Consider the following 144,179-nt stretch of genomic DNA (forward strand, 5'->3'; position numbering starts at 1 on the left):
AATGACCTGGCAAATTACATTTGTCTATTAGAATGTGTTTCATATAAATTAACGCCATACTGAGTCAAAGTTACTGCCTCCTTTCTTTATTGATAACAATAACTATTTATTACATTTGGAGGAATTGTTTTTTTCAACAGACAAACGGCATTTCTATAGGAACTAACTGCGCTCCTCTTCATGACTTATTATTACGTTATTCGTAATCGGTATTAGGCAAGATGCATACATGAGAAAGCAGAATGAAAAGGGGTTTGCATTAGCGTTTAACTTGATGTTCAGTTATATAGATGAGATACTCTCACTGAATAATTCAGTGTTTCATGATTATGTTGATATCATCTGTATCATAGACCTTAACAGTTGAATTGCTTCATATTTTTATTTACATTTAGAAATTGACAATGACGATCGGTTGAGAACTAAACTTTGCGACAAAAGAGATGATTTTACTTTTCACATTTTACACTTTCAATTTCTATGTACAACATTTCGACAGCCTACATGCATATAGAGAATAGATTTCCTAGTTATTATGGTATTCTAGGGCGGGCGCTTCTTATAATGATAAAAGCTGCTTAAAAGGAAACTTTGAAATTGGGGTTCTAAATGGTAAAATTGAAGGCATCCCTCCGAAAGTTTTACAGAGACCATCATGATTGAGTTGACCGTTATGAATCATCTGTGTAACAAATTTTAACGGATATGTTCTACAAGTCCTCTTTTCCTCGATTGTGACATCAATGAATGCATTTAATCACTGATTTTTATAATTGCAATGAACAACACTAAGAGTGCCATTAATGGATCTGGAACTATATACCCTTCGGAAGCATCTAGATTTCACTCCCGGTTTATGGTTTGGCTCATATCACTCAATGTTTAGTTATTCTGTGTAGTGCTTGGTGCACTTTTTTGCATTTTCGTCGTTTTTCTTTCTGGTATTGGTCGAAGAACGGCAAAAAACATTATGCTTCTGAAAGATAATCGGTTTCTGATCCACATGTAGTTCCTGTCGTGTTGCACATTTCAAGTGAAAATCTGGGGATTATTGGAATTCAGTGATATTATCAATAAGGAATTGAGGACAGGATTATTTTGGCCACAAATCAAATATATTCGTAGTCGTTTTTGTCTCAAATATTCCATAATGGTCATCCAAAATCATAATTGTGTCGATTTTTTTCTTCGAAGAGATGGCTTAAACTTTCCATTTAGAACTCTTTGTTAAATAGCTGACTGGTAGACAGCAACCCGCTATCAACAAATTCATGAATCGTCAATTTGAAGATGTAGATAAAAATGAAGCAGAAATAATTGCATCTGTGGTATCCAATTTTCAAGTTAAATGAGATAGATAACGTAGACCCCAAACTTTGCATTTATTTGTGGAAGGACGTCATTATTAAGATTGAACGTGAAGCTAAAGAATTATGCTAGCTTTTCTTAATTTCTTTTTAGTATGTGTGTGTGGGGGAGGGGGGTATTTTTTGTGGTGTTTTGTGGACCTTTTCTTGTTCGTTTGCTTTTTCTATTCATGATAATGTCTGTCTTTCATCAACATCTGTATTGACATGAAATATCATTGATATGGTCATATTTATAAATTAACAGTTTACAAAACTTTAAATTGTTCGAAGTACTTAGGATTTTCTAAACCCGGAATAGATTACCTTAGCTGCATTTTCTTTTTCTCCATGCAAAACCTTTCGCATCTGGCATACAAATTTTAAAGCCTTGTATCCTTAGTGATCTTTTTAAAAAGCTTTTCATTATAACTTTGGTTTCTTCTCCCAATTTAAAAAAATGGTTTCTGCACATTTTACCAATGTTTGCTGTTATACTTCGGTATAGAAATACGTTATCCCTGGACTTTTCTAATCCGACAGTAAAACCCATGCTTAAAAGGGGCGTTTGTTGTGCTGTACGGGATGCATAAATAAACAGCCAAAAAAGGGGGATACATGGGGCCGTTGTATTTTACGCCTCGTGAAGGGAGATTACGACACTCTCTAAACGTTAAAGAAACTAGACAATTCTTTGATTGGTACGTAGGTGATCTGTTGCAATTCAAAACGTCTGCTCGTTACCAAACTACTCCCATTTTCTAGCGGTAGTCAAAATATCCTTTAATCCCGGCCTACCCATTTTGCAAAACTTATCAATTGTTTTTATTTCTAATTTGTTCTCGTTTTGAATATGCATACACTGTTTGACAATGGACGTTGAGCAAACAATAATTAATCAACCTATCCGTTTTGAAACAATATATTTATATATATTGTTTTATATCTACAGAAAAGTAGGTGGTGTACAAGTAGAGGTCAGGTATACTTCATCACATGCTTTGCAATTTTGCAACGAAGCTCTTGATTTGTACGTATCGAAATTTAAAAAATAAATGCACCTACTTCAATTTGGCTATACATGAGGGTCTTTGGTTGAATAGTAGCAGTCGTGAATAAATATGATAGGATTGTGTGAGTTTATTAATTAAAGAAGTGAGAAAGTTGGTGGTCCTTGTTTACTTCTTTGTCGTTTTAATTTATTTATCTTATCATCTATAGCTTTCTATAAATTTAAGAGATTTCTATCTGAAATAAAGATTAACTTCAAACGGTTGACTAACTGACGATGTGTCACAATGTATTTATAATCGATGAAATCGCGAGGAAATCAATGTAATGTGGCGTGGCTATTGTTACGTGTTTGATTTATTTCAAAGCCTTTTCATTTTGTTTTAGAGGGAGACAATGTTTAAAAGAAGATATCTGTTAATTTTCATGATTTGGTTGAAGAATTTGGGGTTTATTTTACTCTAATCAAGGTTAAAATGTGACCTTTACTTCGTATTTGATCCCGTATTTGAGGACAATTTCATTAAATGATCGTTTGAACTGGTATTAATTTCATGTTTCTGTATTAACCAGGACCAATTAACGACCGATTCATAAAATAAGACTGAATCATATTGATAAGGAGGTTCATAGATTGTACAAATTGTTTTATATATCTTTAAAACTCGAGAAAAAAAAATCGGCCGTTATTTTCCGTTTATCTACGATCGCTCCTGTAGAAATGATAGTGCATGTGTAATGAAACGTCCTTGATTTTATTATTTCCAAATGGAAGAAATATTTTAGAATACCTTTTCCACTTGTAGAAATATTACAGTATTCGTTTCTGACGGATTAAGGCTATAAAATATGTGTTACAACAAGAACATATATTATAGCAATTTTATAACAAAATTTTCAGGCAATCTTCTGTTGATAGGAACAAATATACATCTACAAAATGAGGACGCTGAGTTATTTGAGTTATCTTATATAATGATAAAATAGTATTAAGAATGTGTACGAGAGTAATTGAAACCCTTGTCTTAAAAGAGAAGGTCCTTAAATCATAAAAACATAAAATATGTTCTTATATTGGACCAAAGTCTGCAGTATCTGTTTTATCTTACACGCAAATAAATGGTAAATAATATTTTCAACATTCTTCGGTATTTCAAAATCAAGGAAAATACAGATTTATCAAATAGAGGTACCAGTAGTTTCGGACGCACAAAATTTATTAAACGTTGTTTTCATTTAATAGTATTGGGACGACACCATCGCTGGTTGACTTATTATCCCCGAGAATGTGATCAGCTCAGGAGTCAGTGGTTCGGTACTTATATGATGACATATGATGTGTAAAATATTCATCTAACATTCCCTGTTGATGAATGAAGAAATTACTAAGAAACGCAGGTTCCATGTCCCTCATGCAAAATTGACATTAGTTGACTTTGCCTTATCTTTTAGTTCTTTTTAGTCATACGACTCGTGACGTTTCTACGTATTGATACATCTCTGGCTTTCAAATGTTTGGGTTGCAGCGTTCCTGATAAAGGTATATTGTGAAATAAACTTGCGATGCACGAAATCTATAAAGTGTTATTTCATTTAAGGAAGGACTGTAATATTTTTTCTGTCTATGAAATAATAACATAAAAAATGTGATGCACACTGGGGAAACCCGCGTAGCGTGTTAGTTAAAAGTGTGCACCACATTTTTTTAAGGTTATTTCGAATAGACAGAAGAAAATATTACAGTCATTCCTCATAATAATAATTCTATGAGCTGATAGACAAAACACTTTCTGCCAATCAGAAGACGTGTTACATCCAAAATTTAATTATTTACCGATGTTCAAAACTAGTAAATGAACCGATAGAAAAGAAAAAAAACAGATCCAAATGATGCATTATCATTTTAAAAGCTTAGTAGATTTATGACAGGACTTTATTCGGTCCTAACGGACAGGTTTCTTGTCAACTGAATTTACATGCCGAACACAAAGTACGCACCATTTATATATCTGCAAATAAAGTACTTTTGGATTGCTTATATAAATAATTGCGAGCATTCTTACAACTGAATTATGTGGTATTATTTTACTTATATCTGTAAATAAGCATGCTTCAAAACCCTCCGAGTTTTAGAACTAAAAATTGATTTTGTTGTCTTTATTTTTTTAGTTTCCCTTTTAAGGTGGTACACAACAGGGAGATAACTCTGTAAAAATCAGTTGAACGTTTTAATCAAGTTCAAATGTTAAGGAAATATTAAGCTTCTCAATGATCAAAATTAGTGTTTGTCAACTGAACTGCTATATATCTAATGAAATTTTTCTTAATTTACTGATAATTACAATAGCGTTCATTAGATGGGGTAATTGTTTATGTAAAAACCTATTTGCCTCTGACAAATGGTTGTAATTAAAATATTGTAATAATATGATGACACTCTGCAAAAATTTTGAACATGTCCAATGCAATATATTTTCTTTGCTCTTAAAAAAATATACCCTTGGACATATAAATTTTGTCAATTCATGTAAAATTTTAACATTTTTGCGCAAAAAGTCATCTATACTATCTATTCAATAAATATTTTTGCTTTCACAAAAGTATTTTTCCCTTTTTAAATCTGATCATTTCATTCGTCAGGTGTATTAAGGTTAATAATCGAAAACTAATTGAAGGCCTTCAAACAACAAAGGCAGTTGGAATTAAAAAGTAAAATGAAAATTAGTATGATCATTTCATGAAAGGAATGAATGACTAAAATTTATAATACGTAGCAAGCTGATGATTTTCAATCATTAATAAACAAATAAAAGTAACCATTAACACGCCATGAACATTATCTACTGATAAAGTAGGCATCAGAATTGTATTTATGAAATGTATTTAAAGGTGCATCCAAGGATTGGTGCCGTAACTCTTTCTTATAAAAAATTCATTACTGCAGAATCTTCAATTATTTCTATTTTTTGTGGTATCTTTTAATTATTTTTTTCATGTCCTAGTTGTTTAATATCTGTAACAATCTATTTTTGAGTACTTTATCTAATATGAATGTACATTCAGTTTTATAGAACTACTTCAGTGCAACTATTTAAGAACATTTTGCAATAGCAATATTACATATTCGAGGGAAAAGTATAACTAACCATGCATACTGATGTTCGACGAAGCTAAAATGTACAAAAAGCAAATGTTTAAACAATAGAAACATTTTATCTCTTAAGGTTTAGACGATCAAAACATCCATGACCATAACATTATCAACGTTCTCTTTTAATTTATCAATGTAATTGAACTGTTGTCTATTTTTTAAGGAAGTGTTTAAGTTAATTGCATAACTCTTAAAACAATGATTTATGAATTGATCAGACACCAAATTTGTTTTTAAAACTTACCACAAATAATTTCTTTTGCACATTAGGACTGAAACTCTTATTGAAGTTTTAAACAAACCAGACGAATCAGAAGTATGTCCAAATACAATTCATACAAGATAATAATAAAGAAAGTCAAAAACAAAAAGAATTGATTAGTAACATCATGCATTACATAATTTGAAAATGAATATTTACCTTCATAGTAACATTCTGCACACCAACCTTGTAAGCCATATAACAGCTTGCAGCCTGCAGGTGTTTTTTTCTTTTCTTAAACTACCTAATGTTTACAGCTTTTCATTTGACGATATAATTTGTCCCACATAACCCTAGACCTATAAAACCTGCATTTTTTTCAAATAAAGTAAATTAAGGCGACAGTAGTTTACCAATGTTCAGATCTCATGAATCGATTAGGAAGAGACAAATCAAGGTAACAAACAAAAACTGAGGGAACTCAACGACATTTTGTTTCTTTAGCAAATAAGGCTATCTTGACAATGTGGTTCCCATTGCTGTTTGTCTATTTTCGGAGCAGTCGGGTTGTTATTTGGTCTGTTGTACTGACCCACATTTAAGGTAATTCCTTACTTCCCATTTTTATGTATTATTATATCAAGAAATTGACGACTGAGACCAACTTTACGACAATGTTATTTTTTCAATGAGATCATTCTGTCTTCCTTACTTTGATTTAAGGATTTTGATGTCTCCCTGGTAACAACGTTCTATTTGTAGCCGTTTGTGAAAGCCAGTCAAAAGTTCTTATACATATAAAAAAGGTATATCTCTTGGAGATGTGGGATGATTGTCATTTAGACAACCATCCACCAGAATTCAAAGAACGAGAATGTTAACAATTAAAGGTCAAAAGACTGCAACGTACCTTGATGCCGCTGTTTTCAAACTCCTCTTCAAATCTCTTACAAACTGTCTCACTATATTTAGAAAAACCGTAAAAATATTGTAATGACGTGTCAGTCAGATACCAATTCGTATAATTTCTGTATTCTTAAATTTTTAGGCCATTTTGCTCTATTCTTTATATTTTTGCCCATTATTCTCTATTCTTTATATTTTTTGCCCATTATTCTCTATTCTTTATATTTTAGCACCCCATTATTCTCTATTCTTTATGTTTTTGTCCATTTTTCTCTATTCTTTATGTTTTTTTTTATTTTTCTCTTTTCTTTATATGTTTAGCCCTTTATTCTCTATTCTGTAAGCCCCCATCCAGACCCTCCTTTATCTCCTAATACAACAGAAAGGCCCATTTAGAATGAACTCTGATACTTGACTCATTAGTAGTTGTGTAGGTCAGAAAAATTGTGCTTTGCAATCGAAGAACCCTACATTTGCTATGCAAATACAACGAAGCAAAAAATAACACTGTTCTAAAACAAATTAGATTTTTTCAAAAAAGTGTGATATTTCTACAGACAGTGGGTACTAATATGTTCGGCCTCCTTACCCAAACCCGCTTACTGTGGCTTGACTGTAAGTGTTGCTCTCCACCTATTACAATTTATTTAAAATTGTGACCAAATTTCAATTTATTTTATCAAACCAAAATATTCAATTGGTCAGAAATTTTAAAAACTGCTGTAGAAAAACAGTCAAGGGGTGAAAGTGCAAGGTGGTAAATCAAAGTATACTTACAATCCTATAAGACCTTAATTCCATTTCATTGATATTATGAAAAAATCAGTCTAACAATTTCTATACAAATTTTATTGTAATTGTCATGCTAAAGGTGATAGGTAGTAATTTGTGAATTGCTTTAAAAAAGTTCAAACTAGGCTTCCATACAATTTTTTTTTTCGAAAGGTCTTCTTTATTCATACGAATCAGACATAATTTGAATTAAAACATCTTATATTCAGTAAAATATATGTGAAATTACAATACGTTGCTAATAAGTTTCTATGGGAGATAATCTAAAAGCATTGGTCTTTTGAAATACTGATCAAATTTCCCTTTAAAACGTCAAGAGAATATATTTAAGCTTCAAGTATATTTCACCAAGTATTTTAGAGATTAATTCAAAGAAAGCTTTGTAGCATGCATAGAAAAACACCATTTTATTAAAACAATTCAAAAACTAAAATTTTGACATTTTTTTAGCAATTCAAAAATTACTACCTTTCACCTTTTGCACGACAATTACAATAAAATTTGTATAGAAATTGTTAGACTGATTTATATTATAGTATGCTTTATTTAGTCATCTTACAGCAGTTTTCTGACCAGTTGAACAGTTTGGTTTGATAAAATAATTTGCAATTTGGTCAGATTTTTTCATAAACTGCAATAGGTGGAGAGCAACATTTACAGTCAAGTTACAGTAATGACAAAACAAATTTAAGCAAAACCATTTGTCTTCACTATCCGGTGTATTGGTAATGTATTTATATTAATAATCATTTTTTAACAAGTACTTGCTTATCACGTCGTTGAGATTAAAGATACCAGACTTAAGAAGGACAGCATTTTATCATCACCTTTAGACAATGAGTAATACTAAAAAATACTAACTTTTTGAACGCATCGACGATTTCTGTTTTCCTTTTTTTTTTAACTTCGCCCTCTTGAGTAGTGACATACCATCTACACAATAGTTATGACCTCTGCCTCCATCAGTTAATACAATATGCAAGAGCAAAGTCTCGTTGTGGGCATTTCATTAACATCAACATTGCAAGTTCCAAGGTCGTTATTAAGAAATTTGTTGATTGTTAAAGTGTTTCAATTTACTAGAAACTTTAATTTGTGCTTTCTTTGGTCCAAGATGTTTTTATCCGTGTGACATTATTACTGGACAAACTGGTTGTACAATTCCATGTCTTTTGACACTTGCAACTGTAAATTGAATCATTTGACGGGAGATGCATGATGAATACGAGAAGATCCTCACTAATTGAACATAACTAGTTTTGCTTCTTTTCGAGTCATGTGATTCTGATTGTGTTCATTCCGTATTTTGACTGATAGACTTATGATGTTGATTTGACAGCAGTCGACTACCTTCATATTCAACGTCACACCAGTTTAAATAACACATTTTTCTTGGACATTTTTCACCAACAAACTAAGATAATTAGGGAACAAAGTTTAGTTTTGAATTGGCTGCATACAAAAACATCGAGCAATACTGAATTTAAAAAGAAATACCGGAAACCTGGCTGGCAAACTCAACTTCAAATAGTTTTAAATTCCCAATCAGTTATTCATATCAAAATCAGTAATACATTTAAGTATGAAATGGATAATCTCTGTAGTATCCTTTTTCAGTTTACGTGACACTAATATGCAAAATAAATAAGTGAATTGGGCTTCTCTAAGTATGTCAACATCATGACGGAGAGGAATGGTTATGGATTTTGAAAGTACTTCTCAATAGATAAATTTCCCCGTTTCCCCCTTATCTTTGAAGAGTTTAAATAGCAATTTCTGAAATTTACTTGCATAAATATATCTCACAATGGATATATAGAGGTTCAACTTATGACTTTCGATGTGTACTTTTTGTATGATTATACTATTGTCTGATTTAATAATTATTGAACCCAGTTTCGAGTGATCCACTAAATTTCAAACAAATTCTGCATATCCTTGAAACCACTCAAGTATCTTATGTTGCCACAAGTCAGTAAAAAGTATGTGGCACATAACAAGTTTTAAAGATAATTTATTCTGTAATAAAATGACATTTTAATAATAAACATAAAGATCACAAAACAAAAAATATTATGCACTTTCAATAGTCTTGAATCATATATAAACACCTCAGTTTTGTTATAGATATGTACATTTACTTATGAGGTATTGTTATTACAAAATGGGACTATCACTTAAAATACAGACAACAATTAAAAATACAAAGTACTCATCATCAGCTACTTTATAGTAGCTTGAATATAATATAATTGCTTTTGAATGAAAAACAGTTTACTGCATCTACTGAGGTAACATAAGACTATGGGTTAATCCAGAAGTCATTTATGCTTAACCTATGCTATGTTTTGTGGTAAGAGTGGCTATGTATTGACTCTACCTGTTGTGGTAACCAAAGAAAAACGACATGCAATTATATGCCATTATTTCCAGAAATTACTGTGAAAATGTAACATGATAAGCAAAGTATTGATATAAAAATATTTGCTTTTAGTAATATTACTCAATTATAAAATGAACTGGTTTACAAATATAGATCATTTCATTTTAAATTCCTTGGTTTATAATATAGGTTTATCGGTTGTGAATTCCTAGATTTAGAATACATATGTCTATAAAGTGTACAGTATTCTTTACTCTGAAGATTTACATGTTCTTGTCAGCAAAGTAAAAAGTAATCTGACAGTGTCATTGCTACTCTAAAAGAAATACTTTTCCACCAATTAAAATTAAAAAAAAACCTACAAGACTATCCTGGGCAAGACTCTTGCACAGCTGTTTATGAAACAGAATATCAAATTAACAAAACTCAACATCTGATAAATGCAATAACATTGATCAAATCATTCTTTGAGAAATAAAAGGAAAAGGTATAAAGAATTAAATAGCACTATTGGTATCTTCCTTTTTTCTTCCAGTTGAAATTATATCATTGCACTTTAAAACAAGTTAAAAGAAAGTGTAATTTAAAACAGTGTAAACAAAGACATGGTTCAAAGAAAAATTATATTATAATTATTATTATAATAATTAGGACTTTTAAAACATTGAAAGAGAAAAACAAAATATACATTGGTGTTAGAACTATTTATGTATTTATCTATTAGTTAACTATCTAAATTTAGGTGAACAAAATTCCTTTTTATTACACTTTTATGTGCATTCTATACATTTATAAATCAATTCCATAAATTTTTAATTGATTATATCATTGGAAGCAGAAATGTAACATATATATCATTTTTGCAATATTAAGATGCAGTTCAATAATTTAAAATTTTTAATCCAAGGTACCACCAAATAAAGATAATCGACTTAATTTATTTAACTCTTACCAAAAGAGTATATATAATAACTGCAGTTTTGAAATAAATGTAGGGGAAAAATACCATGTTGACACAAAATATAAATACTGTATCAATGTTTTTTTGCTCTTTATAATATATAAGTTATACAGAATTATAAAAATTGGAGCTTTTAGTTTTCACTTCCCTCTTGATGTTCATGGACTTTGAAATATGAAGTGAAATAGTATACACATGAATAAATTTCATTTATTCTGATGATGTTTATTCACAATCATGTGTTGTTCACAAGGAAATCATATCATATTTTTTATGGTATACGGAAATCTTTTACTTTATCAATATTTGTGTTGAAATATGCATATAATGAGTATTGTACGATACAACAGAAATAAATATTGCAACATTTGAGCACAAGATTACTAATATTCTGAACACATAAATCTCTAAATCTAATACTTATAAACCCTCCCACATAAGCTATATGGCAACTAAATCCCAAACCCTGTAAACCTTGCCCCTATATGAACATTAAAAAACATATTAATTTTGTGTATAAGCAAAAACAAATTGTCATTTTCATTGACATGAAATGATAATACTTATTTCTTTGCATTTTACACATCAATTTGTTTGAAAAAAGCCAAAGCTATCTTGAGTCATCTCCAGTGTCACATGACACAATTCACACACATATCTCGTACAACACACACCCTCCTAACACTACAACTTGGTCCTCATATTTTACATCAGACATTTTATTTCATTCATCACTTTCATATCTTTCAGAAATGTTAAATTATTGCATGAATTTTACACAGACAGTATATCAAGTCAACAACTCCGACATATAAATATTTAAAAAAAAATTTTATGTGAAACAAACATGTGAGTGAATTAAGATAACAGAGCAAAATTTGTAAAATAAAAAATGGCACTATTTCTACAGCTTTTCCTTTTTCCTCACATACAGGTATTCATATTTTAAAAAACATTCAAATTTCAAAAACTATCAAACAGTCAATTTCTGCTTCTTATCTTGATTCAAGATATAACTGGCAGTGGTTTGATTTATCAGACCTCTGTCTTTACAATTCTGAGTCATGGTCAGCTCCATTCAAGTTTTTCTTGGGTCATATTGGTTGGCCCCATAAATCATAATAAGTCAGATCATGTGACCTGCATGTCAACCAATCATCATCAGTGAATAATATTGTCATGGCAAGTCTATATTTGATTTTGATTGGTCAGGACAAATGTCAATCAGATCTAATTGAAAAATCTTGTCATGGCAAGGTAAATGATTGGTCATTTTAAAATAAAATGGTTGTTCATGTTGCTAAGTTACAGCCGCCGAGGATTATGGGCAAATAAAACTCCTTGATACATGATGCCATTTATTTCCATGCTGACTACCAATGAATTATCTATGTCTGATCTACCATCATCTGAAAAATAAACAGAATATGTTGTAAAATTTGAATAAATAAAAATATATCAAAGTTATTGTAGTTAATTACATCATAGTGACTCCAACATTCTCATTAAATTAAGTATGATAGCTAATTTACATATTCATTAGTTGGTTTAACTTTTTATCAATCTAAATTTCAAATTGTTGGTAAACAAATCAAAGACTTGAATGCCAAATTGGTCATGAACATCTGTTTAAGAAAGTACATCAGGTAAAAGATATAGCACAGGAAAACCCTTGACAATAACTAGAATATCAAAGGACAACGCTTTAATTGCTATTCTTCATCCTGAAAGTTGCAGGAATGTCTGGAAAGCATAAGTTTTGACACAGGAGGAGGACACTTACTATGTACTGACAAAGTACAACTGAGTGGCAAGGATGAGGAGCAGGAATAGGTCACTTTTTCAAGCTTCATAATATATGACTAGGGTGAGAAATTAACATGAAATATGTGAAAAGGTTGCTGATTGTATCATAAGCATCTGAAATCACTGAATCAGATGTTAATATTTTTTATTTAAAAATGTGGTTAATAGATATAAGAAGATGTGGTATTAGTGCCAATGAGACAACTCTCCATCCAAGTCAAAATTTATAAGTAAACCATTATAGGTCAAAAGTATGGTCTTCAACACGGTGTCTTGGCTCACACCGAACAGCAAGCTATAAAGGGCCCCAAAAATTACTAGTGTAAAACCATACAAACGGGAAAACCAACGTTCTAATCTATATCAAAAACGAGAAACGAGAAACACTTATGAACCACATCAACAAACAACAACTACTGAACATCAGATTCCTGACTTAGGACAGGTGCAAACCATCGCAGCGGGTATTAAACGTTTTAATGGTAAAACCACATTAGATAATGCATGAGATATTAGTCAAATATATTCTAACTATCCAGAAATAGTGTAATATAGCTATAGTAAAGGTCTTTTTTCTTCACCTTCATTTCCTTTAGAGGACCCAACCCTTTATAGGGCTATACTGAACCTAATGTAACCTTTAGCCTAACTCAAACCTTTACCTGACCCTGACACTAGCCCTAACCTTGACCTAATGCAAACCTAAACTTAAATGTTACCCTAAAGTACTGTGTTCCCTACAGTTCATGAATGTTTGGAAAGCAGAAGATATTACATGCATGTGAGACAACACGAATGCCATGGAGGAATTGTTATCAATATTTGACTTTGTTTTTTAACTGGTAAAATAACTTTCATCTAGAATCTTTACTGACATCTTTGTTGAGCTTAATGATATAAAGCAGTTATTGATTTAAGCTGAATTCTATGAACCTTACTGATATTTTTACTTGAATCAACAAATAATAAGACAGATGTTTAATAATTTGAACCCCTTTAATTATCCTACTTTTAACGTGGTTATACATGAACATGTGATTGAACTAAAACCCATTTTAGAGACAGATTTCTTTATATTAAAACATTCAACATATCAATGCATATTGTGATGCAAGAGATATTTTATCAAAACAATATTTAAAAGCTATTCTAAAGGTAAAGCAGTTCAGTTTCAGATTAAATCTGTAATTTTGATATAAAATGTTTGATATTAATGTATGCGTTACCAATTAAATATTCAATTATGTCTTCAAATGTTTCGGTGTTTCTTGTACATTTGTACTAGATGTCACAAACTTACACAACTTCCGAAAAATTTTATGGTACATTTGAGAAATCCATTTGTATCACATATATAATTGGTAATTTCTGAAGATGTTTTAATATTGTAACAAATTGATTTTTTTATAATGCATTATCAGTTCAAAAGTCTATAAGGTAAATTTCATCAATAAAATTTTTCAATTTTCCATCATCAAACGAGTCTATTACTATGTCATTTTTAAAAATATTTTTGATCAATCTTTCAATGAATAATATTCTTCAATTTACAAAAGTTATCTCTGAATTTTACTCTTAAAGAATCATCTCATTTAGGTCCCATTTACAAATATATTAATAAATTACACTAGCTGACAAATTGATATATTACAATATTCTATGATAGTAAAAATTTTGATAAAAGAGAAAAGTGTGCCTTGTAATAAGGCAATTTCTGTCTCCACATTATAATGATATTAAATCAGTAAGTTGGCAGCAAAATTTTGTAAATATGCACTTTTTGTCATCTTATGTTTTCCTTTCATCCTTAATGCTATTATGAAAATGGCTTTTTTCAAAACTCGTCCATGTGATCAAATTGAAATTATTTTAATCAATTTTTTTAATTTCAATATTCTTCAGAAAAAAAAGTATGTTATCAAAATTTAAATAATATATTTTAATGCTTCCAGTGAAAGACAGAAATATGCAGAGTAATTGGTTTTATGATTAAAATTATGTAACCCTTAGTTTTTGCTAACATTTTTTTGAAAATCTTGAACAGAATACTAAAGTATTAAATAATTTTAATGGTGATATCTGATATTGTCAACGTTTTTTCAATGGTCAGGGGTATTGAAACTTGAAAGGGAGTGTGAAAAAAGTTCTCATATAAATATTAATAAAATCAATTTGAACTACAAGATTTGCAGTACTTTGCATCTCAGTAAAAGTTCAGGTCACATTAAAAAATACCCGTTAGTATTAGTCATTTTCTACCCTTAATAATAAAAGCAGATCAAACCAGACCGATGTGAAATCGGAAAATTATTTTACCTACAAAGATATATAATCCTAATATGGTTTAATGTACTATATATAAATTAGAAATAAATGGACTTGCACTAAAATCATTTAGGGAATATTGGATCTCTTTCTATGGAGTAACCATATTACTTTGTCATTACTAGACACAGAGAGTAAATGTTTTCTTATAAATTTTATTGTGGAAAATATAACATTCAGTTAATAAGCCTTGTCAGATTAAAAATCAATTTAACATGAAATATTTCTCCAATTTGACAGAATCATGTTTAAGAGTAATAAAGTCTTAAACATTAAATGGTTCTAAATAGACTCTACTCTTTGAAGACTTTGTTTGAGGGGAGCATCAAAAAATTTATACACTGTTCCTTGTAATATTACAGAATTTAGTATTCAGTAGAGTCAAGAACCATGGTAATTTGATTACATCCAGTATTTTTATGCTCTTTTAAGAAATATTTCAATAATTTTATAAATACATTAATTTATTCAAAAATAATAAATTGAAATCTTTTAATATTTTCAATCTCCAGTCAGAAGCTATAAAATTAAGAAATATGAAATAAGCAGTTAAAGAGGCATGAAAATTGTCTCCGATTTTAATGATCAAAGACCAGTACCCTAAAAGCTGGCCCCAGTTTAATTCACCGTTATATTAAATGTATCAATTAGATCTGAATAGCAAACGAGACATCAAAAAGGTAATTCACTTGTCAAAAATCATCTTGGATCCATTCAGGATAGTTAAAGTGACTTTTTTATCATAACATTTTTACCGCAGTGACACACCCCCTTTACAGTGACACAGGACATTAATGCATTACGTTTGATCTCATTTTTATACATCCAATAGAGAAGTCAGAGACAGACTCCTGTTTTGCATGATGTTCTAATATTTTCATTAAAGTATAATGAGATTTTGTTTTTATTGTCTTTTTAGTGTTCGATGAATACCAACATTTAGACAAACATCAAAAAGATCAAATTCTAATATTATGAAATACTTTGGAAAATTGTAATTTTCTCACATGATATAACAAAATTGTTCACTTTTATACTAATCTCATTTTAAAACTTCAAACACAAATGTCCTCACATGTACAAGATCCAACCTTTTTTTATTATCAAACATTTAATTGTGTGCTTTTCAGTTGTGATATTTAATCCATACTGCAATACGATATATTTCCTTCTTTTTTATAAATTACAGTACGAAATGAGTTCAACTATTGGTAATTTGAACAAATAAGTGCTAATAAGGCCATCCTAGGCTAATTTCCATGAAAATTCAAATATACATGTACATTATCATAAATATACAACATCAATCAATATGTGCAGGATTGTATCAAATAACAAATGTGTGCAGTACAATGTACTGCATTATAATAACCAACTGATATGTGCAGGACTGTGTTATAATAACATTTTCAAGTATTAGTTGAACCCAAATAGCATCTCCATTATTGTTTTGTTTTCATTAACATACAGCAGGAAAATTTGATCTATGTACCAGTTTTCTTACAAGTATAGCACTCTATTCAGATTCTAACAGAACATTTATAAAAACTGATTGCCACGAAATAGCACAATAGCGCTGAAAGTGGCGTTAAACACCAATCAATCAATATAACAATAGCAGCTGTTGTGTGTGGGGTAGGAGATGATGTTATCCTGAATTTCCTAAAAAGATAAAGAATTAATTTTTCCAAGGTCTGCCGAAAAAATATCACATTCATTCCAGGATCCTGAAAATTAAATCATTAATTCCCCCTTCCCATTAATTGTAAATCCCAAATTCCCGCAAATATCAAGGCCCAATTCCGACGTCCCAAAAGAGGTCCTTACACCCCTCTGATGTATTAAAAAATGCTCATGTGTGACAGGTTGAATTATCATTACAATCATTTTTTGTACAGCTCCTGTAAAAATCTACATAGAATTAACAGGTTGCATGAAAATTTTCTAAAAAATTTAATAACTCCTGCTGTTTAAAACCCCCAACAAACTAAGATTGGTCCAAAGTTAGGAACTTACTCCTACTTGTTATTTTTATATGTGTACTGGGCATGCCCACATGTGAGATGAGACGTTCTTCTTCTGTAGTCAATAATCTTTTACGAGGTGGTTCTTCGGCTACCATTGCTGCTGCCCGTGATGCCTCTTCCATTTTCCTTGTCGCATGTTCCATTACCCGTGAGGCTGCTTCCATGGCAATAGCATCACGCTCTGTAAAATGTTCTGCTAGAGCTCTATGATGTGGATGTGCTGGTGGAATACTATCTTCTTCCTCGCCAGCTGCTAAAAATAAACATTATGAAATAAATGAAATTCTCAGAAGGTTAATGTAGATTTTTCAATGTTTGGTGAGGCTTTTAAACAACTGGAAACAATATATGAACATTTTAAGAAATAGTAAGGAAAATATATATATAAAAAAAAATGTTCCCTTATCATTTATTAAATCAAAGACAATGTCTTATTTTTTTAAATTGTAAATTTTGATAACCATATGAATATACAGTGAAAGTTAGGTTGACTACGTACAACAGAAGCAAAGTAACGGAAATTAAAAATTTGATGAAAAATGGGAATTTTTGTTTGGAGAGAAATGTACTAGGTGATTTTATTCAATATTTCATCTAATTTCTTATTAAAAGAATAAAAACTACATCAAACCATCTTCAATAGTTTGTACCAAGCACCAAGAATCAATTCTTTGTTATATCAAATAAAAGTGAATTAAGTGAAGCAGTTTAATAATGAGATTTTGCTGGTACCAAGCTGTTCACTTTGCTGTATTTAGTTCAGGATACAATAAAAATTAAATCTAAATAAAGTTTATATTTAGTTCAGGATACATTTAAGAAAGACAATTTCATACAGGAAAAAAAAAAATCCTAAGATTTTTGTACATATCATCAATCAATTCGTTGTACTAGTTTCATGTTTTTTACAGTTTTCAACTTCCGTTAATTGTGAAAATCTGTTTTCTTTGTTTTGGATTCTATGAAATAGGACATTAAGAAAAGAGACAATAAAAACATGTCAAATTTGTAGCTAAATGATAAGGAAATTTTGAGGAAAAATTAGCTAAATGATCTTTATTATATGTGTTTGATAGGAAGGATGAGTTTCATGAATCCAGATTACAATCAATAGAATTCAACAATAAAAAAAACATAAGACACACCATAAAATTTAATTTGTGGTTTTTTTCAAACTTTAAATTTTTCACAGATTTAATCAAAGTCGAGGATCAGAAAATAATTCTGTAAATGAAATCTTTTCTTCATGTAACTATTTGTGTATATTTTGTAACAATTTTAAATCTGAAAACAATAAGTACGGTTTTTACCAACGCTCCTAATATAAATCATCTATATAAAATGAAGTACAGAAATTAACTTCTGCTATTGATAAATTACATCAGTCTTATCAGTGATCGATTTAATGTTCTTTTGTTCACAAAGGATGTTTCGGGAGCTCTATTTTATTGTATCATTTTCCGAACAAATGTTTGCCTCTTCAAGCGCTATGTGATAAATGGTTTTCAAAGCCCTTAACACGATATCAAGTTATTATCAAACAATAGATATGAAATGAACCGACTAAGGGTCAAACATGGCCTATTTTTTAAAGTTGACTCCCAGCTAGACATCGTGTCCCTATGGTTTTGATAGGAGGTGCAATTATCAATGGTTGTTTGTACTATGTGAGGGATTTATTTAACATTTCTCCAATTGACTGTGTTCATGATTAAAGTATTAAACTCATAAATATTATGAGCGTGAACGTATTAAACACACCAGCCAGCAATGTAACTCGATCAATGTTATTAACCTTTTGTTTGACTTGGACTACCGGTAATTGAGAGTGTTAAGAAGGAGAAGAGCAGATAAAATTACAGTATTTAAATAATTTCTTGAATTATAAACTCTCATCCTGAACTCTTCAATTCATCATTTGGGTTTATAAATATATCATTATCATTTGACGATATTTAATCATGGTCATAATTTGTCTTGCTTTTTAATTTCAATTCACAGTCATTGATATATATAATTCTGTACAATTAACAGAAATAAGATTTGGCAAAAGATAAGTACGGGAAAAGGTTTGAATGATGTTCTATGATCATGCTATGAGCAAATTAACTAGCTGCGATCAACTTTTGTACCTAGTGACTTTTCGATCAAATCATGTAATTAATCGCATATTTTATTTGGCAGACACCAAAATCATAGAGGTGGACTTTCATCACGAAACATGTCACTTTCTATTTCATTTTAAACTTTGCATGCATCCCCACAATGTGGTTAAAGGCCAGTGTACCAAAGTTTAAAAAGAAAACATACTTTGACCAATCTATGGTGATTAAGTTTCAAGTTTAGTTTAATTAATTTATATATATATATTTTTTTAAATTTAGTAAACTCTTGACACATCTTTTAATATAGCAAAAGAGATGTGGCACACAATTCTTTAAAAGCCAGTTTTATAAACTTGTCTGTAAACAAAAATTCTTCATCTCTTTTTTTCAAGCAGTACTGTTTAATTAAATCATATATTGATCAATTTAGTTTACAAATGACACATCTTTTAATATAGCCGTAGAAATTAGATAAAATATTCTCAAATAGCAAGTTATTAAAACTTGTCTGTATACAAAAGCTTTTCCATCCCGTTTTTGGAAGCATGTTTTCATGTTTTATAATAAAAAAAAAACTGCTAAAATTAATTAATTTCATACACAACAATTGCTAATTGTAATATTAGATGCTAACCTAGTTGCTGAGCTTGAATTTGCCAAAGTCTTTGTAAACTGGTTAAAGGTGACTGACGATCTACAAAGGAATAAGAAATATAGTGTTAAAAGCAAAGCTAAGTACCACAGACAAAATATAATAAGCACATTTAAAAGTCAAGCTTTTTTCAAAATCACAAGTTAAAAATAAGACTGCAGATATCTGAATTTAACTAAAACAATTTTGTGGATAGACTTTGAAATCTGTAGTCCGATTTTTAATTTATGATTTTTAACAAGGAAATCAGTAATAAAAAGCAAATATTCTATGAATATATATATATATATATGTAGCCTGTAAAGTTTACACAATAAACAGTTGAAACTTTATGACAAGTAGCATTAAACTATAAGCTTACTGTAGATTCATTTATTTTTGTGGGTTCCAATTTTCCTGGATTTAGGAAAAAATGTATTTTCGTGGATATTTTATTTGGTGGTTTTGAACATTTAAATTCATGGTTTATCTTCATCCACGAAATCCATGAAAATAGGTATCCACGAATTATAATGAATCCACATTATTTGCATCTAAAAACCCGTATTTTAACAATTTTTCACAGACTTTACTTGGCTATTTGTCATTTAGGATCTTGTTTCTGTGTTAACTTTTTTTTATAAGACACTGCATGCTTACCTATCTGTTGAGCTTGCCAAATTCTTTGTAAACTAGTGAGTGGTGTGCGATGATCTGAATGGAACAATATAAAGCTTGCATTACAGCATTGCTTATGGAACTTGACATTTATCTTAATTTTTAAAATACAAAACTGTTTACAATATTTAATGAATATTTTTGATGAATTACTGATTTCCTTTAGTATTGGTCAGTTATAAGAAACTTAAAATAAATTCTATCATGAGCAAATATCAAATGATATATTTCTCATTCAATCTACAAATACATATGACTTTAGTAAGTGTGATATTTTCAAACCAACCAAACTTTTCGAAAAAAAAAATGAATGAATATATCTGATATAACTATAGACAACATTTTGTGTGAAAATGATATAACTAATATTTGAAGTCTATAGTGTCAATTCTTTAAAGGACATTCTTAAATTAAACAATATTTCATTTAAACAAATTTGTGAAATACTGCAGTGACTATTTCAGAATATATAAATGAAGGAGAGATCTATATCCGTTTATTTCATAGAAAAAATAACACCATTGTACATTTCCATAACATAAAATTCATTCACTTATACATTTTAAGAAATGTGTAGATTAACCACCATTATTAAATAACTGCTTAATGCATTAAACCAAGCATGTCCAAAAATGTATCAAAGTTTGAATAAAACCACATCCCACACTTGTGCATGTAAAGACTGCTTGTGTTAATTTCTCATAGTCATTTTCTGACCTAACATCAACAATTTTATCATATATTTATCAAAATTTCTTCAGCAAATATTTGTGCAAAAAAACCCAACAAATATTGAAAAGTGGGAAATTTTCGCTAATTCAGTGAATAAAATATAATCCTTCACATAAATTTGGTGAAGTAGGAGGATCACTGACAAGAACAAGAAAAATGCAAAGACAAAACATTAAAAATAGGGTTGGCTCTAAAAATAGTGAAATTTAGACTATACGAAAATTAACCGCTTTACAGTATTTTAAAATATGATACAGGAAACACAAATACTGTGAATTCATTTTTATTCGTGGAATACAATTTTCATGGATTTCGTTGATACAGGTGAACCAAGAATTTAAGTGTTTAACAAATTACAAATTTTCTATAGGCTTGTGTGCAGACTTGACAAAACCACGAAATCGAATATCCATGAAAAAATGCAAGTTTTCCTCAATCTATGAAAATTGGTACCCATGAAAATAAATGAATCCACAGTAGAAGAGACCTAGTAGTTCCTGGACTCTTAAGACCAGTGTACGTGACTATGAATTACTCACCAGATGACCCTGGTCCAAACTTTCCATTCATTAGACCACCATTAAGTGCTGGGTGATGTGCTGTAGGTATAAGTGTAGGACCGGGAGAGAGATCATAACCATAACTAGAACGCCTACCCTCTCTTCTGTTACCGTCAATGGCTGCCTGAAGTTCTTGTGGGGAACTCAACTTTAATTTCTCACATTCATATGGATATAAGTATTTCATGTACCTAAACATAGAAAAATCATTTTTAAACATATCAAATTTCTTCTAATTGTTAGAGGAATTTTGCATAAATTTGCTAGATAATTAATTATTTCTTTAAATTTTTTATAAAATATCCTTATCCAAATATAAATGTATTAATTGTCAGGTGGAATAGGTGGATGAACATGGAGAAACATTTCAAAGTTAAATTTTAACATAGATATAACTAATTTATCACAGGAATAACATTTTTATTGCTGTTCTTCATCTAGCCAATTACTTGTGGGTGGGGGGTCTTCAACATTGGGCTAAAAAAGTTAAGTTTTACAGCAAGATGGCCTTAGTATCAATATACAGAAGTTGTTAAAACAATATTTATTCCCCCATATATCCCTTTCTCTCTTTTATAGTGCTTGATTTAATATCAACTTATAAAACAAGGATCAGATTCCATTTGCAATTCTAAAACTATCGTACTAGTGATCTTTATTTCATTCCATCTTTACATGAAGACAGGGGAGCTAACTCTTGGTAAAGAAACTTACTGGGTTCTTAGAGTAAATGCAGCACTGGTAATAGATGATGGTAGGTTAAGTCCCTTAGTTATCTCTCTCCAGAGTTTTTTGTTGATAACCTCTACCAATCCACCTTTTGAAACAACCAATCGGAATAATTCATACAAATCAAGCGTCTGCTTTGCCATGATTGGGATTCTGTTGACTGGTGTTCCTGGAATAAATAAAACATCTAGCATAAGATGAAGTGTTAAAACATCGTGAGTCAAATGGATAACTTGTGCAATAAATCTCTAGAAAGCCAATTCCAAAAGCCTGAATTTGAATCTTAATTATTGGTTTGCTGCAATGATAAGCAATGGTGACAAGAAGATATTGCAAAAAATATTGTGAAAAATTTTCCTTTGATATTTGGTTTGCATAAATTTGTTAACTACTTAAGGTCACTTTAGTTCCAACATACTTCTAACCAATCTGTACATTAATGTTAAAGATGTTTGTATACTGCTATGAATGGAGGTAGGGGTATATACTTCAATGAGACAGCAACCCAGTGACACAAATAAAAAAAAAGACAACTAGAAAGCCACATACAGTCTTCAACAATAGACAGGTCTTTATATATATACTTAGTAATAAATAATTATATATTGATATCTTGCCACTTCTTTTCATTTCAGTAGTTCATTGATACTTGACAGGAAGGGGAATAACTCATACCAAATCTTCACATTTAGTTTTGGGAAAAGTACTTTAGCTCAAGTCAATGTTAGATCTAAGGGGAATAACCCAAATAAATGGAAGGCAATTAAAGCCAATTAATAAACTGAACTGTATCTACAATAATGGGTAGCAAAAATCAAGCAAAAAAATCCACAAAAAATTCAAAAAAAGTATCTTATTGTATGACAAATAGTCACTAGTCATATGGAACAGTGGAAAACCTGTCTTGTTTGTCTTTAAGGATTCCTTACTTCATAGCAATTTCACTTTCTTTTTTTCCTATACCAGTTTAAGGCCTTGTTCAAATCCAAACATAAAATTAGACATTTGTTTCCAAAAATAAAGTTATGATATAATTTTTAGCCTTTCTAGAATATCTACAAACTTGTATGCTTCTATAAACTATCGAAGCCATTAGCAATACAAATTAGGAAAACAATTATAGAATTCTTCAGGCTTTTGATGTGGGAAATCATTGTATTAAAATAATAAAACATAATCATAAATTTATAGGGATCAGTTTTTATATGTTACATCTGAACACACACAGAAATTAATGCTATCATCTGGCTTATCATGGGAATGCTTTTATATAAAAAAGAAATATATAAAAGTAACATTTGATTATGTTTCTTAATTAACCTGAATAATTATCATTTGTGTTTATTAAGCGGAGATGACTTTCGTCTATCCAAATCATTAAAAGAAATAAAATACAATTAATTCTATTGATTATATCCTTTGTGTAATCTCAAACCAAGAAAGAAAACTTCCACCAAATTATTAAATATTTACCTCAATGATAATTATATTGCCGGGGATAATTTCCATAAACAAATTAATGTGAAAATCATTAAAAGGGAAGAAAAAATTCTATATTTTCTTATAAGAAGAAATAAAGCAATAACATCGGTTACATTGCTTAATTATTTATGATTATGTAATAAACTAACTTCAAGGTTTTATGATTAAGAAATTACAGTAAGGCACTAAAATATAATCAAGATAATTAATGAATTATTTAGATTTTATTGGACATTTGGTATGCAGGGATATATTTGTAATTCAGACAAATTGTAGCGGAGATTACTGCAATTGTAGTTAAGCCAATGTACAAAATTCTTCATTACCATATAAACATATATCCCGTGATATGACAGTTAGACCAATGGGCATGATTTGCATGTCATACTTTATTTTTATCTACTTGTTCACTCGATTAAATCAACTAATTTCCAAAATTTAGGTCTCATTCCGAAGTGGACCTTCATGATATCTTTCTGAATCATATACTTTCAAATTATATTAAATATAAGGAATAAATATTGTACAATTATTCATAAACAACTTTTCGAAACCTGGCATAAATATGAAATAAGATATCTTGTAGAAATATGACATGCCAACGATGATTTAACAATTTCTGAAATTTCCTCGTTTTTTTATAATCGACAATTATCTTCTCAAATCAACATGGAAATAGAATATGTGTTCCAGATTGAAACTAAGAATTATATTTTTATGGCATATATATACTAATTGAATTCTGATAAAATTTTAATACATTCATATCCTTTTCAACGTTTAAAGTGCATCAATGCAGAAATATTAAATCATATTTGTTTATATGCAGCAGAAGCAATAAATAAAACAATGTTATACAAGAAAGCCTCATGGGAATGATACAGATTATATCTGAAAATGTAATTAGTGACATTGCATGTAAAACATTCAAATGAAAGATTTTGTGGACATGAACACATGCGCTATATTATAAGTTTTTATAAACAATTTGAATGTTTAATGAATCATTTTAATTAAGGGGAACTTTTTTTTTTTTTTATCTCAAACACATTTAATAAAATCAGTTCCTTGCTTAATGGTTTACAGAATTTCTATCAAAGTAAGACAAAAAAGTTACTAATTTAAATCAAATTTTTCAAGAATTGAAAAATATTTAACTTGAATTTCGGGTAACTTGAAGTATCGTTTTTTGATTGATCAATAACAGTCATTTCCTTTTATGGAAATCAAATTCAGTAGACATCTGACAAAAAGAAAAAAATCTATAAAGCATAAATGGTCGTAAACATATTGCACAGTAAAACCAGAGGGAATAATAAATTAATTGTAACTGTTGTTTCTGTAATCATTTGTATGGACACAGTTAACACGATCTTCTGGCTAATCACAGACATCAAACTGAACATAATATCAACATGTAATTTATATAAACTATCAACTATCAAGGGACTTTCCTATCATCTGTCATTTCTATAGCATAAACACTATCACTTATTTTCGCCAAATGTTTCATAAGTTAAATGATTTTATAGTTCTTTCCCTTAGCATGCAAAGATTACACATGGTTCTGTATAAAAACTTTTAAGTAAATAACTGCTGCTGGATTGAAATAATTAATCAGAGTCAATTTAATCATGTCTGAAACTTAACTATTTTCAATTCTTTGTTAAACTTTTTGCTGAAAAAAATTAATGTTTTAACTTTTAACTAAAATTGATACCTGTATACATATTTTCAATTTCATTTAAATTTGAAGCCAGTCCTATTTTTTTTCTATAATTGTAAGTTTACTGAACTCATAAATAAATAAACGATTTCAAATTTGTATTTTACATATGTCTCTGTCAGTATGTGGCACATTTCATTCATGTTTCTATAAACTGAAATAACCAAATATTCGTGATATCAGTACTTAATATCTCCTGTTATTGAAAGTTTTGCCGTTATCACAAGTTAATATCTAGAAAGTGTCAATCTTATCATAGACAATCTGGTGAAAGCTCTGGTTAAACCACATACAAACAATAAGACCATTAGCTCCCCATCAGCTTTCTAAATTTGGTGTCAACACGTTTGACCTTATAGTTTAATTTTTTGGTAATTATGGAATAGATTTAAGATTTTTCAGATAAAGTAAATGAAATTTTGTTATATATCAATCACACGTTCTTTTTTTTTTTAGATTGTTGCTAGTTTTTTCCTAACCATCATGTTTGTAAAAAAGTTGGCATTTAAATTCTGAAAACCAAATTGAACAATTTTTTTTTAACATTTTTTTTTTTTTATATAAGAATCTCGAACTGAGTTTTTATGTTTCATTCAAATTGATGTGTAAAAAACCAAAATTCACATAAAATCAAGATGAAACAAAAATTTCAACATTGCAATAAAAAGAACACATGAGCCTCATATCAGAATAAAATTTATTGTATGTATAAAACATTTATAGAACTATAAAGATATTGCAGTAGCAATAATATGCTTACAGCAATGACAGTACAAGATTGTATCTACAGAAATACAATATGGTGCTGACTTCTGTAGGAAACATTTAAGTTATTTAGATAAGATAAACTTAATTCTAGCCACACTTCTTAATAATCTTTGCTGATTTCACATATAGATAGAAAGTATTAATGGAAATTGGATTCCAATTTACATAAAATTGTAAAAATAAACTCTTAATGTCAGTTGAAACCCTAATATCAAATTAAATAAACATTTATTTAAAGATGAGCTTTCTATTACTTATCATCAACATGTATTCATAAACAATGGTGTTTCTTTTATCAACATACATTCAGATAGAAAATTTGTGGAATATTTTGAACAGATATTAAAGTATTTCTTTAAAACTTTGGTAGAATAAGAAAAACATTCATTATTTCAGGGGGGAATAACTCTAACATTCATTAGTTTTGTGTAGAAATTTCTTATAACTGCACTGGTAGAAAATCCAGAATAAATAATCAATAATAGAACTCTTTTTCCATAGTCTAAAATTAATCAACTCTTATTGACCCCTTTTCAATAAAGAAATTTATCTGTCTCAAATGATAAAACTTTAGAAAGTGTTAAGACCAATATTGCACGCCATTTCATTTATCCCATTAAATTAGATATCATCTGATGTTACGACTGATCTTACACTTTATATTCTGCCCATTGTTTCTGATATCATTCAATGTTCGTCATTCTATCGGAGAATATTTCACAGAGGTGAGAAAGCTGTTCCTTATGGAAGAAATATTTCAGAAGATGATATCCTTGGAGAGTTTTATAATTGATGCCCTGTTACAGTGGGATGATTGTTGAATTAATCTTCGGTAATTGTATCAACATAGTGACCAGATATAAGATGCTATGATTAAATGCCATTGACTGTCTTGTCCTTGTACGATATTGAATCTTTAATTTGGTCAATGGCTTTATCCATCTGGTCACAATTTCATATGAAAACTTTAGCAATTATTGTAAATAAATCCTAATATCATGACAAATTATAATTTCCTTCTAACATGCGATAAAATATTGACAGGTTTCAAAATTCTTTTTTTGTAGTTCTTTACAATATGATTAAAAGTTAATGAACGAGAACACCTATAAAAAGCTTTCTTTTTTGGTTTTACTTAGTTTTGGGGCTGCTGTCTCATTGATCATATATTCAATGAGCATATAATTTTGATTTTTTTTTTTAAATGTCACATATTTTTTTCTATCCTATTGTTGTTAAAGCTAAAATAGCAACATTCCTATAAAAAAAAAAAAAAAAAAAAAAATTTTGTCAAATACATCAAGAAATTCATCATGTGTGTCATGTGAATAAAATATGGAAATTATAAAATTCTCTTGTGATGCCATAGTTTTATGCATTTTATTTTATGATCTAAAGCTTAATATCATTCATAACTTTAATTTGTTCATACACATGTGACTGTATATATCTTAAATTCTGTAAAAAATAGATTGCTTTGAACGAATTTAATATTCTAGGAAAATAAAAATAGACCCAAACTTTCAACAAACAGACTGTAAACATCTGTCATTTGGCTGAGTTCTTTGTCATTAACATTTGTTAACTGTCTACATTCCGTTTCTAAACATCTAAACATCGACATTTTTTTTACTTCAAAAACTTATTGTTTTTTAACTTTGTCTGTGGAAATTAACATTCAATAATAAGGGATTAGTCTTTTTGCAGACAATTTTATCGGTCCTAGTAAAATTATGTTATTTAATTTACCAGAATGACAATTATGGTAAAAGGCAATATGAAAGAGAGGTTAGGATCTTAGTGACGACCAATTCACCTTTCATGTTAAATAAGAAAAAATTTACAGTGATCTGACATAAAGACAAAACCGTCAGTCCAAATGGATATTTATTGCGAGACTAAACTAAGTCAAAGGTGTTATCATTCATTTCCTGATCGGACATCAAACACCTTATCCCGTTGTTACGCCAAAAATTTTCGACTTATTGGGCGACCTGTTAAGTCCGACACAATTCAATTGAATTAGCCAATGATCAAATGATTTGTTAATCAAATCAAACTAATATTCCATGATCAATAATTGTCTTAGCGTCATATCGAAGGTATATTAACGTGAATAGAAATCTAATTTGTGGCTGAATTGGGGAGAGACCATACAGATAATTACGAAAAAGGTGCTCATTTAATGAGAGATATTTTTTCTTCCATGTAATAAAGACAGATTATATGATCATCAATTCATCTCAAAAAAAGAATTAATTCTAAAAAAACTAACTTTGTAGCTAAATGATCTTGAACTTAACAAAATAAAATGTATTATTCAGTACCATGCGGAAAATTTGCGTCACTTACAGAAATTAGATGAGAAATTAAACAAAAATAATATAACTGAAATAGAATTTACGATGTCAACAATTTATAGCTGAAAGGGATCAGTTTAACTGTTCTAATTCACATTTCCTATAAAACAAAGAATATTAAACTATTTCTTGTTTACAGTACATTGATGTATACTCTTAAAAGAATGCTGCAACTTTTACATTTATATCGACCAAATGTTTTGAATTTGCTGAATATTACAGCATACAATAAAGTTCTAGTTAACCCAGATGACGGAATTCTAAACTTAGAAACCTGCCAAATTTGTAACTGAAACTGAAGACACATATATGTTTATGTTTAGCTTTTTAAATTTTTCGTACTTGCAATTCAAAATAACCTGTTTCAAAGATCATAGCTTTCCCTAAAATTGAGAAAATGTGTGAAAATCTATTTTAAATGAAGAAATACACATGAGATATTATACAATTTGGCTGTCAACAAAAAAGGAAATTATTGGCCAATTAAAATAATCAATTAAAATGCTATAGATCAGAATGTCAAGAATTTTCACACTTCTATTAGATATGATACAAGGAAGTTTGGATCTTTCCAACAAAGTAATACCAACATGGGACATTTTGTTTCCATCCAACTGTCTTCAACATGACATAGGACTTTCAAACAGTCCTAATCATCCAATAAAACACAATTACAAAATGGCTTATTAGTGGAACTCTCCAGTCATGGAGGTTCTCCAGGGAAACAAGTAGCATGACAGGGGCAGATATTAAATTGTCTCTTCTTATCAACTTACACCAAATCACTTGACACCTTCGTAAAAAGCAATTTCAATGAAGAACATATCAAGTCTTCAATTAACCTTTCATTTAATTATCATTTTTCCAATTTTAATTATTTTCTCAGCCGATCGTAAAAAATTGTCTATTCAACAATTCTTCTGACAGTATGTCAATGATTAGAATTTGAGATATCCCAATGAAACTTCTACAAGAAAAACAAGTAAAAACATTTAGAAGTGATCAATAACGAGCATTTTCTATTTTCTTTGAAAACAAGAAAGTCTTAATTCTGAAGCTATTTTTTCTTTGAAAAAAAGAAAGATATTTCATTTCGAAGATGGGGTTGTCCATAAACTTTTGTAACAAAAAATTTGAAATACTTTCAAATGGAGGAATTTTGTTAATTTTAAACAATTATTTTTTTCAGATGGATTATTTCCCTTGGTTTGACATTTCTATGGACTGACAAATTACTCTCCCTGTTTAACAGAAAGCAGTATTAATTTTCTGCTTCATTTATTTAAGGAATATTTAATGCTTGTTGGAGTGTGTCAGTCTTTTGACACTGTTGACATTAATACTTCAGTTAACCACAAAAATATTTTATTGACAAGTTAATGATGGAGATAATACTGACCACTGAATCTCAAATCAAACATCACACAACTGGCTAGAATCTTTGTGGTTAAAATGTAGACCACTAGTAATTAATGTTCATAGAAATATTCAATAATGAAAAACTTACAATCCTGACCATTTTCATAATATCATTTGTCCTATTAATTTATATGCTTAGTTATTTCTTCAGATAATTGCTTAGATTAAAGAATGCCATAAAAATTGTCTATCTGGAATGGTAATGATGCGTGGTCAATCAAATCAAATTATGATAAAGTGACCATTGGTCAAGCTTTCCCAATAGACATATAACAGAACAGACAACTGTTTTTCTCATTACAATAAAGAAGTTTGAAATAAAATGTTGAACTTTATGTAAACTTCATTCTGCAATGCAAATACAGAGATTTTCAACTTATTATGAAACAGCAGACGACATTTTAGAATCTAAGGGTGCTTTTTATTAATTTTAAAAGTTAAAAAGTCATGTTGAAGTTTTGTGCAATATTTGGTGAAACAGTGATATTTCTTACAGGTGGTGAAAAATAAAGAAATAAAAGCCTTTTCACTGCATTTTACAAATAGCAAACTAATTTTTAATCAGGAACCATTTCATAAAATACCCAAGAGAACATTTCAGATAACACAATTTGTGGTTAGCAAATACAATGAAACAATGTCATTTTGTATTTTTATAGAAATATTTGCAGTTATAATTTTAATGTAGGAACTGTTCACGGAGACTACACTTAGAGACAGAAACTTTACCAATTTCTTAATAAACCTTTATAATCTAAAAATAAAATGTGATAAAGGCATGATTTGGAATAGTAATCTTTTGTAGAATTTTATATTCTATAATATTCCAGCATGGTAAGGAAAATGTATAAAGATGGCAGGAGAGTCAATGTAATTCTTATTGTCTGGATGATTTATTACAATTAATATCCCTGTATCATCTACTACATCTGTAATGCATAACATGTGCACATTTATAAGTTATTTGTTTATTTTGATTAGGGAGTCTACAAAGAGTGTATGAATAAATAGTACTAATTGAAGAGTTGATCAAAACAAATAAAATTTCATAAAAACAACAATGTTCTAAATTTTTGCTAATACATACTATACATTTAAGTTTGGGTAAAGTGATTCTTATAGATAAAACTGTGCCACTCTTTTTGTGGGGTTGAGAGTTTTAAAGTCTTTGGTTTGACCCAGACGAGGTTAGAACCAACGACCTCCCACTCTAAGGGGAGCCTGCTACCAGGAGACCAACAAGGCAATTCATTCACATCTTAAATAGTCTCCATTTAATTTATTGGCAAACTTTTTTCAAAATTGCTTCGATTAACAGCCTGACATATGTCTATTGCTGAAGACTGTATGTTGACCTCTAGAATGTCTTAAATTTATTTGTGAATTTCTATTGCTATCCCATTGATATAAACCCTACATTTTCTATAATTCATATTCCATCCTCCTATTCATTCCTTTATTCAACACCTTATTTCAACAGATCAGACATCAGAGGCTATCTAAATAGTGCTAGACAGAAGTAATTTTTATTGCATTAATATTTAATCGACATCTGCTTGGTCAAAACAGCATAAGTTTCCTGGTCAAGAACTATTATCAGATATTAATGCAATTAGTTGGATGCTGAGTATAATAAAGTTTCAAAAACAACTACAGTATTACCCCAGTGGGAACTCTGTCTTAATCAAATGTTTTATCAAGGTCAATTCATGGCATTTAATATTCAGCAACTATCACAATACAAAATCAAGATATTTTTTTTTTATTTCCACAGCAGCAGTTACTTCCCTTTATACAAGGTTGAGAATGCCTGTACTAGATAGACTCAAAACTCTTTTATGCCATTCCCAAAGTTTGTATTATGTACAATTTCTTTCCTTAAAAAATATAACTCCTTGCCAGAAAGTTTCCACATAAACAAAATAAGATAGTTTGTTTGCATGCATGTGTCTTTTGTTAGAGAATATAAGGACAAGAAAATGTGTTAACACATGTAATTTGAGTCCATTACATTATATGTAAAATAGTCTGAGAATTTTTCTCTCTTTTCCTACATTAATTGTCAACTGAATAGATTTTTTTTAGATACAAAAGATTAAAACAATACATAGTGGCACAGTATGAAATTTAAAGCAGCTGGAAGCTTACATCAATGACAAAATTGATTATGATGTTGAGAAATCAAGAAGTACAATGGTTTCTGAAATCTGCCATAAAAACATGTGTTCTGATGCAAAACAATGACTAATTGAACAGTTGTTAATATCTAAGGAAATAATGGTATATCAGAAATGATCACTTAGCCATCTGTATATTATGTCACTCACAATTCCTCTACGGAATACATGTATATATAAGTTTTGATATAACACTATAAAATTACATTATGAAGGGAATCTACTAATTACATTTGTAATTAGTATTTATATCTACTTTATTATGCAAGGTAGATCTTAAACCTGGGACTAATACATTTATCTATCAGTCTCAGATCTAACCAAGAAGTTGAAACAAAAAATTCCACAGGTTACAAGGAAGGAATGAAAAAAAGTATCATTTTCATAGATAAACTGTTTAATTTTGCCTTTTTAAAAAAGAATAAAAACAAAACTATCTAGCATCTGTCATTTTTAAAAGAAATTCTCGAGGGGGAAAATTCATTTTTTTTGCTATCTGCAGTCCATCTTTATATAGTATTTGTTATTAAATCATTATAAACATCTTAATAATTTATAAAATTTAGTGGTAATTAACCGCTCATGTGAAGTAGTTATTCTTGCATATACAAATCCTAGAGATAAACTTTAATTGAAAAATAATCCGGTAATGAAACTTATAAATTATATATCAATTTTGAAACTTCCTCTATATTGTTCACAGACATCCAACGTCTTCTTATGCAAGAAAAAAAAAAATAAAAAAAAATTCAAAAATCTTTTAACAGAATGCTTGCTATTATGTTATGAATTCTATTATTAATTCAAATGCAGGCAAACTAAATCACAGCAAGTTTTCTACAATGTACATTGTTTGAAAAAAAATGTCAATCTTTTGCCTAAGGAAAGCTTTTAATTTTTCTTAGATGACATTTATATTATTAATAATCTAAACTTGATGCTTAAACATCTGACTTATTAATTCCTTGGTTCCTGCTAAGAATATTGGATCTGTTATCAGAAACAGTCAGTTGAACAAAAACATCCGATTTTATGCTGCTGGTCTGTGACAGCCATATGCAATGCTAAACAAGTAATATTTATGATAAATTAGACTTTATATTATGTTTCACTTAATAATCCGAACAACTATTCAAATAAATTCGTTTATCACTGAATAGGGGAATAATGACCAATAATTAGCATTAGAGGCCAAATGACTTTGATAATTTTTCCTTGTCGATATCAACAAATTAAAAATGAAATATTTCAAAAGGTTGTATCCTTGATAATCGGATAAAATTCGTAATCAGAAATTCAATGCCATAACTGTAATAGAGGCAATTAATTACTCGGAGTAAATGCATTTTAATTTGTATAATCTTTAAATCATATTTAGATGTAGAAGTCTTGATGAGAGTTTGTCATGAAAATATTCAGTTATCAGTTGCCAGTAAATGATCAAATTTAATACACATCAACTTAAATCAACCTAAGGTCTTTTATTTTCATATCCCTTTTCCGTTCATTTGTCTCATAAAAACGGATTGAGAATTTGATGAAACTTGAAATTCTTCAAATTAAAGAATCTAAATTAGTGGTATTTAACATGAAAGAAAGATTTTAACTAATAGTCTTATATCATAAATAGTTTTATCAATATCAAACGGAGTGAAAAATTTATAAATATTATGTAAATTAAACTAATACACATTCGTGTAAGCATGATTTAATAGATTTCTGTTTAATTGGCACATATATCAAGTATTAAAAGGAAAACGCTGAAAAATTTGTAACTCAAAATAATCTAGATTATGTATTATGTTCACTGAGCCTCACCCTGATAACTCTTTCAGAAGTGTTTTTGAGGAAATACGTCTGAAATTATAATTGCAACTTATGACAAAAGGGAAACTACTCTCTGAAGGAGGAAAGTAATTCATTACAAAAAAGCTATCCTAGGATGTACTGGGACTTTCAATTGTAAGCATTCTATATAGGTATACACAGATATCTTTATGTATAAACTGAATAAGTATATAATGTTCAAACTGTCAGTTTTTTCTCAATATGAACCAACAATACCTGATGCTACCTAAAAGTCTAAACACAGTTATCATATTTGCAAGTTCTGAAATTTTAAATTCTGGGTCAGAATGACAAATTATACATTATAATTTAAGACCTTGTTTAAACAAAATATAATAACCAAAAATCCATTTCTTTATTTAGACTTATATATCAAATATCTCATAAAAAACTAAAATTCTATACAGGAAAGTATTGTCGAATAGTTAGTTTATTTTGTATGCATTGATTTGTCATAAATTACATGAGTTATAATATGGGTTAATTCTGGCCCCTTATATCTATGCCAATTTATAAATTAGACCTGATTTAGATAATCGGTAAAAGGATATATATTTATTTGTTGTAATCTTATTTAAGCATCATATAATTAGAGTTATTTCCTTGCCAATGTTTGTTGTATAACCTGGTTAATTCATTCAAATTGACTCTTTATTGATAATATGTACAGACCATAATAGGACCTCACTATAACAATCTCATGTATAACATTGATATCAAACAGACAAATTATCCTTATAAAAGACTGCATCATTTGATCAATGGTTTCAATTCAAAATCGTAAATTTGATCTTACAAAATAATCAATATTCCTCTTAAACAATTTATAGCTATCAAATCAGATTTTCATACTAAATGTAATTATTTTATTGAAATTCAACATTTTTGTATTAAAATTGTATGTAAACTTGTCTACGAATCAAAGCATGCAGGTATTATATTACCAATTCAATATATTGGTTAACTAGATTTAACCTTTACAGATGCATGCATGCTGAATACCATAGCAAAGAACATTTGTACTAATAAACACAAAAAACATAATTTTCATAAAAAAAAGATAAAACCATTAAACCATTTAAAGTTTTAAACCCATAAACTTTTTTCCATTCTATCACAATGAAAAAATAGATTGATTGCTTAATGTCCAGTGGCAAATATTTCTTGCATATTTAGGATGAACAAGATATATGAAACATTTGTTATCATCAAAGCAATGCCTGCATGAACTGAGTGTAGTTAGTTCATAGCAGTTAACAGATTTTTTTTTAGTAATACAGTGAGCACGCTATATTTTTGATTCAAGCTTATACCAAATTTTAAGTTACAGTATGTGATTTCAATTAAACTCAAATGCTACGGATTTACTATTTGAAATTATCTCCCTTTGGTATTTTTTTAATCTTCCGTTGTACATTTGTAAGATATAGTTTTAAGCACTTAAACTAAATTGGTGTGTTTTAGCAGTTCCACAAAACAAACAAAAAACAACTAAGAAGCATCCTATTTGACTCAATAAACTTATAATAAAATTTTGCACATTTATATTATAGTTTTATTCATAAATATTTAAGATGAGTGATGAGTTTTCAACAATTAAATCATTTTAATGTCTTCATTTGAGATGACACAATATATAAGCATAACACATTATGATTTTTTCCCCAGTTATAAATGGGCAATTTAAAATGAAAGTTTGAAGAAGTTAAAATATACAAAATTTTCTTTTAAATGGTGCCGATTTTTATGACCACTTGTGATAACATTAAAATCCCTTCAAGACTTACTTGTATGAAATTAAGCTCTTTAAGATTTTACATTCTATCAGTGATACCGGCATTATGATGTAAAAATGAGAATAAAATATGATATTTCTGAGAGACAAGTTAGTAATTACGTAAATTACTTTAATTTACTCTTCACTTATTGAGTTTAATTTTTTCTTGATGAGCGGTATTTCAACATCATCTAAACCCATCTATCTGTTTAATTCAATTATACTTGAGTTCTTTAAGACAGGAAATAAAAAGCCATATTTTCTGATTTTTGCTTTCTTTCATTAAGCATTTATTTATGATGTGCTCTTTGTCCATTCCAAAGCTTTAAGTACTTGACGAAGTAGAACAGCTGGATTGAAACTGTAGATACTTCAACCAAATGAAAAATTAATATGGAAAACAAGAACCTCTTGTTATTACAAAGGGAATAACTTAAGTGTCAGGACATAATATTGGCCCTAGTTTATCACCCACCAAAATACATCCCAGTAAATTATGGTTTAACTGTACATTTTATATCGTTTCTGAACATATGTATACTTCTGTTATGTCTGGAAACTACTCCTTTTTTTTACAAGTGTTTAACAATAATTTGCTATAGATGAATTAAATCATACTTCAACTTTTCAATTTTGATGAATTGACCAAATTTTCCGCTTTAAATTAGGTCTCTTCAGCCAATTTCAAATAGTTAGCATTCTTGCTTATCATTTCAATAACCAGAAAACCATTTGTTGAAAGCTAAACAATTTCAAAATGGTGTCTACCATTGTCAATAGCTGGATTATAGGACAATTAATTTTAACACACAGCAAAATGTATATTAGTTTGAGGTTGCTCTGATCTCTAACAGCTTTTTTTATGATTTGCTGGGGCTGTTACCAATAGTCCCAGCAGATCCTAAAAAAAAGGTTAGATGTCAGAGCAATCTTGGACTAAATGTATTTATGATTTTTCCTGTAAAAGCTTGTACAGGGATGTCAAATGTTCAGCTGATCACAAGAAGAACCAGAATTTAATCTAAATGTTTGGTCAAAACAAATGACTGAATACTGCTTACAGTTTGAAAAAATATACCAAAAGTCATTAGCCTTTTATGCAGTGTACAACAAATATCAAAATTAATTTACAGGATAATCAAGATTTTTCTTTTTTAAATTATTGCATGTACCAAAACAAAAATAGTTCACTTGAACATGTGTTTGAAAGGCCTGAAAAGTATATAAAAATAAATTTGCGTCTAACAAGCAACACAAGTACTATGTAAATGTATATGAATGGACACTTACATTCCTTTAATCATGGTGTTAGTTATCTGATGATCCTCTTAAACAAAAGCACAAAAAGCAAACTTAATTTGAATCAAATGTTATAAATCTTGTAGTGATATTTTTTAGTACGCTGCTGCTGGCTCTATAATAATATACACATGATATCACTCTATAACAGACATGAATTTCATTCCAGCGCCATGGTTCAGACTGTATCCCTGTCCAGGAGACCAGAAAGTAAAAAAATTGTGGTACATTAAACTCCTGCCAATTTCAAGTACAAACTGTCAACCAAACCATTATTTACAACATTAATAAATTTTCTGATGGCAAACAGACAAATAAACTACAAATATTTTTCTCTGTTAGATTTTGTGTTTTGACTGACTTTTTCTAAAAAAATGTTTCACCCTAGGTGTGTTTGATGCAGTTACTGAGTTCATAGAATGTTACACCCTAGGTGTGTTTGATGCAGTTATTGAGGTCATAGAAATGTTATACCCTAGGTGTGTTTGATGCAGTTACTGAGGTCAAAGAAATGTTACACACCTGTTTATGCAGTTACTGAGGTCATAGAATGTTACACCCTAGGTGTGTTTGATGCAGTTATTGAGGTCATAGAAATGTTACACCCTAGGTGTGTTTGATGCAGTTACTGAGGTCAAAGAAATATTACTCACCTGTTTATGCAGGTACTGAGGTCATAGAATGTTACACCCTAGGTGTGTTTGATGCAGTTATTGAGGTCATAGAAATGTTACACCCTAGGTGTGTTTGATGCAGTTACTGAGGTCAAAGAAATATTACTCACCTGTTTATGCAGTTACTGAGGTCATAGAATGTTACACCCTAGGTGTGTTTGATGCAGTTATTGAGGTCATAGAAATATTACACCCTAGGTGTGTTTGATGCAGTTACTGAGGTCAAAGAAATGTTACACACCTGTTTATGCAGTTACTGAGGTCATAGATATGTGACTAGACTTTGGTAGTATCTAAAGATGCTGAATTTGTTCTGCAGTTGATTTTATAAGAAAACCATGAAGAAAAGGAAGAGGGGTCTGTTTCATATTGTCTGTCTTAAAAAAACGTCAACATGAATTAGCTACAGAGTTTACTGGTATTCTGATATATTTACTAAAAAGCTTAACAAAATTAACTAAGAACCTGTACAATAGAAATTTTCATTTCAGCTGAAAACTGCAATGTTGTCAAGAAAATAGTGTGTAGTTTCATTTTGTTGAGTCAGACATAATAAAAGTGTTTAATATCAAATAATAAAATTTTAACAAAATAATTCTAATCATTTTGTAAAATATCCATTGTCTTCTACTATAACAGTTACATAATGTTTTTGTTATTTAAAAAAAAAATCTATTCATGTTACAAATGGAATGCATTATAAAACTGTCTGCACCATGATAATTTATACAAAAAATCTAAAAAAAAAACATTTTCAGCTCAACTATTTTATACAAAACAATGATAAAATAAAATTTCCCTGCATAGCATTAATTATAAATGGTATCCATTTTTGTGATTTTTATTCAGATATTAAACTGCAATAATTATAAATAAATAAGCTGTATTGAAAGGTTTATATTTTGTATTCCAGGCATACTGTATAAAATGTATTCATCATAGTATATGACAGGGGGTTTATTTAATGTTAAAACAAAATGATTACAAAAGAGTTTCTTGTTCGTTATACATTAATAATTTGTTGAGTAGGCTCAGATACTGTGGAACAATATGATGCAATTGAATAGTACAAACAAGTGTTAACTCAAATGATATGTAATATCAAATTCTATTTATTAAAAAATCTAAGCACGTAAATGATCCAGTATTTGCAGACAATAATGTTCTATTATCTGAAATTTGCAGTTCTTATGTTATGCACTAACGTGCCAATTATGTTTGATAAAAGAGTGAGCTTAGATGACTTTGGTTGTACTGGTTTTCTGTACTGGTTTCAAACTATGTACTTTTATATGTATTTTATTTTTTCAAACTACTGGCTTTAAAAAGTTATAATAAAAGGTCTAATAGTTCAATTTACTAGAGGAAGTTGTCTATTATCCAATGTGGACTCTTTTTTTATACCCATCTATATCATATATCTTTTCAAAAGAACCAGGTTTTTTTCATTCCTTTTCGTATAAATAAACATCCACAGCTTCAAAATCATGTTTCAAAGTAAGGCACACAACAAATTAATCTTATAAAAGTTTATTCTAATCATTTGTATACATGTACGTAAAAAGTAACATTGAAGTTGGAAAATCAATCGAGTTTATAAAAGAGAAAATAACAATTCAATTTTGAATAGTATATCAAGTCATTTAGGACCATAAAAATGAAGACAATTGTTGCATGACAAACTTGATAATAGATGAAGCCAAGGAATTGTCTCTCAAAGCCACATCTTTTCAAACTGGACACTGAATTTGATATCATACTTTTATATAACACAAAGCTTTCTACAAAAACCACCGGCATGTTTAGTTAAATCAATAGAAAAACAAAGGATACAGGGTATCCATCCATGACACAAAATCAGTACACAGCAAAAAACACACAAAAAAGTTAGATTAGTCCACAAGTTTCCAAGAAAACTAATAGACTCAATTGACAATGAGGCCCTACCAAGTTTAATTACACAAGAGGCTCATGTAAGGATATCCTCAGTTTAAACTGGCTTGACCTTAATAACTAATCAATCAATCAACCAATTAATTAATTACACAAGAAAAAAGTCCATCTAGGTTACAACTGTAATCTTTACAAAAAAGATGAGAATTTTTCCAGAGAAATATTTTTTTTGCAATTTCAACTCTATCCAGGAGCTCAATTTAGTTAAAGCTAAATAATTGAATGATGTCAGCTTTCCACTGCTGGCAGTACATTTGATAAAATCTTTAGGGAGGATTTTATTTACCCCTCCCTGCTGAGATTGTTATAACCTTTATTCATTTTATGCTGATAAACAGATCAGAGATTATGGTATAATATGTTTGTAATGTCTTATAAACACTACTAAAATCTTATCATCTTGTTGAAAAACTATGTGCTACAGTTTCAGAGGAGAAATATCTAATGATAAGATCTAATTGTAACTTGGTATCAAACTATATACTGATAACCAGGGTATTAATCCATTAGATAGATTACCACCCTAAAACAAGTCCCCTATTAATGAGGGTCTATTGGAATACAGCTTAAACAGTATTTGAAAACATGCAAAGACATCTACATCAGCTACTATTCACATGAAATTTAATTAATTTTCATTGTAAGAATTTTTATACTTCAATTGACGTGAGCAACTTATGTGGTATTCTGATATCTATTACTATTGAACTTTTTCTGGTCTTGATGTACTTTTGAGTATATTACACCAAAGGTGCAGCAAGCGTAAGTTATATATGCACTTATAAATAATATGTGCAAACGTGCATAGTTTATCTAGTATTATCTTTACTAAAACACATTATCAATATGAAAATTGAGAGATGTGGTATGATTGCCAATGAGGCAGCTATCCACTAAAGGGTGTTGAATCATGTACCGGTAATCAGCAATAGGTCATTGTACAGTCTTCAACAATGGAAAAAAAACATACCGTATAAGTGAGCTAGATCAGACCTTAACATGACAAAATGTGAAACAATTCAAATGAGAAAACCAACACTCTAGCTGATTTATGCTAAACCAATAAACAAAAAACAGAAATGACAGCTAGACCACTGAATATTAAGTCTGGAATTTTATTGAGTATTGACACAGGTTTCCTTTCTTCAAGATATTTACACAGTTGTTTGTAATGATATTCATCCCCAATTCATTTTCATCATCACATAAAAGTTATCATGTCTAGGTATGTTTTACAATAATTTACTCTTACTGAAATTACTACTGCTTAATTTCAATTTTCAAATATTAATAAAAGTTGACTCAATCTATAGGTGAATTTTACCTGAATTCAATTGACAATTTTAAACAGCCTTCATTTTTTTTTAAAAGTGGACTTATTATTTACAATTAACAATTGACTGGTTACAAGGACTATCTATAGATGGAAACATTTCTTATCTAATAAAAAAAACCTTCCCATTTCATCCCCTCAGAACTAGCCTTTCTATTAAACTGTTAGTTCCCAATCATAATAACTAGATCTAAGATTATATCATATAAATATGTCAGATATAAAAGTTTTTAGTAGAATTCCTGGCTGAAATATACACTGTGGCAGTCAGCTGCTGAAACTGATCACATATCAGATAAATTATAAATTTATCTAATAAGATACTATTGTTTAATACACAGAGATAACATATTTCATCATTTGTAGAGAATGAAAATCATACTGGAATAGTACTGCAATATTTTTGATAAAATAAAGAGATGTTTTACATTCCAATATGGACTTACTTCCAAACACACAAAGCAAATTAATGCAATGTCTTCCTGGTTAAATAGGAAATTTTGAATCTGAATGTTTTTATTCTATAGATATTGAACAATGTTACATAAGGGAATTGTAAATAAAATAAAATGTCTGTGTAAATATTAATCAGTTGTCAATATTCCAACCTAAAACAACAATGAGTTTCTTGTTTAAGTGAAGAAAATGCTCAATTAAGCTCATCAAATTTTATGATTTGTTTTTAAATGAAAATTGCAACTTTTTAAATAATTCAGCTTTAACATTAACTTCTTTGATGATTTTATTAAAGGGAGACAACCGTAACTACAATGAATACCATTCTTTTTAAATAGAACTATAGGACAATATGACAAATTACATCTAAGTGTAAAATTTCATACTTGGAAATTTGAAACAAGGTAAAATGGGATTATTTGTGGACTGATTATCTCACAAAACCAAACTTTTTGATTGATCTACGGCCGGAAAATTTCTTAGTTATACAACCAGTACTTAACTTTGACTTAATTATAATCTTTTAGAAGATGAAATTTTATAAATGATCAATTTTATACTTTTATATTGAAATTAATGTGAGGTCACACGGTTTAATTTCATTAGATGAATAAGTTTTAGTAAGAAATGAATGGTTCTTGTATAGAATTCACCTGCACTATCTTTAGTAAGTGCTACCCTCTTTGCCAAATAATATCAAATTTGATTTGAAAGATTTTTCTGCACCCAGTGAGCCCTCTGTTGGTGATTAATGATATTGACAGAATGACAGAAAAATTAAGATGGGTGGCCATTATAACTTGGAGATCAGAGTGGGGGCTGACACAGGGGATCAGAATCACATGCATATTTTTCTATGCACAGAAGTATCAAAATAGTCTAGCTAATAATAATTTCAGAATCATATCAATCTTTTTTTCTTAGTTTGATTGGCTTGTTTCATGCAAATCTTTCATCTACCCATAGTCTCTCAGGACTGGACCCCTTCAGACAAAGATGACCACAGATTAATTATGAGTTACATGGCACTTTAATACTTAGTAATCAAGCATATAATTGTGAATTTGTAATTATACAAGGTTAGATTTTAGTTTCCCACCAACTGTATCCCTGTTAATAAAGCAGATCGTGTGATAATTCTTTCAGGTGAAATACAGGAAATATGAAAATTATTTTGGACATTCCTTTACATCAATTCTAAAAAAAATGTTTTTTTACCTTCATAACTCATCTAAAAAGCATGATATACTAGAAAAAAATTAAATATAAGACAAAACTTACCTCTTTTCTGCATAAACTGGAAAAGATCATCCAGAAATTCTCTTCTCTTTGGTTCATCACTCAGTTCATAAAGCTACAGAAGAAGAAAAGGCCCTTGATTACAGTGTAAAAAGAGATATAAGCAGTCCTGGCACAGGTACATGCATAATTTAGTCAGTTCAAGAAAAACTTTTCCCAAAAAGGTCAGAAAGATAAATGTAATTAAAATTACTTTAACAAGTTTTAATGGTGGATACTTCTAATTTTTATCAATACTTATAAGTGCCCATTTTTATGTTATTTTTTTCAATTACAATGACTCTAAATATATGTACTTCTGGTGTTCTAAGTGAAAACAACATTTTATAAAAATAATAAATATGTGTACTCCTTATTTGAAATTAAATATGTTCAATCCATAACTGCAATTAATGATTGTAGACTCTTATATTTTACATTTGATTTTTGTACTTAAACCTGTAATCATGCAGGTTTTGAAATGAGCTTTATCAATATTGGAATCCCTGTATATTTTAAGGTATTTTTTTTTATATATCATGCATGGTTTAGTGGACAAAACTCTTTAAAAAAAAAAACCACACTAAATTCTTCAAAATACTTCCTCATCCATGTCACTTACATTTAATATGTAATAATTTTCAAATTTTTCAAATATTTTTTTATTGCTATTATGTAAAAAAAAAGTCTTAATGAATATTGCATTTAACAGCGAAGTTTAAAATTACTAGTATAATAACTAAATTGAACTGAAAGGCTACATTTGTCAGAAATGTGTATTTGTATCATTGGCCATACTTTTACTGTAATTACAATGGAAGTCATGGAAACAAATATCTAAACTTTACAATTCGGTTTTATTAACCTTATTAATATATTCAGCCAGATACATATATCTGATTAAAACATTATACATATTATATAAGGACAATTACTGTAATAAGTGGCTTTCATTCCATACTGCTAGATCGCCTGAACATGCATGAAATATTTGCCACTGAACTTTTAGCAAACAGAAATCAATCAATCAAATGTAATTTTAAAACGGTCAAAGGTTACATGCACTTTTAGTTCAATTATGAATAATTTGTTAACTTAAGATTGAGGGAATATGTTTAACATGATTAGCGAATATTGAGATGAGTTGTTTTATCTGTATTCCTTTTAGCACGTGCTGTAAATAAGCTTCAGACTACCCTTTCTTGAATTTGATTATTTTCGCGTTCGCACAGTTTTCTAAAGACCGGACCGAGTTCCGTTCACAAGAATACAAAAGACGCCTTTTCTTGTTAAAAGTATCCTTTATCAGCTTATGTAATACCATTTAATATATAAGTAGCAACTGTCAATAAAAATTTACTTTAAGCAAATAAATTTGAATAAATATTACAAGCATTTTGAATACTTCGGAAATATTTAATTTCTGTTGATTAAAATCAATTTTGATATTAGAGCCACGGGAAATATTAATTGTGGAATCGTTACAGATATAATAAAATAATTCGACTTTTTAAAACTGTCGATTAAATATTATAACTAAATAATTCCCCAAATCATTAAATGATTCTTCTAATATGGAGTTTATATTAAATTAAAATGACATTTTTACAAAAAGTCAATAACTTTACAATAGGTCAAAGAAAAGGAACATTTTATTATCCGTAATACATTATTTTATAACCAAGTGGGAAATTCGACATATGGTTGCAATATTAGTTTCTTTTTAGAATCTTTTGTCCTTAAATTTGGAGCAATTACATGCTACAAAATATTATCAAATGCATAATTGATAAAACCGAATCCTTCAGATAAAATCCGTCTTGCGTAGATCGATTTTTCATTTGGATTTTTTTTTATTATGAAATCGAACAACAGTAGAAAAGTAATTACCAATCCCTACAAACCTTTTTTTTTTGCCAAAGAAGCATATTTCAACGATTTTATGAATAATTAAAGAATTAATTTGCCGTTTTGAAAGCATTTGGAGAAATAAACATTACCCTTGACAATAAATATATTTTATAGTACATGCACGACCTTTTGTCTTGTCTGACACCTTTTGTTTCTGAAAATACAGAAGCTTATTTATACTGCCCTCTGAGGCACAGCTCTGAAGTACAACAGCACATTTCTTTAAAAGCAACTTATAAAAAATGGATAACTATAAAATTAAAAATTAAATGAAAAATCGAAATCGCTGTGCATAACGCAAAAAAAAAAGTCACGATGAAATAGTGTGAAAAGAATTCTTGATTTAGAATCATCGAACTGTGGACGGAAATTAATATAACTTTTTTATTATCTACACAACGAATTTCATTAGAAAAAAAATGTGGACAGAATGAATACATAAATAAATAAGAAATAAAACAATACATAAAAAATAAAATACGGTTTTGTGAATTTTCGTTTACAATATTAAAGATTTTAAAATGTTTCTTTCGTGTTTTTGCTTTAGAGAAAGTAAGCAAGGCGAAAAGAGGAAACAATGGAGTGTCAACTGAATTCATTAGGATCATCTGTCTTTCATGTATAATTAATACTAAAACCGCGAATCTTAAATTCAGGATCAAAGCTGTTTCTAAAAGCATTGAAAATAATTAAAATTCCATTGAAAACAGGTAAGTTTTACACCTATTTCTCCATTAGAATTAACACACACAGAGAAAATAAAATTGATCATGAATGAAAACAAAAATGCTGAAATGCATTACTCGACTACTTACTTGTTTAAATTGTTCCTCAAAAGTCCAGTGATGAGATGGTCCGTCTACATTGGTTGGGCTAATAGACGTAGCACTCATAGGAGAAATGTTGTTTCTGTATCTTTCCAAATAGGCTTGATTCAGAAGGTCCAGTCTAGGGTCACTTTCTGATTTAAGCAAGTGGTTGTCGCGAAGTGCTCTTAAATCATCATGATGTTTATTTATTCTCAAATCCTCTCCTCGATCTTCTGAATGTCTCCTCTCGCCATGCAACCTCATATCTTTGACACGGAGTTCTTCGTGTCGTCGACGTAATATAGCTTCTTCGTGGGCTCTTTTTAGTTCTCTTTCGATTTCAATTCTTTCTTCTCTTTCCTGTTTCTTCATCTTTTCATACAATTCTCTGTCAGCGGGGTCCAACTTTTCCCTGCTAACATCGTCCATATCTTTATCACTGCTACCATTTTCTGAACTCAATTCGGATTCGTTCAGGTCTCCATTTGTCTGCGGGAGGAAAATTTAACAATTTGAATTGATTTCCAAAATTTTCATGAAATTAATATTTCATTATTTTTATTAAAGGGTTCCTTTGATGATTTTTTTATCATAAATTAATGAAGCGAATCGATGAAATTTGCAACATTTTTTTTTAGAATTAAAAATAAATTGAATCAACTTCTAAACAAAACACAAAAAAGAAATTCCAATGCAGATACACTTGCACAATTATTATTATTAGATAAGCATCATAACAAAATCAAATCCACATTAATCTAATCAAATAAAATATGATATAATATAAGTTTTACAAAAGTCTTTGACAGACTATTGGCCAAGATTTAAGATTTTTAAAAGTAATAATGATTATAATTAAAATCTTTAAAAGATTTTTTTTTAATTCGAAATATAACACTTTAAAAAATAAAAATAAAAATTAAACTGAAATAATATTTAATTGTAAAATTTGTAATATTGAATTAAATTATTATAAAACTGCAGATAATCAACTTACCAAAGTTTCTCGTGGACTTATTTCCCCATTAGACATTTTCCGTTTTTAAACAAAGACTGTTAAATGCACAAAAGTTTATATTCTTCTGATATTCTTCAAGCAATTTAAGTGTATAACATATCAAATGAATAAAGATCCTTTCATCCGTACAAAATAATTTCATGTTACGACCTCTAACCTCTTTGTCTATTTTTATCCACCTATCCCATAGGCTTGACGGAGAATGCCGGAAATTGACGATTGGAAAGAAAATGGCAGCCTCCTTCAAGAAAACAGCAATCAAAACAATACCACGTGTTGGGGAAATAATAACCACAGATACATTATTTTGGAAAAGTTTAGAGGTTAGCTAATTAAGCAAGCGGTTTGTTGTACACAGAAATAGTGGCATTCTTCAAATAATACTACAAATGACAATTTTCGTTATTGAAACGAAAAGGGGGAGGGATGTAAACTGAAAACAGAAAAATTTATAAATTGACCTATCCAACTTGTCTGAAACGCAGACACTTGTCTCTGTAAATCACATACCTCTGTACCTTCACTTTACCTTTATTTGTAAGCAAATGCATATGGTCTGTCACAGGAGTTGTGACGATTTTGATAATTGAAGATGTTATCAATATTTTGAAAATATATGCATGGTACCTGCAGGATTCGAACACTAGATCTCAGGATCTTAAGGCAGTGCTCTTCCCCCTTTACTTTTCCTGCGCTGCATACCATCCATTTGCACTGCTCTCAGATCCATTACTGGACAACCACCAGTCTTTCACTTGGAAACCCTCAGGCTAGTTTCTTGCATTTCATAGTCATCCCTAAAGACCTGGTCTAACCTCGTGACCTGATCTACCTATCTGCCAGGTACTCCAGATACTTGTATGTGCCAGTAGTAGTTGTTCACAGTGCCCAATATTGTGAAAATACGTAGACAGTGCCAGTGGGATTGGAACCCTCAATGTCAAAAAAACATACTGCAAATAAATTTCAGGAACTAATGTCCAGTAATCGCATGGCAGTTTTAAAGAAACTTTGCACATATATCAAATATGTAAATACTTGTGTTTGTCCTCCTGGCTTGTAACTCTTATATTCTTTATGTTTTCTGTATGTTTCATAATTATAATTGTTAGTTGTACATGTATATGCATGTATTGTTTGCAAATTGTATATCCTACATGTAAATCCACATAATTAATATTACCAATATTTAACAAGTTCAGGGTCAAATTCAATACCAATACCAATAGTATATGTCGCATGTAGTTTCCGGTTGTAATAAGAAAAGGATGGGTTTAAACAGAAAGATTTAGTAAGCAGAGAAAACTGTGTACCTAATAATCAGCATGACTTTATCAGATGACAATACGAATACTAAAAATCTAGGCTAAAAATAAGGCATAGGTACTTTAATTCAGTCACTGACCCGCGGGCGTGTTCTAGTCTTTCTGAAGGTAGAAGATCTGGATACCTCATACCATGAATACAGACGCTTATGACAGGAAGTTTTTGTCTGTCTCTGTCATATGTCCATTGTCCCTGACCTCATTTTCATGGTTCAGGAACTGTTAAAAAGTTTTTTTGCCAATTGAATTTCTCTCTTATAAGTAAAAGGATAATTATATTTGGTACAGGAGATCCTTGCAAGGTCTTTATGTCTGTCAAACAGGGTTATTTTCTCGCTGTGTTGAAGACCAATTGGTGGCCGTCGGCTGTTTTCTGCTGTTTGGTCGAGTTGTTGTCTCTTTGACACATTCCCCATTTCCATTCTCAATTATATTAATTAACCTTGACTTCATTGAAATTTCATGGATGAGGCCATAAAAAAGAATAGGTTGGTTTGCCCTAACCCGACCGACCCATAAAAAAGCACCGAGTCGAAATCTTTTTTTATTCAAAATTCGAGTGTTTTGTATTTGAATTTTGTATTCAAATAAACTTCTTCTTCTTAGTATGAGCCTCCTTTAATTAGGAGACCCTCCAAATATATATGGAGTTTTTCCTTAACTTTAAAATTTTAAAGAATAAAACAAAAACGTTTTTCCAACATATGTACAGCACATATAAATATAAAACAATAAAAGTATCATGGCATATTTACAGGGACCTTTTTATTAATTATTTAATTTCATTTTCATAGCTTTTAATATTTGTCCAGAGCTTCTTTACATTTCTTACAATTGTTATATGACAGACTCTGTGTCGGTATATATATGTCACTTATGATAATCACTATTTTCATTTGTTTGTCATTTCCTCCATTTTGAGATATATGTATATATATACGTATATGCAATATATGTCTTGCTATTTGTTGTCCATAATTTTCAATCTTTCTATATGCATTTGGAATAACATATTTCTGGTTTTGTTTTCAATATTTTCCTGAAATTTTACACAGTTATCAAACAGCTCCTTATATTTTGAACAGTCTATAAGCAATTGTACTATCACAGTTTTGTTCGTGAAGGTGCAGTTCCATTTTGTTGGTGTGATTTTATCGGTGATCTCTTTTCTTATTTCAGGGAAATATTTTTCTCTCGTTACTAGTACTGAGTATTAACTCATTTAAAATGTTTGTCTGTATTCACAATGTAAACATTCAGAAAAAGTGTGAACATTGAGGTGGAATGCTGAAAAAAAAAACTGTTAACAGAAAGATCTGTATAGTACATATAGATCCTGGCATATATGTGTCTGACAATTTATACAAAACTCCATAATAGCCTTTCATTTTAAAAGTTGTTTACAAGGTAAAATAATTTTTTCCCCTATTTTTCTCTAAAAGTAAAAAAAAAAAAGAATTTCCCTACCTACCTACCCACACCTGAGACTGGTGGGTAGGGTTTGGGCAAACAGAAATATTTTTAAGTCTGGCCTGAGTGATCAAGGTTACATTGGTCAATGTTAAATGTTTGTGGTTTGGTCCGTTTTTCAGATACTATAAACATTAGGTCAACTATATATATATGGTATGAAATGTTTATAAGGTGTAAATTTTCATTTTGCAGAGGTAATGATAATCTGACCTTGACCTCATTTTCATGGTTCATCAGCCAATGTTTACATGAAGTGTAGGAATGATTTTGAGGTGTGCATATAAAAATAAGAAGATGTAGTATGATTACCAATGAGACAACTCTCCACAAGAGACCAAATGACACAGAAATTAACAACTATAGGTCACAGTACGGCTTTCAGCAATGAGCAAAGCCCATATCGCATAGTCAGCTATAAAAGGCCCCGAAATGACAAATGTAAAACAATTCAAACGAAAAAACTAACGGCCTAATTTATTTACAAAATAATGAACGAAAATTATGTTATGTCAGTCTTGCAGGGTTTGTCTGACTTTCACTTCATTTTCATGGTTCGTTGCCAACGTTAAGTTTTTGTGGTTATATCACATAAAAAAATTAATATTTAATTTGTGTACTCTAAAGTCGGGAAATGGATAGTAATGTACATATATATACGGTATATGTCATAATGTGTCAAATAATTTAAATAAATATTAGTATTTTCTCATTTTGAAAGTATCATACAGTATGTTATCAAGTCATATGTTTTTTTTATTTCAGTAAATGCTAAGCTATCGGTTAACAATATTTCACTGTTGAATTCATTGATAGGAATTCAATGTCTCTTTGAATTTATAAGGCTTGTTTTTCATCAAGTATTCAAGGTTCAATGTTAGAGGTGTAAGGTGATAATCAGGTTTGGTAGAAGTATTTGTAAACAAATGTATCCATACCAGTTTCAGATGACATTGACCTCATTTTTGTGCTCCAATAGTCAGGAAAAAATAGCTCCAATGTGTACATTTTCTGGGTTGCTGTTTGATCTTTTTATTCATGTGTCAGATAGGTCAGCACAATTTGGTACCTGGAAAATCAGACTAACATGATAAAACTTAAATGTTTTTTTTTTACAGGTGCCTGTAACAAAGAAGGAATATGGACCCATTACTCATATAGAATTTAGCCCTGTTGAACCACATAATTTTGCAGTTACAAATTCCACAAGGGTAAGTTGAATATAAACAGAAAATAATATTTTTAATTTTTTTCAATCACCATTATCATGATTATTGTTGTTTTCAGTCATCTATCTATGAAATTCTTTTTCCACTGAAAATTTTTGTATAAATATTTTAAATTTGAGATTGTAACATACTAGCATGCTCCAATTTTGTAATATTGACACAAAATTGGAAAAAAAGTATTTATGAAATTCCTTTTCTACTGAAAATATATATTTTAACTTTAGATTCTAACATACTTGCATGCTCCAATTTTATAATATAGACACAAAATTGGAAAAATAGTTGTTTAACCAGTTCAGCTTTATACAGTTAAATCTGCTTTAAATGTAACCTGTGGTAAGCAAAAACAGTATATTCAGGTCAACCTCTTTTCCTGCTATAGTGAGACCTATGCATTTTCAACCTCAACTCAAAGGTCAGCTCTCCTATAAGGTCAGTTTTCTCTGGTCCTGAAGTTGACCTTTATATACAGGTTTGACAGTTAGTGCATTCAATTCCTCTGTTGTATCATAGTTTTTGAAAGCAGTTGCACAGAAAGTTATATCTGTTTAATGAATAATTGTGGTTTATGTCTCTCAAGAATTATCAATCATGGAGAGAGACTTTAATATACAAATACACCCCTTTAATTAGACAATAATTCACAGATAAATATTAAAATTGGGCTATATTTTATCCTAAAGATTGTAATGCAAATGCATATGTTCTCCTTCCTTAACTATACTATTTTATAAATTCCAAATATCTAAGGAGGGAGGAATATAAAATTTTCGTTTCTAATTAATGCAAAACCTGTTTTAATCAGTGCCAGGATTTTTCTGCATGTGATATATGGTTGAACAACAGCACTTGGTGTACCCCAACGGAGAAGACATATCATCACATATACAATACATAATAACACAAGAATATTTTGATATGATTCTTGATTAACGGTATTATTTCCAGACATAAAGACAATCAGAAGAAATAGTTGTCATGCATCGAATCTGTGTCTTTAATTAAAATCATCTTCCTTACTTTTATTGTTACATATGCACGTGGCAATGCAGAATTTTTGCATATATTCATTGCTTTATTAAATTACAGTGAAAGAAGTGCATTAATTAATTAGTTGGTTATAAAGGGGAGGTAACTAGTTCATCAAGGTGAATATCTGAGATATGAATACAATAATTAGGGCAATGGATACATTCTATAATTATAATAATTAATAGCACCCCCTAAAAAATTAAAAGTCAAAGACATTGCTTCATATTTTCTATTTTTTTATGTTGATGTTTACAAAATAAATGTCTGTTATGTTTGACATTTAAAAGTGATATGTTTTAAAATCAATGAATTCTTTTCATTGGTTCTGTTAATGTTTCGGAGTTTAAGTTTTATAGTTTTTCAGCCAAACTTGTGTCAACATACCATGTAAACTAGCCTTTGAAAAAAATGTCAAAATATGATATAAGTAAAAATTGATAAATTACAATTTTTCACTTGCTTGAATATGAATGAAAAGTATTATAGGGTGAATGTCAATAAAAAAGAATTCAACTCAATTAGATATGCATAAGTGATCAAGAAAGATTTGACATTTATAAGTATTCTGAAAGATATACAGCCCTCTGTAAAAAGTCTAGCTGGGAACATAGTATAGATAACTGCAGCCACTTAACACATGGTCATTGAAAATCATATTTACTGGTATATTTAAACCACTTTTTGTCATGTTATAGCTTTAATTATAATAGATCATGTGCAAGTGAAGCAAAGTGAAATGTGAGATGAGAACTTATTACATCCTCCTCCTTTGGTCTGTGGTAGAAAGTTGTCTCATTGGCAATCATACCACTTTGCCTAAGTTTTATTAGTTCATTTGGCTTAAAAGGCCATGTGAGCTTTTGCTATCACTTGGCATCCATTGTCTTCTTCTGTCCGTCCTCCGTCTGTGGTAAATTTAAAAAAAAATCTTCTCTTTGGAATCTACAGGGCCAAATTTTATCAAATTTCACCTGAATATTCCTTAGGTATTGTAGTTAAAAAATTATATCTGCAGATTTGATCCATCTACAAACATGTTAGTGTACATGTACAGTCTTCAACAATATTCAGGTGTCTGTATAATATATATATGTCAAGCTCTGAATGGTCCCAATTCTATGAAAGTAGCTTGTTAATGTTTCTGTAAAATTGTTACACCAAATAAAAGACATCCTATAACAGTATACCTGATCATGAAGGCATATTATTATTATTATATCTATATAGGAACCTCATGTTTGCGGTATACCATCTTTTCCACAAGTTTATTGTTTTCTGTTTGGTATTAACTTAATAATTAAGAGCCATTTTTACATCTGGTGATCCGTTTATTTGGCAATCACTATGGCAGTCAGCAGGGTTTAAGAACATCCGTTGTTCGACCTGCTAGTCAAATGCGTTTTGTTAAAATATACTTTTTCACTTTTTTGGTCTTTTGGATAATGTTGTTTGTGCTGTATTTAGACCCCTCTAACAAGAAATTTGTTTTGCATGCACACGTATAAAAATTGCGATTTTTTTATCCAACGCAATCATAGGTTTGAACGTAGTTTTCAATTTAGACTTGTTTATATAGGAAAGTATATGTAAATGCATATATTTATTTTTATGGAAGGAAGATTTTGCTCAGTTTTGAGTTATAATCCTTTAAATATGAGTTCATTGAAATATTTTTTTGCAGGTACAAATATACAGCCCCAAATCATTACAAGTTGTAAAAACGATTAGTCGGTTTAGAGAACAAGCACATTGTGGTAGCTTCCGAGATGATGGACGATTATTGGTGGCTGGTGGTGACGGAGGTGAAGTTAAACTATTTGATGTTGATGGAAAGTCCTTACTTAGAGTGTTTAAAGGTCACAAAGGGTATGTTATCAGACTTGACATAACTCATCATCCTAGAATCTTTAGGATTTTGCATAATTGCAATGTTTGTAAACTGAAATGAAAATACTGGTGATTTGAAATAATTGGTAAGATTTCCAATATTTTCTCACCTTTTCTCCAATCCAATAATCCATAATTTGCAATACTTTACTGATTAAAAATACCAACAGAGTGCATACATTGACTATTTATAATTGTAGATCAGTACATGTGACCAAGTTTCTCTCGGACAGACTCCATTTGTTCTCTGGTTCAGATGATAACAGTGTTTGTTTGTGGGACATTCCTACTGAAAATCAACTCATATCATACAAAGACCATCAGGTAAACACTACACACATCCTATACAAGTAGTTGACATACCATCTTGGTTTTGAACCCTTTCACAAATGTCAGCCTTGAAAGCTTGAAGTTAGGATTAAAAACTAGTGAGATATGAGTTATTTCCCTTTTGGGTAAGTATTGCTGGTTCGTTGTTATTAAGATCAGTGGTGAGAGAAAGATCTCAATTTGAATTGATATCATTTTGAGATGCATTGAACAACTATATATAGATTTATAATGAAATTTTGTAAGAAGTATTTTAAAGACAAAGAAATTAAGTAGTGTACTTTAATTAAAGTGGAATGTTTACCTGGATGCTTACATCTCACCGATTGCTCTTCATTGCAGGGAACCAGTAATGCAAAGAATGGTTATTAGTTCTCTATCAAATCATAATTTTAGAATCAAATTTTGAGTTGTGGTAAGAGGAGGAGCCAATTGTAGAACTACAGTATTAAACAACAAGACCAGCATGAATCTAAATTTAACCAGAATTGTTCCTTGTTGGTATACTTTGAGAAAAGATAGGTCTTGTGACCCAAAACAAAATTTATGCTATTTCTAATTAGAAATTCTAAATAGCAATAAAACACAATAAAAGACCTTCTTCTTTCTTCAGTAACCAAGCTGTTTGTAGCCAAGTTTGTGGAGGTTTTGAAATTCTCTGTTCCCAATTTGTATGTTTAAATTTGTGTCTGTTCTTCTACAGAAAAGGTTTTTAGTTTGTCCATAAAGCTTGCATAGTCCAACAGACTAGCATTAGCTATTGCTACTAAAGGGACATCCATTGTCTGTAGCCAGTAAACCAAAATTGACAGGAAAAATGAATGGAAGGTCCAGCATTTCCTCATTTTTTGCATACTGGCTAATAGACATGGTAACCAGGTTAAATTCATAATTCTAATTGGTCAGCTTTCAAACTTTTTCTCATCATAATTATAAGGTCAGATCTTTTCGAATTGATATGATTATTTCAGGATTCTCTATATATAAGTTCCACAATTCCTGCTAATCACATGCATGACCTGGTTCGAATCAAGGTGAGCCATGCAGGTTTTTGTGTAGGCTAAATGCCGCTTCACTGTATACATCTTTTTAACCAATTTATACAAGTTTTAAAAGTACACTGGTACACATAGCTGAGAGGGTGATAGAGCAGATTGTTACCCCGAGAAAACATTGTCAACTGAGGCAAAGCCAAGGTTGACAATGTCTTTTCGAGGGGTTACAATCTGCTCTATCACACTCTCAGATATGTGTTATTTAATTTATTATACTGAATGTTCTGTTGTTACTGTCTAATAAATTTCAAATTCATAGTAATAAAATATGATGTCTTGTACATAACAACCATCCGTATTTAATAAAGTGCACACTTGATCAAGCGTCTCCGTGAAGGTTAATAGAGTATTTGCCATACTAGGATAGAGTAAATTGTCTCCCTGGTATTAACCAATCAAAATCTGGCATTTTGACATGAAGTATAATAAATTATTAATAGCAGGCTGTTAGAGAACTTGTCACATGGTGTAGGATCAGTTTATTTCTACTATTGAATGGTCACTTTAAAGACAATTTTGGTCAGAGATACCATGTTGCTCTTTAGTTAAGTTATTAAAAACATTGATGCTGTGACATTATAAGAGGGTGGGTGGGAACTAAATTGGTTGGTTGTTCAGTTATTTTAAAAATGAATTAATAGAGGTGTGCCTTAAATTCCTTAGAAAACCTGCAGTAGAAATTCTTTGGGCTGGAGGATTATTCAACATTAGTATTATTTGTGGGATCCTTACAGGATATCAGAGCTATGTTAGAGTCTATTTTACTGTGAGAATAATGACAATTTATCCAAACACTAATAGTTTGAATATTTTTTACTACAATGAATGAAATTTTTAAGATGACAACAGAAAAGTACTGGTACCCTATTATTGTTTATTTCATTATATACTCAGAAGAATTTGACACAATACATTTCTCATGATTTAATGTGGCATTTTCACCACTTAAATTTTATAACAGAATAGCATATTTCACAATTACAGTGGGAGGGTTGGTTTATAAGTTTTTGTTTCAATAAAACCTTGCATTCCACAAACATAATTCTATACTTTCCAGATATATAAATGGTAAAAGTATGCACCCCAGGGGACTCAGACTTAAATCTTTCAAATTCATTTTGATATTTAAACAAAACCATAATTCCACTTAGGTCAGAAAGGTTCTCTTATGATTGTTTTATTTTGATATGTGCAGGAAATAATGTTTTATTTTCAAGTGTTTTCACTTTTGGAACAGATTTTTCTCACAGCTTGATCCCCACTTAGGCTAAGTCAATCTGACAATGTTTTAATAAAACAAAGTTTTGATACACTTTAATAAATGGCAGCTTCCTGCTATCAAATTTTTATATTTTTATTTTACCCTTGACAGGGAATCTAATAAATCTCAGGGGCCCCAGGCGGGTGTTGATTCTTTAGAGAAGAGTATCGTATCTGATTTTACATGTATGAATACATAAATTGTATTTCCACAGCTGGTTTTTGTCCTTTCAAGTTGTTTGTTAAAGATGTAACTAATCAAGAACTTTGATAATTTGGTGATGATGGATAAGTGTTTAATGTCCAGTGGCAAATATTACATGCTTGAAGCTTCTTTACTGTAGACTACATAAATGTAAAGGTTGGACCATATAAGCTGGGAAAGAGGAAGTCAGTTTATCAGCCAATTTATATTAATGAACATTCTGCAACATTTGGAGGAATAACTCTAAAGAGATCATTTGTTGCATTTTGAAGATCTTTGAAGGAAGCAATTTTTTTAAAAGATCAGAATATAAGATAACATGTATTATAGAAATGGTTTTGAAATATCTTATCAGACCCCTTTGGCAGTTGCTTCCAAATGGTGTTTTCAGAAATTTTTCACAATAAGTGATTCACTTAAAATAAAGTCTTTTCCTCCATAACCAATAGACCCAAGTTGTGTTTTCCACACAGAAAGAGAACTAAACATTAAATAAATCAAATGTTCAAATCTTAAGAAAAAGAATTAAAATATTACACATTGCTGTCTGTATAAAGAAAAGACGGAAAAATATCTTGGGACAATTTCTTTGTTCTGATCCTATGCAGGAATTCTTAGACATGGAACTTATATTTACTATTATATTGAAAAAATCCCATTAAATTGTTGATTGAAATTGGTTAAAATTAACTTATATCCAGGGAATCTAGCTATAATCATAAACTACAATGTCAAACTGTAAATTTGACTTCGGAGCTGAAGTGTTCTGGAATGCTGTGTCAAGATTTATAATTGCATTAAAGGCAACCTCAAACCTTTTCTATTTTATGTGTTAGAGAAATGTCTGTTGAGACAACCCAAGAAAAAAAGTAGCTAAGTAGTTTTATCAAAAGCATAATTTACAGTCAACAAACCTTTAAATTGATTACATAAATTTGTCTGTAATTACATGAAATGTACCTTTAATTACCTCTGATATAAATAGATATTAAATTGTGTGCCACATGTTGAAATAAACATACCTTCAACATTTACTTCAATCAAGCACCATTAAGCTGAATTAAGCCAGAGATTCAGAATTATTAACTAGAAAATTATTATGGCTTCGGCAAATGTCAGATTGTGGCTTGTTTTCTATTAAATAATTACTGCTGAAAAGTTTGATTTCTGTTTGATAATTAATGTTGAAATGTACATGTAATAACAAAAAAATGAAATTAATTGTGTAGTCTATTATAGTATATAAGTTATAAGTTGTATAGTTATGAGAGAGGGAAGAAAGTAGGAAAAAATCATCGTCAAATGAAATTTAATTAAAGAATCTTTATCTTATTTAAGAAATTTGAAATTTGGAATTAACATGAGACAATTGATTTCTTTGAAGAAATGATTTGGAAATGCATATCTTTCATTCATCCCTTCTCTCTTGCCAGTTCCCCTGATAGACGGTAAAGAGTTGCGCATGGAAATTAATGAGTTTGGATGTCTTTAAGTCATTTATCACCTAATTCTAATATGTTTATTTCCCCCATCTCACATGTACATCATAAACAACACAAATAAAAAAACTTGATTGGAAATAAAGAAAAATGAAAGAAACCAATGTATCACTTTTATCTCACACCGTATCAGTAAATACTAATTGAAACAAAATATTTTGCTGCTGCAGTGATCAATTTGTTTGTGATATCTAATCCAAAAACTAGTTAGCAAACGTTTATATGACGAGTTACAAATTAGATTTGATGGGGGCCATACTTTTATATACTGCAATCTCTTATTATTGAAGCTTTTTATGATTTGGCTGAAATTTTAACAAGATGAAATGAACAAAGCCCGTAATTTAATGAAGTCTAGGAATGTCTTTGGCAAGTTTTGAGAAATGAAAAGATATTTTTGAGGTATAACGAATTTGCCGTGATTTGATGTAGGTACAGGGATAATTGCCATTCATTTTGACAGAAAAAAAGAATTAATTATCTTTTATTAGGTCTGCCAAATGACAAATTTTTGTTTATTGAAGATTTCACTTTCAACTGAAAAATGCATTAGCAATAGAATGTATAAGAATAGAATGTATCAGAAAAAAACATTTACTGAGCATATATATATATATACTTACAAAAAGATATTAATTAGAATTTTCAAAATCGTTTAAATAATAGCCCACACGTTTTCTACCAAGAAATTTTGACACTGAATGGAAAGATATCCTTTAGTTTTTGTCTCGCCTGCGATGAAAGTTGCAGAAAGCGAGACATAGGGATTGCTTTTCCGGCGACAGTGACGGCTCTGTTTTCTGCTTAAGTCAGTTTGATAAGAACTACTTGTGATAAATCAATGATATTTTTTATAAAGTTGCATTACTATCAGTACATATCAGTTTGACGACTATTTAGAGGCCCTGCCCCCTAGAACATGGTCCAGTGACTTTGAATTAATTAGCAATTTTAAATGTTAAGTTTTTCTGCTTAAGTTATATTGATAAGAACTACTTACATTAAACAACGATATTTTCTATTAAAGTTATATTACTGTCTGTATATCTCAGTTTGTCGACCATATTCAGGCCCTGCCCACTAGATCATGGTCCTGTGACTGAATTAATAAGCAATGTTGCTGTCCATCAGATTGTCTTTTTTACTGAATTTTATGTTGATAGGCGAGACATATCTCTGTGTCAACAGTTTATAATAAATTACTAACTGTTTTTATTCCTCCTGCAAACAAAGTTTTGGTGAGTATTTAGAATCAGCCTATCTGTCTATCCAAAACAACTTGGAATCTTTTGTCCAATTAAACCAAATTAAAGACGATTACAGATTATGATGTGTCAACTTTGCTGCACATATTATAATTTCTGTATTGAGTACCACACTCACCCCAGCATTTCAAGAATTATGCCTCCTAAACATAAATAGAAAAACTTGATAATATTCAGTAATATTGCTTGTATTTGTCCCGCTCCACATGCAGTTCTAGTTTCAGCAGTAGCACTTTAGGCCCAAATTACCTATGTGAGCCTTTGTGGTAACACATTAGCATCCAAGGTCTGTCTTCAATTCTTCAATTCAGAAACCAACAGAGGCTTTAGAATCAAACAGGAACTTTTTATTCTAATGTGTTTAGTTATCAGAATTGTTTCTGATATCCTGTTAACCTTAACCAACATGGCAGACATTGCTATAAATAGAACATGTGTTTGGGGTGTGCAACAAAGGAATTTTAATCTTTGATGAGATTCCTGCCAGCCTTTTAATAGATCTTAATACCCCTGCTATAAAGTAACACACTTCTGTCATGTTTTTCTCAGCAATTACAGAACTTCTTGGTATCAAACTTCCATAGCCTAAACTTGACTGTATGACACATTTTCAGATCTGTCACTCAATATATGTTACATACAAGCATTTTCTTCACTCCGATGCACATGTAAGAAATTTCATCTCATTTTGACCAGCAGTTGCATATCAGAGCATCTCAATATTTGGTGCTGATCCACATATTAGTAACCTATAGAGGGTGACACATTTTTAGATCGTCCCTTATCTACTAACTTCCTGTTTGCAGCATACAAGTATGTTCTTTTCATTGATGAATATGCATTGATGAATATGATGTCTACTAATATTACTGTTTGCTTATCATCTTTTTGATGTATGCTTCCATATAGTTTGGTAAAAGTATTTTCTTTCAATCAAAAGCAAGAAAGAGAGTATAAATTTTGAGCATTAGCTCATTCTACATTTTGTTAGTATATAGTTCTTTTATAAGTCTTTACAGATAGCCTTTACATGTTTTTCTTCTTGACCGGTTTTTGATCTAATGATGGCCCTTTAATTAGTCCCCTACCGACGAAGTTGAAGGGGACTTTAGGTTTGCACTCCGTCCCTCTGTCCGTCTGTCCGTCCGTACGTCTGTCCATCTGTCCGTCTGTCCATCCGTCAGTCCTGCAAATCAGCTTTCCACACCTTTTTTCTTCGTTCTTGAAGATATTGATTTGATATTTGGTATATAGTTTTATCATGACAAGTTATAGATCAAGTTCGAATTTTGTTCTGGTCTGATGATTTAGTCTAGAGTTATGGACCATAACTCTGGACCATATCTAATGTTAGAGTACTATGTTAAACCATATTTCTGTACAAAGGGAGATAACTCATTTTTTAAAAGACATTCTTTGTTAAATTATTTGAAGAATTTTTTGGCAGGTTTGTTTGTTATTTAGTATAAACTAATTTTCTGAATGCTATATATATAAAAAAAAAATTATGAAGAGAAATCCTTTAATTAGATAATAATCTATTTTTATTAATGTATATATTTCAATACATTACATTGTGTAGATAAAAGTTGTTTACATTTTATAGATAAGTTACAAATCTATATTAGTTTGTGACAAATGAAAGAAAAAATATTTGGAACTATTAATTATATTTGATTATAATTTGAAAATAGATATACACTGTATTACATCATATCTAATTTTAGAGAACTATTAATCATATCTAATGTTATTTTCACTCATATAATCAGTTTTCCACACTGTTTTTATAGTCATGCTTGTAGATATTGACATGATATTTACTTTTTGTTTACACCATGACAAGTTATAGAACAAGTTAGCATTTTGTTCCAGTAAAATGAATTTTTACCTGGTAGGGGACTATGTATTGCCATGCAATACTCTCAGAATGCTTGTTTATAATAAAATTGAGAATTGAAATGGGGAATATGTCAAAGAGACAACAAACCGACCAAAGAGCAGACAACAGCCGAAGGCCACCAATGGGTCTTCAACGCAGCGAGAAAATACCGCACCCGGAGGTGGTGTTTTACCCTGTACAGTTAGCACTTTTTGCAGATATTGGGGTGATATTCGTTACGTAAGGGTATAATGAATTGCTTTTTTGTTGTGGTTGACGTAATTTGATGTTGTTATGGCCTTTGGACTAATAAAGAAAAATTGAGATAAGAACCTTTTTTAGTCCCTGATATTTGAGGTGGATTTCTAGTTTAGTATCTTAGTTTATTACTGGGATGAAAGCACTCTTTTGCATAACCTTTATGCATATGATACTTGATAAAATTTGAAAACTTTAATGACGTATTAAGAGTTGAAACATAGGTTTTTGTGTAACCTTTTATAAATTTTTACTTTCCATGAGTAGATTGTGACCTAGGAGTTCTAGAACATTGCTGAGCAGTTTTATTGTGTGAATAGCTTAGACCACATTGGAAATTGAAAAAAAAAATAATGTTTAAATTTATAACTTGACTTGATTGCACTAGATGATTATATCATTAGGGATAGGAACTTATAGTACTTGACTCACATTGGAATCCTGAAAATAAATCATGAAAACTTTTCAGTTTTGCAAAACATAAGTTAAAAAGTAACATAACATTAAAAGTAAATAAATAAATAAATGGAAAATGTTTTTTATAGAGTTGTGATTAATGTTAATTATATAGATGGACCAAGAAAAAGGAAATAAGACGAAAGTTTTTGGATTTTGATTAATCTAAGCTATGAAAATGACATTGAGTAATGGGCAGAGGAAGAGAAAATATCAGCACCTGAAGATTGAATGAATTAACCTCCCCAATCTGTTCATTAATCAACAAAGCTAATTTTATGTCTGTCAATAATAAACAAATAATTTGATGATAGTGTGGTCTGATTTTCACATTACTTATATATCTATTGTTATTTTCTTAAGGATAATTACATATCAAGATCCTGTTAGATAGAGTCATTAGGTTAAAGATTAGCTTCTGTTCATTTGTAGGACAATATACAGTTATTTGCTTTTTCAAATTAACAAAATTAGTTTTTCAAAAAATTAAGATTACATTATAATTATATTTTAAATTACAAAAGTTATACATGAAGGCTTCTTATTATTTCCTCATATTTTTTTCATTTGAATTCAAAGTTTGTGAGTTTGTCTGTTGTGACATTCTCATGGGATAAATCTCTCAATGCAGTTGTTATTTCCTTATCAAATGTCTGAGTTCTAAATACAAAACTAACAAGAATGTGTCCATAGTACACAGATGCCCCACTCGCACTATCATTTTCTATGATCAGTGGACCGTGAAATTGGGGTCAAAACTCTAATTTGGCATTAAAATTAGAAAGATCATATCATAGGGAACATGTGCACTAAGTTTCAAGTTGATTGGACTTCATCTTCAACAAAAACTACCTTGACCAAAAACTTTAACTTGAAGCGGGACAGACGGACGAAGGGACGCACAGACCAAAAAACATAATGCCCCTAGGTTGGGCATAAAACCCTAAAACAGGAGAAGATAACAATGAGGCAGTCATAAACAATAAGTTGATGATAGATGACAATACCAAGGCCAAAAGTTATAAAAAAGACAAAGAAAAAACAGTCTTCAAAACACTACATAGAACACTTAATTTGAGCAACGTTAACCTCACCAAAAATAGGGGGATTGGATTGAACACAGGTGCACCTGATTGTTTAGTGATTTTTTGCTTAACTAGACGGTGGCACTTATTTTAATGCCATGGAAAATAAAAATCAGGTTACAAATCTCATTTGGTGATGTCACATTCAAGGTAAAAAGGACAGGATTATTGATTAGATTGATTGAATGATTGTAGCTTGCTTACACCAAGTGTTATTGTGCAGTTAACACATAAATGTTTCTATTGTCATTTTTCTACTATGTCATTTTGTTGCTACCTTACCACAATTACTAGTATGTTGCCTTCTGTCCATTTTGTCACAACTGTGTTGCAACAGTGATTGTATCTATGTAACCACAATTTCAGCATGTTTTTGTAAGGAAGTATGTACTTGGCACCATTTTGTGAGATTGCCAGTCCATCAAATAATTTGTTTCCCTCATTTTCAGCATGTTGCCATGTTACCACCTTACCAGCCTTTTGCCATTTAAATGTATTATTGACATGGTGTCACTTTGCCAGATTATCAGTCTAAACATCTTTTTCTATGTGTGGGGTCTACATCAATGAGACATCAACCCAACAACACAAAAATGCCAAAAGACATCTAGATGTATTCAAGAAATAATTTGTCTAATTTCAAACTTCAATCAGTTGTATATTGACATTTAGCTTGCTTATGATTAATAAGTTTGCCATCCAAATTCCTCTGATAGAAAATGCTTAGAAGAACCTAGAGCAGAAACCATGAAAATATTTTTGCAGCCTAATAAAAGGTAATTTTGATCTGATGAAAGCTTAATTCATGGGTCGATTAAGGGAGGCCATTATGATATTAGTTAAATTATCCAAGATAAGATTAACATATTTCTGGATATGAAGTTAATTAAATTTTTGTCTGTGTCAGAAAGGTAGACATATTTAACATTGTTAACACATCAGGGCCATGATATTTGGCAGGAGTTAGTAAATTTTTAATTCAATTTGGTAATTAGGGTTGATGTTAAGATACACTTTCTCATTAAGAGATAAAAAGAAATATCAGATTGATGATTTCAGAGGCAATCTTGTCAAATACTTTATTGTTTGTAAGTATAGGCAATATCAAACGTATATCCTTGGTTTTATGTCAGCAAGGCAGCACTAAGTGTTTATCCTTGCTGTCATGTACTTTATGAAAGAGTTTACACACATTCTACACCTTGGTTGGTGAAGACTATACACAATAAAGATTAGATGATTTTGATTTTTGGTGTTTTAACGCCACTTTTAAGCACCGCTTTTGGGCTATTTTGTGGCGGCCAGTTTTTATTGGTGGAGGAAGCCGGAGTGCCGGAGAAAACCACCGACCTTCGATAGGAAAACTGACAATCCTAGTCAATTAAGATTGGAGTCGAGTGCACACACACGAGCGGGGTTCGAACTCACAACCTCAGTGTTGACTGGGTAGTGATTACAGTAGTAACTACTTAGACCACTCGGCCACCGAGGCCCCTCAATGAAGATTAGAGAACTTATTAAAAAGATGCAATGCTAGATAATCAGTGTCCTTTTCTGAAAGTTTGAGTTGTCAATATTCAAATATGTATTTGCAATGTGCAAAAAAGTAGAAGCTGTATATTGTATGAATTGTATTAAGCAGGTTTTTGATGACCAATGATAATGTAAGGTTAACAAATGCAATTTATGCACATGTTATATTGGTAAGTTCAATATTCCAAATTTTTTCACATGATTAAAAATATTGCATGAATTTCTAAATTAATGGAATATTTTCATCACATGTATAAATAGTTGGTAAATGCATTTGAAATACTTTTACTTTTTTATTTTCATTGCTTATATTCACACTGGAGTTTAACTTTGAACTTTTTCGATTGACAGGATTATGTAAGATGTGGTGTGGCAAGTTTGGCAAGTAAAGATATTATTCTCACAGGTGAGTGACTAACTATTGTTGGTCAATTAAAACAGCCACAAATTAGTAATTCCCTTGCCAAAATGGTAAAAACTGCAAAAATTTCGAATTTCTAACCTTCATATGAATTATTGCATGTGTTCATTCAGAAATAGTTTTCAGACATTGAAATGTCTTCTAATTGTCTTACATAGATTATTTAAAAATCAGTTTTGGTATGAACATACATTAGATATATAAGTTATGTCCAAATGCATTTCTTTAATCTACATAGTGGCTTCCAATAATATAACTTAATGTAAAAATAGAAGGAAGTATTACAGGCTCCAACAAAAATGTAGGTCACAATGGCCTACATTTAACACTTCATTGATTTGTATTAAGTTCTACTTACATGTGCTGGTCTTGGATACCATGTCATATAATTAGTGTAAGGATGCATGCAGGGGAGTGTAGCAGCATCCCACAAAGGGAGATCACTCAGACATATTTTATGTGTCATATCTGAATTCAGATTTGTGATACTATATGACCTACAATTATATATTGGTAGCATGTTGAAAAATGTGGCATAGGTAATATAAAAATTTTCCTCGAACAGCCCTACATTTTAAACTTCATTTCATGTTGTGTAATTCATTTTTAGATTCCTAAAGTTGCCTTTTTCAAAGCCTTTTAACAGCCTTCCACAAAACTAGGTCACTTTAACCTATAATTTACAATTCATTGATTGATTCAGGTCAAATAATTAAGTTCACTTCTAAGATAAATGGCCTTCACTCATTCATTACATTTTTTTGACACAACACATTTGAAGTATAAATATGTCATTTTAGGTTCATATGACCATACTGTAAAGATGTGGGATACCAGAACACAAGATTGTGCAATGTCTGTTAACCATGGTCATCCAGTAGAAAGTGTTTTGATGTTTCCTTCTGGTGGGATATTTATGTCAGCAGGTAAGAAATATATTGTCAAAAGAAATAAAGACTGTCATATTGAAGTTACATAATTTAGATTTTTCTTGTGTCAGATGGAATACTTTATGAGATAATACCACAAACATCAATGAGACAGCAACCCAAGGGCATAAAAAAATAATTCTGAAAATAAAAATCCATGATTCTGCCAACAATGAGTGAACATAATTTTACCTAATTTATGGTAAATACATTTATTTTGGGAGCAATTTCACAGCTTGAGTTATACAATGGAAAGTGTCCAAATGATAGTTCTTCATTAATTGTCTTCATTTTATTACTAATAAAAAACTTATGAGAGCTTTTGATTAAAGATGACATTATTCCAATTAGAAAATAGCTGTAAATAACATATATTGTTATAAATATCATTTAAAGACTGATAGCTGTAATAATTGTGCTATATTTATCATGGATTTACACTTCTTCTAAAAATGAAGGGTCCCCGCTGCTTGAGTGGTCTAAGTAGTTCATCTACTGTTTAACTACCCTGTCAATACTGAGGTTGTGAGTTTGAACCCTGCATGGTCAATACTGAGGTTGTGAGTTTGAACCCTGCAGGGACCCTTCAAAGTTCCTGGTTCTCTACAGGCACTCGAGCTTCCTACACCAATAAAAACTGCACACCACTAAATAGCCAATAGTGCTGAAGTTAATTGTATACTACAGTGGTGATATGAAGCTTCATGTAACATGATAGCAGTAACATGCATTAGGCAAAAATATGTGGTCAACTCTGCCGTCTTTTCAAAACTTTCTGACCATTTGCAATCTTGCAAATGTTAGTCTTTTCAGTCATGTCAGCAAATTAAATTTTAGTATGCTTTAAGGAGATGTGAGGTTTACCTCAATGAAACAGGAACACAATCACTTAAATTAAAAAGACATGTAAAGGTAAATGAACATTCTTCAGCATGTCAGTACAATATGTCAACGTGTCTGATCAGTTCAGGGTTCCTGTTGTCATGTCCAGGCCTTTTATAGTTGTGTTTTACTTATTGCTGCATGTCTCATTGCCAATTATTCCACATCTTATTATTTTATATTCCTATAACCTTTTTGGTTTATAAGCTTTTAAATAGTAAATGAAAATTTGATTTTTGCTATTTTTTCCTTTGTTTTTCTACGCTGCTGCAAGCTAAAGCTATCAGCAAGAAAGAGTTTGTGTAAAATATTAAAGAGAAGATGCATTATGCTTTAAATGCTATTGAACTGCAAGAAAAGACAGTAAATTTTCATTAAGCCTTGTTTTTATGGGAAACAACAAAAAAAGAAACAATTTGGAAGGCCTTATATTATTTATCATGTAGAAAAAACATGTCATTCATTCATTATAAAATGAAATTCGAGCCATACTTTGTTACATTTTGGCTGCCGTTATTGTCTGAAATGTTAATTCTCATCAAATGATAAAATTCTTATGTTATTGAAGCATGAAATAAGGACTAGCCAATTTATTTGGCTGTCAGCAATCACAGTTTATATAGCGCTATAGTGATGGATTATAGAAGGGGATTATATATATTACTAATTATATTTCCTATTATTTCACTTAATTATTTCCATCTGGTCTTAGGGTAAGGTTTATGCTTTTATTTTGAGACAAAGGTAAAACTAAAAAAAGCTAAAATTGGATTCGATACCAGTGATGCTGTGTTATTTTGAGTTTTACCGTCTTAATAGCTACCTTTAATAAAACTACTGCTCTCATTTTCAAACTTCTTCAGATTCCTCAGTCACGAGATATAAATATTTTAATGATATTATGCATCTTAAATGAAGTTTAATGGTAATTGATTATTTTTTTATATTGCGTGATTGAGTGAATGAAATATGTATGCGGCATTAAAAAACTTTATAAAAGGGAATTTTAACAATAAGTTTATGATTGAAGATCATATGCTGAATTGTTAATCAACAACTTCTTGGAAACAAGTTGATAGAATTCAATCAAAGTTTCTTAGATTCTTGTACAGGACATGAAGTTGTGCTGCTATTTTATGTCTTCCTTTGGAAGACTCTCAAACTTTTTAAATAGCTTTTACCTGAACACTTCCAGTTCCTAGCACAAGACATATAGACCATCAAGTTAAACAAAGATATATTTTTTTGCTCAAGTATCTCTAGTCCAACATCCTAAGTAAGCAATTGGCCTCTAAAAACCCTTACACCACAGCCTTAAAGAAGGGATACTTAATGAAGCATAGCAATGTGAGATCACATATACTAGTGACTTCCTCTGCAAATCATTAATTCAACAACATTTGAACAGAACTTTCCATATAGAGAAATTTAGTACCTCCTTGAGTCTTGATGGCAATGTGATTTGTGAAGTTGATCAGTGTATATCTTCCTGTACATATGATGGAGTATTAGTGGTAGAATGATACAGGTAGATTGCAAACATCTACTTAAACAAATCATTTGGACCTCAGAGGTATCTAGACAGATGGTCAACCTCTACCTGTAAACATCATTGGGGCCTTGAATGCAGAGTAATCTTTTAAGATTGTCAACATATACCTGTACAGATTGCTACAAATGTCAACATCTACCTGTACAGAAAACTTGGAACTCTTTGGTAAAAAGATGTCTATGGAAGATTGTCAAAAATTACCTGTACAAATCACTTGAGTGTTTGTCTTTATGGATAACTTGGAATATCAACATTTACCTTTACAGAATGAGATTACTTGTCAACATCTACCTGTACAGATCACTTGAATTGTCAAAAAAATACCTGTACAGCTCATTTACATTGTTAAAATCTACCTGTACTGATCATTTGAATTGTCAACATCTACTTGTACAGATAACTGAGATTGTAAACATTTAAATGGACAGATAATTGAGATTGTCAACTTTACCTGTACAGATAACTGATATTGTCAACATTTACCTGTACAGATAACTGAGATTGTCAACTCTACCTGTACAGATAACTTAGATTGTAAACATTTACCTGTACAGATAACTGAGATTGTCAACTACCCGTAGAGATAACTGAGATTGTAAACTCTACCTGTATAGATAACTCAGATTGTCAACTCTACCTGTACAGATTATATTAGATTGTAAACATTTACCTGTACATATAACTGAGATTGTCAACCCTACCTGTACAGATAACTGTTATTGTCCACTTTTACCTGTACAGATAACTGAGATTGTCAACTCTACCTGTAGAGATAACTGAGATTGTCAACTCTACCTGTATAGATAACTCAGATTGTCAACTCTACCTGTACAGATAACTCAGATTGTCAACTCTACCTGTATAGATAACTGAGATTGTGTACAGATAACTGAGATTGTCAACTCTACCTGTAGAGATAACTCAGATTGTCAACTCTACCTGTACAGATAACTGAGATTGTGAACATGACCTGTACAGATAACTGAGATTGTAAACATTTACCTGTACAGATAACTGAGATTGTAAACATTTACCTGTACAGGGAATTGGGATTGTAAACATTTATCTGTACAGATAACTGGGATTGTAAACATTTACCTGTACAGATCACTATGACAGAGGAGATTTTAAACATCTTCCTGAATATCATTTTCTACATTTCTAAGATGCTTTAGATCTCAATGTTATATGATTACTTCCTAACCTACTGGCTAAAGGTTGGTAGTTTACGCTGGTCATCTTGTTTCCTTTACCAATAAAACTGACATCAAGAGATTGTTAGCTTAGCACTGTTCCACTTAAACAAACATGGCACCATGGGAAGGCACTGTGAAATAGAGTAACAGCCCATGGATGAAATTTTGGAGACCTGGATTCACTTGCACAACATATTATTTTACACTCACCCATAGTGGCAAATTCAAGTTGCCAGCCTTGGTCACATGTATTTATGGAACAGCCCTTAAAAGGAAAATGATTTTGAACAATGTTTAACAAACAGGTAGTTCAGATTAAATAATTAAATTTAATGGTGAGTACTTGGTACATTGTACTGTTTAAACTGTTTATCAGTTTACTGAATTTGAAATTTATTGATTATAAATAAGAAAATTATGACATACTCAATGCAAAGAACAGTTTCATTATTTTCTAATATATTTTAATTTTAATCAACATTTTATGCCAACATTAAAGTGTCAAATTTTTAGTATAAGATAAAATTTCAGTATTCTAAGATAAAAAGTAAAAATAAATTGTCTTCTGAATTTTGTAGTTATTTGTTGGTAACCCTGTTTAATTTTACAAGAAGATTTAAATGGAAATCATGATAACCAGCATTTTGAAACAGATTATAAATTTATTAAAATGATAAGATATAGATATGAAAGAGTTTTTTTTTTTAATTTATGTGTGGGAATTAAATGTGATTTGTACAGATATTTATCTAATATTGCAAAATATGAAGTTTACTATCAAATAAAATGAAATATTAGTTTCTAGGCAGAAATTTTATTACAATTTATACTATTTTATTGGCATTATCATAAGAATAAGGTGAATTCGGTGGCACTTCTTCCTTTAATTCATAATATTAGATAAGATTTCGGATTTCTTATAGAATTACGCCCTGTGTATTACGTTAGTAAACCCTATAATTTGAAATAAATCTGTCAAATATTGAAGTAAAATACATGGAATTATAATTTAAAACAAAACTGAGGGCAAAATGCTAGATGATTTCTTATCAACTGTAAATTTTTCAATAATATGTGAAATAAATAAGTGTTGTGAAATCATAATCATGGTTTTAGATCCCTAGTGAACAGCCAAGCCGGTGGCCTGTTATATGGTGAACATATAAAATGATATAAATTAGAATGAATAAAAGATAAAATACGAATCTTGGAATAATTTTTTGATAGATTAATTTTTTAACAAGATGTTCTGAGGAGAAATTTGGTTAAGGTTGATAAAGTTCATAGAAAATTCATTATTTCTCTTGTAATTGTGATGTTTTTTTGTTTTTTCCTATTCCCTTGAAATTATACATCTGAGTCAATTAAGTCCTTGATTTATATTTGAAATTCTTCACTTTTGTAAAGTGCAAAACCTTAATTGCTGTGCTAAATATCTCAGAATGAAAGATAGTGTTTTTCAAACTTTTTTCCTAACTTCCTTGACAATTTGTTTATAATAGTAAGTAAAATTTTTATATCTTAATATAATATCATTACATATTATTTTACCTGGACATTTTTCAAGACTGAATTGCCCAGAGGTCTCTGTGGCTAATTTGTAGTCATTTTCTGGCCATTTACAAAATACAGTTACTACAAAGTTAGGAGCAAAAAAACTGCTTTTATTTATTAAAGAGGGCTTACAAAACTCTAACGCTTCAACAGTTTTATTCCAATTCAAATGTTTTGAGTGTGTGGCAAAAAAAAAAAAAAGCTTGACAATTAAAGTAGGCTACTGTTTACCTTATAATCTGATCCAACTCAAATGAAAGTATCCTAAAATGATTTCTACATGACTACCACCATTTTTGTGTACATAGAATTGAGAATGGAAACGGGGAATGTGTCAAAGATACAGCAACCCGACCAAAGAACAGAAAACAGCCAAGGCCACCTATGGGCCTTCAATGTAGCGAAAAATATCTACACCCAGAGGCAGGCTTCAGCTTGCCCCTAAACTATTTATTTTTGTACACAATTATGTAATTTGTTTGAGTTTAAAAAATAATTTTGGGGGTTATGTTCCTTGGTAGTTCTGTTTGCCTACAGGTATTTCCATAATAATGTTATAAAATGACTCCATGAGTGTCAAGCTCAATTCCTTGTACTTTTGTACTTTTCATTATATCTTTCATAATTTTTGAAATATTGGAGACCACCATTCATCATATTGGATTTTAATATCATTTTAGCTTTGGCTCCTTAAACCCTCCTAATAAGGGAAAAAGGTCTCAGTGTATGTACATGTATATGTTTTGACCATTGTTTATTGTAAAGTAATAGGACTTAATTCCATTAAATATAGGCATATTTTGAAATGTTGCATACTAACCTAAGTCTGTTTTGACCAATTTTCTTAAAACTTGACTGAAATATTTACAGGATTTTATTTTATGACAATTTTGCATGACAATATTTTTAGTATTGCTGGGGAAGAGCTTATTTTTAGATCATGGTCCAGTTGTTGTGGTCTATTAAACTTGATAGAAAACTATTAATTGTTGAGTGTTTATTATAGAGTAAACTCTCTTTCCAGAAGTAGTGATAGCATATTAGCTTGTTATCATCTGAACAGCCATCGGATATAGACAGTATAAAAAGACACAAATGTACTTTTAATTTTATTTTTCAGCAACAGCTAATTAAAAGACTTGTGCTATTATAATGACCTGATTGTCTTTGATAGAATTCGATGAGATACTAATGTTATGTATGGGTGTTTATTGAGTAAACGGAGGAGTTTGAAATCTGCTTATTATTATAACATCAGAAGTGTGAACATTATAGAAACTATAGACATTTATACATGTGGTAAGATCATCACATTGTATTACAAATCACAGGCAAAATAACACGAATTAAACAAAGCAATGACATTAATCAACATTGGAAGAGTCTGAGATTGAAATTTGCCGTGACTATTGGATGAAATTAGAAATCTCGGCAGGATATATGTTAACATAAAAGCAAATTAGTCATAGATCAATGCCTCTCTCTGCCGTGATTCCCAATGGCAATGAGTTTTACAGGATTTTGTCTGGGGATAAAAGTGCCCTGGGGATGGGTAATTGCCACACGATGTTATATGAGGGCAAGGGTCAATTTAGGACCCATCAAAAAGTATGTTTGATAACTCTGTGGTTCACTAAACACTCATAAAATATAATGATTTGATACTTGCTAGTAAATTAGTCAAGGGTGGCTTAGATTTATAGTTCTATAAAGAAGTAATTAAGTCCATAAATAAACTATTAATTCCATATTTATTTACATGCTGGGATCAAAGCAGAGGAATGAAGTCTTTATGTCATCTCTGAAGCTTTGAAATGTTCCAATGAGATATTATTTTTGATAGGAAAAATAATCAAAAGATTTGTTTTAACTACTGCAATTTATATATGAGTATTATTAATTATCATATTATTAATATTTATGAAGTTCTTCTGAGGTTTTGTATGTTGCTACTGGTTATTGTTAATAAGTTTCTCTCACAACTGCTTTTCTCATCATTTGTCAAAATAAAATATATAATAACACAAAATTAAATTACTTAAAACTTTAAAAAAAAAAAAAAAAAAAAAGTGTTTGCATTTTGTGCAATATAATGTCAACATGCTAATAAGATATAGAGAGAAGGTAATAAATCTATATTTTGAAATGGTAGCTTAAGATCCTTGACTTATCTCTGTTTGATCTCAGTAGGACCAGGCAATGGGACACAACTTTCAGCACTGATCAAGGCTGAAGTTACTGCATTTTGGCAAATTGTAAACAACAAGTTAATAGAATGGATTGTAAATTGAAACTTATTTAACATTGTATATAAACAATGTTTGATTAATACAGATTTTTAACTTGTATTGATATTTTAAATGAATTTTACTTAATTTTAAACAAATTTGTTGGAAGCTAGTGTTTCTAGTCAGAAAATGATGCTATCCCACAATGCATTGTTCTTAATCTAGTGGCATTTAATCTGCTCAACCTAAGTACAATGTTGGTAAAGGGAATCAACTCTGATATTTGACAAATGTAAATGTTCGCCAAAAAGTGTGATTGATACTGACCTGATTCTATACTATATTTCTAATGAATACCTGTAGTTATGAAGGATTCTGTACATTCTTATCGACTGTCACAATATGTAAGAGAGATTAACTCACGTTAATCACTATTTAATTACAAAACAGATATAATAACTTTATAACATTGCCAAGCAAGAAAAAAAATATGATTAATTGCTTTATAGTTGATACACATGCCAAACTATACAATTATTTGATGGCTTTTCTCTTTTTTCTATTATATCCTAAAGACCACCAATGGTTTATTGTTCAACTAAGAACCGAAGTACTTGACAGTATTTCTATACCTTTGAGCTCTTTGTGTCATGGCCTACAGTTTGCTGACGAAGATGATGTTATATATATTTAGACTCTTTGATGTATACATTGAAATTATTTTTTCCTATGCATTTTTGGGCTCTCTGAAACAATATAACTATCCTCTTGCCCAAAGAAGGTGGGGAGGAGATATAGACTTTTGTCCATTCTTTAGTTTGTCCGTCTTGGTTTAGTTATGCCTAGACAATGATCTTTTGTCAGTTTATGCATCATGTGTACCGGTAGTGACATAGGTTCCACACTGAAATAAGGTGATGTTGACCTTCATTTAATGCATGAATGGCTTTAGTTTTGCATAAAGGTCCAGATTGAAGCAACCACAAATCATTGAGGAATGAGCTCAATTGATGCTACTTGTTAAGTGATGAAAGTCAACACTAAAATTAGGTGACTTTGACCTTTACATGTTTATGTTATGCACGAGAGAATTTGATGAAGTTTTGTGTTAAGGTTCTGATCTAAGCAAGCACAAATGGTATAGAAATGATCTTGTGTTAGTTGGTGTATCTTTTATAATGATGAAGGTCCACACTAGAATAAGGTGACCCTTGGCCTTTTTCACAGATTTGAATTTAAAAAAATTAAGAATATTGGGCAAATGGATTGATAAGCTGTTATTTTCCATAGGTCAACTTTTTATTTTCATATATAGTACTTGAATTGATGGGTTACATAAGGTATCATTTAAATTATTTTGATAGAGATTTAAGCAGATAACCAACTTTGAATGATCTTCTGACTTGTTATCTGCTGTGTAATTATTTCAGTTGAGAAAAAAAAACATTCAGGTTAACAATATGTCATTGTAAAGCAGTCAAATATTTGCAGTTGCAGTTTGAAATATAAAAAAAAAATGTTTTAAAACAGTAAGACGATTTTGAAAACGAAAGCCATATGTCTTTAAAGAATGTGATAACATACATGTTGAATTAATAATTTACTGTTATGGAAAAATATAATTAGATTGGGTAGACAAAAGATTAATTATGAAAAAATCTGCAGTAGCAATTTACATATTCCTAATAATATTTTTCATTCTATTCTGTCTGTCATCTGAGTATATTAAATACAGAATTTATTTGGTCCTAAATCAACATAGTTTGTACACATGCTAGAATAATTATCTTGGCTTGGAGATTTTTACTATCTGACATATATATATACTAGTGTTAATCAGTTATCCAGAACTTGTCAAACATCAACCCTTGTCATTATACCCCAACAAAATTATAATTAATTATCTTTCATGCCATTCTGAATCAACTGCCAATAGTTTTGGGAAAATTGGAAGAAATATGTCTATTGAAGTGATAATTAATTTTCCAGTATTTTTTTCTCTGTGATTTTAAGTGTATGTTGCAAGTTTGTCAAATTCATTCAAAACACATTTAAATGCTGGAAGATATTTACTTATTACCAACAAAACAAATTCCCCTTTTCATTTTTAGCTCCCTTTAATGACAATTTTAACCAGTTTTTGCATTATTGCCTTATACCTTAAAAACTATAATAGATAGATAGAATCTTTAAAACGCAAAAATGATCATCAGCACTACAGGATCTACAAATAATTGAACATAGTCGAAATCTTCAGTCGACTATTATTAGAGTTATTTCCCTTTATTTATTTTTTGCCTAATATCTTAAAAAATATAATAGATAGATAGAAACTTTTAAAACCAAAAAAAGCAAGACAAGAACTACAAATAACTCAACATAACCGAAATCACTAGTCGACTCTTTATTGAAGTTATTGCCCTTTAATAACGATTTCCACCATTATTTCCTATTTTGAAATTGGCAGTTAACTCTCAATAGAGTTATTCCCCTTTACTGATGATGTTTACTAAAAAGTGGCCATTGTTGAAGATGCAGGTGAGCAACACAGGCTCTTTAGAGCCTCTAGTTTCATGATTAATAAGAGTTATCTCCCATTTAAATTCATTTCAATAATTCTATTTTTAGCTGACTTGGCCCATAGGACCATATTAACTTTGGTCATCAGCTTGTAAAACATTTAAGTGTGTCAGAAAACCAAAGACTGAACAACACTAACCCCACCAAAAACTGAGGGTGATCTTAGGTGCTAATGAATGTTAAGCAGATTCTGCTCCACATGTGGCACCACTTGTAAGGGGAAAAATATTGTTGAATGTTATAAAACAAATGAATATTTCAATTAGGCCACACCAATTTCATAAATAGTTCTTTGGATTTTCCCGCTCCTGTTTTGGAGAAATTGACTTTTCAATGAAAAAAAATAAGTACAGCTTCCACAAATTTTTGGGCCACATGCCGCTCCAAATTTAGTTTCTTCTTGAAATTATAGACGTTTTTCTTGTGCATATATTGCTCCAATCGATTCAAACGCACGTGTGATAAATCGAATTGTAAATAGAAGGTAAAAAATCGTGATGTCAACATGTAGTTGTGTCAGCTCATTGCCGTGGACAAGTAGTAACTGAACACACAGTTATCCAAAATGCATCTCGTTTTATCTATGAAGACCTGTTCTAGGAGACAAATATTAGAAATCTGTCTTTAAATGACCACGATCACATCAATGTTCGTTAGAACCATCTTCATCCTCGATCATTGTTTCAACAGACATAGACCTGAATCTGAATAAGTACGTTGCAGGGCCAGGAGGATATGGCATCAATGGCAACGGAAGAGCTGGAAAATTAGTCCAACGATGTGAGAGCAACCGAAGTTTTAAAGCTCTTAACTGTCTTGGCACACATGAGATTGTTTGGTAGTCTATTCCAATAAAAAATTGTTCTTACAAAGAATGACTATTTATATTGTTCAAAGGAGTAGGCCCAGTAAGACCCCTTTTTGGCCCCAAATTATAGCAGGTTTTCAAAATTGTTAAAATGTAAATTTTTAGCTATTTATTGGAAAGAAGAATACTTCTGTTACATAGATATGGGCAGTTTTTGACAATACAATGCGCATGTATCTGGTACTAGCATCATTAAGTCATGCTAAATTACTGAAATCTTCGAAAGTTTAGCATTTTGGTTAATTTTTAGACGGTTTCCGTCTGAAATGGAAGTGGCCGCATTTGTGTTCATTCTTAATATTTAAATGTAAGTTGTATTTAATGATAAAACATAACATATATAAAGGTTGAGAATGAACACGGATGCGGCCACTTTCATTTTTGACAAAAACCATCCGAAAAGTGACATATTATGGCATATTTGATAGTTTTTCCATATTTAAGCTTGAATTTGAGCGACTTTAATGACTAAATCAGTTCAAATCTTTCACATACAGTAATTGAATCGGCTGAAGTAGACACTTAAGTGTTTAAAAAGTGTCAAAAATCTTTCATCAGATGAACCTGAATTTTGAGGCCAAAATCGGCCCTTACCGGACCTCCTCCTTTGCTAGGTGGAATTTTGAAACACCGGCTGCTGTTTTGTACAAATTTATCTACAATGTTGGTTGTTTTATAGACCTATCTATCTTGGATGAAATTAATATTAAATTCCCATGAATTTTGAAAAAAATCACAGATTTATCTTATTTTGATGAAACCCCATATCCCCTTGTTAGTCTATTGGCATGCAAGCAGAACTCTTTTGTACGGGAAAATTTAAGAGTTCCAATGTTCGAAGTGGTGGTATTGTGATTGGTATGCTCATAATAATTAGGGATGTGTAATTGGTTCAACCACTTCTAGTCAAGCTAAAGAGTTTAAAATGCATTGCAGCTTTTAGGAGCAAAAGGAAAGAGTATTTTGCTGTCAGAATAATGCTTGTGAATGTGGTGACAGGTATTTTAAGGGAATATTTTAATGCATTGATACCTACATGCATAGCAATAATATGAGGCAGGCATTACCTGCGAAAGGGGACGAAGTCTGTATGAATAATTTTTTTTAATTCAAACATATCTTAACTTCAAAATATGTTAAAAAAGAAACGGAAATACAGTAACATTTCCGATTTTGGGTCTGTTGTTAGGGATTTTAGTTGTAACGTTATTTAAGTTATGACGTCATATTCAATGTAAACAAAGAAACGCTATCATCAGGTAACGTTTTTTCATATCTAATAATTGTTAAAAATGAAATTGGTATTGTGTTCCTTCCTATATTTTACTAGACTGATAAATATATATTTTACCCAAAGTATCATGACAAACAAGACCGGAAGAAGGAAGTAGATTTCTGTGCAAATGCGGGAAAATAAAAAAGTCTGAAAAAAAAGTTAACGTTTTTGAGTTCATTAGTAGAATGATTTTTTTGCGGGAAATTTAAAATTTGATTTTTTTTTGTTTTTTGTTTTTTATTTTTCTACCGTAATAGGGGACTTTGTCCCCTTAATAACTATCTTACTCATGATGTTGTTGAAATATTCACCTCACTCATTATGTTGATCCTTAGTATGGATTAATAGTTCCAAGTGGACATCAAGCAGCCAATAAACAATCATTACCATATATAGATATAATGAAAACAACTATAATATCAAAAAATATTTAATATTTTTCAGGGGCATTTTTTTGGATACACACACATATTTAAATTTTATTCAACATATGTCATTTACCTACTATCATAATTCCTCTTGTTAAACTGCATCTGAAATGACACCAAAATTAACAACTACAATGTATAGGTCACCGTATGGCCTTCAACAATGAGCAAAGCCCATACCGCATAGTTAGCTATAAAGGGCCCCGAAATGACAAATGTAAAACAATTCAATCGAGAAAACTAACGGCCTAATTTATGTACAAAAAATGAACGAAAAACAAATATGCAACCGTCAACAAACGACAACCACTGAATTACAGGCTCCTGACTTGGGACAGGCAGATACATACAGAATGTGGCGGGGTTAAACATGTTAGCGGGATCCAAACCCTCCCCCTAACCTGGGACAGTGGTGTAACAGTACAACATAAGAACGAACTTTAAAAATCAGTTGAAAAGGCTTAACTCATCAGATGGATACAAATAGAAATACATCTAACAAAAACACAGAGTGGAAGTGGCCAGGTACTTTTATATCTAAATATATATAAAAAGACACTAAGTACAGATCTGAGAGTACTCCCAGTTACTGACAGCTAGTTCAAAGTCATTAACAAGTATATTTTTTGGAGCTTTTGTCCGAAGAACTACAAATCAAATTGGTGTGGCCTTATCAACGAATATAAAGCTTGAGATTTTTTAAAAAGGGAAATGATTCTAAACCATGCTTCTTAAATCTCTGCTTAAAATGAAATGCCATTTTAATGCTTTGATGAATTTCTGCTGAATTTACTACTTGCACAGAACCAATTACTTACTTTTCATATTAGTGGTTAAGAGAAAAATAAATTTATTTTGATGATCTTTTTGAGTTATTGCAGTGACATTTGATTTACTGTACTAATTGTCTGTTATTTTCTATGGTCAGCTATAAATCTCTTCTTATTCAGACAGAATAAATATGCTGTAATGATGGCAGAAAATTAAGCTGAAGATAAAAAATACTTTTTGTAGCTAATAGACCTAGCTTGAAGGTATAGTTTGAGGTTTTTTTTCTATAAAATATGTCTGTTGTCTGTCCTTAAACTTATGAGGGACAAAAGGACCTTTTTTGGGTCCTTGGATTGGTCCTTTATTTTTGCTGGTATTCAGGATTTACACTTTTCCAGACTCAGAATTAATGATTAATTTTTCGGGATCCTGGAAAGAACACTTTATTAGTCCCCTACCGATGAAGTTGAAGGGGACTTTAGGTTTGCACTCCGTCCATCCGTCTGTCTTGTCTGACTATCTGTCAGCCCGGCCGTCAGTCTGGCAAATCAGTTTTCCACACTTTTTTCTTCACGCTTGAAGATATTGATTTGATATTTGGTAAATAGTTTTATCATGACTAGTTACAGATTTTGAATTTTGTTTCAGTCTGATGATTTTTGCAGACTTGTGGGCCTTGGACCTAAGAAAGTTAACCCAAATAATCAGTTTTCCACACTTTTTTCTCCATGCTTGAAGATAGTGATTTGATATTTGGTTTATAGTTTTACCAGTTACAGATCAAGTTCGGATTTCATTCTGGGCTGGTGATTTTTTACAGAGTTATGGTCCTTGGACTTAGAAAATTCACGCAAATAATCAGTTTTCCACACTTTTTCCTTGTGCTTGAAGATAGTGATTTGATATTTGGTATATAGTTTTATCATGACCAGTTACAGATCAAGTTTGAATTTTTTTTCCGGTTCAATATTTTTTGCAGAGTAATGGTCTTAGTTTTTTAATATAGAAAATATTACAAATTACCGATTAAGTTAGCATTTTGTTCCTGTACAATGAATTTTTAACCGGTAGGGGACTATGTATTGCAATGCAATACTCTCAGAATACTTGTTTATTCAAGAATAGACCACTTTCGAGTTATGTCCATCACCGGAAAAGTTCGTCAATTATGTGTGCATTTATGACGTCATTTACCAGATAGAGGGGATCACCTGTATCCCTGCACTATTAAAGTTCATCAAGCGTCTTCGTGATCATCATTATGCAGGATAAACTACAAATAATGTTTGTTCCGTAGGTACTTAATCATAATTTCCTAATGACAGCAGTGCTGATTATCAATTATAAAGAATTTATTTTGCCGAATAATTCTTGCAATACGGCATTATATTTTTTCAACCACTCGCTCAACATGGGAAGGAAGTGTTGATGCCCCTAAACTCACGAATGATGTTCACTCAAACCAAATTTTTTGACGGAAATGCAACGAACTCGAAAGTTGTCTATTTGTGATGCTGTGTTTATTTTTCCGGAATTTGATGTGACATCCCCTCCTACCCTACTCATTGATAACTTTTCACAGTTTATCTCCTCTAGAATCACAATCTGATTTGTACAAAACCTTGCCACAATCATCAAGAGTGGTTGGTTATATTCTGTGCTAAGAGGTATATAGACCCATCAGTCCTTCCTTGGTCTATCAGGCATTTTGGTTTCTTGGTGATAATCATGTTGATAGGTTGTTGCTTGCTAATGTCCTGTGGCAAATATTTCAAGCACATTCAGGGTCAGAAAAAGCTAACAATTGGTGCAATATAAGTAGGTTCTGAGAAGTTGGTCGACAGTGATAAAGGACAGGAAATTTGGATTGCCACTAAAAAACTCAAGGACAGGGTTTGTAGTGTTGGTCCAAATTTTTATTCCAGTTACATAAAAACTTAAGAATTCTTGACACTTTATGTTCAGGGAAATAAAAGGCATAGTTCTATATTTTGTGACTACTGAATTTTTAATTATCGGACATATTATATATTGATTTAAAAATTATTATTATGCAACAGAGATAAAGAAAATTTCTGAAAAACATTTCCCAATAGTTTTTCCAGACCATTAAAAATAAGTCTTAAGGCTGACACTTTCGGTATCGCTTAATTTGATCAAATTAACAACTGACGATTATATGTTTTCGACATTTCACACTTCATTATTCAATTAATGTTAATGATCTAATTTATCTGAGAAGTAAAAAGACTGTTTGATGTACAACATAAAAGAATATATACAAATATTTTGATGTATTACAGAAGAAAGAATATAAGTAAATATTTTGTATACTGGTTTTTATGTCAATGTAGAGGATGGTTCATGTGATTATTTTTGAATTAGTGTGATATAAACTGTTTTATTTCATAATTACGAAAGATATCAAAGTTATTTAAATGAAGATTGTGTTTTCGTTGCTTTTTCATTTGTTTTGTACAGGATGTTTTTGCATTGTTACGGATTGTTTCCGCTCATCCAATAACTCGTTAAACTCATATTAACACCATCATTAACCTTATTAATTAAAGAAAGAATTGTCAAACAAAAGAAATTATAGTGATTAGTTTCTTTCAAGTATTCGGTGGTCTTTCAGCGCTAAAAGAATTTAAAAGTGAATTAGAAAACAAAGAAATAAAAGCCCTTTAACATACCTTGTACTCTTTTTCTGAGACAAAATAAGAAAACATCAAATCCATAAATTTATGAATTTTTTACTAAGCTCAGTCTCAGTGATGAAAACTATCTTTAGAGGCGTTAAAAAATGAAAATTAGGTTAAATGAGAGGCGGAAGATACCAAAGGGATATTCAAACTCATAAGTCGAAGACAAACTGACAACGACAAAAAAGCAGATAGACAAAGAACAGAATGCAAAACACAACATTGAAAACTAAAGACTGAGCAACATATTCCCCACCAAAAACCGGGATGGGGGTGATCTCAGGTGCTCTGGAAGGGTGAGCAGATTCTGCTCCACATGTGACATAGCATACTTTATCTTAATTATTGTTACCAGCATTCAGTAACAGTAACTGTGGTACTAATCATAATTTTGAAAAATTTTGTATGTGCAAAGTATATCCATCAATTAAAAATAATCAACTTTCATGAATGATCTTTTAAATTTAAATCCCTAATAGCTTCCTACCAAAGTAAAAAACTTTTACCAATTTGCTTTTGCTTTAGGTTTTTTTTACCAATAAACTTACAAGTACAGGGGAACAATATCTGTAGACAATAAAACAAGAGATGGGTATTAAGGTCTTAGATTCTCCATTTTAATACAGAAATTGGGAACAACAAGAATTATTTTTTTCCAACAACAATTCTTTTATATCTGTTTATTATTTCTGATGACTGTTCAGATAAAACTGCAAACAATTTGAATTATTCTCAACAAAACTTGTAATTAAAGTGCAGCAAAAATACTGAAGCAGTCCACATAAAAGATAATTTATTATAAATTTACTACAATTTAAACAGACAGAAGAGACTTTTAGTCTAATTGAAGTCAGTTGTTGAAAGAAATCATTAGAACTTTAATTGAGAAAGTTATAAACAAGATTAATCAAGGAGTTTTTGTTACATGCAGTGGTGAAATAAAATCAACACATGTATAAAACTACAAAAAATTTAATTTACATTCAGTGGTGAAATGTGATCACAACAAAAATTACATATACATTCATTCAATGGTGAAATAAAATCACCATATGTTTCATACTACAAAAATAAAATTTACATTCAGTTGTAAAATGAAATTGTCACATGTTTCATACCTCAAAAATAGAATTTATATTCATTGGTGGCTCAAAATCTCAACTTGTCTCATACTGCAGAAAATATATTTACATTCAGTGGTGGAATGTCATCATCACCACATGTTTCATACTACAGAATTGTATTTACTTTCAGTGGTGGAATAAAATCACCACATGTTTCATACTACAGAATTATATTTACTTTCAGTGGTGGAATAAAATCACCACATGTTTCATACTACAGAATTATATTTACTTTCAGTGGTGGAATAAAATCACCACATGTTCTTACTTCAGAATTATATTTACATTCAGTGGTGAAATAAAATCACCACATATTTCATACTACAGAATTATATTTACATTCAGTGGTGGAATAAAATCACCTCATGTTTCATACTACAGAATTATATTTACATTCAGTGGTGGAATAAAATCACCTCATGTTTCATACTACAGAATTATATTTACATTCAGTGGTGGAATAAAATCACCTCATGTTTCGTACTACAGAATTATATTTATATTCAGTGATGGAATAAGATCACCACATGTTTCATACTACAGAATTATATTTACTTTCAGTGGTGGAATAAAATTGCCACATGTTTCATACTACAGAATTACTTTTACTTTCAGTTGTGAAATAAAAACATCACATTTCTTGTACTACAGAAATAATTTACTTTCAATGGTGGAATAAAATCACCACTTTTTTCATACTATAAAAATTGCATTTTCATTCATTAGTGGAATAAAATCACTAGATGTCTCATACAACTAAATTACATATGTATTCAGTGGTGGAATAAAATCACCACATGTTTCATACTACAAAACTACATTTACATTCAGTGGTGAAATGAAATCGTCACATGTTTCATACTACAAAAATTACACTTACATTTGGTGGTGAAATGAAATTTAAATCACCACATGTTTCAAACTACAAAAATTACATTTACATTGGATGATGGATTAAAACCATCAAGTGTCTCATACTACCAAAATTACATTTACATTAAGTGGTGAAATAAAATCACCACATTTTTCATGCTACAAAACGTATACTTCTAATTACCTGCATTTTTTAATGGTTATATTTCCATTGTAGTGGACACATGTAATGTTACATTATTTTAAAGGTGTCTTATATTGTTTTATAAGCAACCAGTACCAAAAAAGAGGGGGGAAATATCAAGAGGAGAATCAAAACTTGTAAGACAAAGAGAGATGTCCACAATCATGACCAAAAAATAGCGAAAGGAAAACAGTAATATACAACCCGAAAACACTATAAACATGATAAAGTACCAGTAGTTGTTAATTTCTGTGTCATTTGGTCTCTTATGGAGAGTTGTCTCATTGGCAATCATACCGCATCTTCTTTTTCATAGCTATATATTTAGTTAATTATATTACACTCTTATAGATTAATCCTTAACAACACAAACATATAGGATTCTTCTAGTGACAAATATGGTCAGGAAGGGTTGATTTCTTACCATAAGTAGTTTAATGCTGTAAATATGCCTATTCCTGTCTTAATAAAACAGGAAAAAGTTAATGATTTTTTTTTTTTAGGATAGTTGTCCACACAGGAATTTTGTATTGATATAAATCCTTCAATTGGTAGTCACTTTTGAATTCACTGGGAAATTTTTTAAATGTCTGATCATGGTATGGATACTTGTCCACTATTGAAAACTGATTTTACCTCGTTTTCTTTTTTTTCTGTTTGTGTTATTGGGTTGCTGTTTCATTGAATTTTAATTTACCTAACATCTTTATTTTCATGTTACAGAACATTGAGGCAGAATGTATGACATGATTGATTGATTGATTGGTGTTTAACGCCACTTTCAGCACTATTGTGCTATTTTCGTGGAGGAAGCCAGAGTGCCCGGAGAGAACCAACTACCTTTGATAAGAAAACTTTTAATCCTAGTTAGTCTAGATTGGAGTCGATTGCACTGGCATGTGGGGGATGCGAACTCACAACCTAAGTGTTGACTGGCTAGTGATACAGTAGATCGACTACTTAGACCACTTAGCCACCGAAGCCCCCTAAATGTTTTACACTATTGTTTTATCTATTATTAAATGTTGTATGCTACTATTTATATTCTAATAAAGATTTTACTGCATTGGAAGATACTGAAGAAACTGACAACAAACATATACTTTTTACTATCAAGTTTTTAACAAGGTTATTATAATAGTTTGGGATGTAGTCTTTCCTTGATCAGAAAGAAGTAATGACCTTTACAGATCTAATTTAGTAGTGCAAATTAATTTGTTGCAGAGAAATAGTTGTTGAGTATATATCTTTCAACATCAAGCTTGATATGTTTCATTAATCTCAAATTCACATTCACCAGTTGTTTGGCAATGAGGCAAGAAGAAGCGATTTCTGTCTTATAATTACCGTATATTGTTATATTTGGTGTAATTCATTCTGGATAATACATTATAGCCATCATCGATGGAGAAATTACGATTTATATACCACATGTCTACTGACACAAGGAAGAGAAAAAATGGTTATTATTATATATTGACGTGATATCTTGTTATGGCAGATTAGGAAACTCAGATCCCCTACATCTAATACATCTGTTTATTTCTTATTTCATTATGTTATTTTTTTACAGCATAACATTAATATAAGAAGCATCTGTATCAATTTGTAGATGCATTTGAGGGGTCTTAATGTGCATACTAAACATGTAGTTAATCATTAATTGAAAGGTTTTTGAAATGTCCAGGGGTCTAATAACCCTAATGTACATTTTGAATATGTACTGAATAATTAATTGAAAGGTTTTGGACAGTTAAAGGGTCTAAATCAACATAGTTTGGAAGTTCTAAGCCCATTTTTTACATTCATTGTTACTATTATAAGCCATTGACCAGTGAGTTAATAAATTTATGTGCTACTATAGGTAGTGCAGAGCAGTTGAACCTGTTTACTTTCATGATCGGCAAATCATTTCAATCAAGCTGAAAAAAATATCATGCATTTATAATTGCTTGGATATTCATAGAAGGAGCCTTTTGTTATTGAATTGATATAAAACAGATTATTTGTTATTTCATTTTATTTTCCTGTAATTGTATGAAGATACAGGTTGATCTTAATTAATGTTGATGTTGACACTTTGAAAGATTAATTATCTAAAGGGAGAATACTCTATTAAAGATTCACCAGACCTAAACATTTTGAGTACTATTATCACACTCAGATTTCGAAATCACCCAATCTTAATACTGGATTAAGTGTTTCGAGCACAAATTTTGTACCCCACGTACTGAGTAAAGTTTTATGACCGAAAGGACTGGTTGTAAACTATCATGATTATACACGTATCTTGTTGATCAGTTAAATATCCTAGTTATATAGTTTCTACTGGCATGTTGTTTGTTTTCTGTTGTACTGCTGTTTATACACATCTTTCCTCTGACGTACAATTTTTGCTTAAAGGTATATTCTTATTTTCACTCCCAATTTATTTCCTTTTAATGATATACATTTCATTTATTCAAATTTAGTTCTGTTACTTACCTGCAAGAACACATGCAATTAGGTGCATATTTGAATATTTTTATGGGTATTAAAATTTCTTAAAGCTCTCATAAATTTTCATATTTCTCATAAAGTTAAACATACATCTGGAAAGCAGAGTACAACAACTTCGGTAACCTTCATTTTCATAAGTGGACCAGTGTGGTTTCTAAGACCTACATCTTTATATGTTAACCACAGTTACTTTGGTGACCTATGTACCTTTACAAGTGCATATGTAAATTTTAAAGACCAACACCTTTATATGTGGACTTGCTTAAATTTTGAATACTTGATTTTTGACAAGTTGATCTGTGTAACTTCTGAAGTTGAAAATCTTAACAATGGTTTATCTCTTTAAGATGTTCCTTATAAAAAAAGTAATGGTGTTACCTTTTAAGACCCACGTTTCAACATGTGGCTTTTATAGACCCTCATATAGATTTGAGGACTTTTGTAACTTTTAAAGACCAACATCTTTACAAATAAACCTTTGTTACTCTTGAAGAACTACATCTTTGTAATTTGACTAAGTTTTTTCTATTAACGGTTATTTGTATTGCTAAGCCGAACAGATGTTTTGATGCTACTTTTAATAGCTCAGAAGCAGTAGTTTTATTGTCGGCTTTTTATAAAATTACTGCTAATAACTGATTTTAATAACAAAAATGCTCTGTTTTTGAAAATAGCATGCTCCAACATAGATAGGTTGTGGAAGAAGCATATTTTAGTAGGCAATTTGACAGCAAATGCTATTTATAAGGTTTTTTTCTCCATGAAAGTCGTTTGGTTACGAACATGAAAAAAGATGAAAAGTGAATATTCGTCTTTACTGTTTGATATCGTGGCCTCTAAGAGTCTGAGATAGTTCTTTACATGTTTGCATGTCATTCTGAAGAAGTATGCTATGATGAATTATTCTGATTAATTATATACACATTTATAAAATAGCAAGAAATATATATGTATCCCAGTGACTTATATAAATCATATCTATCAACCATATCATAATTCTCCTTGTTTATATGGAATTCACATTTATGAAAGTTATTGTGAATTACATCAAATTAATTAATCAAATTTTATTACATTTTTGCCATGTTTATCGGCACTTTTCCAGATGGTTTGCAGAAAACTTTATCTAAGATTGAAATTCATTTAGAAAAGTTCAACTTTTATATAATTTTATTCCGAGCATCTTACAATATTACTTGTTGAATTTTGGTTGTCACAAGGTCTCCTTATTTTATATAGGTATTGGTTGAATATTTGTTTTTTGGTAACATGTATCTACTGTACAAATGATTATAACCTGTACATAGTACCTAAGTGATAGAGTTTCAGGTAGCTGATATGTTTCTACCTATACAAATACATGCAAAAATTACCTTTACATGGTCATTAGTAATTCAGGTAGCTGATTTGACTTTGTATCTACTTAAATACAAGTAAATAGAAACAGAACATGGTGCCCAAGTGATCCAGGTAGCTGATATATATCTACCAATACAAAGAAATAGAAATATAACATGGTACCCAAGTGATCCAGGTAGCTGATATATATCTACCAATACAAGTAAATAGAAACAGAACATGGTGCCCAAGTGATCCAGGTAGCTGATATGTATCTACCAATACAAGAAATAGAAACAGAACATGGTGCCCAAGTGATACAGGTAGCTGATATATATCTACCAATACAAGTAAATAGAAACAGAACATGGTGCCCAAGTGATCCAGGTAGCTGATATATATCTACCAATACAATTGAAAAGAAACAGAACATGGTGCCCAAGTGATCCAGGTAGCTGATATATATCTACCCATACAAGTAAATAGAAACAGAACATGGTGCCCAAGTGATCCAGGTAGATGATATAAATATACCCATACAAGTAAATAGAAACAGAACATGGTGCCCAAGTGATCCAGGTAGCTGATATATATCTACCAATACAAGTAAATAGAAACAGAACATGGTGCCCAAGTGATCCAGGTATCTGATATATATCTACCAATACAAGTTAATAGAAACAGAACATGGTGCCCAAGTGATCCAGGTAGCTGATATATATCTACCAATACAAGTAAATAGAAACAGAACATGGTGCCCAAGTGATCCAGGTAGCTGATATATATCTACCAATACAAGTAAATAGAAACAGAACATGGTGCCCAAGTGATCCAGGTAGCTGATATATATCTACCAATACAAGTAAATAGAAACAGAACACGGTGCCCAAGAGATTCAGGTAGCTGATATATATATCTACCAATACAAGTATATAGAAACAGAACATGGTGCCCAAGTGATCCAGGTTGCTGATATATATCTACCCATAAAAGTAAAAAGAAACAGAACATGGAGCCCAAGTGATCCAGGTAGCTGATATGTATCTACCAATACAAGTAAATAGAAACAGAACATGGTGCCCAAGTGATCCAGGTAGCTGATATATATCTACTGATACAAGAAAAAGAACATGGTGCCCAAGTGATCCAGGTAGCTGATATATATCTACCAATACAAGTAAATAGAAACAGAACATGGTGCCCAACTGATCCAGATAGCTGATATATATCTACCAATCCTAGTAAATAGAAACATAATATGGTGCCAGAGTGATCCAGATAGCTGATATATATCTACCAATACAAGTAAAAAGAAACAGAACATGGTGCCCAAGTGATACAGGTAGCTGATATATATCTACCAATACAAGTAAATAGAAACAGAACATGGTGCCCAAGTGATTCTGGTAGCTGATATACATCTACCAATACAAGTAAATAGAAACAGAACATGGTGCCCAAGTGATACAGATAGCTGATATATATCTACCAATACAAGTAAATAGAAACAGAACATGGTGCCCAAGTGATTCTGGTAGCTGATATACATCTACCAATACAAGTAAATAGAAACAGAACATGGTGCCCAAGTGATACAGATAGCTGATATATATCTACCAATACAAGTAAATAGAAACAGAACATGGTACCCAAGTGATCCAGGTAGCTGATATATATCTACCAATACAAGTAAATAGAAACAGAACATGGTGCCCAAGTGATCCAGGTAGCTGATATGTATCTACCAATACAAGTAAAAAGAAACAGAACATGGTGCCCAAGTGATCCAGGTAGCTGATATGTATCTACCAATACAAGTAAATAGAAACAGAACATGGTGCCCAAGTGATCCAGGTAGCTGATATATATCTACTGATACAAGAAAAAGAAAAAGAACATCGTGCCCAAGTGATCCAAGTAGCTGATATATATCTACCAATACAAGTAAATAGAAACAGAACATGGTGCCCAACTGATCCAGATAGCTGATATATATCTACCAATCCAAGTTAATAGAAACATAATATGGTGCCAGAGTGATCCAGATAGCTGATATATATCTACCAATACAAGTAAAAAGAAACAGAACATGTTGCCAGAGTGATCCAGGTAGCTGATATATATCTACCAATACAAGTAAATAGAAACAGAACATGGTGCCCAAGTGATCCAGATAGCTGATATATATCTACCAATACAAGTAAATAGAAACAGAACATGGTGCCCAAGTGATCCAGGTAGCTGATATATATCTACCAATACAAGTAAATAGAAACAGAACATGGTGCCCAAGTGATCCAGGTAGCTGATATATATTTACCAATACAAGTAAATAGAAACAGAACATGGTGCCCAAGTGATCCAGGTAGCTGATATATATCTACCAATACAAGTTAATAGAAACAGAACATGGTGCCCAAGTGATCCAGGTAGCTGATATGTATCTACCAATACAAGAAATAGAAACAGAACATGGTGCCCAAGTGATACAGGTAGCTGATATATATCTACCAATACAAGTAAATAGAAACAGAACATGGTGCCCAAGTGATCCAGGTAGCTGATATATATCTACCAATACAATTGAAAAGAAACAGAACATGGTGCCCAAGTGATCCAGGTAGCTGATATATATCTACCCATACAAGTAAATAGAAACAGAACATGGTGCCCAAGTGATCCAGGTAGATGATATAAATATACCCATACAAGTAAATAGAAACAGAACATGGTGCCCAAGTGATCCAGGTAGCTGATATATATCTATCAATACAAGTAAATAGAAACAGAACATGATGCCCAAGTGATCCAGGTAGCTGATTTATATCTAACAATACAAGTAAATAAAAACATAACATGGTGCCCAAGTGATCCAGGTAGCTGATAAATATCTACCAATACTAGTACCGGTAGATAGAAACAGAACATGGTGCCCAATTGATCCAGGGAGCTGAATTTTATCTACTTACACAAGAAACTGTACATGGTGCCCTTTTGAGCCAGGAAGCTGATTATATGTTTCTACTCATACAAAAAAAATGGAACCTGTATGTGGTAGCCAAGTGATCCAGATGGCTGATATGTATCTCTCAATACAAGTATAAGTAACAAGAACCTGTACATGGTGTCCAAGTGATATAGGTAGCTTAAATATATTTATCAATACAAGAAAAAGAAACTGTACATGGTACCCAAGTGGTCTAGGTAGCTGATATATATCTATTTAAACAAGAAAAGAGAACTACATGCCGTGCTGAAGAGATATAGGTAGCTTAAATATATCTACCAATACAAGAAAAAAGAACCTATATATGGTACCCAAGTGATCTAGGTAACTGATATATATCTATCAGTACAAGAGAAAAGAACCTGTACAAGCTTTAAGGTACCCTAGTGATCCAGGTAGCTGGTATGTACTTATTTAAAGAAGTATATAGAACCTGTACATGCAGGGCTGATGTGATATAGGAAGCTGAAATTGTAGCTACTTATATAAGTAAATAGAACCTGTGAATGGAACCCTAGTGATCCAAGTAGCTGATATGTATTTATTTAAATGAATTTATAAAACATGTGCATTGTGCTCAAGTGATTTAGGTAGCTGATATATATCTTCTTATACAAGTAAATAGAACCAGAGCAGTAATGGGGCCAGACTTTTGAAGGGTAGATCCTGATGGCTTGAAGACTTGCTTTACTGATAAATGGTACATGTTGTTGACCAGAACATATAAGTAGATTAGATTTGATGATTAAGTAGTCGAAGGATCACCAAAGCTACTTACATAGTTAAAAGGACCGGATACCTAAACTGGATGGACCTTGATGTTATCATTTAGGAGTGATTTAGGCCACCTATATGAAAAAATGAACCAGGCAGTGATCTAGGACACCTATATGAAAAAATGAACCAGGCAGTGATCTAGGCCACCTATATGAAAAAATGAACCAGGCAGTGATCTATGCCACTTATATGAAAAAATGAACCAGACAGTGATCTAGGCCACCTATATAAAAAAAATGAACCAGACAGTGATTTAGGCCACCTATATGAAAATATGAACCAGACAGTGATCTAGGACACCTATATGAAAAAATGAACCAGACAGTGATCTAGGCCACCTATATGAAAAAATGAACCAGACAGTGATCTAGGCCACCTATATGAAAAAATGAACCAGACAGTGATCTAGGCCACTTATATGAAAAAATTAACCAGACAGTGATTTAGGCCACCTATATAAAAAAAAATGAACCAGACAGTGATCTAGGCCACCTATATGAAAAATGAACCAGACAGTGATTTAGGCCACCTATATGAAAAAAATTGAACCAGACAGTGATCTAGGCCACCTATATAAAAAAAAATGAACTAGACAGTGATTTAGGCCACCTATATGAAAAAATGAACCAGACAGTGATCTAGGACACCTATATGAAAAAATGAACCAGACAGTGATCTAGGCCACTTATATGAAAAAATGAACCAGACAGTGATCTAGGCCACTTATATGAAAAAATGAACCAGACAGTGATTTAGGCCACCTATATAAAAAAAAAAATGAACCAGACAGTGATCTAGGCCACCTATATGAAAAATGAACCAGACAGTGATTTAGGCCACCTATATGAAAAAATTGAACCAGACAGTGATCTAGGCCACCTATATGAAAAAATGAACCAGAGAGATAATTCTGAATCCCAGATACTAGCATTAATTCTTAGTATCTATACATTGAGTATGATCGGTATGACATTACAGGTAACACAGTAAAGTATTGCACCAAAATCCCATATATAGGAAAGTTTATTTTTCAAGTAGTTGAACAATTTGTCCAAATCCATTAAAAGAAAGACAAACATCTTTATCATCTAAATAATTTTACAATTTAGTTTAAATTTGGTTATTTCATTGGTAGCAACAAAATACTGTGATTTCCTAGGAAATAAAAAAAACTGATGATTTCACATGTTAAACAATCTGATAATTTCACTCATCTGAAGTCATACAACAATGGGTGTTGTCAAGACATTCTTGATGAGTTGCGTTGAAACGAATTGAGAATGCATAAAAAGATCTAGTTTCTTGCAATTACTACTTTAATTCAATTAAAATGATCTTGGTAAATGTAATAAAAGTAAATGTTATCCAAGATTTCAAATGTAAAAAAATATTCAACTTGTGACCAACCAATCCTTAATATTAACTCATGCATATCCACATTCGTGTTGTTCTGTTGTTCAGTCACTCGTTTAATATTATTCTATATTTGAATATAGGATTAGTTATTCTATAATTATAGTCCATATCTCCTACATTAAATCTAGCTGAAGCTAGGAGTGCATTAATTTTTAATTATACATTGTACTACTATTAATAAAAAAAATACAAATTCTCATTAGCATTAAATGAAGAACTTATAATCCATTCTTCCAAGACATTTTGTTTGATGTGTAATTTCTGGTAGACAAGTTTTAATGTAAAGGTTCTATTTTGAAGATCTTTTTTGTGATATTACGTGTAAAATCTTACTTTTGCACAGTCATAGGAAGCAATCCTTAAACTATTACATGTTAATTCATTAAAACAGAAGTCATAATCATAAAATCTTTTCAAAGAACTTTTCATCCCATATGACATAGGATTTATTGCAAATATAAAATCATAATTCTTGTATGCATCTTTGATGAGGGTATCATATTTTACCTGCGGACACTCAAAAGAAGTGTTCACACAGCATTTGTTGTGCTATGAATGTTACCTCATCTTAAACGATCAAAGTAAAACAATCAAAAATATGTTTCAATATTTGCGGAAAAAGCGAACATAATCGTCAAATAAATAGCAAAATTTCTTCATATAAAAACAATAATAGCGTAACATTAAATGTTTCATCGTAAAAATGCAATAAGGACAATGGTATTTACGTGTAGTTTAATAGCTCAGCAGAAGATCACATTTGAAAACACTCGAATGTAGAGAGTGGAATCCTCTCGTGCATACTTAGGTTAACGATCATGATGTAAAAGTATATGACAGCAACATATGATTTTGGCATTATACAGTTTAATGAAAAATGATGTTTTTGATTAAAACGATCATTTGCATTGGAATTTGGTTGGAAATTATGTATTTCTGATCTTGCCTCTAGAGATATTGTAATTATGCCAGATTTCATCATGAGAGTTGTCCCAGAAATGTATTGTTACAGACTGAAATGTTTTGATTTAAATAAATTCAAAATATATGTAAGGTTTTTTCTCATTTTCAGAAAAAAACAAAATCAGTTATGTAATGTGTCTATAAACAGCAGACATTTTCAAATGCTCTTCCTACAATGTCAATGTTACTGTCTTAAAAATTTTGTTTGTAATATATACTCTCCTATAGTTCAGGATAACAGTCTAAGGTTTGATGTGAACTATGTTGTCATTGCAGTGAACCAGATTAATGACTCAACTTTTCAGCATTCCTCCTATAATGTTGTGCAGTCTCTGCATCCTCCTAAATGATGTCTTAAGAAATTAGAATGTCCAAAACATTGACCTTTCTATATGTCAGTGCCATTTCTGGACAGGTCCATTGTCTTTGCTTTATAATTATTGAAAACTTGCATATTTTTATTGTACTTGTATAATTTTTCTCTGCTGGTTGTGGTCTGATTTGTTAAATTTAGAGACTGCTACATGTACATCAGTAAATTTGTAACAGAAAGTAATTCAGTGTAGAAATTTTAATCCACCATTTTCTGCAAGGAAATGCCTGTACCAAGTCAGGAATATGACAGTTGCTTTCCATTCATTTGATGTGTTTGAGCTTTTGATTTTGCCATTTGATAAAGGACTTTCCATTTTGAATTTTCCTTGGAATTCAGTATTTTTGTTATGTTACTTTTTATTACCCAGAATGCAGTTTTTGTTCATGTTATATATATATAGGCTAGTCAAAGTTAAAACCTAATTATCATTTCAGAAACTTTACCCATTTGAATAAGTGGATTTTTTAAGAATTATTATTTTTACATTTTAGGTGGAAATGTTATAAAAGTATGGGATGCTTTAGCAGGAGGGCGATTATTGACCACACTATGTCACCACCATAAAACTATCACAACATTGACGTTCTGTAAAAACTATCAACGGTTGATCTCTGGATCCATAGACAGGTATTTGTTATAAAGTGTGGAACTGTTTTATATCTTGCCTACAATAGAAGGGATCATTATGTTTTCTGGTCTATGGGTCTGTTACGGTTTCAGGTTTAAGTTTTTGGTTAAGGTAGTCTGCCATGAAGTTACAGTAACATAAGCTTGAAAACAGTTCTCATGTTCATAATGAGGTGTAAACTTGTTATCCCCCTGCTGTAGGGGAGGGGGGCATTATTAGTTATCTTGGTGTAATCAGGGGTGTACAGAATTTTACACCGTTTTTTTATTTTTTATTTTTTTTTTTTTTTTACATTTTTTTTTCTTTATTTTGGCAAAATTTTATTTTTAAAAATTATTTGGCAAAATTTTATTTATCCCGGGGTGAACAAGGGTGGGGTGTTATTTACACCGGGGTAATTAACCAATCAGATTGCAGCAAATTTATTCATTTTTTATTTTTAATTTTTTTTTTTTATTTTGACATTTTTTTTTCTTTATTTTGGCAAAATTTTATTTTTAAAAATTATTTGGCAAAATTTTATTTATCCCGGGGTGTACAAGGGTGGGGTGTTATTTACACCGGGGTAATTAACCAATCAGATTGCAGTATTTATGATGCATAAGAAATAATAAGTTTTACCCATGTCCGTCCGTCCGTCCTTACGGCCCAAAATTGGTTTCCATTCTCTAACTTTAGTTTGCCTCAACCAAATGTTATGAAACTTATACACAATACTAATTACCACAAAACACAGATCAAGTTTGAATTTTGGTGGTGTCACTTCTAGGTGTAATACCACCATTGATTTTCCCCTATTAGTCTTTGTTAAATTTGCACTTTTCAAAAAATTGTGCAGAATTTATCTTTGTTTCAAATAAAGAAATAATTGGCATGAGTAAAGTTTTATCCTGTCCAGTACTATAGAAAAAATTTCACATAACATTTCATTGCATATAAGAAAATAACCATCACTGGAAGTTAACCAATCAAATTTTCCCCCTTTTTAACCTGTGTACAAGCTTTAGTTACCATGTAACCTCGTTTCCAAAATATTTTATAGAAACCCCAAATAAAAAAATAATGGTGCTTTGAAATACCCAAGATATATGTTTATGACCCAGAAATGTTTTACTGCAATGAAATGTAGGATCAATTACCTACAACTGTCAAATTCAAGGGAATGTTTTTTTTCGACCTATTTTCGTATGCAACCCGATGTGACGTACTATGATTTGGTGGTATTACACCTAAATTAGGTGTAATACCACCATTGATTTTCCCCTATTAGTCTTTGTTAAATTTGCGCTTTTCAAAAAATTGTGCAGAATTTATCTTTGTTTCAAATAAAGAAATAATTGGCATGAGTCAAGTTTTATCCTGTCCAGTACTATAGAAAAAATTTCACATAACATTTCATTGCATATAAGAAAATAACCATCACTGGAAGTTAATCAATCAAATTTTCCCCCTTTTTTAACCTGTGTACAAGCTTTAGTAACCATATAACCTCAAGTTTCCAAAATATTCTATAGAAACCCCAAATAAAAAAATTATGGTGCTTTGAAATACCCAAGATATATGTTTATGACCCAGAAATGTTTTACTGCAATGAAATGTAGGATCAATTACCTACAACTGTCAAATTCAAGGGAATATTTTTTTTCAACCTATTTTCGTATGCAACCGGATGTGACGTACTATGATTTGGTGGTATTACACCTTCTACCGTTCTAGAGTTATGCCCCTTTACAAATGGAAAAATTGCTTTCGTTTCTGTTCTATAACTTTAGTTTTCCTCAACCAAATGTTATGAAACTTATATACAATGCTAATTACCACAAACACAGTTCAAGTTTGAATTTTGGTGGCGTCACTTTTTTTTTGTTCTAGAGTTATGCCCCTTTACAAATTTATGGAAAAATTGCTGAATTTTTTGTTTCCGTTCTTTAACTTTAGTTTGCCTCAACCTAATGTTATGAAACTTATACACAATGCTTATTACCATAAAACACAGAACAGGTTTTAATTTTGGTGGCCTCACTTTTACCGTTCTAGAGTAATGCCCCTTTACAAATGAAAAAATTGCTAAATTTTTCATTTCCGTTCTATTTCTTAAGTTTGCCTGAACCAAATGTTATGAATCTTATGCACAATGCTAATTACCACTAAACACAGATTAAGTTTGAATTTTGGTGGCGTCACTTTTACCGTTCTAGAGTTATGCCCCTTTACAAATGTAAAAATTGCTGAATTTGTCGTTTCTGTTCTCTAACTTTAGTTTGCCTCAACTAAATGTTATGAAACTTATGCTCAATGCTTATTACCACGAAACACAGATTAAATTTGAATTTTGGTGACGTCACATTTACCGTTCTGGAGTTATGCCCCTTTACAAATGGAAAAATTGCTGGTTTTTGTCTAGCCTGCTACTTTTGTCGCAGAAGGCTTGACATAGGGATAGTGATCCGGTGGCAGCGGTGACTTCTTAAAAGCTTTGTATTTTAGAAGGTGGGGGACCTGGATGCTTCATACTTTGTATATAGATGCTTTATGTTACGAAGTTTCCGTCTGTCACATGTCCCTTGTCCATGACCTCATTTTCATGGTTCAGTGACTACTTGAAAAAAAGTTAAGATTTTTTGTAATGTTAATTTCTCACTTATAATGAGTAATAGGATAACTATATTTGGTATGTGCGTACCTTGCAAGGTCCTCATGCCCGTCAGACAGTTTTCACTTGACCTCGACCTCATTTCATGGATCAGTGAACAAGGTTAAGTTTTGTGGTCAAGTCCATATCTCAGATATTAGAAGCAACAGGTCTAGTATATTCGGTGTATGGAAGGACTCTAAGGTGTACATGTCCAACTGGCAGGTGTCATCTGACCTTGACCTCATTTTCATGGTTCAGTGGTTATAGTTAAGTTTTTGTGTTTTGGTCTGTTTTTCTTATACTGTATGCAATAGGTCTACTATATTTGGTGTATGGAATGATAGTAAGGTGTACATGTCTAGCTGGCATGTGTCTTCTGACCTTGACCTCATTTTCATGGTTCAGTGGTCAATATTAAATTTTTGAGTTTTGGTCTTTTTTTCTGATACTATATGCAATAGGTCAACTATATTTGGTGTATGGAAATATTTTATAATGTACATGTCAGTCTGGCCGGTTTTATTTGACCTTGACCTCATTTTCATGGTTCATAGCTCAGTGTTAAGTTTTTGTGTTTTGGTCTGTTTTTCTATTACTATAAGCAATAGGTCAACTATATTTGTTGTATGGAAGGATTGCAAGCTGTACATGTCTGCCTGGCATGGTTCATCTGACCTTGACCTCATTTTCATGGTTCATTAGTCAACGTTTAGTTTTCTGGGTTAAGTCTGTATCTTAGAAACTATAAGCAATAGGTAAACTATATTTAGTGTATTGAATGATTGTAAGGTGTACATGTATTTCTTGTTTGGTTTATATGACCTTGACCTCATTTTTTTGGATCATGTTAAGTTTATGTGATAGTTGTAGTAAAGCTTTATATTTAGAACTATCAACATAATATCAATGATTAGTAAAGAAGGCGAGACATTTCAGCGTGTGCACTATTGTTTTCTTTTCTGTTCTCTAACTTAAGTTTACCTCAACCAAATGTTATGAAACTTATACACAATGCTTATTACCACAAAACTCAGATCAAGTACAAATTTGGGTAGCGTCACTTTTATTGTTCTGGAGTTATGTCCCTTTATAACATTATATGCAAGCGGGGACATCATCTGTGTCTTATGGACACATTCCCCATCTATTTTAATAAAATTTATTTGCTAAATTAGGGGTTTGAACTCGGTGTCAATGTTCCCTGAACATGGAAGAATAGTGTGAGGTGGGCATGGTGTAATATGGCAACACAGTTTTCTGGTTTTTTTTCCTCAATTGAAGAGAGAGTACAAACTTGGCAGATAGCTATCATAGGATAGTGTTAGACAAGTTAAATGTATGTCACTTTGGAATCAATAAGATTACAAACTTGGCTGGAACTTCCAATATCTTTCTGGTTGAATGAAAAACTTTGAAACCAAATGTGTAAGAATGGTTCCTTGCATTATACTGATTGAATTATTTTTATTGAAGCTTGATTGTCTATCCCGTATGGCTTTCAGACTAACTTAAGTTAATTTTTTTAGAACTTCTTTACCATTTGGTTAGCAGTTTTTATAAGATCCCTGGAAAGTACTGTTATTTTTAAACAGCACAATCACATTATAATTCCTTCAAGAGGTGATTTTTTGGAAAGGGTTCATGGATATAAAGAGATACCTCAAAACAAAAACGAAAATGACTGCCAGGTAACTGTTGTATGCTCATATCAACCACTATTTTTAGAAATATTAAACCTACCCAAAATTAGGGTTACTAGATGAGCAAGTATTTGCCAAACTTTATTTAATATGCATTTTTGTCTGTTTAGCTGCATCAGCATTGCAAGGCTCCTTTAATAGTTTTTACAATCATACATTATGATGTAGGCAGTTAAAAACTTTTAACGATTGTTCACAATATATGAATATGATTTTGGTTTTGACTAGATAAAGTTCCCATTAAGTAAACTCTATAAATTTTGAAATATTGTTATGAACAAAAACTTGTATAATTAGTATTTATATATAGGAAATCTTTTTTTATAATTAATAAGCAGATTTATGCCAGTCATAATTATTTTTTTATAATGAAGAGGAATTTATCGAACAAGTAAATTCAATTTAAACACTTGTGTAATGTGATGGAGGAACTCGTTAAGCTTATGATTGCCTTGATGGAAAACATTTTGAGCATGTCATAACTTTATTTATTTTTATGGACAATTGTTTAATACTTCATCCCCTCGTAGAATCAGGTAGCTTCCATCGACATTAATTCTGCATGGAAGGTGGTCTCAGCATTTTATCATGATGTTTTTGTTTGCATGTAAAAATCTTATTCTGTTTCTAATTATTTAATGAAATCAACATTAGAAATGTTTTGTATCTAATAAATGTCATAATGCTGCCGTATTAAAGAAGTTCTTAAGAAGGATCTTATGTAGTGCAGGTTACGTCACACACAGAGTCAACCAGCGTGCACATGTCAGCCAGGGAATGCTCATGCTTTATGTAATTCATAATAAAAACGAATGAAAACTGATGTTTGGAAAAAAAATATGAGCCAATTAGAGGCAGGACATGGAATATAAAATTTTTACGGAATGAGAAGAATCGTAATGTTAGACATGGTGGAAAGTGAGATGGATTATTTGTCATTTTATATTACATTCTTGCGATGCATATAGACGTAGATTATTAATATATACTGTAATAAAATAATAAGGGCGTGGATCTTATATAATACAGTTATTAATCATTCAATTAACAAGTAACCGATTAAACAGAGGGCAGGTAGTACTCAGCTGTAAAGTGAGTACTTGTTCCTGCAGTAATTTTCTCAAATGAAATACAATAAAATATTGATATATTTCTGCAAAATGTCTCATATTTTTTTCCAGCTGGTTATTAATGTACATTTTACTTTAAAAGAATCTGACTGTTGGAGTCTCATGAAAAACACATGTCAATCTGAGAAAAGTCCCCAAAATGTCCATTTTAACAATTTTTAGAATAGATCTTGATAAATTTAAATCAATTGGACCAGTTTAGTTTAAAACATATGTAGTTGTTCAAAAAGAAGTGGATCAGCCATAAGTTTTGCAACTTAAATAACATCCTCTCACCAGATTAGAATGGATTAGGTCTCAGAATAAGGTACACACATTTCTTCAATAATACAACAGAAGCTCCATCTATTACTCAGATTTTAATAGCCTACATCCAAAATCTTCAATAAATTCAAACCAAATTTTCATAGACTTCAATAAACATTTAGAACTTGGTCATATCGCAGCACTATACGTACTAATTATCAGGACCTGAGGTATTTTCTGGTCCTTGCTGTATGGTCGGTAACCAATGATTTTCCCATTTTTTTGTTTTCAGACACATAAAGATTTATGATGTTAGTACATACCAAGTGGTACATACTTTAGATGTACCGGGGTCTGTTCTCAGCGTTGGAGTACCTGTAAGTACAAGGGACATTTATCTTCTTGGATTAGACAGAAAGTAATTCTATTTTGTAGGGGTAATATGAAAGTATAAATATGTCAATAAATCGTGGGAAAATTAGTGTTTATGTTGCATATTAGATATTACTGCATGGAAGCAAAGGTGATAGGTTAATGGGAATGTTGTAACTCAGAATGATATCATTAAACAATTGTTGTAGTTTTTCAAAGATTTCTTTGACTTTACAAGAGTCGGAGGGCTAGATAAGCGTGGGAAAAATTAATTACATTTCATTCATAGGCATTAACATGGAACATCTCTCTGATGGTACTTCATGTAGGATGTTTGATACAAATAAGGAACACGAGTTAAGTTGAAAGTTTACGAAAAAATACTTAGTAAAAATGAAAAGCAATCCATTAATATTAGGGAGAAGTGGTGGGAGAGACACCTGTCAGTGTCATAAGAAGTAAATGTTCCTATTAAATTATGATAGTCAGTATCTTATTATAAGTTTATATGTTCTATTGTACTCCATATTTCAAATATTTCCTTTGACGATGAAAGAAACTTGAAAGTGGCACTTGTACATCAGTTGAGTAGAATTCAAATGTTCAATAATTTCTATGCTGTATAAACTTTGATGTTCGAATCTCAGACTTATTGAAGGTTCAAATTGTTCATAATATTTGGAAATGAGGGTGTAAAGAGTTATATCTTTCTTTAATTGCTTTCATAAGATACTTTTTTAAACATATGTTGCTCACTCATAAAAATTCTTGAAAATTCTCACTATTTTGGGAACAGAAATATTATATTTGTTGATGTATTTACAGGCAGACTACAATCTCTTGGTATTGATATGTTATATTTGTTGTTATATTTACAGGCAGAAGACAATCTCATGATATTAATGTTATATTTACAGGCAGAAGACAATCTCGTGATATTAACGTTATATTTACAGGCAGAAGACAATCTCATGATATTAAAGTTATATTTGTTGTTATGTTTACAGGCAGAAGACAATCTCATGATATTAAAGTTATATTTGTTGTTATATTTACAGACAGAAGACAATCTCGTGATATTAACGTTATATTTACAGACAGAAGACAATCTCATGATATTAAAGTTATATTTGTTGTTATGTTTACAGGCAGAAGACAATCTCATGATATTAAAGTTATATTTGTTGTTATATTTACAGACAGAAGACAATCTCGTGATATTAATGTTATATTTACAGACAGAAGACAATCTCATGATATTAAAGTTATATTTGTTGTTATATTTACAGACAGAAGACAATCTCGTGATATTAATGTTATATTTACAGACAGAAGACAATCTCATGATATTAAAGTTATATTTGTTGTTATATTTACAGACAGAAGACAATCTCATGATATTAACGTTATATTTGTTGTTATATTTACAAGCAGATGACATTCTCAGGGTATTGATATGTTATATTTGTTGTTATATTTACAGGCAGACAACAATCTCATGATATTAACGTTATATTTATTGTTATATTTATAGGCAGAAGACAATCTCATGATATTAATGATAATTTTGTTGTTGTATTTACAAGCAGATGACATTCTCAGGGTATTGATATGTTATATTTGTTGTTATATTTACAGGCAGAAGACAATCTCATGATATTAACGTTATATTTATTGTTATATTTATAGGCAGAAGACAATCTCATGATATTAAGGATATATTTGTTGTTGTATTTACAAGCAGACGACGTTCTCTTGGTATTGATATGTAATATTTGTTTGTTATATTTATAGGCAGAAGACAATCTCATGATATCAAGGATATATTTGTTGTTGTATTTACAAGCAGACGACATTCTCTTGGTATTGATATGTTATATATTTGTTGATATATTTACAGGCAGATGACAATCTCTTGGTAGTAGGTACAGCAGAGGGTTTGCTTTCAATGCAAAGGAGAAAGTCAGATGAAGACAAAAATGTTAGAAAAAAAAAGAGACCAGCATCTTACAAGTTTTTTCTGAAAGGACAGAACTATACTCCTTCATCGGTATATTTTGAATATTAACATGTAACAGCTTTTTACCAAATCCATTAATTTTTAGAATAATTTTGTTGAAAGAGATGGAAGTAAGACGGTATCAGTGAAAATAACAGAAATTGGGTTTTTATAAGACAAATGCTGTGATTACTGGTCGTCATTTTTTTTTAAAAGTTTCCAGAATATTTTCATATAAGTTACTACTCTAAATTCGGAATTTGCTGTGTGTAATTTTTATGTCCCACCTACGATAGTAAAGGGGCATTATGTTTTTCGGTCTGTGCGTCCGTTTGATCGTCCGTCCGTCTCTCCATCTGTCCCACTTCAGGTTTAAGTTTTTGGTCAAGGTAGTTTTTGATGAAGTTGAAGTCCAATCAACTTAAAACTTAGTACACATGTTCCCTATGATATGATCTTTTTAATTTTAATGTCAAATTAGAGTTTTGATCCCAATTTCATGGTCCACTGAACATAGAAAATGAAAGTGCGAGTGGGGCATCCGTATATTATGGACACTAGCCAACAAAATTCAAGTTAGAGAAGAATAATAATACCAGGAAAAATTGCATGATTGCATGAAACATTTGTCACTGGACAATAAAAAAAAAACATTTAAATAATCAAAAAGGCAAAAATTAAGTGGCAAATTTTAATTATAGCAATCCTGTTGTATTTTCTACATTAATAAAGACATCATGGTAATTTCTGAATTTACAGAAATAAGTTTTTGTGCTTTGGTTTACTCAGGATAATCTTTTTGTCATGATATTATCTGTACATTAATTTATGGATTTTCAATAATATATGAATAGTACTTCTGACATGAAGCATCAATCCAATGGAATAAAAGAAAGTGCCTGTTGATATTAGTATTTGTTATTTTATTCATATTTTTTTGGGGTCAATAGTCAATGATTCTCATCTGGTCTGATTGCTGAACTCTTTAACTCCGAGGCATATGTCCAGTAATCGCAAAGTTATATACTCATATACAAAAATCCTAGTAAAAATAATTTTTATGCCCCACCTAAGGGCATTATGTTTTTCGGTCTGTGCGTCCCTTCATTTGTCCGTCAGTTTAATTGTGTCTGCCCCGCTTCAGGTTAAAGTTTTTGGTCAAGGTAGTTTTTGATGAAGTTGAAGTCCAATCAACTTGAAACTTAATACACATGTTCCCTATGATATGATCTTTCTAATTTTAATGCCAAATTGAGTTTTGACCCCAATTTCACGGTCCACTGAACATAGAAAATGATAGTGCAAGTGGGGCATCCATGTACTATGGACAAATTCTTGTTATGGATTATTTGTGGCATTTTTAAAGCAATTTTTTATTCAAAGTAATTTAAAGTTCAAGATTTCAACCTGGAATTTTCTGGTTAATGTTTCCATTTAGAACAGGTGATATAAGGTTGAGAGAACCCCTTGTTGGTCTTGAAAAAAAAATCACCAGAAAATTTTTCAAAAATTATTATAAAAGATCCATGTATTTTTTGTTTATATACTTGCAGGAAGATCAAATTTATGAACACAAAAAAAAAGAAAAGTTACAGAGATATGATAAATTCTTTAGAAAATTTGAATACAGCAAAGCTTTGGATGCTGCAGTAAGTTGATTATATCTATAGTCTGCATTACAATGACATTGTTCGAATGCATAAGAGAAAGTTTATATATTCTATATTTTTTTAGTTTGCGTTTACTGGTAAACGTATTTTAATATCAATGAATAAGAAATAAGAAATTGGTAATCTGGAAATCATGAAATTGATATAAATAGAAAATGATTATAGTCATACTTGATACTTGGTAAATGCATAGTTTCATTTCTGGTCTCATTGTGTTGTTAAGTATAGTATCAAAATATTATGAAGATCACACAATAAAACAATTTAGACTAGAAAAAAAATGCCTGGATAAAATGTACTGTTTAAATAAGATACTTCCATAACATCTTATGAACATTAGGAAGATACTGTTGCATGTCAACATAAAGCTTTTTTTATAGGACCATAAATATTGTCAGTCATTTTAGGGAATATATATGCTGAATTCTGTAATTGTTTAAAAATGAAAAATATATTTCTTACTGTGTCCATTTCTATTTTTAGATACATGTGAGAACTAAAGAGCCAGAAGTGACTGTCAGTGTTGTACAGGAATTAATAAGGCGTGAAGGTCTAAAACCTGCCCTTGCTGCAAGGGACGACAAATCATTAGGCTTTATAATAAGGTTTATACAAAGGTAAGAAATTCTCAGCTGTCAGAGATAGCAGAACTTTAGGTCTTATAATCAGGTTTATATAAGGTATTAGCATGCACTTGTGAAGTGTCAATATTTTAAATCCTTAGTTGCCATGCATGAAAATCATTATTTTTGAATTAGGTTTATATGAAGTCACATCAAAAACCTGATTTTTAGGCAAGAGCAAAATCTGTTGAGATTTTGTACTGAGATTCAAACAATTTAAAATATAATACTGAATGCAGATCAAAAGATTCGAAATTCCAATATATTTGGAGACATTTTTTATTGAGGAGAAATGTTCAATGGTTATCATTTTTGCATTTGATGTAATTTCTTGAAAGAATTTTATCTTTTAATAAAAAAAGGCTATTGGGGAAATTCTTTTTGCTCACCTTGAAAGGCCAACGTAAACTCTTTTCATGACTTTGGTTCTGTTGTCAATAGCCTCCATCCATCCTTAATGATCTAAAGTTATGATTTCTTCATCTTCTTTGAAATAATAGGTCTACTTGAATAAATGTGGCAGCAATAATGTATGGAAAGTCATCTATAAAAGTCTCACCTCTTTCTGTTGGAGGAGGGGTTTCGGTGGCCCAGTGGTCTAAGTAGTCGAACTAATGTATCACTAGCCAGTCAACACTGAGGTTGTGAGTTCGAATCCTGCACAGGGCAGGTGCACTTGGCTCCAATCTTAATTGACTAGGATTGTCAGTTTTTCTACCGAAGATCGGTGGTTCTCTTTGGGTTCCTCCACCGAACAAAACTGACCGCCACGAAATAGCACAATGTGTTGAAAGTGGCGTTTAACACCAATCAATCAATCAATCAATCAATCAATTCTGTTGGAAACAAATTAAAATCATGACTACAAGAACTAGTTCTTTATTCTACTTGGTCTCTTATTTAATTTTTTGTCCATTGAATTTTCAAGGTGATGTCAAACTTTGTAGTTACAAATTTTGAGTCATTGGTTGGCATATACATTGTACCAATTCAACTATTCAACTTAGGTTCATATGGGAAATTACACTTTTATCTTGATCTATGAAATAGCTTGGTCAATCTGAACCAAACATGGCTGAAACAATGTTGAAATTGTATGAAAATCATTATTTTTTTTTGGTTTGATAAAAACATGGGAATCAGAAGCTTTTTTTTAGTGTGGTTTCAAACTTTAAAAAAAATATCAGCAAACTCATGTAAAAGGCCAATGACATCTGAAATTAAGGAGGTTGAATAGATTTTATGGGATTGTAGATTTGCCATTTGACAGACATTTATAGAGGGTCTTCTGAGCCTCTAGTTTAATGATAAATTGATGAATGGGCTTATTTGGTACTGAAAGTGTATGCATTGTATAAAATTTGCTGCTATTCATATCTATAATTTAAACAAAATTTTGATCATCACAATTTTTTTGATTTTTGTAGAAATATAAGTAACCCAAGATTTACTTCAACATTGACAGATGTAGCTGGTGTTCTTCTAGGTAAGGCAACATTATAAGTAGTTACTAATTCTGAAAAGTTTTCATATGAAAAGAAAAATGTTTTCTGAAAAGTTTTTATATGAAAAGAAAAATGAAAAAGAAATAGTTTTTTCATATCATGAACTTGGGAAGTAATTATATTTTCATACAAAGATTGAACTATAGATGCTCAGCAGTTTACTCTTGATATTCAACTTTCCTCAACACCCTTCAAACTGATCCGCATGAAATTGTACAAATTTATAGATAATGGTTTTGCCACATCAAAAATTGAAAAGGTGTAAAATTAATAAATGTAAAACATTTTGGTGTTTTGACAGTGCTTAAAAATAAAGTGTACAACTAGTGTTTCAGTACTGACATGAACTACTGTGAATTCATTATTATTTGTGGGATACTCATTTTCGTGGATTTCCAGGGTATAGGTGAACCACGAATTTCAATGTTCGGTGTAGCACAAATTATCTATAGACGGAAATGCAGACTTTGGCAAAACCACGAAATCAAATATTCAAGAAAATAGTCTTTCCTCAATCCACGAAAATTGGTACCCACGAAAATACATGATTCCACAGTAATTGATATCTTCTTTTAGTAAACTTTTGGTTTATAGTTTTTGTATTTGTGCTTAAATTGTGTCAGTCAATGTTAACCTTTGAATATTTGGTGTGTGTGTTTTTTTAGACCTTTTGTGTTTCAATGTTCTTAAATGTTCCATATATTTGACTTTTCAACCTTATGGTCTGGAGCAATAGAGCATATCTGTTTAAATTTTAAATAATTCTGTGTGATTGACATACAAATCCTCGTCATACCTTTATTTTCAAGCATGGGAATTTAAAAAAAAAGATAATTGATATAAATGAGTTATTTTATAACTGCTTACTGTTCCAAAGCACGTTATGTCATGTTGCTCAGTCTCTTAAGGCTGTTCCAGTTACAGTATAAGGATATCAACTAACATTTTCACTGTACAAAATAGTCTTTAACACACAACCATAGCAGATTTTATAAAAATATTTTAACCCAATATTATGAAACACAAATTACAAGGCACGTTCAAAATTGATTTTGATTTTGCCACTTTCTGTTTCAAGAGTTTTTCTGCAGGCAGGGATATCTGTGGTCATTGTTTCACCTTATTCTAGTTTACTTAAAGATTGCTCAAATTACTGAACACTACAAAAGACTATAGTCGGGTAACATTAATTACATTAAAAGTTGTTAATGAAGGCTGAAAATTACCCCCACAATTAAACAATGTGTTATAACTTTCTTCTTTCTTTTATTGTAGATATGTATAACTCTCATATAGGACAGTGTGCTGAAGTTGATGCTTTGTTACAAAGGTTACGAACTACTGTCAAACAGGAAGTAGAATATATGAAACAGTTAATGGAAACCATGGGAACAATGGACATGTTATTTGCTGCTGTATCAACCAATCAGAACAAACAATCACATTCAAATTCTTTAGATGTTTTGACTCCTTCTGCAGAAGCACAGACTTCCTGATAAAAATAAAAATGATAAAAAAAAATTGTATTAAATGTCTGCTTTAGCTTGCATGGCTCATTTAACATCTATCATCCATTGTCCATCTTTTTTTAAATTAAACCATTTGCATAAAAAAAAAATCAGTTATTAAGTTGTGATTGAATCAATCCTGCTGTGTTATCATTCAAAAGTGTATTTGATGGTACATGTGCTGCCAAAATGGTTGCTGTTACAAGAAATTAAAAAGCAAAAAGCAAAAAAACCTATCTTGATCTTTTTCATGCTGATATGTAGTTAATTGGGATCAAGAAAACCAAAACAGAGATTGAATGATTTTCATTTATTTTCTTAAAGGCCATCTCATTTTATTATAAAATTCTATCATATAGTTTTTATACGACCGCAAAAAAATTTTTGTGGTCGTATATTGGTATGACGTTGGCTTCGTCGTCGTCGTCGTCGTCGTCGTCGTCCAATGACGCATTAGTTTTCGCACTCTAACTTTAGTTTAAGTGAATGGATCTCTATGAAATTTTACCATAAGGTTCAATACCACAAAAGGAAGGTGGGGATTGATTTTGGGGGTTATGGTACCAACAGTTAAGGAATTAGGGGCCAAAAAGGGGCCAAAAATAAGCATTTTCTAGTTTCCAGACAATAACTGTGGAACGGTGTATGGATCTCACTGAAATTATACTACAAGTTTCCATACCACAAAGGGATGGTTAGGATTTGCTTTGGGGGGTTATTGCTCAAACCGTTTAGGAATTAGGGGCAAAAAAGGGGGACAAACAAGGTTATCCTGGTTAATGGACAAATACTTTAGTACAAAACATAATTTAAAGCAGTGTAAGGGAGATAAATCAAATACATCATTGAAATTATTTCCCTTACACTGCTTTTAAATTATGTATAAAGTAATGGTTAATGAACAATTAAGATAATTTAAAACAGTGTAAGGGAGGTAATCCAAATACAATGTTTTGGTTACTTCCCTTACACTGCTTTTAAATTATGTTTAAAGAAATGCATATTTATAAAGGAAGACCAGTAAAAATATCTGCAAATGTTGCATCTTTTTTTTTTACAAAAAAATCCATATGAAAGATTTGACACTATATTTTAAATTCTATTATAAAATAGATTAAGTTAGCACTATGGTGAATTTAAATGGGTAATTATGGTTGCAAACTCCATTGGAAATTTGAATTGAGATAATGACCATATCTTGAGGGAAAGAATTTTTCGGGGGGAAAAAGGGAAAGGGGGGGGGGGGGGTAAAAAGAAATTGTGGGGGGTCAATTTTTTCTCATTTCAGATTTCAGAAATTAAAAAGAATTATTCTTCAAATATTTTTTTTTTTCAAATTTCAAATATTGAACAATTTCAAGAAGTAATCTTAAATTGCACAGTATGGCGCATTAGATTTGTAAAATCTTTGACCACATTTATTTATTTGTTAAGTTGAATCTAACCGTGTATTTAGATTTTTAATTTTAGGTCCAGTTTTCAAATTGGTCTACATTAAGGTCCAAAGGGTCCGAAATTAAACTTTGTTTGATTTTAACAAAAATTGAATATATGGGGTTCTTTGATATGCTGAATTTAAACATGTATTTAGATTTTTGAATTTTTGCCCAGTTTTCAAGTTGGTCCAAATTGGGGTCCAAAATTAAACTTTGTTTGATTTCAACAAAAATTGAATATATGGGGTTCTTTGATATGCTGAATCTAACCATGTATTTAGATTTTTTATTTGTGGACCCCGCTATCAAATTGGTTCATATTGAGGTCAAAAGGGTCCAAAATTAAACTTTGTTTGATTTCATCAAAAATTGAATTATTGGGGTTCTTTGATATGCCAAATCTAACCGTGTATTTAGATTTTTAATTTTGGGTCCCATTTTTTAAATTGGTCTACATTAAGGTCCAAAGGGTCCAAAATTAAACTTAGTTTGATTTTAACAAAAATTGAATTCTTAGGGTTCTTTGATATGCTGAATCTAAACATGTGTTTAGATTTTTGATTATGGGCCCAGTTTTCAAGTTGGTCCAAGTTGGGGTCCAAAATTAAACTTTGTTTGATTTCAACAAAAATTGAATATATGGGGTTCTTTGATATGCTGAATCTATACATGTATTTAGATTTTAGATTTTTGGCCCAGTTTTCAAGTTGGTCCAAATTTGGGTCCAAAATTAAACTTTGTTTGATTTCAACAAAAATTGAATATATGGGGTTCTTTGATATGGTGAATCTTACCATGTATTTAGATTTTTTATTTGTGGGCCCGCTATGAAATTGGTTCATATTGAGGTCAAAAGGGTCCAAAATTAAACTTTTTTGATTTCATCAAAAATTGAATCATTGGGGTTCTTTGATATGCCAAATCTAACCGTGTTTTTAGATTTTTAATTTTGGGTCCCGTTTTTTAAATTGGTCTACATAAAGGTCCAAAGGGTCCAAAGGGTCCAAAATTAAACTTAGTTTGATTTTAACAAAAATTGAATTCTTGGGGTACTTTGATATGCTGAATCTAAACATGTGTTTAGATTTTTGATTATGGGACCAGTTTTCAAGATTGTCCAGGTTGGGGTCCAAAATTAAACTTTGTTTGATTTCAACAAAAATTGAATATATGGGGTTCTTTGATATGCTGAATCTAACCATGTATTTTTATTTTGGACATTGGACCATAATAGGTAAATTAAAAAAATTGAAGTTCTTAGACCACATTCTTTCTGTTTCAGAAACCTATGCTGTGTCAAATATTTAATCACAATCCAAATTCAGAGCTGTATCAAGCTTGAATGTTGTGTCCATACTTGCCCTAACTGTTCAGGGTTCGACCTCTGCGGTCGTATCAAGCTGCGCCCAGCGAAGCATTTTATTTTCTGATTATATAATTATTGTCAATCATCTTTTCTTTAAATATAAAATTCCTATAATAAGCAAGCATGCTAGCATATGCTTTTTGTCTCCCCTGCGACTTTTTTCGCAGAATGTAAAAACATAGGGACTAGAATCTGACTGTTTAAAGCTTTGTATTTCAGTGGGTAGAAGACATGGATGCTTCATACCTTGTATGCAGATACCTGATGTTACAAAGTTTCAATCTGTCCTTGACCTCATTTTCATGGTGCAGCAATGGCTTGAAAAAAGTTCAGGTTTTTTTTCGTCATGTGAATTTCTCACTTATTATGAGTAGAAGAATAACTATGTTTGGTATATTGGTTCCTTGGAAGGCCTACATGTCTGTCAACACAGGGTTCAACAGACCTTGACTTCATTTCATTGATAAGTGATCAAGGTTGAGTTTTCGTAGTCAAGTCCATATCTCAGATATTATAAGAAATAGGTCAGCTATATTTGGTATGTGGAATGATTGTAAGGTGTACATGACCACCTGGCAGGTTTCATCTGACCTTGACCTTGAAGGTTTTTGTAGTTTGGTCTATTTCTCAGATACTATAAGCAATAAGGGCATTATATTTGGTGTATTGAATGATTGTAAGGTGGACATGTCTGTCTGGCAGGTTACACCTGTCATTGACCTTATTTTCATGGTTTATTGGTCAATGTTAAGTTTTCATTTTTTTGTCAGTGTATCAGATACTATGAGCAATAGGTCAAATATATTTGTTGTATATAATGATTAAGACATGTACATGTCTGTCTGGCAATGTTCATATCACCTTGACCTCTTTTTCATGGTTTATTGGTCAATGTTAAGTTTTCATTTTTTTGTCAGTTTATCAGATACTATAAGCAATAGGTCAACTATATTTGGTGTATAGAATGATTGAAAGGTGTACATGTCTCTCTGGCATGGTTCATCTGACCTTGACCTCATTTTCATGGATAATTGATAATGTTAAGTGTATTTGATACTTGTAGTAATACCTTCATATTACAGACTTTCAAAAACATTAATTTTCAATCATGATAAGTAAAGCAGGCAAGATATTGTTATAGTTATGCAAATAAGAATCAATGAACATGTGTAAAAAAACTTTTCATTGATTTAGTTAATATTATTGAATTTATGCACAACACAATGTCACCAGCTTATGTCTGGTCAAAATGCATTATATGCCCATAATGTGCATTTGTCCAAGCTCATTATGATGGTGAGCTGTAGGCTACTTTGTATGAATGGCATGTCAATCATCTTTTAAAAAAAATGATTATTATACATGTATAGCTAAAATGAGATGTGGATGTAAGACAGCCTCCTGATGATGCAAAAAAAAAACAAAGACAAAAGACATATAAGATAAATATGGTCTTCAATAATAGACCAGAGTCTATACAATATGTTGCTCAGAACTTAAGTTTTCCTCTTTTTGTCATGGCTTTGTCAGTTTTTCTTCTACTAAAGAGTTTTGAATGTCCTCTTGTCTTCCTCCTCTGTTTATCTCAACTGCCCTAAAAGGCCAGGTGAGCTTTCACTATCACTTGGCATCTGTCATCTTCATTGTCTTTGTAAACTTTTTTAAAATCTTCTCTGAAACTATTTGGCCAAATGTTAACAAACTAAATCTTAATGTTCCTTGGGGTGTCTAGTTTTAAAATTATATCAGGGGATTTGACCCATTAACAAACATAGCTGCTGTTACTAAGAATAGAAAATTGGGATGACTTGGATGAGATTCAGTTTTTAGTTTATATCTCAAAAACAATAGCAGGTATAGTCATACTAATATAATTAAAAATTATGAGTAGGTCAAGGTCTTTCTATAATTTTTTTTTTACAAAAATCGGAACAATCTGTTTTGGAATGTCAGTTTTAAAAAAATCAGTTTTTGGCTTGTATTTCAAAAATGCAAAGAGAATGAGTAGACAGACATAGGGTAAAATGATCAACAAGTCATGGTCTATCTCCTATTTAATTTTCTGGAAAGTCATTTTTATACGACTGCAAAAAATTTATTGGTATCACGTCGTCGTCGAAAGCGTCGTCCGAAGACATTTGGTTTCCAGACAATAACTTTAGTAAATGTAAATAGAAATCTATGAAATTTAAACACAAGGTTTATAACCACAAAATGAAGGTTGGGATTGATTTTGGGGGTTATAGTTTTAACAGTTTAGGAATTAGGGGCCTAAAAGGGGCCCAAATAAGCATTTTTCTAGTTTCCAGACAATAATTTGTGGAACGGTGTATGGATCTCTCTGAAATTTTACCACAAGTTTCCATACAACAAAGGGATGGTTAGGATTGGTTTTGGGGGTTTATGGCTCAAACTGTTTAGGAATTATAGGAGTTATTGCCCTTGAAAGATGGATTTTAACCATTTTATGCATTTTTTTTTTGAGAAACCATAATAGATTGAGAGCAACAATCTATAGCCAAAACTTTTCAGGAACATAGGATCTACAAAAAGTTAACATCGCCGAAATTGTGTAAATTGACCCCTTTATATAAGACTAAATATTTCAAGTTTAATAGCTGTTAGTGCACTTGAAATATGTTTTTTTTTTTACTTTATGCTTTTTTTGGCAGAAACCATTATAGATATAGAGCAACAATGTATAGCTAAAAAATTTTGTGCAAAATAAGATCTACAAGTAAATCAGCATGGCCGAAATATAATAGGACTTATTGCCCTTGAAAGAGGACTTTTGCCGATTTTTGTTTTTGTTTTTGTTTTTTTTTTGCAGAAATCATAATAGTTACTGTCAAAAGGAAAGATGTTCAGCAAAATAGGATCTTTGAATAAGTCAAACCTGGCCGAAATCGGAAATTAACCCCATATAGGATTTATTGCCCGTGAAAGCTGATTTTTACTTATGCATTTTTTTGCAGAAACCATAATAGATAGAGAACAACAATGTATAGCAAAAAAGTTCAACAAAATATTAGATCTGCAGATAAGTCAGCATGTTGAAAAAAGTCAACTGTCTGTTCTTGAAATATGAATTTTACACCAATTCTAGATGAATCGTAAATCAATTAGACAAAGAATACCTAAGATTACAAGTTTACCCGGAAAACATATTGTCAAATTTCGTAAGCTGCATTTTTTAATTATTGGTATGAACGTGATAAAAGAAACATTTTCTATTACTAGTGTTAAAACAAGAAGTGATTGTTCTGTTCACAGATCTTGCCAAACTATTGACATTGCTTGCTGATAATCGAAAACAGCTGAAACAGCAGAATAATCTTAGCTTAGCTTTCTGTGGGGAATATTTCACTGATGGGGCATACTTTGCCAGTTGACAGAGAGATACTAACTAAAAGATCCTTTTATAGGATAGTTAACTTATAATTCTGGATTATAGTTAATCTGTTGGTGAAAAATTTGGAAACCTAAAAGAAGAAAAAAATAAGAAGAAAGCTAAACAATCACTGTAGGCTAGTTTGGGATATATGACTGGTTGGACTGACACTTTTTGTAGAATATTTAAAAAAGAAAATCATTTTCAAATGTATGTTGTTTTTAATTTTGTACAAACTTTTGGTAAAAGTTATTTGCAAACGTCCTTATATAGATGGATGAAAACAAAACTACGTTTTTATATATTAAGCTTATCACTGTCCTATTTGCCTTAATATTAAAGGTCGACTGGGCGTCCTGTTGTGGATGTATAACTACACAGTTACGTCCATTCTGAATAGGGACGTGATTTACGATTCCTCGTGTAGAGAGAGTGACACACTCTCTGTACGTTATTGACGGGGACCGTAGGAGGCCTGTTCCAAGGTAAAATGTCTGCCCTTATCCAACATGCGCTCTTTTTCTTATAAAAAATACGGAGATATGTATGATTGCAAATGAGACAACTATTCACCAGAGTTCAAAAGACGTGCATATCAGCAATGATAGGTCACCGTACGTTATAGTCAACCACAAACGGCCCCAACATGAAAACTATGAAAAAATTCAACTAGAAAACTAACGGTCTGATTTATAACAATACAATTTTCGGAAAACAAATATGACAGACATGAACCAATGACAACCACTGAATTACAAGCGCATGACTTGGTACAGGCACATACACAATATTAGGTCGTAGTCAGCTAGTCAAAATTTCCCACCCTTCATCCCGTTTGACAGAACTTACTTTTTGGATTTATTGTTAAATGGTTTTCATGAATGAAATATTTGCCACTGGAAGTGAAGCAAACAACAATCAGTCAATTAATTTTATTGAGAATGTGATGCAGATTTATACTTAACACTGCATCAAAGTTGTTAAAGGACATTATTAGATGTTTAAAGCACTTACAACCTGGTTCAATTGCGACTTGAAAAATATAGAATCTAACCCACTCTAGTACCCTCATATGCAGCTTTGTGGGAAAATGGACGGGGCTCATTGATTGTTTGGAATGTATAAACTTATGAGTTAAAACATGAGTTTTTTTTTATAAAATTCGGAAAACCAGCATTTAGAGATGATAACATGAGATACCATAAACTTTTTATTGCTTATAATTTTACTGGTGTGTATAGTTATTTTGGTACCAAGTAATGAATATTACAAATAAAGGATTTAGATTTCCAGTGTAACGGATAACATAAATATCAAAGGCATTTGTCTCTTAAAACAATTTCATATGTGCCTTAATATAATAAAGGTATATATGATTTTTTTCAGAGACAAGTGCCTGTGATAAATATGTAGAAATGTATAGCAGATTGATATAATGTTGGATTCAGACTTTGTCAGTTGTTGTTCCAATAGTGCCAGTCGATCAGATTCCAAATCCAGACTAGGCAATGATTGGACTGCTCCTAATATTACCATAACATGTTCTTTCCAAAGTTCCTGTTAGATATCGATGTTCTATCCAATGCATCAATGGTCAATGTCATCCCATGTTTTATCTTAAGTTGGGCTCATGCAAAAAAAAAACCAGTATCTTCTGAACAAATTCATATTGACATTAAATATAATCTTGGAATATTTAATATTCCGGACTGTCATCACATTCAATCAATTATGATTAGATATTAATCTCGACATGCATTTCTTACTATACCTGTAGTTTACTTGTTTATTTGTTTTTGGAGCACTGATTACAGGTGTTTATATTACCAGTTTCTTTGACATGTGATATTCCCATATTTTCTACATTTCATTTTATCAGGTTTTAAAATCTATCAATGATTACACCTTGCGAGTTTTTGGTGATTTTGCTGATATCATCTTTAGGGGTAATGAAGTCCCCCACGCTAGACTGTACTTGTATACCCTGTTAGGAGTCACTGCACTGGTTGAAAGAGTACATAATATTAACACTTTGGATTTTCTTATCTATTTTAATGCCTCATCAAACACACATTTAATACTTTAATTGGTCATATATATGGATTTATAAAACATTATATTTATAGAGTGCATCTAAAGGAGGGAGGTATATTTGTATGTATTGTGGGATTAAAATTTGTTACATTGTGCTCTTTTTATACTTTTGATATATAGACCAAAATTACCAATTGTCCAGTTTAAATTAAATTACTTGATTGATTTTGTCAGTATCTACAGCATGGTACCTTTGATGTTATTGGTAATTTGTTCCAATACAATATCAGATGGTTTCAGAAGAATATGTATACTCTTTCCTTAATGCCATATGTTGTGTTTTAGACGGAAACTAATTGATATTTTATAAGTCCTTTTAGCAATTTGTTATTTTGTGAGCATGAATACTGTGAATTTTGAAATACATAAGTGGGGCTAGTTTACAGTTACTTTATTTTATTTCACCATCAATTCATAACCTCTCCTGAAAGACATGGCTATAGGGTAGAATTAATCATTGTTGGTCACATGGGTAATTCATAGTTAGCTGGGCCATTCGTTTTATATTCAAGAACATCGGCTTTTTCTTAAGGTCATAACAACGACTTGAAATAGCAACCGGACGTTAAGCTATCAACAATCAATGGACTTGAAATTGTAAGCATCGTGAACTTTGGGAAATAGTTAATGTTTCGTTACTGTGAATACAAGTGAAGAAAATGGACAAAGATGTACTGTATTATCAGGTCCATGTCATTGATTGAGCATATATAGCTGTAAAATTTAGTTAATAATCATTGGTTGTCACATCTGATGTATTTATCCGTCCACTAAAGGGTGTAATTTGATTGGGTTATCAGGCGACATCAAGTAGCCGATATACTCATCAATAATTTGGGGTTAAGATTAAGCTGAATGTATTAAATGATCAAATTATAAACTTGTTACCAACAATACCGATAATTCTTTAATCACAAAGGCACGATAGGATGAAAGGGATTATACGGGACTGGGTGACATAAATCATCTCGATCTTGTATTTCACGTTTTCATACCAAACTTTGATCAAATGATAACAAACAATATAATTGATGATATTAAATCATTCAAGAGCGTGTGTGGCAAAGTTGTTGTATTTAATATCATAATTGTTAGAAAATTTGAAATTAATGCAATGGAATTTTGTCTTATTTGTTAATATGCTGTTTTAGAATGGAAACTATGCATGATTGCTAACATAATTAATCTCCATGAACTTGATCCTTACATAAATTGATAAGAACATTATTTAATGGAAAATTATTAGTGCTGATTCAGTTTAAATCTAGAAATATAATTCCATTAAGCCAGTATTTTTAGCTGATTCCAACAAAAGCAATTCGTCGAGTTTTACAACCTTATTTATAATACATAATTAAGCAAATTTTAAAATAGACTGTTAGGAAACTAGAAAAATTATCAGAAAAAAATGTAAACCGGAAAATCATCCAGATAAGCCCTTCGAATGGAAACATTTCTTAAAGTGTTAATTTCATTTGATGTTAACATGCATATATTTATTTAATTCTGTAATCTTTTTCTTTTCACTTGCAAACATAAAAAGGAAAAACACAGCGCAATGTGTGTCAAGTAACATTATTTTTTAACTCCTAACCTTCAGTTTGTATAAAGTACATTGAAATTAAAATGAATGTCACATTATAATTTCCATTGGTTAAAATGATTATTATATTAATCATTTTTCACTAATACTATTTAGTTGTTATTTGCTTGACAAATTTTTAACAATCAAAGATATAGATTTAAGGACATCAAAAGAATGATAGTGATCTGATAGAATTCAAATATAAAGTAATATTTAAATTTATAAACGGTAAAGAATTTAAATGGGATTGACTTTCAAACAAGATAGGTCTCAATGGTGGTGTTTAACAAGCAATAGAAATTGTTGCAAGACTTATATGTAACATAGGTCTTGTGGTTGCTTTATGATTGTTAAAAGCATGGCCAACCAAATTTCGCGAACAGAATAGCTTATTTATAGACTATGCTTTTGTTCCATTCATCTGCTTACAGAACAGTGACAACAAAAAAATAAGCAAAATCTATTACCAAAGCTAGCGATGCAAAAAAGATACAAATAAGAACATTATTCGTACTATACTAAAAGTTCTTAATAAAAGTTAAAACATTATTACTCAAGACCTTTACAGCTCATCAATGTTCAAATTTAGAATAAAAATATTTAGAAATTTAGGAATAATCTTGTATAATTGAATTTGTTTATTTACAATTCTTTGGTTTACATAAATATTATAGGGTCATTCCATGCAATTAGGTTGTATGGTATACATTTCATAAACACATTTTGTTATCTACCCTAAATATGACAAAATGCAGTTGATAATATATTTAATTTTCTAGAGACTAGTCCAAAGTTATAGTTCTTCGAAATACAGCCTGTGTCTGTTTATATTGCTTTTACATGTATCATAATTGACAACTCAATAGCCACTGTCTAATGTCCGGGAATTGAAACGATTTATTTAAGTTTTAGGAAGAACACTTTTCAACTCTTCATAAATATAAGGAGATTTGGTATGAATGCTAATGAAACAACTATTTCCTGACAACAAATACCAAAGGACCCGAGAGTGTAAATAACTATATATATAGCTAGTTCCAGTTTGACCCTACTGCATTTACTGTGACACATAGAGGTTTTAATATGTATAAATACATTTAACACACTAGTTATGTAAAATTTGTTTAGTGTTTTTTGAAAAAGTGCGATAAGGAGCATATTATGATTAACAAAGTCTTATGTCTCGGGTTGTTATCAGGGACGGATCCAGGATTTTTGAAAAAAGGGGGAGCGTAATTGCTGAAAATGGAATTTATGATTCCGAGAGTTTTTTTATGACGATTTTATTCAAAAAATGATATATTTTCCAATCAAAAAGGCCTAACAGAATCCGCCACTGGTTATTGTGATAAAGTTTATCAACAAAAAGTAATGAAACTAAATCATTTAAAAAATGATCCCAATGACATTATGAAACCCCTAAAATCAATTTTCAACATTAAAATATTGAAGCGATTTGACTAAAATATCCTGTTTATCTTATGTAAAAGCTTAGTACACGCATCACGGTTGTATTTTTTATTTTTTTATTTAAAAGAGTTATTAACGAAAATTACAGGATTAAATCTTAATTGATGCATTTAAATTTCTGTATAAAATTGTCGTTGAAAACAGCATTAATTGCCTCAACCTTATATTAAAAAGGACAATTAAATGACTTGTTGTCGAAGAATTTAGATGGGATTTTATCTGGCAAGGTCGCGTTGAAATTCTGTGAAATTTTACACCAATTTTATAAATTTCTATTTAAAGAATTTCGTTAGATGCATAATTAACGGCAATTGAAACATAAGATAAAATCAAGTAAATATGTTCGATATAAAATTGATCAATCTCTGAGTAATACATATGGAATGTTTCGGATCTTGATCGTGAAATAAGGAAATATAAATAATTTAACTTTTGTATGGACTTGGACGTGCGTGTAACGCGAAGACGTAAAGTGCAACCAACAACTTTCAAGTCTTATGAATAACCCTAGTCGTCATAGATTCCCGATTTTTTGCAGAAAAAAAAATGAAATAAAATTTATCGCTTCTTACTGACATATTTCTATTAACAAAGCATGCAATGTTTGCATAACGGAAGATAAATTATCGTGGACATCTTAATGTGAAAATGTTTTATGCATGTTTTATAATCACAAGAGTAATCAGGCCCTAATGTCGCGATCCTTTCTCGGCAATTAAACATGTCCCATAGAATGCAAGATTATAACTGTCCTTATTTGGGCGTGTTACTTTTGATTAAACTTTGTATCGTTTTGTCAGAATTGGAATAAACTTTCTAAATCACAGTTGCTCCCCATAGATTTTACCGATTTAGTATGCCTATTCTCCAAATGAAAATATCGAGGATAATCGAGCGAATAACTGCAGCAATTTTGCTATCTGATTTGCAATAACTATTTTCTTCCAAATAATTTCCCCGGACGGAATTCAAAAGATGGTTCTAACATGAAAGTCATTAAGATTTGATTGCCGCAATTGTATGATTAAAATGAGCTGTGAAATAAACAATTAAGTGAAAATAATCTTTTTGCGTGTTTACATATGAATTTAATGTACCAAGGGATAACGGAACAAGATCCATATAACATTATTATAAATCACTAAATGAATGTATTTTATTTTCATTTGGATACGTTGTAAGGGGAATAATTCAATCCAGTCACGGTATGCAAGTTAAATAAATTATTCAAAAACAGTATCTTTGAATTATCATTGCTGAGTTGTTTGTTATGTAAGCAATAGTAAATGCAACTTGCGTGGTCAAGATGCAAAGTGTGGGTTTATGTCCAAATAGGGGATAAATTCTTAAGAAGTATATGAATAAGTATTTGAGCACAAGATATTCGCGACAAGTTTAAATGACTGATCACTTTCTGATAGAATTATCAGACTTTACATCGAAAACACGAAAACCTGAGACAACCGAGGGTAATATTTCCAATCTAAAACGATGCTTGTCCGAGTCGGAGATAATGGTCTTTGCTATGTCCAAATCGTCTTGTCCGTTAAACTTTCAGTGAGGTTAATTCTAAAGTTTAGAAATCGCGGGAAAAGGGGTATGCATGTAATATAGGAGCTTGTGTGAGACAGACACAGTCTTATCCATAATAAATAAGAGGCGGGAAATACCAAGGGGACATTCAAAACTCATAACGGTCGAAGAGAAACTAACAACACCATGACAAAAAACGAGAGAAGGACGAAAAGACAAGACAACAAAACACTGAAGATAGAAATTTCGAGACTGAGCAACTCGAACCCCAATCAAAAACCTGAGGTGATCTCAGGTGCTACGGTAGAGTAAGCTGATCCGGCTCCATATTTGACATCCGTCGTGTATCTCCTATAAACTCCGTTGATAAAGTTTTATCAAGAGATTAGGAATCACGTAATAGCGGAATGGTAATTGACTCTATTATAACCCTAACACATCACCAATTCGTAAACCATCGCACATGTGGAATTGAAAGTGAAAAACTTTTTGTTTGGACAAAGGATAGACAGACTGTTATCTTAGAAACAACACACATTGAAAAAGGAACACAAAACAAGACTAGAAACTAGAGTAAGAGCAAAACGAACCTCCTTTAAACAAAAGTATTGGTGTCCGATAAGGGTAAGCAGATTATGCCCCACATGTGGCACCCGCCATGTTGCAGATGCTAAGAACACATTCTGTGATGTCAAAATCGAGGAAATGTGAACGGGATAGCCGTTATCACAACATATCCACGAACAAATGTGACGCATAAATCCCATAACGGTCAACAAACTCGTAATGACGTTCGCAACTATGCAATACTCAACCAACGAAAAAGGCGAGTAACAAGTTTCCCATTTACTAAAACTGTAAATCATTTATCATTAAATAAATCATTGATTGAATATACATAAAGATAAGGAGATTTGAAACTACCCAAGGACGAACAAAAATTACTACATCTACAGCTTTTAATAATTAGCAATTCCATATACAGTATAGTAAGATATAAAAGAACTCGGCATTACAAAATGTAAAACAAGTCAAGAGAGAAAATCGAAAGCCTGATTTATGCTCAAAACAATAAGCACATATACAACACGGCAACCAACATCAACCACGGAAACATGGGCTCCTGATGGAATGTGGCGGGATTTAACATGTTTGAGGGTGAAAGGCTTTTTGGATGTGGGATAAAGGGGGTAAAATAGTGAAGATGTGGGATGAGGGGTAGAACAGTGGGATCTGGGGAAAAGAAGAAAAACATGGGAAGAAGGAAAAATGACAAAAAGCGGTAGTTGGGAAATGAGCACCCCCTTCGTGTTTGTGAGCGCTCAACCACCCCTGAACTTGTTACAGAGGTGTAAAAGCACAACATAAGAATGAATTGTAAAAATCAGTTGGAAAGGACAGTACTCACCAAATCGGCATGGAAGCCTTGAAAAAACTAATAAAAAGACAAACGTCACAAAGTTATGGATTGCCATGACTGTCTTATTTAACAACAATTAACAATTCAAAATTTTAAAAAGTTTAAAATTTTAGTTTTTTGGATTTTTGATCAAAGTTTTAAAATATGAACATTCCAAATTTATGAAATTTTATGAAATTTCACCAAATAATCAAAATTTTTAAATTCTAAAATTCATTTTAAAATTTGATAGTTTCGATATTTAATCATATAAAAAATACTAAACTTAACGTGCAGTTTTGAATTTTTCGCTTTTTGAAAGTTTGAATTTTTAAAATTTTTGATCAAGAAATTAAAAATAGAAAACGGGCGAAAAGAGAACATATGAATCATTATTGCGTTTGAGGTACTTGTAAAGTGTGAAACGGAATAAAAACGGAACGGAACGTAACAAAACGAAATATACCGAAACGAAATGAAATGAACATTAAATTTTACTTGAAAGTTAATGTAAACAATAAAACAAGAGGCAGAAGGTTGTAAACGGGGGAAAATAGAATAACAAAATAAATATTTCTCAAAAGCAGATCATTAATTTTAAAATAAGAAACACAGCTTTGATTATGATCATTCTTAATTAGGAATAAAAAGAACAAAACGAATTTAATCATTTTTAATTAAAAAAAAACATTTAAAGAAGAGTGCTTCAGATAATTCATTCAGAACTATTTGGTTTTCACAATTAAACAAAAGATAACAGCGAATTTCGAATTTATTGGTCGAAACGGACAAAAGGAATTCTTGGTTGGATAGTTAACTCCTTTTTCACTATTGTGATTGTTCTACACTTTTGACAAAACGTCACTTGCTTGATGAAGCTCCCAACATTTAGGAGTAACCAGGGGCGGATCCAGCCATTTATAAAAGGGGGGGGGTTCCTAACCCAGGATAAATGGGGGTTCCAACTATATGTCCCCATTCGAATGCATTGATCGTTAAAAAAAGGGGGTTCCAACCCCCGGACCCCCCCTCCCGCCCCCTGGATCCGCCATTGGTAACAGTGAAAACTGACCAACTCGCAGTAAGCCGTATAATGTGGTGCGGTTGAGTATGTAAATATTTGCTACTGTACCTTTGTAAATTTGATTTGATTTAATATTTTTTGTTTTGTTTTACGGCTTCTCACTATCTGCATCCATGTCGGCAAATGAAATGATTGAACGTACATTTTGAACAATCATCTTTAAACTTTTATCAACTGTTTCGGTTCTTACAGATCCTTGGCTTTCAAATATTCGACTTTGAGCGTTCCTGATGAAGATAAATCCAGAAAAGCGCTTCGGACACATGCACTTTTAACGTGTTGTTTTCCTTTTTTATCGATATATTGCCTTTTATCATTGGTTTCAATTCTAAGTATTGGTACGGTAGGAATACTGAATCAATGGTGTGGCAATGAACGTTGTGCTAGCCTCGAAAGTGAGGTTGTTGATATCTGCTTTACACTGCTTATCCGCTATACACGCTGAATTTAAGAGTAAGACCAAAGATTAGTAGCTCGGAGCCAGGCTAATGTTAAAAGGTAGAACTTTAACATCCAACTCATCGTGTTGGTCTTGTAAAAGCTGAATACATTCATACCATATAAACATATTACATAAACATTATTTTCAGCCTGCACATTTATGTAATAGTTGCCGTTGTACGTTAATTAATTATTGTAATGATTCAGTTGTGAGGTAATTTTAATAATGAAGTGTGTTTTTGTGTTGGCATTATGTTTGTGTATGCGTTGGTTTTTTTTTCTCTCTCTTGGAGAGGGCTTACAGATGCTTAGCCTGTTGCACCTTCCAATTTAATATATTTTGAAGAAAAACAAAACACACTGTTTAAACAAAACCGTAATTTGAAGTAATTTTTAAATGTTCATATCAACGATAAACATATTAGTAAATTGAAGTAACCAATCTAAATGGTAATCTATTTCGGTTTCTTTTTGTCATATTTACTTTTTGTTTATTTTTTTAGCAGGATTTATGTCGTTTGGTGTCTCATTTTATCATGTCGTGTAACACGGTAAGTATAGTGTCCAGCTGAGATCGTGTTTTTCTGGTGAATTGGTCCACTTTTTTTTCGAATGTAGATCAGGTTTTTTCGAGTGATATTAAATGCGACCAGACGGAGTTACTGCTATTTCGCAAGTATGATAGCTTTATTCATGACTGTTCATCTTATTCTGAAAACTATATATATTTTAAGCAATCCATACCAATTTCAGTTTATATTATATAATTTCAACATCACAAGTTAATATATGCATTCTATAAGGTTGCTTCGATTTTATGAGTATTAACACATATACATATGTTTTCTCTGACAATAAAAGTCATACATTTCTTTTTGAAATTTATTTATTTTATTTAATTTATCTGTGCTGTTTCTATTGTGGAGATATTAATTCAAAGTGTTTTTGTTTTAAAAGCAGATTTGTATTGCACGGTCTTCTTTGTACCTCATTGTATTCCTTTTAATCAATGTACGAATGAGAAGGATTAAGATCTCATACCGCATGCCTACAAATGAATATGAGCTTACTCTACTGCATTTCATGTGCTTGTCCCAACCTTGGAAACCTTGCCAGTGTTTGTTTTTAGCTGAAGTTTTTTTTTATCGTTATGCAATTTGATGTTGATGACGATCTTTTGATAATTTATGTTAAATTTATAAACAATGTTTCGATACTCGGAGCGATTTAGAGCCTGCCATATTGTAAAAACATTTGTCTGTTGTTGAAGGCCATATTTTGACATCTAGCTGTCTTTTAGGTTTCTGTTATTGGTTGCTTTTTTCTTTCAAATAACAGTATAGTATTAAACAGCGATATAATTGTTTTAATCGTTTAACACAGTTAACACAATATCATAAATGTGCATATATATAGTGATGATAAGAGTTAGCAATTATACAATATACAAATTATGGGTAAAATGTGCTGTATATGTGCAATTGAAGAAAGCAATATCCTTCTTTAGATAATGTCCAATACATTTGTATTTGATACTTAAATGATGACATGGCGTCTCAATGAAATTTGTTGGGAGACTCAGTTTGATGACTACATTCAACTCGGCAATTATATGTTGTGGAGCACAATATGTTCTCATTGGATATCACCTCCTTAACCATGATTGTTAACCACCACAATTACTCTGAAAGAAAATAATCTAATAAATGGTGTTTTCAAACATTCCTTTTTTTAAAGTAAATTATACAATATATGATATTTAAATCAATATTTCGCTACATGTATATATCTAGACATATTAACTATGTTTTCCATTTTGATTGCATTTAAATCGTTACCAATAGCAATATCTTGTTGTGTTTTCTTGAAATTGTTATTTCAAACATTTTTTTTAGGTTAGCATGACCAAAAACAAAAGACAGTGTAAAACAGGGATTGCACAACATAACAACCTTCGTTTTCAGCTTTTATTATACCACTTGGCAAATTTGGACTAAAAATTGATTATATATAAAAAAGGAAAACAATAAGCAGAAAAAAAATTAAGGGCCCGTGTGCTTGTTTTCGAGATAACATAAATTTTTGAAAACTTGGCGGAAAATTATCTCTGGATTTATCATACATTTAACATTGGCACCTTTTTTCTTTCAAAAACTATGAAAAAATAACATTTATTTAATAAGATTTTCAAAGATGCATTAGGCTATCTGTAATCAAATTATGAAAAGAAAAGTAGGGTTTAGTGGGCAAAAGTGTTCATGGCACTACATGGATAAAACCAGAGGATTCCGAATATCTGGCAAAAGTTCAAAAATAAGAAGAGCGAACATCCTTAAACCATTTAGAACTGATTTTTACAGTTTTTTTCTTATATTGTGCAGTTACACCATGTTGAACCCCGCCACATTGTTTCAATTCTTTATGATCAATTTTAGTTATAAAATAAAATTTTCTTGTTATGTAGTTCTTTACAATGTTTTCATTAAAATATCTATAAATTACCTTCTTATGACAGTAAATTGGCCTTGAACTACAACTCATACACGATGGATCAAAGATAACTAAACTGAGAGTTCTGCTGAAATGAATTCCATCATAGGATAAGGATATGTCGAAACCTTTTCCAATTGTGGCACTTTTGTCTAAAACTTCATTTGTAGGCTCTTCAAAATCACAAGTGACCATGAAAAAGTTTCTATATAGGGCTTTAGATGTTGAGTTTGATGATTTATAATCTTTTCGGCTACTTTTAATCTGAAAATACATATTTTTTTTCAATTACGCATGTTCAGTATATCATTTTATTTTTCAACTCATTATACATACTAGCAAATTTGAGGCATTGCAGTTTAGGAAAATTAAATCTAGCCAAATCTTATTAATCTTTTAACATGTAGATATGTATTTTTTACACCACAAGGGAACATTCCATATTCAGTGTATTGCTGTGGAGGACAGTAAACATAAACTGACGGTTGGTCCGAACTGTCACATTTATGGGATACTTCCATTGAGGAAATGTCATTGAAAATTCTTAAAGCAAACACATCATAATGCTAACAAGAGGCTCATGAGAGCCTGATATCGCTCACCTGTAATTTCAGTTTCAGGCATTTGACTTATTTGTAGAACAATTTTGTCATTTACACTTTTTCTATTTCTATAATAATATTAAAGGTAATACATAACCAAAAACTGTAAAATTTGCTAAAATTTAACTATTTCTGGAAAGTAACCCAACAATAAGTTCTGAATATTACTTGACAGGTAGATCTAAACCTGTTTAACACTTTTACCTATATCAGTTTTGCTCTTACTGCTTTAGTTTTTGAGAATATAGCCAAAAACTTCTTTGACCCCTATGTTCTATTTTTAGAAACTGCCGCCATGTTTTTAAATGGATCAAATCCTTGAATACAATCTATAAAATAGATACCATAAGGAACATCCAATTAAAGTTTTTAAGTATTTGGCCAAGTAGTTTCAGAGAAGAAGTTTTTGAAAAAGTAATTAGACTTTCACAAAAAATGTAAAAAAAAAAACGTTTTAAGTGCAATTACTCCTTAAGGATTCAATTGACTATTTTGATCATGTTGACTTATTTGTAGATCTTACTTAGCTGAACGTGTATTGCCATTTATACTTTCTCTCTATCTATTATAATATTAAAGAAAATAACCAAAACAGTAAAATTTAATAAAAATAAACTATTTCCAACAGTAACCCAACAATGGGTTGTCGAACTTGTCTGAAAATTTCATAACAGATAGATCATGACCCATTTATTACTTTAACTCCTTTCACTTTTGCTCTAACTGCTGAGATATAAGCCAAAAACTGCTTTTGTCCACTATGTTCTATTTTTAGCCGTGGCGGCCATGTTTGTTGATGGATCAAAACTTTGGATACAATTTACAAACTAGATACCCTAAGGAACATTCAGTTAAAGTTTGAAAGTATTTGGCCCAGTAGTTTCAGAAAGGAAATTTTTGAAAAAGTAATTGACTTCCACGAAAAAATGTAAAACATAAACGTTTCAAGGGCAATAACTCCTTAAGGAGTCAATTATTATTTTGATCATTTGATTTGTTTGTAGATCCTACTTAGCTGAACAGTTTTGCCATTTACACTTTCTCTCTATCTATTATAATATTAAAGATAATACTATATATTAACCAAAAACAGTAAAATTTCATAAAAATAAACTATTTTGGACAGTAACCCTACAATCGGTGGTCCAATTGGTCTGAAAATTTCATATCATATAGATTTTGACTTATTCATCACTTTAAGGTTCATCATAACCTTTTGGCTAATATGGCCGGTTTCAAATTTTACTCTGATAACAGACAAACCTGTGCACCTGGAAAAGTTTTAATGCATGGCAGGAACTAGATCATTAAATTTTAAATGCATTTAATGTTTCATAAAAAAATACACTTTTCTGGATTTTGATATTAAATTTTTTGTTCGTTCCTGCAGAAGGTGCCAAAATAAACTAATTTGAGAAAGAAGTTTGAGAAGCTCCCCTCATATAATAAATGTTGTGAGTAGTAATGATTTAAATGGACAATAGATGGACAATAGAGATCTGCAAACAATAAGTGAGTTAAACTGTGTAACTGAGTGGACCGTTTCAAATGAAATTCATTTTTGTTTGTTTATTTTGCTATCTTCTGCAGACTGGAAAAAATACACATCAAATACCAGGTCACTTTTTAATTTTATGAAACATAGACTACATATAACTATATATATCGAGGTCCTGCCATGCCTCAAAACTTTCATAGATGCACCAGTTTGTCTGAACTCATAGTAGATTTTGTAATGTAAACACGGCCATATTTTTCAATTCCTTATGAAGAACCTAACTCCATGTCACTTTTTCTGTAACTGCTATAGTTTTTGAGATAAAAGCCAAAAACTGCATTTGACCCCTATGTTCTATTTTAGCCATGGCGGCCATGTTTGTCAATGGATCAAAATTTCGGATACATTTTATAAACCTGTTACCCTAAGGAACATTCAGTTAAAGTTTTGAAGTATTGGGACCAGTAGTTTCAGAGGAGAAGTATTTTAAATGTAAGCAAACATAATGAACACATTGTGTAAACTTGTCTTTAGAGGACAATAACTCCTTAAGGTGTCACTTAACAATATGATTAATTTAACGTTTTTGTAGATCTTACTTTGCTGAACATTTTTGCTGTTTACAGTTTATCTTTATCTTCAATAATATTCAAGATAATTACCAAAAACCGCAAAATTTCCTTAAAATTATCAATTTAGTGGCAGCAACCCAACAATGGGTTGTTCATTTCGTCTTAAAATTTCAGGGCTGATAGATGCTGACCTATTGAACATTTTTACCTCTTGTCAGATTTGCTCTAAATGCTTTAGTTTTTGAGATATAAGTCAAAAATTGCATTTGACCCCTATGTTCTATTTTTAGCCACGGCGGCCATGTTTGTTGATGGATCAAAAAAATAAATTATAAACTAGATACTCTAAGGAACATTAAGTTAAAGTTTGAAGGTATTTGGCCCAGTAGTTTCAGAGGAGAATATTCTTGAAATAGTTTATGACGACGACAACAGACGACGACGGACGCCAAGTGATGGCATAAGCTCAAATGGCCCTCAAAGCGCCAGATGAGCTAAAAAACAAACGATGTAAAGAACTGATAGTAGTTTGGGTACGTAACATTTAGGTTTTAGAAGAAACAATGTTGATTTTACAATTACCCAAATCTCATATTAACTATTTTATCAGACATCGTTTAAAAGAGAGGCGAAAGATACCAGAGGGGCATTCAAACTCATAAGTCGAAAATAAACTGACAACGCCATGGCTTAAAAAGAAAAAGACCAACAGACAAACAATAGTACACAAAACACAATATAGAAAAGTAAAGACTGGGTAACACGAACCCCACCAAAAAACTGGGGGTGATCTCAGGTGTTCCGGAAGGGTAAGCAGATCCTGCTCCACATGTGGCACCCGTCGTATTGCTCATGTTAGTACAAACCCGGTAACAAGTCTCATTCGGTAGGTCATATTCGGTAAAAGGGGACAGGATTGTAGTTACGACACATGGAACATGTCCGTTATCATCTGTGCTTCCTTGTGAGCAGCAACCCTCTATCAAGGAAATCATGATAGGAAATAAAAGCCCCGAAATATCGAATCAACTGGGAGATATATACTCCGTATGCAGGCGCTGCTGGAATGTTGCTACATAGAAATAGAAAGTTCACAGTTGGGAAGCTGAAATCATCTCTTTTCTCATAATGTTTTGTTTTCAACCGATCCTCATTGCCAATTTCTAGATATAAGTCAAGATATGAGACAGACTTAACTATATCTGTTGTAGTGTAAAAATAAGCAAAACATGTAAAAAGAAAGAACGACCACTCCATGCATGAAAAAAATCAAAATGAAAAAAAGGCCACAAAGGATTTCACAGAAAACTAAAATTAGATAGCACCAACAAGTAGAGATGAACTCATACGCTCCAATAAAACACTGCTTTTATGACTCGTTTTAGATAACTCATAACCGGTGATTGGTCATCATACAGTAGTAGATTGGTTATTAAATCGAGATTGGAAATAGGAATGTGTCAAAGAGACAACAACCCGACCAAAGAGCAGAAAACAGCCCAAGGCTCCAATGGTTCTTCAACACAGCGAGAAAATCCCGCACCCGGAGGCGGGCTTCAGCTGGCCCCTAAACAAAAATTTGTAATAGTTCAGTGAAAATGGACGTCACACTAAACTCCGAAACATATAAATGAACTAAAATTTAAAAAAAACATACAAACCTAACAAAGGCCAGAGGTTTCTGACTTGGGACAGGCGCAAAAATGCGGCGGGGTTAAACATGCATTGTCTGTTTTTTTTTAATCTAAAGAAAGCCAATTTTTTTAAACAATCAGTACATGTAAATTATTTTACCATTTATCATGACCAAATATGAGAATTTGAAATGAAATCAGTTGGTAAGAATAGACAAGAACTTTAGATATTGAAACAGGACTGGCATTATAAAATTAAGGCGAAAGTGATAGAAAAAAATCTAAATGCTTATCAAAATTCTATTTGTTCTGTGAAATGACTCCATTTATATGGCGGAATGTGTCTGGCACCTGAGTATATAATTTGACGAGATGAGTAACCCAGTTGGTTCCCGATAAAGTGCTTAATATCGATTGATAAAAACGTCCACAAATCATAAGAAAAATATGTCGTTAAAAGTGTCCAACAACATCAAAATTATATCATTTTCAGATTTTTTTATTGGCATAATTTTGTGGTTTTACTTGGTACCATATGATGTGTTTCTGCCTAAATCAAAAGTTTAAAAGGAGATTCTGTTAACATCAAATTTAATCATTGGTAAAGCATATGCTACTCACAAGAAAGTATTCACTTTTACAGATGATATCTTTTGAATAAAATTCTCCATAAATATTTGTTTTTCTGCACGGTCTAGCTACACTGTCACACAAACCATCTGCAGGAAGAGACAGAACCTGAGGAGGTATCGATATATGAAAAGAACAACTTAATCCAATATAACCATCATTACATAAACATTTGCCTGAAATAAAAATACAATAATCATTTGTTGGCTGATTTGGAGTAGACATTTATGGCATCCTTTTGTGCATTTTGAAATATTGCTACATGTAGTTCAAATAAAGAACATTTATCCAAATTGAAGTTTGGTATTTTGAGAGAATCTAAATATATCAGTTATTCTGCTTACAATATAATCTCGATTGTCAAGTACACGATCATAGTCGTGTATATATAACTAAAATTGTTTGAATAATTATACAAGATTACTTAATAGTTATTATTATAAACATACCTGAGATGCATTGACCTTTGTCATTACAATTTTCTACACACAACATCGTGTTGACACGTTGAAACAACATACTAACATCGTTCATCGAATTATATCGATAAGCTTCTTTTTTGCTAAATACCTGAATGGCCATTACTGTATCCGTCAGGAAACGGGTATCGCCTGCTGACTACAACAAATATCTTACATTTTATCAAAGGAGCAGCAAACGGATTTGGAGCAGCAGCATTTACAAGATTCTATACCAAAATGGCCAAAATTCACTTACGCAGGCAAAATTGAAGAATCAAAATTCCGATATAGTATGGTCAATTTCACATTATGAGACACAAATCGCTATAGTATGAAAATTTTAAGGGCAAATAATCTCAGAGGAGTTGTGTTTACAGATTGAAAAATAAACAGAAGGACTTAAAAGCATGTTCCGCCACCACATAGCGACGGGGATAATAAATATAATTTCTGTATCAAAATACACCAAATTCAGTTCCAATAATATATGGTACACAGTTGATCCCATTTTTTTTATTAAACGCCAAAAAAAAAAACCCAACACCATTGCATCTTCGAATGAAATAAGTTGTGACAAAATATCTTTCGGTTAAGGCTTTTGTTCCTATCTAATAAAATATTGCGAGATTATTTACTATCACTTAGACAAAGTAAGGTTCAGACACCAGTTATCACAGTTTAGATAGTCCTCTCTGAACCATATAAAAGATATTAAAATAATCATATATATAGTGGAGTGACAAATCAAGAAAAAGTCGCTCATTTTAAGAGTTTAATGGACCGACATACCTCACGGCTGAAAATCCACAAAGTCAAAGTCAAAGTCAAAGTCAAAGATTTTGTTGGTATAAAATCCAAAATATGGATTGTCATTAACACACAGACAAAGAACAAACATTAATCATTACAATCAATTATATAACAATACAGAACATAAAAAAAAGGTATATATATATATATATAATGAGAATTTTTATTTTTCCCTTTTATCTTTTTGACTGAGGAGGTACAGTTTTAGATACTAGTAATACAATTTATATAATATAAACCTAAAATAACTTAAGTTAGTGAACGTCTGAACTTGTACATCTCATTAATACCTTTAATGCAACATTTACTGACATCATAATCATTACTTCGAAATATAAAAAAGAATTTTTCAATGTCTGAAAGATTATTGAAAGATGGTAAAATATCTTAAATATTCGGAAAAAATTTATACCTCAAATCATTGAGTTTGGTACATTTTATGGTAAAGTGTAATTCATCTTCAACTTCAAATTTACAAAGGGGGCATAATCTGTTTTCTAAATCAATCTTTTTATGTCTGCCTTTTTCAATCATAAGGATACTATTACTTATCCTTATTCTTACAAAGTTTGAAATATCAGCTCTGTCTATATCTAATTTAAAAAGGTTCTCCATATCAAATTTCTTCTTCAAATCCTTGTAGGTTCTTAATTTGTTTCCTCTTTTATCATTAACACTTTTTGAAATGGAATTCTCCCAAAATTTTATGAAATCATTTTCCAGTTTTTTATTTATAGCAAAAGTTAAACGATTTTTACTAAGTATTTTGATTTTCACAGACATGTTTAAATCCAACTTTTTCAAATAACAATTTAATTTTTGTGCTATACCTGTCTGAGTTATTATTAACACTTAATAATAAATCATATTTGTTAAACTATCTGGATTTGAATTGACTACATGATGCCAGTAACCTAGACACAGTTTGATAGCATCAACAGAACATGGGATCGTACCCAATTCCCCCAAAACTGCCAAATTTGATGCAGTTTTGTTAACTCCTAAGATGTATTTAGCAAATTTAATTTGTACTTTTACAGGTTGATATAAAAAATATCTAGACTCCATGGAAGCATTAATTTTCAACAAAGTATCTAGACATAAAATTTCACTACAGTAAAGAAGTATAGGTTTTACACATGAGTCAAATAATTTAAGATTTGGTAATATATTTAGTTTGTCTGAATGTAGAGTTTTGGAAATGCAAAATGATGCTTTCCTTGCTTTTTTACATAAATATTCATTTGCTTTGGTGAAGCTACCTGAAGGTTTAAATAATACTCCAAGATATTTATATTCTTGTGTAATTTCTAGTGCATATTCCTTGTACTTAGAATTGTCTTTTTTAATTACTCTTCCAGATTTATTGAATATAATAACCTTTGATTTGTCTATATTTACTGATAAATTCCATGTGTCACAATAATTTGATAACTTACTTAAACAATTCTGTAGACCTTTTGCAGATTCCGATATCAAAACAATATCATCTGCATCCACATGATGATAGCGTAAACATTATACTATCATTTTAGCCCTGTCGTAGAATTTTCCCACGGTGCAGTTTTTTTGTAAAATTGCGGTAAAGCGTGATGTTCCGATTTTTTTTTCTTTTTCATTATCAAACAAGGGAACGCTTATAATTAATTACTGAATGAAGATATCAGCAAATATTTGCTATGGAATTAAAGAATAATGTATCAGCTTTCATTTAATATCACAATTAAAATATCATTTGAAAATGCACATAGAGTTAATTTGAAGAATTTCAATTGCATGTGACATTTTTTTCAAACTCTACCGTCTTTCAAAGTATATTAAATTTCTTACATAAATCAAACGTCGACGATTTTGACAAAAAATAGTGGAACAACGAATAATTAAGAAGCTTTGATATATCAAAGTTTGATACAACATACAAATAAACTTTTACAAGTCTTTTTATAATACTCATCATAATAATTATTATAGCAGTTTTACTATTCCATATTCACCCCAATAAGTCATGTAACGTTCCCTTTTCCTATTTTCCCCTGACTTATGAATTGCTGTGGTTTTTACAATGAATTAAATATGCATTTTCTTAATTTTTGAAAATAAGAATATAGATTTGTATCAATGTTTGTGTCTAGGTGTTTGAATAAGTACAGATGTTAAGATTTAACAACTTGTACTACGTTTTTATTTTTATTGAGTTTTTCGAATAGACTTATTTTAAACCACATTGGAACACATCCGAATGAATCCGGAAAATTTTGGGCAGCGCCAATTCCATCAAATAAGAACAAGTAAACTAGCTTAGTTCGTGTTATAAAGCCTTAACATGCACAAGAAGAATACATTTTGATACATTTGAATTAGGGAAAAACCAATGCGTGTGATGATGAATCACTTCGTTTAAACACGCTCCATGGCATTATCATTCGACTGGTCCAAATATTTATTCTGCAGACAAAAGTAATACATCGAGCTAAGCAATTAAGGCATGTCGAGTCATTTGAGCGTGCCGATTATGTTTTGAATGACGCAAATTACCAGGCAGGCTATCCAGTGGTGAGTTCACTCTTCATAGATAACTTCAGGTGCTGCATCATTTAGCATGCATTGTTAAGTACTGGATGAAATGAAAAATTTAATTGTTTCTGATGCTTCAAATCAGTCGGAGCATGATGTTGCTTTCAAAAACTAACAGAAAGTCTACATGATGATCTGTTTGTGAAAAAAGCAATTTTGTTGTCGTATGGTTTGCTAGTTACATATTGTTTCTTTCTTCCAGATCCTTCATGATGCGGAAAAAATTGTGAAAAGCACTTTCCGATCGTTCGAAATTTCAAATTATTTCTATCTATTTCCGTCAACATTTAGTATTCCACAGCTTTACAATCTATTCCTACCTCTCTGATAAGTACTTTTCCTGGTTATTACATGACAACTATTTTCGTATGGATAATGATTACAATGCACTCTCATGTGATACTGTACAGAAATGTATACCTTAAGCTGAGTGTGTGATATCCCTGTTTTAAAAATCAGTAAACCCCTGATGAGAGATGGTATGGGAATTGTACAAAGTCTTTATGTAAAAAGGAACATAAATTATTTAGATTTGGCCAAGGACGCCTTTAAAAACCCTAATAGCTATTTTCGAAAACTTCGGGTTTATCGTGGACGTGTTTGGTCGATATGATGTGGAACATTCTACAAAATCAGCAGAAAGAATAAGGAGTTAAATTGATAATGGAAACGGGGAATGCGTCAAAGAGACAACACGGTTTATTTCAAATTGTGGAAGATCTAAGGTTCTTTGATTCATTGAATGCAGATCAATTAGAGATTGTAAGACATTTCTTTGAGCACCTGAAAATAAACAGGGGTTGATAAGATTTGTAGTTGACTATGCACTCTCGCAATGCAATCATTTTGATTTGCAAAAAATTGGGCAGGATCTGTAAGTGAATGAATTTTGGTTTCAGACTGGAAGCATTTCTTCAAGACGGTGTTTACCTGTTCGAGACATAAGCAACTTTTTTTAGTTATTGGACCACTGATGTCTGGCACACCACCGGTTGCTCACGCTCTTACATGATTCGACACGTCTTCTTCAGTCGGAATTTGCAAAAAAGGCGTCGAAACAAAACCCATACATGTATCAACATTTGTCAATCTAGCTGGTTTTAATATTGACACATCTGTTGCAAGTCCATTCATCGCCGATCAATATGACCCAAGAAGCAATGCTGAATCAGTACATGGAGATCTGAATAAACTCGGCGCTTTCTTATGGTGCTAACTTAGTGATACTACCTCCTTCAGATACATCATTCAGATAGCACATTTTTCGGGTTTCACTCCAAGTATACGTCTGGATGAATGCTTATATCCCCAAACCACCACCTAGGTCACCTTTGGAATATAGATATTGGGAAAAGCTCCATAGTTTCAGTACGCTAGTATTTTGAATCCAATGCCCTATTACTTTTTACAGTACCTTGTTTGACATGTGAAGGCAAAACTATTTGAAGCAAATCTTGCGTATGTTACATACAGAATTGATCGTGCACCAGCATTTGTTGTTGTCATGGCAGTGGTGTATGTAGACTCGGGCAAGGACGCGGTTGTTGCGCTTTCAAACCAACTGGAGAAATTTTTGCATTGATTTTTGATCGAATATTTGTATCTGAAGTACGTACCATTACATCCACATATTTTTTCTTAGTATTCCGTTACCTTTTCAAATAGTCGTACATATTGGTGACTAGTGTTAGTGTATTTTATACCTAGACAACTTCTTCTGTAGCGTAATATCTATGTGCAACGTGTTTGTTAGTAGTTCACATATATATCGGATTTTCAAATTGGTTTTATTCAAGTCTGCTATATAAGCCATCGTTTGTCTTGTTTTATAAAAAAGGGGGACACAAGTTCTCAATATGATATTGCTCTTGTACTGATCTACCTAATAACATTAAAAAAACTTCATATACTATAGTGTTCATGCTGACATTTATACATGAAGTTTATTTTTTATAGTTCCAACATTCTTTTGTGTTTAAATAATCAATAATGAATTTCCTCATGTTTGTATTAAATCATGGACCGGATGTTAACTTTACAGTACTTATTTCTCATCTGTTCTTTATGGCATTTTAACAAAACTTTCCCAAAAATATCATTATATGTTGTCATATATTATTGCATAGTTAAATATTAAATATGAATATTTTTTGTCGACAATTTCCGCAGATAAAGATTTTTTTTCATTTTCTTACATGTTGGAAGCGAGGGTATACATCACTAATCTCTGGCAATCAGGTATAAATATGACAAGCTGAATTCGTGGAGCATTCCCTGAGCATGCTTCCATAGAATAAATTTCTCAGTTATCATGAACTACCGATAAATTGTCCAAAATGTCCAAAATTTGCGATTTTTTAAAATCCTCCCTTTTGACCTTTGACCACAGTTTTCAAAAATCTGCACCACTTTGACACTCTACGATATGCCATAATCAAAGGGTATTATATTTATCTTCAAAATAAGACCAAAATTAGTCGTGAGGTATTTCGGTCCATTAAATTTTTAAATTTACCTTACTTGTCACCGTACTAATATACATGCCACAACAAAATTTTATAATTTCTACAAGAGTTACGAAAAAAATACAAAATTTCCCACAGAAATAACGAATATCATAATCAACTTAGTATTGTGGAAGAATATATATTTATTTCTACATTCAGTTTACAATCTTTTTAACTTCATTTGTGTAAATTGCACATTGAAACTTATCACAAGTATACCTTAATATCTGTTATGCAGGACTCTATGTAATCTTTTATAGTTAACATCGGGACGAATGTAAATATATCAGGTGATATTCTCTTTGTTAATTGGTGTTCACATTCAGGTCGTGCTTTTTTCCAATTCCAACCATTTTTCCACCTGGACTATACATTTAAAGAAAAATAAAATCATGTTTACAGATTACTGTTTTCAAGGAAACATCAAAAGAACATATTAGGCTTGTTAATTTTATAAACATTGTATAGAGAAAAATGGATTAAGTTTTAGTCATGAAATCATACAATAGCTGCTTGTTATGTTCGAGGTCGAGAAGTTTATTGTATTTGTATCTGTAATTTGAAGCATCGAAATAGATATAGAAAAAAAAAAATTAAGAAGGCGAATAACATGTTGAAACAAAAGGGTTAAAACAAAAAGCCATTACTAAGGCCGAGTAAGTTCATATGATATAGTAATTCCTATATTCATTCAAAATCAATTAATCGTATTTCAGACGAAAGGGGTGACGTAATGCGGTCCCTTTTAAGAAGACATGTCATTTGTAAATTCAGTGTAACGCTAAAGGTATGATATTATTTACATGTTTGACCAGATTGTCTTTAAAAAAAAAAGCAAATATGTACAACGACAACAATGTTTACCCACACCACTTTCTTTGTTCATGACATCTTGTATACAGAAAAATGTCTATACAGGTAGGACTGTTAAATGTTAATGCCAAGTTCTCAAAAGGATTGAAGTAGATATAAATTTATTGTCAGTTTTATGCAGCTTTCCCTTAATTGCAGAAAGTTAAAGGCTTAAAGCAAATACGAAAGATTAATTAAAACGTATTAATTATATCTAACAAACATGTCTTCAGTGGTGTTATTGAGAGATTTATAATAATTTGAAATTTCTAATTAAAAGAGGATAAAAAAGACATTACGTATTAAATATTCTCCTTTTTTGCATTTATACGGAATTCAATGAGAAAATAACACTATAAATCTTTGAATTTGCGTGATCGGGGTCGCAGAATTGCACGATTCACCGTATACCGGGCTCAACTGACCTTTTTTCAATGAAACGTTACGTTTTTTTTTTATTTTTCACTTAATTTGAGCGAAAGATTAACTATTTCTTTTGAGGCATCATAGGGTTTTTCTGCATTGATACAAACCTTGAGTTATGAAATCTACTATGAAGTACAGTGATCGATATAAGAGTTGAAGTAGGCATGGTGTCTATATCAACAGATTTAAATCTTTCAGATTGAATTCAGTAAGTGTAAACATGTAAAACATGCATTATTTATAGTGTTCAGAAGGAGGATGAACACTGAAAAACCCTCATACCCGTCAATTAATAATTTGTCAGTACCTCTTCCGGAACCTGGACAATGTATATTTTCATATATATCATTCATAAAAAGAAAAGAGGACACAGCCATCCCCCACTTAAACCAGCCCCCCCCCCCCCCCAATAAAAGCAAACCAGCAAAAAAAAAACCAAGGGAACAATGAATAGAAAAATACAAAAAAAGAAACAAACAAGAGCCTGCAGTTCAGTGATTGTCGTTGGTTCATATCTGCCATTTTGTTTTTCGAAAATTGTTTTGTTATAAATAAGGCTGTTAGTTTTCTCAATTGAATTGTTTCATATTTTTCATGTCGGGGTCTTTTATACAGCCGACTATACGGTTTAGGGTTTTAATTATTGTTGAAGGCCGTACGGTTGCCTATAATTGTTTAAATCCACTTCATTTGAATTTTGGTGGATAGTTGTCTCATTGGCAATCATACCACATTTCCTTATTTTTAGCTCACCTGGCCCAAAGGGCCATGTGAGCTTTTCTCATCACCTGACGTCCGTCGTCGTCCGTCGTCGTCCGTTAACTTTTACAAAAATCTCCTGCTCTGAAACTACTGGGCCAAATTTAATCAAACTTAACCTAAATCATCCTTAGGATATCTAAGTTAAAAAATGTATCCGATGACCCCGCCCATCAACCAAGATGGCCGCCATGGCTAAACATAGAACATGGTGGTAAAATGCAGTTTTTGGCTTATATCTCTGAAACTAGCATTACAAAAATCTCCTGCTCTGAAACTACTGGGCCAAATTTAATCAAACTTAGCCTAAATCATCCTTAGGATATCTAAGTTAAAAAATGTATCCGATGACCCCGCCCATCAACCAAGATGGCCGCCATGGCTAAACATAGAACATGGTGGTAAAATGCAGTTTTTGGCTTATATCTCTGAAACTAGCAAATCTGACAAGGTAAAAATGTTCATCAGGTCAAGATCTATCTACCCTGACATTTTCAGACGCATCAGACATTCCGTTGTTGGATTGCTGCCCCTGAATTGGTAATTTTAAGGAAATTGCAGTTTTTGGCTATTATCTTGAATATAATAATAGATAGAGATAAACTGTAAAAAGCCAAATTGTTCAACAAAGTAAGATCAACAAATAAGTCAAATGACCAAAATTGTCAATTGACCACATAAGGAGTTATTGTCCTTTAAAGTCAATTTTTTACTATTTTTCTTAATTTTTTGTAATCTTTTACAAAAATCTTCTCCTCTGAAACTACTGGGCCAAATTAAACCAAACTTGGCCTAAATCATCCTTAGGGTATCTAGTAAAAAATGTATCCGATCAACCAAGATGGCCGCCATGGCTAAAAAAAGAACAAAGGCGTTTACTATAGAAGTATATGGGAAAATTGTAAAAAAAAACAATTTCATTAACTAATTCAATTATACATCATATTCAATCGTTTTTATCAATGTTTTTTTCTCTAAAAAGGATTACCACATAATTATGCTGCAGACACTAATATGTCAATCTGAGACATCGTATCCTCGGAGTTCGTTAGCTTTCAAATGGTCACAACTTGAAAACTAATTTAAATAATGATGAGGGGTCTTCAGTAACTATTGTAAGACTACAATGGGATGACCTGCTTTTAATTTAACTACTGGGCCAAATTAAACCAAACTTGGTTTCAATCATAATTGGGGTATCTAATACTATTTATTATGATTTTAACCTTATTTTAAATAATTTCAAAAACCACAGTAGATACAGGTGAGCGACACAGGCTCTTGAGAGCCTCTAGTTATAATAAAAGAAAAACTAAAAAAAAAAATGAGAAAAACGCTTTCAAACAGCTGTTTTATGTATGTTATTGAGACGTATCGGGGACTAAAGTACATTTTTTATCTTTACTTAAAAATTGACGTGCTGTGAAATCTTCAAGTTCCAATCAAAATGTGCAAATACAAACCAAATAAGTCCCTTGCAACACAAATCTCCGTTGTCTAAAAGTCATAATCTCTGTTTTATGGTTAGAATAACTGTATACCTGTGGAACACTCTGTTGATCAAAAGAATCGTTTCTGTTATCGGTCCAGTATGTGTCCATGACATCATCAGGATCATTCACTGGAAACTTAACGTATTGGTTGCCAGATGATCTTTTCCTTCTTATATTGTTGCTTGGTTCACAGGTGTTTTCAAAAGATTTAAAATGTGAATTTTGAATTTGAAGACATGGAACCATAGACTCAGATAAACTACAATCAACTGTGTTGAAATTGTTTTCATAATTGCTGGTATAATCATCTACGTGGCAGTCACAAAACTGTTTCAAAAATGGATATGTAATTGGCAGATTCGGTTCAATAACAAAAAGTTCTTCATCTGATGTTGCCCTGCAGAATAATACTTTTACTGGTTATTATAACGGCATTCAGCAAGACATGTAATTAAGATTATTTGAAGATGAAATCGAATTGTAATATGTTCTGAAACGTATATAAATTTTAAGGTATATACCGAAATGTAAACGCAGATTAGGCATTTCCCATGAAAAAATATAAAAAAAAAACAGACAATTATTTTGTTAAATATAGTTTCATTTCCCCCAACATATTTAATATAATTTATGCTGTCTGAATAATAGTGTTTGTTCTAGTTTGGAAAGCAAGAGTTTTTGTTTTAATTTTATTCGAAAATTTCACATATTTCAAGTGCATAACTTGTACATGAAGCATGTGATTTTTTTACCTCCAAGAAGCTACAAAAACTGGAACATCTGATCCAATTAATGGACTATCTCTTGAAATAAGATCATCATTAGCGTTTCCATCAGGGCTAATGAAACCACACAATCCTTCTGTGTTTCCGACATCAATTACAGATGGCTTTATGTTTAAGACCGGAATGAAGCCGTTTGAAATATAGAATTCAATTTCTGTTCCAGTTGGAAGAGTTACCTGAAAAAAAGATATTTCCATGTGTCCTAGTTCTACAAAAAGATATTAAGAAATCTAGGTGTTACATGTATCGTGATAAGCTCTTTGAAAGTTTCATTTATGATAAAGACAGCAGCAATAGCAATAAGAGTAACTTTTAAATGCCAGAATTGTAGGCTTCATTTTCATCTCGACGTATGAGACAATGCGTTTTAATTTGCATTGTCTCATCAAATATACACTTACCTGATAGAAATTCTCATACTGCTCAATTATCATAGAGGTCTGATCACAATTTCTCCTTTCTATGTATGGACTGGGTGATCCAATGTTCATTTTAACAGTATTACTTCCGGTTCCACATGCAGTACGCACTAGAAACAATGACTGGTTATTTCTAATTGCAACGCCACAGTTGCATGATGCAAGTGCTGTATCCGTTCCACAACTCCCAAAAAGGACATGTACCTGCATTGCACAGTAAAATTTGGTGATAACGAATTTCTTGGGACTAGTGACATAACTGCACTATAAACGTAGTTCGTTATATTAATATAATGAATTTGGTTATATAATTTAACTTAATGGTCGTAGTGGGAACATTTGGAATTAGACAAGGCAATTTGGCCAATGAATCAATAAATGTATTGATACATACACAAACAAGTTATATTATATTTACAAAGTCGGAGAGTAGTGACTTTGTCAGATTTTACTTTCTTAAAAATATTTTTTTTTTTCAAATTTCGCGAGTGCCAAAAGTAAGTTTTCGATCAACAATACTGTCATGTATTGATATTTCCATGTTTTGATATTGTTTTAAGGATTTTTGCTCCTCTTGTTTTTGAAATTTTGCCAGATATTCGGAAACCTCTGGTTTTATCAATGCAGTGCCATTTAAAATTTTTATCCATTAACCCCTACTTTTCTTTCCATAATTTGATTACATATAGTTTAAAATGTCATCTTTGAAAATCTTACAAAATCCTTGTTATTATTTCATCGTTTTTTAAAGAAAAAAGGTGCAAATGTAAAGTGTATGAAAAATCTAGAGAGAATTATTTCCCGCCAAATTTTCAATGGCTTATGTCTCGAAAACAAGCGCACGGACCCTTTTTTAGCTTCTTTATTTATATACTATCAATTCATAACAGTCTTATAAAAAGTTTGTTATTTTGAAACTGAGTAGCGAACATCCTTAAATCACTTTCTAATTTCCATGCTATATGAACTCTGAATTTTTATAATGATATTCGATATTTGTCTTCTTTAACAAAATTGTTTACAGTAAAGTCAAATTCATGTTCACCGATTTAAATCAAATTCTCATATTTAATTTATAACATAATAAAACGTATATCCATATTATTAAAAAGTCTAGAATAAACAATTTATGATGCATGGACTCAATAATATGTATCATCATTTCGTGTGTATTTTTGTCTAGTCGCCTTCTAATTAACCATCCAGGTGAACTCCGAAGACTGTCGACGGTCATATAACCCGATACATAAACATAAACATATATATAAAGATAGCGAACACATGCAATTGGATTTTCGTAGGTCTGTTTGATTTTATATTATAGGTTTATAAATATATTAATCATCGTTTTTACCTGTATAAGAATTAGTTTTTGTGTATCGAATCAGTTAACCAGATGGTTCACCCTTGCTTCACTTTCAATGTTGACATTATTTTCCTTTTAATAGCCGAACAAGCTTAGTTTCTAGCCAAGGGTTAAATTGAAGGTCACATGAATACGGAT

At 31.0% G+C, this 144,179-nt stretch overlaps 3 protein-coding genes across 11 annotated transcripts in view; 1 reads left to right on the forward strand and 2 right to left on the reverse strand.

Moving 5' to 3' along the window:
* Nucleotides 1-9,406: 9,406 nt before the first annotated feature.
* Nucleotides 9,407-46,778, reverse strand: LOC127734803 (protein dead ringer homolog). 9 transcript variants are annotated; one of them, XM_052244812.1, is made up of 9 exons: nt 46,613-46,778; nt 45,622-46,104; nt 42,899-42,971; nt 22,331-22,514; nt 21,596-21,807; nt 20,307-20,360; nt 19,650-19,709; nt 16,906-17,163; nt 9,407-12,161 (listed from the first exon to the last, which is right to left on the reverse strand). In XM_052244812.1, exons 1-9 carry the CDS (start codon nt 46,646-46,648, stop codon nt 12,058-12,060), a joined length of 1,464 nt encoding a protein of 487 aa, XP_052100772.1. In that variant the 5' UTR covers nt 46,649-46,778; the 3' UTR covers nt 9,407-12,057. The 9 variants fall into 9 exon arrangements, with proteins under 9 accessions (XP_052100772.1, XP_052100770.1, XP_052100769.1 ...); XM_052244810.1 differs by having other exon boundaries at nt 16,900-17,160; nt 46,613-46,777; XM_052244809.1 differs by having other exon boundaries at nt 16,900-17,163; nt 46,613-46,777.
* Nucleotides 46,779-46,829: 51 nt separating this feature from the next.
* Nucleotides 46,830-108,623, forward strand: LOC127734802 (U3 small nucleolar RNA-associated protein 15 homolog). The gene is made up of 13 exons (XM_052244808.1): nt 46,830-46,956; nt 50,547-50,639; nt 53,371-53,555; nt 53,777-53,900; nt 64,756-64,810; nt 65,626-65,751; nt 94,840-94,975; nt 100,980-101,064; nt 102,960-103,109; nt 104,612-104,707; nt 105,212-105,345; nt 106,779-106,837; nt 108,132-108,623. The coding sequence occupies exons 1-13, from the start codon at nt 46,864-46,866 to the stop codon at nt 108,350-108,352; spliced, it is 1,557 nt and encodes a 518-aa protein (XP_052100768.1). The 5' UTR covers nt 46,830-46,863; the 3' UTR covers nt 108,353-108,623.
* A 16,885-nt stretch (nt 108,624-125,508) lies between these two features.
* The window catches only part of LOC127734804 (uncharacterized), a 20,970-nt gene continuing 2,299 nt past the window's right edge, over nt 125,509-144,179 (reverse strand). The window contains exons 3-10 of the mRNA XM_052244819.1: nt 142,658-142,879; nt 142,224-142,432; nt 141,520-141,868; nt 138,161-138,307; nt 132,039-132,207; nt 131,581-131,765; nt 126,666-126,917; nt 125,509-125,847 (exon numbers count right to left, since the gene is read on the reverse strand). Coding sequence (XP_052100779.1) covers nt 125,830-125,847; nt 126,666-126,917; nt 131,581-131,765; nt 132,039-132,207; nt 138,161-138,307; nt 141,520-141,868; nt 142,224-142,432; nt 142,658-142,879 — 1,551 coding nt within the window. The 3' untranslated portion in view covers nt 125,509-125,829. The remainder of the gene's footprint in view (nt 125,848-126,665; nt 126,918-131,580; nt 131,766-132,038; nt 132,208-138,160; nt 138,308-141,519; nt 141,869-142,223; nt 142,433-142,657; nt 142,880-144,179) is intronic.

The sequence above is a fragment of the Mytilus californianus genome, unplaced genomic scaffold, assembly GCF_021869535.1.
Source record: "Mytilus californianus isolate M0D057914Y unplaced genomic scaffold, xbMytCali1.0.p SCAF_3, whole genome shotgun sequence".
In the NCBI taxonomy this organism is placed as follows: domain Eukaryota; kingdom Metazoa; phylum Mollusca; class Bivalvia; order Mytilida; family Mytilidae; genus Mytilus; species Mytilus californianus.

Coding starts and splice junctions, on each gene's coding strand:
- LOC127734803 (XM_052244809.1), bottom strand. CDS start 46,648: ATGTCTAATGGGGAAATAAGTCCACGAGAAACTTTG. Junction 42,972..45,621: donor TTGAGGAACAATTTAAACAA/GTAAGTAGTCGA, acceptor CTTCTTCTGTAG/CTTTATGAACTGAGTGATGA. Junction 22,515..42,898: donor CCAGTTTATGCAGAAAAGAG/GTAAGTTTTGTC, acceptor TATTTATTCCAG/GAACACCAGTCAACAGAATC.
- LOC127734802 (XM_052244808.1), top strand. CDS start 46,864: ATGGCAGCCTCCTTCAAGAAAACAGCAATCAAAACAATACCACGTGTT. Junction 53,556..53,776: donor GTGTTTAAAGGTCACAAAGG/GTATGTTATCAG, acceptor TTATAATTGTAG/ATCAGTACATGTGACCAAGT. Junction 53,901..64,755: donor TATCATACAAAGACCATCAG/GTAAACACTACA, acceptor TTCGATTGACAG/GATTATGTAAGATGTGGTGT.